Source organism: Stegostoma tigrinum, chromosome 2 (assembly GCF_030684315.1).
Source record: "Stegostoma tigrinum isolate sSteTig4 chromosome 2, sSteTig4.hap1, whole genome shotgun sequence".
In the NCBI taxonomy this organism is placed as follows: Eukaryota; Metazoa; Chordata; class Chondrichthyes; order Orectolobiformes; family Stegostomatidae; genus Stegostoma; species Stegostoma tigrinum.
In genome coordinates, this window is record NC_081355.1 from 128,776,089 (window position 1) to 128,920,267 (window position 144,179).

Below are 144,179 nucleotides of genomic sequence, written 5' to 3' on the forward strand. Positions count from 1 at the left end.
TTTTCTACTGGTGCTGCCACCTTCAGTGATCTGAAGTGGGTGGCACGGTGGCACGGTGGTTAGCACTGCAGCCTCACAGCACCAGGACCCAGGTTCGATTCCAGCCTCGGGCAACTGTCTGCGCAGAGTTTGCATGTTCTCCCCGTGTCTGCGTGGGTTTCCTCCAGGCGCTCCGGTTTCCTCCCACAGTCCAAAGATGTGCAGAGTAGGTGGATTGGCCGTGCTAAATTGCCTGTAGTGTTCAGGGTGTGTGGGTTATAGGGGGATGGGGTCTGGGTGGGATGATCCAAAGGGCAGTGTGGACTTGTTGGGCCGAAGGGCCTGTTTCCATACTGTAGGGAATCTAATCTGTGGACCTGTACTCCCAGATCCCTCTGCATATCAATACCCCTAAGGGTTCTGCCATTCACTGTATAATTTCCACCTGTACTCGACCTTCCAAAGTGCATTTGTCCAGATTAAACACCATCTGCTATTTTCCTGCGCATGCCTCCAACTGATCTATATCCTGCTCTATCCTCTGACAATCCTCCTCATTATCTGCAACTCCACCAATCTTTGTATTGTCTGCAAACACACAAATTACACCACCTACATTTTCCTCCAAATCATTTATGTAGACCATGAACAGCAGTGGTCTCAGCACTGTTCCCTGTGGAACACCACAAGTCACAACCCTCGTTTCCGAAAAGCATCCTTCTACCTCTACCCGCGGTTTCCTATGACTAAGTCAGTTCTATATCCATTCTAAATAAAAACCGAAAGAACAGCGGATGCTGTAAATCAGGTGCAAAAACAAAGTTGCTGGATAAGTTCAGCAGGTCTGGCAGCATCTGTGAAGGAGAAAATGGAGTTAATGTTTCGGGTCTGGTGACACTTCCTCAGAATTGTGTCCTACATCTTCTGTCTCCACACATACATTCTCTCCTTTGTCCTTGAGTGGGCTAACCCTTTCCCTGCTGAATCTCTTATTTATCACAGAAGTGTAAAAAGCCTTGGGATTATCCTCAATCCCATTTGCTACCAACATTTCATGACCCCTTTTAGCCCATCTAATTTATTGCTGAAGTTCTTTCCTCCTTTCCTTATATACTTGAAGGGCTTTGTCAGTTCTTGCAGGAACATGCCAGTCCTGAACTCTTATCAACTGCTGTTTGAAATACTCCCACATGTCCAATCTCAAACAGGGTACCCTCCAATGAACACTCTGCAGTTCCTGCCAAATGTTGTTGTAATTTGCCTTCCCCCAGTTGAACACCTTCAACCGAGGACTGTTGTTATCCATGTCCATGAGTAACTTAAAACTCATGGTATTATGGTCACCATTACCGAAGTGCTCCCCCACTGAAACTTTACTCAACTAGCCAGGCTCATTTCCCAAAACTAGGTCCAACATAACACCTTCCCTGAGTAGATTGATTACATACTGTATCAAGAAACCTCCTGAATGGTCCTTACAATTTCTACTCTATCCAAGCCCTTAGCACAAACTGAGCCCCTGTCAATACGAGGGAAGTTAAAATCACCCACCACAACAACCCTGCTGTTTTTACATCTTTCTCAAATCTGTCTACATACTCTCTTCCTCTATCTCCTGCTAGCTGTTGGGAAGCCTATAGTATACCCCCAACATTGTGATTTCACTTTTCCTATGCCTGAGTTCTGCCTCGCTGCACAAGTCCTCTGATGTATCTCCCCTCAGTATAGTTGTGAGATACTCCCTTACCAGTAATGCGACTCCCCCACCCCCTTTAAATCCCTTTCCATCACACCAGAAACATATAAATCCTGGGACATTCGGTTGCCAGTCCTGTCTCTCTTGTAGCCAAGCCTCCGTAATTGCAATAATGTCATAGTTCCAATCACTTATTAATGCGCCGAGTTCATCTACATTGCTAATTATACAATTATAATTCTTGCATTGAAACACATTCATTTCAGACCACCTCCCCTGCTCTTTTCAACAACATTCCCCTGCTGTTCTTAATAATGTTTGCCTTGGTTTCTACATCTCCCTCAATTTCTGCATCTACTGTCTTACTCGTCTGGTTCTCATCCCCCGTCACACTAGTTTAAACCCTCCTCAACCACTCTATCAAGTACCCTCAAAGGACATCAGTCCTGGTCCTACCCAGATTTAACTCATCTAGTTTGCACCAGTCTCATCTCCCCCAGACCCAGCCCCAATGCCTCCCAAACCTGAAGCCCTCCTGTCTTGGATTACGGGGTGTATCTAAATGGTTCTTTTGCATTCTGTTAAATATAACCTAGAGAAGACTCAACCACAGCAATCTGCTTAAATGTGGGTGATTATTAAATAATAATAATGATAATAATGAGTGAAAAAAAGAAATTAAAGAAAAAAAAATAAGTCTCATACCCTTCTGCCCATCAGGAACCCCTCAACTGACAGCTGGTCTAGAAGCTTCAGTTCATTCACTGCACTGTTTATGATCCTGATCCGAGGCTAAGCCCAACTCTCAGAACGAAACTCTCTCTCTCAAACACAGTGTAGCAATACAGCCAGTACAGAAAACAGCTACAGAAAACAAACTGTTCAACTGTACAGAAAACACATTTTGATTGCAGCACGTATGAGAATGTTCGCAGGACACATTCAAGGTCATGCAGCTGTTGAATATCGTCAACAAATTTAGCCCTTCAGCTCATCTATCCATTTCCCCTTACACCATCTTTTCAGCCATGTTCATCCTATATATCCTGCTGTTTCTACTCTGACTAGCTCATGGCACTGGGCGTAATCCTGAAATAATTACCTCTGAGGTTCTATATATCAACTTTCTTCCTAGTTCTCTGTATTTTGCTTTTAGGGCCTCACCCCTTTTATTACCCTATGTCATTAGCACCAATATGTACCACCACCACCAGCTGTTTTCCTTCCCCCTCCACAAAGCCTTGCAACCGCTCCGAGACATGCAGGACCCTAGCACCAGGGAGGCAACACACCATCCTGGACTCTCATTTACAGCCACAGAAATACCTACCTATTCCCCTCATGATTGAATCCCTATAACTATAGCACTCCGATGCCTATTTTTCCCTTCCTTGGTGTCAGAGCCAACTGTGGTGCCATGAATTTGGCTGTTGTTGTTATCTGCTGAGAGGCCATGCCCCTCAACTGTATCCAAAACAGTATGTCTGTTATATAGGGGAACAGTCACAGGAGATTCCTGCACTTGCTTGCTTAGCCGTGCTGCTCTGCCTGGGGATCACCTGTTGCATTCCTGCCTGTGGAATCTGAAAGTGCGGTGTGATCACCTCTCTACATGTGCTATCCATAACACCTTCTACCTTGTGAATGCTCCACAGTGTCCCCAGGTACAGCTGCAATTCAGAAACAGCTGGAGAAACCTCTTGCAGACATGCAGGTCCCGGGCACTGCAAATATGCCCAGATTCCCACATCGAGCAAGAGGAGCTGACTATGATTTGGAACCTGCCTGCCATCTCTGACCCCTTTAACTTAATTAATCCTTACAATGTCAAATACTTTCTTTTTGCTACCTGTACTCTCTGGTCCCATAACAATTTCTCAAGACTTACCTGTCACTCACCAACAAAAGTTTCCTGCAGCTGTTAGGGCTTGTGTTCCTTTACCCTCTGGAACTCTCACTGGCAACCTTCCTCTCATGATGTTCTGTCTCTTCTCCTCTGAACCTTGCCTCTCCCATTTTTTTCAGGAGGGATGGAAACATTACGGTAATATAATGTTTGGTGCTAACTGTTCTCATCAGCACGTTCCTCCATGATAACCTTCACACCTGCACTGACTGCAAAGTCAACTCCCAGAATAGAAATGAGTGATGTCTCAGCATTGACTGGTTGGAGATGTCACATGCCTTCAAAGAAATTATGTGTTTTAGTCAATGTCTGCATGACTTTCTGACCTATTTAAGAAAATACCTTCACAGAACTGACCCACGTCCATCTGCCTCAATTTTGAAGCCAAAGACCTGAGTATTATAGTTATTATGAACCATTATCACAAAGTGAAGCATTAATAATTAAGGCTGTGATATCACAATGCACAAACATATATAGAATAACACAGAAGTTACAATATGGAATCAGTCTATTCATTCCAACAAATCAACAGCAGTGTTTATCACCTATGCAAGCAAATTGTTTGAATCATACTTATACATCCTGTATCAATAGTCCTTCATCCCATTTTCTTTGTTGACAAATACAGTTGAATCTTGGGATGCTATCACTCATCCTCAGAATCAGTTTCACAACTCACAAGTCTCTGCATTAGGAAGTTTATTTTGGCCTCAGTATATTTGACCTTATAACTAGTGCCGTGGCCATATTTGATATTATACAGAAGTTGCTGGAAAAGATCAGCAGGTCTGGCAGCATCTGAGAATAAAAATCAGAGTTAACATTTCCTTAACCCTTCCTTAAAACTGGACCGCCAGACGCGAAGCATTAACTCTGATTTTTATTCACAGATGCTGCCAGACCTGCTGAGCTTCTCTTGCAACTTCTGTTTTTGTCCCTGATTTACAGCATCTGCAGTTCTTTCAGTTTTTATTTGTCATTATAACTGTTTTGAACCATCAACCCCATCCCAACCTCCCGTAATTTCAAATGATTGTAAGCTCCATAATCTATACTCTAAGGTGCAAAAATTTCAATTTTTCAAGACTTGCTTCAGCACTGTGTTTAATTACTGTCTTCTTTGGTGGTTATTCACAAGTTTTAAAAGCAACGTCTGAGCAATACACTGCAAGTAGAAAGGCTTTGACTAAAAGTCCTGATGAAGGGGCTAGGCCCGAATCACTGATTTTCCTGCTCCTCTGATGCTGCTGTGTTCCTCCAGCTCCCCACTGTATCGACTCTGACTCTAGCATTTGCAGTTCTTGCTACCTCTTTGATTAAAATGGACTGGTTGTTTTATAGAAAATAAAATAAACTGAAGCCTATTGTGTCAATTTGTGATTCCAAACATTGGAATCAGCAATAAAAAGAGAATACTTTTTAACTACTAACCAAAAATTCTTATGAAATGGGATGATGAAAACTGTGTGGATAAACTTGTGGATTCTGCCATGAAGTCACAAACCACAGACTATGACTTGCTGTGGATGTTAATGGAAAGGACAGCCGAAATGATTCAACTATCAAAAATGCTTTAACAAGCCAATGCTTCATTCAATTATCTACAGCTTTGAACATGTCATTGTTTGCTTCCTTAGAGTGCAACTCATTGGATAGACTTTGGAGGAATTTTCAAAAATTGGAAGGACAAAGGTTTTTCATATGAAGAATTCTGTTGCATCTAAGTTCCCTTCTAATTCTTACGTATATATTAGGATTCCTTCATTGTCACTGGCTCGCAGTTCTGCAACTGCCCATTGAGCAATATTGTGGGAATATCTTCACTAAATTGGCTACAGATGCTCAAGAGGACTCAATACTTCACAACTATTAATAAATAATAAACCGTGGTCATGCCAACAATGCCCAAGGCCATTTTTTCCATCAATCAAACTTATATCCTATCATCCCTGTGAAGCAATTTCAGAAACTTGATTTTCTCAATATTTTTGTTAACTTAGCACTTCCTGGAAAATCAACATTATGTGTACTATAGTTCAACCAGTGTTCATTTGTCTTTGTTAGAGGAGTATCAATATTGTCGGTACGAAGGGCGACTGCTCAGACAAAATTATATTGAACAATCTTAACAAAGCATTGTGAGTAAGCTAAAGATTACAGAGAATGCAGCCCTGATATTAGTTCTTATGAGGAAAACAATCTCAACGTTTCCATCTGTTGTTCAACTCTGGATCTGCAGTGCTTAGTACTGTGGCAATGGATAACCACACAAGATATTCTTTCTTCTATTTAAACAATTAAAGGCCAAACGAGTGGTCCAGGTTAGAGAAACTGAGATCTCAGATAGAGTCATAGAGCCATACAGCCCGGAAACAGACCCTTCCTATTCGCAAAACCATGCAGATGTCTTTTAAATGTGTCAATGTACCAGCCTCCACTACTTCCTCTAGCAGCTCAGTCCATACGTGCACCACCCTCTGTGTGAAACCTTTAGCCTTCAGGTCCTTTTTAAATCTTTTCCCTCTCACTTTAGCCTATGCCGTCTAGTTTTGCACTCCCCCACCCTAGGAACAAGACCTTGGTTATTCACCATATCCATGCCCCTGATGATTTTATAAACCTCTACATAAACCTCTTTATAAACCACTTAGCCTCTGACGCTCCAGGGAAAAAATAGCCCCAGCCTATTTACCCTCTCCCTATAGCTTAAACTATCCAGTCCCGGCAACATCCTTGTAAAGCTTTTCTGCAAACTCTCAAGTTTCACAACATCCGAGAATGGACAGTTTGTACATGTGGAGGGGGTTACAGCGTGTAGGGAGGGTAAAACCATGGAGAGGTTTAAACATGGGGATCTTAAATTGTTTAAATTAAGGTCCTGTATCTCCTAAAATGGTAGTCTGATCCTGGTAGCATTATTCTTTTTACCAACAATGCTACATTGCATTCATAAATGCATTCATAAACAATTCACTAATTAATTCATGCATTTTCTTCAAAAATATAAATCAAACATTCATGATACCTGAGAGTCAGTTACAGAAACAGGGGTAGGGCTTATCCAATTAATGCAAGGGCCTTGGGTACTTTTGTAGCACATTGGAACCTAGGGGGTGCAGGTACATATTGTTTTGTAAGTTTGCATCACATATAGACAGGATGGTTAAAAAGGCATTTAGCATGCTTGCCTTCATTGTTCAGTCCTTTGACTATCGGAGTTGGGAAGTCACGTTGAGGTTGTACAGGACATTGGTGAGGCCTCATCTGGAATATTATGTCCAGTTCTGGTTGCCCAGTTACAGAATGGATATTATCAAGCTGGAGAGGGTCCAGAAGAGATTTACCAGTTACAAAGAAAGACTAGATAGGCTGGGACATTTTCACTGGAGCATAGGAAGTTGAGCAGCAACCTGATAGAAGATTGTGACATAATGAAAGGTATAGATAGAGTTAGTGGTAGTTTTCTTCTCCCTAGGTTGAGAGATTTTAAGGCTAGGCGCCACACCTTTAAGGTGAGAGGAGAGAGTTTTAGAAAAGATGTAAGAGGCAAATTTCTAATGCAGACGGTGGTTCAAGTGTGGATTGAACTTCCTGAGGAAGTGGTGGACGTGGGTACAATTATAACATTTAAGAGACATTTGGTTAAGAGCACAAATAGGAAAGGTTTGGAGGGACATGGGCCAGGAGCAAGTGGGAAATATTTAGATTGTAATTATGTTCAGCATGGGCTGGTTAGACCGAAGGGTCTGTTTCCATGCTGTATGACTCTATGACTCTATGAAGGGTTCGGGTAGTTTATAAATAAAGTAACAGATATCTGGAATGAGTTACAATAATTAATGCCATTCGGGTTTCAGTAAAATAGGATATGAGAATAGATTTTCCAATGATTGTGCAAAACACTGGAAGAGAAAATAACGTAGATGGGAGTTTTCCTTTATATTTCATCCAATGACTCAAGCAAATATGTAAAGGAAACACACTCATGAACTATATTATTAGAAGCAAATATTGTCAAAAATATGAAAAATTCCAGTTCTAGTCCCAATAAGGAAGGAATAGGATCTATATGAAATTAAATAACAAAAGAGATTTGAGAGTGTTTGTGCTTTGGAAGGACATTGAAGTCTCATTTCCCTCTAACATCTGAAAGCTCATGACTAACAATATATTTACTATCGATCAGTGAACTGAAGGAGGCAGTAATGTCCAATTAAGCAGTTCGGTCTTCTACTGGGAATATTGTGAATGGTTGGAGGAAGCAAATTAAATTGTTTATGAATAGCTTTAATTAGGTTGAGTCAAATTTGAGTAGGTATAGAACTCTTTTAAAAGGAGAACATAGCACTAAAAGTGCTTCTTAATATGATACTTTGAACAGGAAATGAATTGCTTAAGCACCGAGAGAATAAGAAAATGGAATCCACCTACTGGATTAAAAGTTTTACATCTGATACATTTCCAACAGATCAACAAGATGTGAAATATATTGATTGACTGAGATTTCACTGAAGGAATGTTAATTTGCCCAAATTTTACATTAACCAATAAAAAAATCAACATAGCATTAAGAACAAGAACAGGCTGTTCAGTGCCTCAAAACTGTTCTATTATTAGATCAAGGCTGTTCTGCACTTCAACTTTGCTCCTTTACCTTTCCTTCACATTTACTGAACAAAAATCCACTGATTTCACTCTCAAAGGTTCTATTTGTCTCAGTGTCCATAGCATTTCCATGGGAACCATTCTATTTTTAATATCTTCTTGCGTGAAAAAAATGCTCCCGAATGGCTGAAATGTAATTTTAAGACCATGGTAAAGCCTCCACGACTCAATGTGACATGTCATTTTATCGGGACTGATGAGGGACAAAAAGTTCTGTTGCTGGTACGCTGTTCTATTCCTGACATGCCCCACAAGTTACCTTATCACTCATATGAGTAGGGGCCAGCATGTGGAGGAACCTTGTGATGTTGTTCCCCATGAGACATTAGCAATTGAAGAAGACACAATTGGAATACTGGCACCATGCTCAGCAAGAACAGAAACCTCCAGCCTCCAGAGGGAGGACCAGCAGCTTACGATTCCCCCAAGGAGGGGCAGGAGGAGAATGATCAGACTCCAGATGTTGCAATCTCACTGCCATTATCTTTGCACTGCGGGTGTAGACTGAGGAGGTCCCAGTCCATTATCATCAAATGGTGTTATTCATCGCAGCAGGACTGGTGCTAGGAAGGAATGAATGTCCATCAAGGTCACAACTACCCTGGATTTTTGTGTCAGAGGACCGTTCCTAGGAGCTACTGGGGCCCTATTCTATCGCCCATTCCCTGGCTCACAAACGCATTTGCAAAGTAACAATGCCATTTTCTCCAGACTCCAATAGTTTATATCCTTCCTTCATGAAGAAGAGAGTTAAATAGCTCAGGCAGTGGGATTGCCCACCATAACTGGCTCCCCTAGTCTAGGGTGCTATGGACTGCATGTGTATAACTTTGAGAGCATCTGTTCATCAACGCACCAAGTTTATCAATGTAAAAGTCTCCCATTCCACCAATGTTCTTTTTTTAAATTCATTCAGAGGATGAGGGTGTCACTGATTAGGCCAGGATTTATTGCCCATCTCTAATTGCCCAGAGGGCAGTTAAGTGCCAGCCACATTGCTGTGGCTTTGGAGTCACAAGTAGGCTGGACCAGGTAAGAATGGCAGTTTTCTTCCCTAAAGGGCATTAGTGAACCAGATGGGTTTTCACCCTGACAACCGACAATGGATTCATGATCATCAACAGACTCCTAATTGCAGACATTTACTGAATTCAAATCCCACCATCTGCCATGGCAGGATTCAAACCCAGGACCCCAGAACATTACTTGGGTCTCTGGATTAACAGTCCAGCAATAATACGACTGAGCCATTGCCTCCCTGTTGAGCTCATCTGTGACCATAAGTGTCCCATTATAGCAGTGGGAGCCAGGTATCCTGATGTTTACACACTGGAGAGCATACAGCTTGTGTCTTGCCCAGATTTTCAGGTTATACAGGGATGGCTGCTGGGAGACAAAGGTTACCTTCTCCAAGGAAGGCTGAGAGCTCCTTCCTGAAAAACAAACTGAAGGCAAATGATAATACAATGCTGCCCATGGTCCCACCAGGACCATAGTGGAACAGACCCTATTCCTTTTCAAGATGGGGTTACAATACCTGCACCATTGCAGAGGAGCCTTGCCCTGGGGTCCAGAAAGGATGTGCCACACCAACATGGCATGCTGTACCCTTCTCAACAGGAGCTGACACCAGGCTTTTGGATTGCAGACCAAATGGGGGACTGAGAACAATCATCTACAGAGAAGGAGCAGCACTCTGACCTGGAGGGACATGTGAGAGACCATGATCAAAATACACACCATCAAGCTCGAAGGGCCGGACAGAACCTTACTGAAACCTGCTTGTAAGAGGAATGTGCTGGGTTTAGACTTTCTTCTCTGGCATAACTTCATGCTGGTTACACGCCAATTAGCCAATTGTCCAGTTCATGTGGATGTATTTATTTCCGCATTCATTGAAACTTTTCAGTTGATGAATAAAATGTCAGTTATGTACACGATTGCATGTATGGTGCCTTTAGCTAGTATGATGGAAAGTATCTGCAGTTAATGGTAGTGCTTCCTGTTTGGGAGACAGCAGCAGTAAGTGAGGCAGGGCAGGAACATTGCATTGGTGCTGAAAGTTGAGGGACTGGACACCTTTGGGGTGACCTGAGGGGAAGCAACTATGTTTCCAATGCATGGCTACTCCTCTCTCTGGCACCACCCTGTCTCTATGAGAGAGTCATTGAATCCCTACAGTGCAGATGGAGGCCATTTGGTTCATCAAGTCCCGTACTGACCCTCCAAAAATCATCCCTTCCAGACCCCCACCCTATCCCTAATCTACCTAGCCTGCACACCTTTGTCTGTGTGAGGAAACCAGAGCACCCAGAGAAAACCCACACAGGCATGGGGAGAATGTACAAACTCCATAAAGTCAGTCGCCTGAGGGTGGAATTGACCCCAGCACTGTGGCACTATGGGACAGTAGTGTTAACCACTAAGCCACCATGCCAACGTATTTGAAGTGAGAGCAAGGACCGTCATTCCCCCTCTGGCCTAGTCACTGCTGCTGGGCACTGACAAAAACAGCAATGATGTTGAGGTCTGTGCATCTATTCAGCAGATACTGAGTGTGCTGCACTGGTTCCACATGACAGGCACCATGCCGTCCATTCAGAATGCCAGGCATACATGCACTGGAATTGGCACCCATTACTGACGTCATTACTGGAGTCCTCCATTCATCAAATGCGGCTGGCAGTGAGAGTGGGAGCTGGCAGCAAAGCAGAAAGAGTGGGAGAAGGCTACCTGAGTGGTTAGTGGTGAGAGTGGGAGCGGGGAGCCTGGGTGGTTAGCAGTGAGAGTGGGAGCAGGCTACCTGAGTGGTTAGCGGTAAAAGTGGGGCAGGGAGCCTGGGTGGTTAGCGGTGAGAGTGGGAGCAGGCTGCCTGAGTGGTTAGCGGTGAGAGTGGGAGCAGGGAGCCTGGGTGGTTAGCGGTGAAAGTGGGAGCAGGGAGCCTGGGTGGTTAGCGGTGAGAGTGGGAGAAGGCTGCCTGAGTGGTTAGCGGTGAGAGTGGGAGCGGGGAGCCTGGGTGGTGAGCGGTGAGAGTGGGAGCGGGGAGCCTGAGTGGTGAGCGGTGAGAGTGGGAGCGGGGAGCCTGGGTGGTGAGCGGTGAGAGTGGGAGCGGGGAGCCTGGGTGGTGAGCGGTGAGAGTGGGAGCGGGGAGCCTGGGTGGTGAGCGGTGAGAGTGGGAGCGGGGAGCCTGGGTGGTGAGCGGTGAGAGTGGGAGCAGGCTGCCTTTGTTTTTCTATATGTTAGGAAGAAGGACTGTAATGTTTAATTCTTTATTTTTGTTGGTGACACTCAGTCATGATTGAATGGTGGAACAAATTTGTTGGGCCAACTGACCTAATTCTACACTTATGCCTTATTGTCTTATGTTATAGTCACTCTGACCTCTAAATCGTCAAGTTAAGGGGTTTAGTATGAAGATCAAGACTGAGTGTGGTACTGAAGGAGTGCACACAAGGACATGCTGTTTTTCAGATAACTTTCTAAATTGGGGCTCCAAATACCTGCTTGAGTATCATATGAGAAGTGCATCCGCAAAAGATCCCATGGGGTCATTTTGAAGGAGAGCGAGGCATTACCCCTGCTCTCTTAATCAACATTGATCCCACATCAGCATCACAAAGACAGAATATCAAGTTATTTTTACATTGAGGTTCAAAGATGTTGATTGGTTGTTATGTTTCCTGCATTCCAACAGTGGCCAAATTTTATCGAAACGTATATTTAATTGCAACACAATTCCACACACTAAAGACAATACAACAAGGAAAATTAGAGCAGTCATTTCCTAAGAGGCCATGCATCCTTTTATCTTTTTCTGCTAAGATTCGTCTGGGTGGATTTAGATCTGCCTAACTGGTGACAGCCAACTGGAAAAATCCTCTGAACGTCTGCGTTTTTTTGATTGAAGCAAGGAAACCTAAGGATACAAACCATCCAGTGGCTAAATATAGCAACTGCAGGGAAAATTATCATCAATAGATGCCAAATTTGTCTTTGTGTTTTTCAAGTTATTTTACGTTTACTTTTCTCTGCCACAGCCATTCTATTGAGATGTTGAAATGTTGCAATGAAGAAAGTCATTGAGGGTATATTAGGATAGAATTCAGTATACAATTGCTGTAAGTTTTATTCTGTCCTGCCAGCAACCTCCAGGATTGAAGTTGTGAGGTATTTGTTTTTCTTGAGGTGTCACACACAAATACCCCGAAGCTATACAAGTGACTTGATGAAATACTGTCACTATTTTCCAATCTAGAAACTGCAGTTGTGAGGAATGCATTCGCGATCATGCAGCAAAATGCAGCAATCGATCAAATGGGGATTTCAAATCTAAATGCCACTCTACACATTTGTGAGGTATGTGCAATAGATGGAATGCATCCAAGTTTATAAATGAAGTGGAGACAGATGTCAGAATACTGGATAAATTTTAGAGTTCATTGGCCACAGGGGAGGCTGGAAATGCTTTTATATATAATGCCTCAATTGCTTATGGCCTTGGAACGGTTCTCCAGGTCTAAGAAAAATGCAGTTCCTTCAACACGAGCCACTTGCTAACAGATCCAGCGCAATGTTGGGTGAGCCAACTCTGTGAGGCAATCCATCTAATCTAGAGATGAAAATAGAAGTTGAAGAGAAAGCAAAAAGGGAACCACTACAGTCCATTTGTTGGATGCTGACCCACAATGTCTTTAGGAAGGGAGTTTAGGATTTTGGCTGAGCAACCGTGAAAGAATGGTGATATATTTCCAAGTCAAGATGGTGAGACACTTGAAGGAGAACTTGTTATTATCATGTATCTGCTGCCCCTGTCCTTCTAAATGGAAGTGGATGTGGGTTTAGAAGGTGTTGTATAAGAATCTTTGGTGAATTGCAGTGCATCTTGTAGATAGTATAAACTGCAGTTACTGAGCATCGGTGGTGGAGGGGCTGGATGTGGTGCCAATCAAGCGGGCTGCTTTGCCCTGAAAGGTGTCAAGCTTCTTGAGTGTTATTGGAGCTGCAGCAATCCAGACGAATGGGGAGCATTCCATCGCACTCCTGACTTGTACCTTGTAGGTGGTGGACAGCTTTGGGGAATCAGGAGGTGAGTTACTCACTGCAGTATTCTTAAGTTTGGACCTGCTTTTGTTGCCATTGTGCTTATACAGTGTGTATAGTTGAGTTCTGGTCAATCATAACTCCCAGGTTGTTGATAGTGGGTGATTCAGTGATGGTAACTCAATTGAATGTCAAGGGGTAGTGGTTAGACTGTCTCTTATTAAAGATAGACATTGTTCAGCATTTGTGTGGCACGAATGTTACTTGCCATTTGTCTGTCCAAGCCTGGATATTGCTCAGATCTTGTTGCATTTGAACATGGGCTGCTTCAGTATCTGAGGAGTTGCGAACAGTGCTGAACATTGTGTAATCATTGGCGAACATCTCCAATTCTGACCTTATGATGGAGGGAAGGTCATTGATGAAGCAGCTGAAGATGATTGGGCCTAGGATACTACCCCAAGGAACTCCTGCAGAGATGTCCTGGAGTTGAGATGCTGACTTCCAACAATCATGACCATCTTCCTATGTGCAAGGTATGACTCAAACTACTTGGCAGGAGATTTCACACTAAAAATCAATAACAGCATCCCAAAATTACTCAACATTCAAGATGCAAAAGGAGGAGAGGAAACAAATAGAATAACAATCACTCTCAAAAAAGTGTTTGGGAATGTAACGGGGCTAAAAATTGATAAATCTCCTGAACCTGATGGGATGCATCCTGGAATATTAAAAGAAGCAGCTACAGAGATAGTGAATGCACCGTTTGAAGAATCCTTAGATTCTAGAAAAGCCCTAGAGGATTGGAAGACTGCCAATGTAACATCTTTATTTATGAAGGGAAGGAAGCAAAAAAATAGACAATTATAGGCAAGTAAGCTTAACATTGGCTTTTGAGAAAATGTTAGAGTCTATTATAAAGGTTGTAATAGCAGTGCTTTTAGAAATGCTTAATATGATCAAGCAGAGTCAGCATGGTTTCATGAAGGGGAAATGATGCCTGACAGATTTACTGGAATTCTTTGATGAGGTAACATCGAACGTAGATAAATGGGAAGCAGTAAATGTAATATACTTGGATTTTCAGATAAGGTACCACACATTAAGCTCCTTAATAAGAGCTCATCATGTTGAAGGTAGTAAATTAGCATGGGCAGAGGATTGGTTAACTAAAAGAAGGCAGAGAATCAAGTTTGCAGATGACATAAAAATAAGTGGAAAGGTAATTGGTGATGATGACACACCGAAACTGCAGAAGGATATAGACAGTTTAAATGAGTAAAGTATAATGTGGGGAAGTGTGAGCTTATGCACTATGGCAGGAAGAACAGAAGGACTGAATACTATTTACCTGGAGAAAGACTGCAGAGGGATTTCAATCTCCTGGTGCATGAATCTCAAAAAGCTAGCATCCAAATTCATTGGGTAACAGGGAAGCCAAATGGACATTGGGCCTTTGTTTCTAAGGGAATGAAGTATAAAAGGAGGGAGGCTTTGCTGAAACTATACAGTGCACTGGTCAGATCACAGTTGGAATTCTGTGAATGGCTTTGGTCCCCTTGTCTAAGGAAGGATATATTGGCATTAGAGGCATTCACTAGGCTGATACCAGGTATAGAGGAATAATCATACAAAGAGAGGTTCAATAGATTGGGCCTGTACTTAGTGGAATGAGAATGAGAGGTGACCTTATTGAAACTTACAAGATTCTTAGGTGACTCAACAGGGTAGCTGTGGGAAAAGTTGTTTCCACTTGCGGGAGAGTCTAGGGCAAAAGTGCATGCTCGGAATATGGGGGTCGTAAAGTTAAGACAGAGATGAGGAGGAATTGCTTCTCTCAGAGGGAAATGAATCTGTGGAATTTATTACCAGAGAGGGCTGTCAGGGGTTGGTCAGTACGTATATTCAAGCACTGAGATAGACAGAATTTGAACAATAACGGAATTAAGGGCATGAGGAAAAGGCAGGAAATTGGATCATCCATGATCTCATTGAATGGTGGGGCAGCTTTGATGGGCTGAATGGCCTACATCTGCTCCTGTTTCTTATGGTTTACAGTCTAATTCTATGTGGCTACTTTGATGTAGTCCTATTCTGTCTGTTGTTTACCTCTTCTAAATTCAACAATGTCAACATCCCAGCTGTCACTCAAATTGCCATATCCCCACTATCACCCCCAACCCTAATGCTGTTGCCAATACTGACCCTTTTAGTAATTGACATAGTTCTTAAGCCAGATCAGCCTGCTTGTTTTCTTAGCAAACTCCTATTTTGCCATTATGGTCCCAATATGTCTGCCGTTGTACTTAAAAGGCCAGACAATGATGTAGGATACCAAACACTAAAAAAAAGTAGCTAATTTTATGGATCATTCAGTTTGCTAGTTGGATGGCCATAGACTTGTCTGTCAGTCTATTGGACCCATATATTAGCAGATGAGGAAGTTGAAATCCTCTAGAATTCTCCACAGATTTACTGTTTAAAGTACTTGCAAAGGCCAGTTCATATTTTTGAGTGACATTTGGATGTCTATGCTGAGCTAACTCTGGCCTCATGCACAGCTCTGATTTTCATTAGTGAAATATTGTTGCCTGTGCCTAGCTCGTAGCTCAAAATGTGCTTCTCAAGACTCATGTTTCTCCCATAATACACATCTTAAAACTTTTCAAACTACCTGAATTTCTCCTTCTGTGATCCAGTGTCATATTTTGATTTATAATCTTTATTTTTTTCATGTGGTGTGGGCAGGGAAGGTAGGGCCAACTTTTGTTGCCCGTCTCTAACTGCCCTTGATCTGAATAACTTGGTAGACTATTTTAGCTGCCAATTAAGAGTTACTGTGGATCTGGTATCACCTGTAGGCCAAACTAGGTTCAGATCACAATTCCTCAGACCTGTGGAATTTCCCTCTTCCACCAGTATGGATTCCTGGTTAGGGTCTGTTTGAGTTAGTTTGCTGCTATCGATCCTTCTTCATCTTTCTTTTTGTAGATATGAGCAACAACAAGAATAGATGACTTGGCCCTTCGAGCCTGATCCATTATTGAATAAGATCAAAGCTGAGATGACAAAGTGTGGAGCTGGATGAACACAGCAGGCCAAGCAGCATCTCAGGAGCACAAAAGCTGACGTTTCGGGCCTAGACCCTTCATCAGAGAGGGGGATGGGGAGAGGGTTCTGGAATAAATAGGGAGAGAGGGGGAGGCAGACCGAAGATGGATAGAGGAGAAGATAGGTGGAGAGGAGAGTATAGGTGGGGAGGTGGGGAGGGGATAGGTCAGTCCGGGGAGGACAGATGAGGTTAGTAGGTGGGAAATGGAGGTGTGGCTTGAGGTGGGATGAGGGGATAGTTGAGAGGAAGAACAGGTTAGGGAGGCAGGGACGAGCTGGGCTAGTTTTGGGATGCAGTGGGGGATGGGGAGATTTTGAAGCTTGTGAAGTCCACATTGATACCATTGGGCTGCAGGGTTCCTAAGCAAAATATGAGTTGATGTTCCTGCAACCTTTGGGTGGCATCATTGTGGCACTGCAGGAGGCCCATGATGGACATGTCGTCTAAGGAATGGGAGCGGGAGTTAAAATGGTTTGCGACTGGGAGGTGCAGTTGTTTATTGCGAACTGAGCGGAGGTGTTCTGCAAAGCGGGCCCCAAGCCTCCGCTTGGTTTCTAGCTGATCTGCTTTTGACGTCAACACTATATTCCTGCATTTCCCTAAAATTAGGGACATGAACACCCCAAGATCCCAATGTTCCCCTGAGCTTCCCAGTGTCCTGCCATTCATTGAGTAATCCCTTGTCTTGTTACTTCCTTCCAAACATTTATCAAGATGAAATTTCATCTGCTACTGATCTGCCCATCTGACCAATTCGTCTATATTTTCCCGTAACCTAAGACCTTCTTCATTATTAACCACATGGCCAGTCTTCATGTCATTCGCAAACTTACTTATCGCCTCTTCTCCACATTCTCATCTGTACAGTTTATGTGTATCATGAACAATATGGGATCCAGCACTAATCTTTCATCCCTATGGTAACCAAGAATCTGTCTAGCTCTGTCTAAAAGTATTTCAAGGTTCTGCATCCACTGCCTTTTGAGGAAGCAAATTCCAATCCTCTGAGAGAAGAAAATGTTTCCTCATCTCTGTTTTGAATGGGTGCCGCTGTTTTTCAAACTATGATCCTAGATCTAGATCAGCCAAAAGAGGAAATATTTTTCAACATCTACATAATCAAGTCCCCTCAGGATCTTATATGTTGCAATTAAGTCATCCCTGACTCATCTAAACTCCAGAGGATGCAGGCCTAGCCTGTCTAGTGTTGCCTCATAAAGCAAACTGTTTATTCCAGGCTTTGTCTTGGGCCCATCCAGTGATTAGTGATAGAGATTTCATTTTTTGAGAGCATCTACAGAAGAGGCACTGTTCTTTGTTGACAAGTAAGTTTATTATAGGGCAGCAATAGTACTGCTACATTTGGTCAGGCATAAATACAAAAAGACCTTACTAAACTGGGACAGATACATCTGCTCCCTACAATGCCACAACAGACACTTTGTTTCCCAACAACAGACTGCATGTGACATCAATAGGAACTGAATTAAATGAGCATTAACCCCTTCAGTGCCACTACAATAGAGCAGTAAGGAGGGGTCTGCTTGTAGCAGACATGTCCTTAACACTGGCTAGCAGGCATGAGTTCACGTCCCACCTGCTCCAAATATGTGTCATTCATGCCTGAACAGATTGGTTAGAAATATCTATAATGGTAAGGGTGGCAGATCTCCTTCCCTTAAGTTCATTGGTGGACCAGATGGGCATTTCCTGCAATCAAAGTTAATTTCCAGGCCTCGTTACTGAAATTAGCTTCATATTCTGGGTTCAGTAACTTTATCTAATTGAATTTGATAATTGAATTTAAATTCTGCTGACTGTGGTAGTGGGATTTGAACCTTTGTTCCCAGATCATTACTCATTCAGTTACATTAACACCAATTCCAAAAAGGAGGCATGAAATATGAAGTCTGCTGCTGTTGGGAGCCTGGAGCTAAGGGAAAGGTAGGGGTGAGGAAAATGTTTAGTGTAGGCTGATGAGATGGGAGTGTCTGATTCATGGTCTCGCTTTGGGGCACTTGTTTGGGTGGGAACATGGCAGTAAATGTCAGCATTCATGCTTCTGAAAAGTAGATAGCCAGTTGTGATGTTGTTGATTCAAAACTAAGACAAAACAAAATAGTTTGCTTTCTGGACTTGCTGCTCTTGGATTTCTGCTGGGATTTTCTCTTAAGTATCACACATCCACATGTGCATGCGCCACACATGTTACTGATTTACAAAGGAAAATAAAACACTTGGAGTGTCTGAAAGTCATTGCTGAGGATTGTGGCTTTCAATGAAATGTATTGCTTGTGTGAGCTCATAGCACCCATATGCAAGTGCAGTGCTTGCATGCTAATGCCCTTGCTTGACAAATGATATCTTTCTGTACTGTGGTTGTAAATTTAAACAACAGTTGAGACTGCAATTTGAATTGAGTGTTTAGGGTACGCAGTCTGATAGTGAGATAAAGGAAATCATTCATCATAGATTCATACAATACAGATGAAACCCTCTGGCCCATCGTGTCTGTCCCAGCATAAAACTATTCTAAAATCTGCACTAGTCCCACTTCCCCACACTGGCCCCATAGTCTTTAATGTTATGACACTTCAATAGCTCATCCAAGTACTTTTTAAAGGGTGTGAAGTTTCCTGCCTCAATTACCCTCCCAGGCAGTGCATTCCAAACATGCACCACCCTCTGGGTCCAAAAGATATTTTTGAAATCCCCTCTAAACTTTCTGTCCTTTACCTTAAAATCATATCCTCTTGTTATTGACCCTCTACCTTGGGAATAACTGCTTTCTATCCACCCTACCCATGTCCCTCATAACCTTAAACACCTACATCAGGTCCACATCTTAGCCTTCTTCGCTCTAAAGAAAACTACCCGTGCTTATATAGCCTCTCTACAAAGATAATGTGCTTTATCCCAGTCAACATCCTGGCTTTTTGCCTCTGCACCCTATTCAGCACAATCACGTTTGTTGCATAGTGTTATGACCAGAACTGCACACAGTACCCCAGCTACAACCTAACCAAACATCTGTATAGCTCCGACATAACTTTCCTGCTCTTATAATCTATGCCACGACTGATAAATGCAAATCCCATATGCTTTCTTAATTACTCTATTAATCTGCTGCCTTCAGTGATTTGAGGAGAGCTACCTCAAATTTCCTTTGTTCCTCAAGCTTCCTAGTGCCTTGCCATTCATTGAGAACTCCAATGTCTTGTTACTTCTTCCAAATTCCATGACCTCACACTTATCAGGGTTAAATTAAATTTGCCACTGTTCTGACCAATCTGATCAATCCATCTATATCTTATTGTAACCTAAAACTTTCTTCCTCACTATCAACAACATGGTCAACCTTTGTGATCGTAAGAACTGTAGATGTTGGAGTTAGAGATAACACAGTGTGGAGCTGGAGGAACACAGCAGGCCAGGCAGCTACAGAGGAGCAGGAAAACTGACGCTTCAGGTCGGGAACCTTCTTCAGAAAATCCTTGTGTCATCCACATACTGGCTTCTGACCACCCCCTCGTATTTTCTTGTTTGTCATTTTATATACAATACACAACACTGATCCCTGTGGCATGTAACTGAACACTAGCCTGCAGTCACACAAGCAACTACCTGCCCTCACCATCTGTCTTCTGTCACTCAGCCAATATTAAATAAAACTTTCCAGGTTGCCCAGAATTCCATGTGCTTTTATCGTCTTTATCTATCTTCCATATAAGGACTTGCCAAATGCTTTGCTGAAGTCCATATAAACTACATCAACTGCACTATACTCATATACACAGCTGGTCACGTCCTTAAAAAATTCAGACATTTGATCAGGGTCAGTCACCATGGCTTTGTCAGACGGAGGTCATGTTTGTTAGATATGACGTCCCTCTGACAAAGCCATGGTGACTGACCCTGATCAAATCTTTACTCTCCAAGGGAAGAGTAATTCTCTCCTTCAGAATTTTCTCCAGTTGTTTCCCCTACCAGACTCACTGGTCTGTAATTCTCTGCTTTAGCCCTATCACTCTTGTTGAGAAACTGTCCTCTGGTCCTGTTGCACCTCACCTGTGGCCAGAGAGGAATTCAAAATTTAGGCCAGGGTCCCTGCAATTTCCTCCCCGCTCTCCCTCAGTTGCCTGGGGTACAACTTATCCAGACCTGGGGATCTGTTCACTTTTGAACCCATTGAATCTTCACTACCTCCTTATTCCCCATGTCAATCTACTCATAAACTTCACAGTCCATCTTCTCCAATTCTGTACTAATGTGCTTTTTCTCCAAGGTGAAGGCAAATGTGAAGCACTCGCTCAATGCCCTACCAAAGTCCTCCTACCCTTGCTCCCTAATCCCTTTTTCCCAGGTTATCCTCTCCCTCTTGATATAATTCTGCAATATCTTTGGATTCTGTGTAAACTTACTGTCGGTGTTTTTACATATCTCCTCTTTGCTGTCCTAATTGCTTCCCTAAGTTTATCCTTACACTTTTTCCACTCTGTTAGGGCTGGCATTGATTTTCTTCCTTTGATAAAAGTTTCTCTATTCCTCCTTATCCTGTCCTGAATATTCCTGGCCGTTCGGGGTTCTCTGGACTTTTTGCTACTACATTTCACCTAAAGGGGAACATGTTTGGCTTGACTCTTTCCAATTCCATGCTGAATGTCGTCCCCCACTACTATTCTGCTTAAAACAAAAGGTATTGTATTGCTAAAATACTCTGTCTGTCACCTTGTTTTTCTCCCCAGAATTAGGTCCGACGCTGCACCATTCCTCATTCAACTCTATGAACTGACACAAAGAACTCTCTTCAATAAATTCAAGAACTCTCTCCTCTCTAAACCCTTTACACTATGACCATCACAATTAATGTTGGGGAATTTGATATCCCCTATATAATTGCCCCCTCATTATTTTTACAAATCTCAATGAATTGTCCACATTTCTGCTCTTCTATTGCCTGCTGTTTAGGGTTCTATAGTACACTCTCAACAGTGCGACTGCCCCCCTTTTTTATTCCTAAACTCTCCTCAAAAAGCCTCACTTGAAGGCCCTTCCAAGGTTTTGTCCCTCCTTATTGCAGTAACCGACACCTTAATTAAAAATGCAACACCACCTTCTCTGTTACACCTCCTCTCTCCCACTCGAAGTTCCTAAACCCCAGAAGATTGAGTTCCCAGTACTGTTCCTCCCTTAACCATATCTCTGTGATGGCCACATCACAAATCAACATGTCAATCTATACCCTGAACTTATCTGTTTTACCTATAATACTCCTAGAATTAGAGGCCTCCCTTGAAACTCAATATAACTGAGCTCCCTCTGCCTTGGTTCCTTTCCTAAGGTATGGAGTGTCACTATTGAACAAATGCACTGAGTCCCCTGTCCCCTAAAAACTAGATTAAATTCCTCACAGCAGCACTAGAACCCCCACCCCCACCCCCACCCCCCCCACCAAGGATATCTGACCTATTCTGGTTCAGTTGCAGACTGTTCCCCTGTAGAACACCCACTTTCCCAGAAAAAGTCCCAGTGACCAGGAATCTAAAACCCTCTCTCCTGTACCTACTCCTGATCCACGCTTTCATCTGCGCTATACCCCTATTTTTACACTCACTGGTACTGGACATAATCGGAAGATTACCACCTGCTCTTCAATTCACTGCCTAACTCCCTAAATTCCTGATGCAAAACCTCATCCTTCATTCTATCTGTATTGTTGGCATCAATGTGTGCTATGGCTTCTGCCTTGTCACCATCTCCCTTCAGGGTTCCCTGCAGCTGATCAGAGACTTCCCTGAGCCTGGTGCAAAGGGGACATATACCATCCTTAAGTTATGTCTGTGGAACCTGTCTGATCCCCAAACTAATGAATCCTCTATCACTACCACTCCTACTTTTGTCTTCCTCTTCTGTACAGCCAGGCTGCTCAATGCAGCGACCTGTTTGATTTTACTAATTGACTGTTTAGGAAGTGAATGGTGAGTGGGATGTTGTGACAAAGATGTGAGCACCAAAAAATCTGGTTTAAATAGTTGACAAAATGAATAGCAAGTGTATGATACCTGTTATTGGGACATGTACTGAAGAAATACTGACTGAAGAAAGCTGTTTTGATAACATTACATGGTAAATGATTGCCAATGTATTTGGTCACAACAAACAGTGGGCCAGAAGCAGTGGGCAAGAATTAATTTCAAGTTCAGACAAGCTGCAATGATGAGTGCCATTGGGTGGCAACTCCCACATCCGGCATGTCACCATCTTCTAGAGAAGAGGATGTAATTTTGCTATTTACTGGGGCAGAAAGAGAGGATATATTTCCAGATGTCGATCAATTTGGTCTTCTGGGCAAGGAATCGCAGATCAATGAGCAGCTCCAAGGGCAATAAATATTATTTCTCAGGAAGTGTCTTTTTTCATAGCTTTGCTGGGACAAGTGTCTGTCTTCCAAATGGGACGAGCTTCTCATGCTATACATGAGGTGGGAGAGGGTCAGGAACACTTAGCGAGAAAGTAAACAGGAAGACGGAAGCGTCCCTGGCTCTGTGTGTGTTTCGATGCCACAGCGTACAGTCCAGATTCAGATCTGTTGTAACATTCAGTCGATATTCGCTCTCTGGTCAAAGACTGACATCGGCTGCTCTGTCCAAGGTACAGTGATCAGATGTGCCCTGTTCCTCTCTCTGTCCCTTTGATGGTTGTACTGTCTTTCCTGTTGGTTTCAGTGAATGAACACTAAAACTGTTGTCATTGTTCGGAATCGGGTTTGATCTGATGGTTCCGAATTGGTTTTCGCAAATGTAATTGCTAGCCAGAAAAACAGTCAAAAACTTCTCCCGGGCCGATAACGGTTCTGTTTAGGATTTGCACCCAGCTGGCTGTGATACCGATTTTGAGTCCCGATCAGACTAATAGTTTGTGTTTAATTTGCACCATGGCTGCCCTGGACACTGTTATCTTCAATGCCGTGCCCTATCACTCATCTATCTCCTCTCGTTCATTTATCTACTTCTCCTCCGCTTTGATCAATTTACTTTCAGGCACATCTCTTTCTTCCTTTAAGGTTCTCGTCAAAACCTAACCCGTCACCGCACCTGAAGTCTCCCCCTTTGTCTCCGTGTCCACATTTCCCTGTGATTCTGTGCAGTGCTTTGGGTTAACTTTGTACAGTAATGCAACAGTGTGAATGCAGACTGTGGATATGAGAATTTACATGCTTTATATCAATTCTTTTGGAACTGGTTTGTGTGAGGAGCGTTCTAAATGCATGATAACAATATCCAACACTACTCTTCACTGCATGTCTCAGAGATGTTAAATATTGAAACTAGACACTGCAACTTTTGAATCTAAGAAATGGACTGTACAAATCAGATATACAGTAAAGCAGAGATAACAAAGTGTGGAGCTGGATGAATACAGCAGGCCAAGCAGCATCCAGCATCTGCAGTCCCCATTATCCTATACCGTCAAGCATCCTTTTTCCTTTATTCATTCACAGGATGAGGGCATCGCTGGTTAAGCGATTTATTGCCCACCCCTAATTGCCCAGAGGGCAGTTCAGAGTGAACCACATTGCTGTGGGTCTGGAGTCACATGTAGGCCAGACTGGGTAAGGATGGCAGTTTCCTTTCCTAAAGGACATTAGTGAACCAGATGGGTTTTTCCCAACAATTGACAATGGATTCACAGTCATCATTAGACTCTTAATTCCAGATATTGAGGGGTGAAAGATATAGGACAGATGTCAGAGGTAGTTTCTTTACTCAGAGAGTAGTAAGGGAATGGAACGCTTTGCCTGCAACGGTAGTAGATTCGCCAACTTTAAGTACATTTAAGTCATCATTGGACAAGCATATGGACGTACACGGAATAGTGTAGGTTAGATGGGCTTGAGATCGGTATGACAGGGCGGCACAACATCGAGGGCCGAAGGGCCTGTACTGTGCTGTAATGTTCTTTGTTCTTTGTTCTATGTTCTATATTTATTGAATTCAAATTCCACCATCTGCTGTGGCAGGATTCGAACCCAGGACCCCAGGACATTATCTGGGCCTCTGGATTAATAGTCCATCAATACTACCACTAGGCCATTGCCACCCCTTAGCTTGGCCCACCTTCACTTAGCCCAACGCCAGGCATTATCTATCTCTTAGATACTACCTTGCGCTAATGCAAATCTACCCAATATTACGCATCATCTGCCTTTCCAGCGCTTTCAGATGAATTAACATTACCACTGAATTTTCTGACTTTTATGTGGTGTGCAATCGTATCTAGTCTTTGTTGTGTGAGACCAAGTGAGAAACCACAACATACTAGATCGGGAAGTGAGCCTGCACAAGTTTCCTTTCACACTTTGTAATGTCTTTTGCAGAAGTGGATTGGAAAGTACTGAAACCAATGCAGCTCAGCTGTTCAATAAAACAAACTTCAGGGAGAAGACACTGCTGCCTTGCTATTAGGGAGGTGATGGCCTAGTGGCATTATTGCTGGGCTACTAATCCAGAGACTGAGGTAATGTTCTGGGAAGATAGTAGGAACTGCAGATGCTGGAGAATCTAAGATAACAGGGTGTAGAGCTGGATGTACACAGCAGGCCAAGCAGCATCAGAGGAGCGGGAAGGCTGACGTTTCGGGCCTAGACCCTTCTTCAGAAATCTGAAGAATCATTTCCGAAGAAGGGTCTAGGCCCAAAACATCAGCCTTCCTGCTCCTCTGATGCTGCTTGGCCTGCTGTGTTCATCCAGCTCCACACCTTGTTATCTCTAATGTTCTGGGAACCCGGGTTAAAATTCGGCGATGATAGATGGAATTTGAACTAAAAAAAAATCTGGAAGTAAGAATCTAATGAGACGAGGAATCCATTTTCAATTGGTTGGAAAAACCCATCTGGTTCAATGATTTCCTTTAGGGAAGGAAACTACTATCCTTACCTGGTCTTACCTACATCTGACTCCAGACCCACAACAATGTGGTTGACTCTATCAATTAGGGATGGGCAATAAATGCTGGTCCAGTTGGTACAGTCCTCATTCTGTGAATGAATTTAAAGAAAGCTGTAGGACTTTTATTTTCTGTTATGGAATGCTTCTTATGGAGCAATGTGAAAGGATGGCACAGGAGGTAGAGAACATACAGGTGGAATCTTTTTTGAGGTGTTAAGGGTCTCAGCTGCAGCCTAGAGAACTGTCAAGAGACTTGCAATGCGTGTTTTATTTTTGAGGTTCACCCAAGCCAGCCAGTCAGGCTCCTGATAGAAGTCAAGGACCCAGTGGGAGAAGTCTCACTGACTAAGAGCTAGCAGGCAGGAGGAAGAGACCAGCAGCTCTTCTGAGGCAGAAACTCTCTCGGAGTGCCATGAAGCTGCACAATTCTTTACCACAGAGGCCTGTGGAGGGCTGGGTTGTTCAGTAAATTCAAGGCTGAGATAGACAGGCTTTTGTTCAGGGAGGGAATCAGTGGTTATAGAGATAAGGCAAGAAAATGAAATTGAGAATGAGCAGATTGCTGTCGCCACTCCCTCATGATGTCTAGCCCCTCACCCGTTCCTTTGATTATAGGACCTTCCCCCAGCCCTGGAGGTGGCATGCTTGTTGTGAGGATTCAGCTGCTGTGCTTGCCCCATAGCGACATCCCTTGCCCTGGCTGAAGTAGGGTAAATACCAGCAGTGGTGGCAAGAGGCCATTAATTGGTAATTAATTCCACCTCCAAACTTGGCACTAACTAGCACAGAGGATTGTGATTTGATTTGATGTGATTTGATTTGGTTTTTTTTTCACATGTAACTAAATACAGTGAAAAGTTTTGTTTTGCAGTACAGCTAGATCATAACATACAAAGACATGTAGATCATAGGGTGTAGAGACAGAGTGGGCATACAAGGTTATGGCTGCACAGAAGGTGCACAAACTGAGATCAGTATTAGATTTGAAATTACAGAGGTCCATTCAGCGGACTAATAACAGCTGGGAAGAGCCTGACAGAAGAGGTTGAAAGAGAGTATCATGGGGGTGGGAAAGGCTTTGATATTGGCTGCCTCTCTATGACAATGAGAAGTATAGTGAAGACCATGAGTGAGAGGTTGGCTTGTGTATTGGTCTTGGGACTGTGTTCACACTTTCTGTAGTTTCTAATGGCCCTGGGCTGAGCAGTTGCCACCAAGCCATGATACACACAGATAGCATGTTTTCTGTGATGCGTCTCTAAAGGTTGGTGAGGGTCCCATGGACATGCCAAATTTCCTAACCCTTCTGAGGAAGAAGAGGCAGTGTTGTGCCTTCTTAACCTTCACATCTATGTGGGAGGTCCATGACAAATTGTTGGTCATCGTCACTCCTTGGAGCTTGATGTTCTTGACCCTCTCCATATCAGCTCTGTTGATGTAGATTGTGCCCACTGTTTCCAATAGTCATGGGATTTCGAACATGGTTATTGTGACAAGGGTAAGTGGAGAGTTTTATGACAAAAAAGCAAAAGTAACATCTTTGCTAATGGAGTTTTTAGGTTCCTTTAACAATAATAAACGAGGCATAAACATTTTTCCTTTATTTATTCGTTAAATGGATGTGTGCATCTATTGCCCATCTCCAATTGCCCTGGTGAAGGTGGTGATGAGCTGCCTTCATAAATGCTGTAGTCTTTGGAATCAGGAACATCCACAATGCCACCAGGCAGAGAGATCCAGGATTTTTATCCAGCGACACTGAAGGAACAACAACATATTTCCAAGTCAGGTGGTATGTGGCTTGGAAGGAAACATTTAGATGTTGGCATTTGTATGTAGTTGTTGCCCTTGTCTCTATTAGATGGTAGAGATCATGTCTTTGGAGGATGCTATTGAAGGTGTCTTGGTGAATTACTGCAGTGCAGCTTGTAGTCAAGGCTTGTAAAACCTTATTGCATGGGGCAGTCACGTTTCAGATACATCTGTCATCCAGAGGGTTGGTGAGCAAATTTCAAAAAGACAAGTTATCGCTCAAGGCTTGAATTACAGCAGCTAATCATTCCTCTAAGCTGCAAAATCGCAAAAAAAATCAGTGAATTGTGATTAACGAAGTTAATGCTTGTACATTAAAAGAAAAGGCACACAAAGTTGCCAGAATTAGCAATAAATGCTGTGCCACGTCTCCCCTGACCCCATTAACTGAGGAGCTGTATTAGTACCTACATTGTTTTTGTGTTGGTTGGCAACTAACAAGTCTGTGGACCTGTGGCTTATTCCTTCTCTTGTTTTCTGTGTTGTTATTTTTCGTGGTTCCTGACAACATTGTGACTGGAGTGCAGTAGATCAGTGCACCAGAGTTATTTACCCCTTGAAACCTCAATGTTCTCATGGCTTTGCTGTCAACCTGACTACAAGGGTGCTTGCTCGGTTATACTTTATCTGTGAAAACCGAAAAGGACATTGACACTCAGTTTACCTTCTGCTACAGTTGATTCAAGAGCTGAATGCTGGAAAATAGATGGGGGAAGCTGATGTTGACAGTAGAGCAATGTTTAGCTGAGTATGGCAGCAGAGAGCCCTGGCAAAGCTTAGTTCACTGCGGGTTAAAGATAAAAACAATCTTCCAGAAATGGTGTAATATGAGATGATCCAGAGGGAAATGATCATGGATTTTGGTTGTTACTATACACAGCCATCAGATATTATTGGACAGCCTTGAAACCACTGCCAACTGCTGCTAACTACCGTAAGGTCAAGGACTGGGATGTTTGCAGATTATTTCACAAAGTTCAGTCTTTGTTACCTCGCTGATAAATAAACTGTACCAACAATAGGAGGATTTCAAGGATGTCCAAACAACCAAAAAAGGTCTCATCAGCTTTTCCTGGCCATGAACGGGACCACAAGTTGTGAGCCATACACCAACAGAGTAGGGTCAGTATTGATCAAAACTTTAACTGGGCAAGTTGCACTGACGGTAGTGACAAGAGCAAGCTAGCAGCATGTCATATGCAGTGGTTGTCTTTTCTGTCCCCTCAGGACAATTTTCAGAGCTCAAATCAAGGGTCCACATGGCAGTTCACAGCGCTGGGGATACGGGTTCGATTCCAGTCTCGGGCGACTGTGTAAAGTTCACACATTCTCCCCTTGTCTGTGTCAGTTTCCTCCCACAGTCCAAAGATATGTAGGTTAGGTAAATTTGTGTGCTAAACTGCCCATAATGTCCAGCCATGTGCATATTAGGTGGGTTAGCCATGGGAAATGTGAGGTTACAGGGATTGGGCTTTTGCGGGATGCTCTTTGGTGGGTCAGTGCAGACTTAAATAAAAAACCAAAAGAACTGCAGATGCTGTAAATCAGGAATAAAAAACAAAGTTGCTTGTAAAGCTCAACAGGTCTGGTAGCATCTGTGGAGGAGAAAACATAGTTAACGTTTCAGGTCCGGTGACCCTTCCTCAGAACTGATGGTGGCTGGGAAAACGTCAGTTTATATGGAGAAAAGAGGGAGGTGGGTGGGGTAGGGAGTAAACGATACATATTCCCCTCTCCTCCCTTGCCTGCCTTCCGCAGGGACCATTCCCTCTGGGACACCCTGGTCCACACTTCCTTCAGCCCCAACACCTCCCCACAGCCCTATGGCACCTTCCTCTGTAACTGGTGAAGGTGCAACACCTGCCCATTTTCCTCATCTCTCCCCAGAATCCAAGGGCCCAAACACACCTTCTAGGTGAGGCAACGCTTCACCTGCACTTCCCAGAATCTAGTCTACTGCATTCGTTGCTCACAATGTGGTCTCCTCTACGTTGGGGAAACGAAGTGTAGACTTGGGACCGCTTCGCAGAGCATCTACGTTCTGCTCACAAAAAAGACCTTGAACTACTGTTGCCTGCCACTTCAATGCACCATCCTGCTCCCTGGCCAATATCTCTGTCTCTGGCTTGCTGCAGTGTTCCAGCAAAGCCCAGCGCAAGCTGGAGACACAACACCTCATTTTTCACTTGGGTGTTTTCTCTTTCACAGATGCTGCCAGACCAGCTGAGCTTTTCCACCAACTTTGTTTTTGTTGTCAGTGCAGACTTGATGGGCTGAATGGCCTCTTTCAGCACTGTAGTAATTCTATGTAATAGAATATCCATGGCTCAGTTGGATCGGATCACAGTTAAGAAGCTCAATGCTATCCAGAGGAATATTGTTTATTTTTAGGCTGCATTTGCAGTCCCAACGGCTCCAGGGGCTGAGCTCACTGTCTACACTGTTGCATGCCTGTAAAATCACTGCCAGCAATGCCACAAATATCTGCCTGTATAAAAGAACAATGTTTTAGGTGCTTGTCAATTGCAGCCCCTTGCTGCCTCACTTGGCCCCAGCTCATCACCCTGTTCACCCTCTGCAGGCTGCCCTTCTTGTGGATCGACTTGCTACCTCCTCCCAACTGATGCTCTCTGGCTGTCCCACCTGTCCAATCCGTCGGCAGTCTGATCGAAACAGTAAGCTGGACAGGGAATGAGCGAGTGGAGAAGGGGATAGGGAATGGAGCAGCAAGGATGGGGACATGTTGTGGGCAGCAAACGAAGGGGAGAATGGGGCAGTGAGCAGGCAGAGGCTGGGGTACAATAACGTAGGTGGCATTAACTTCCTGTTCCAGTGCATCGACAGGATGAAGTTTTTATTCTAATTGCTTTACCACTGAACTCATTATCAAACCTTCCATTGTGGTGCACCTTGGGTTCAAGATCCAATATATAGATGTATTAGAGCAGTAACATCTGTCCACCTTACAGAGAAATACAAGAACAGGTGCAGCGTTGCATCATGAAGAATAACAATCCATATTCATATACCTTAAAAAAACACAATTCGCTTCAGAGAAGGGTGATCAGACATGAACTAATGCAGAAGTAAAGAAGAAGTACAAGGATGGATGACGACACGTTTGTTCACAGAACTGGGCTTTAAGGCTGATCTTAAAGGTGGAGACAGGGATTCGAGGTTTACCAAGCAGTTCTAGAGCTTAAGGTCTGTTTCTATATTTCTTTTCAATCCAATTGTGAAACTCTCACATGCAAACAATTTCCCATTAACACTCCAAAGATTTTCTCTCACATACTGGTTTTTAAAAATCATGGCTCCAGAAATACTGACATAGCCAATCCACCTAGCCTGCATATCTTTTGTACTGTGGGAGGAAACTGGAGCACCCGGAGGAAACCCACGCAGACACAGGGAGAATGTGCAAACTCCATGCAGACAGTAGCCCAAAGCTGGAATCAAACTTGGGCCCCTGGTGCAGTGAGGCGGCAGTGCTATCCAATGAGCCACCGTGCCACCATAATTATTAAAACTTAACATATAAATAGGCCAAAACTCACATGCCATTAGTTCAAAATCCAAATCCAAAACACATAATATTAAAAGATACGTAAATTAACACCTTCCATCATTGTGGTATTAATAATGTCATCTATAACTGAAGCTTTACATCCTTAATTTTATGTTCAATTCCACTTGCAATAACATCTGTGGGAACGAGAGAAACTCACAGTTGGTGTGTTGCCTCCCAGGTGCCAGGGTCCGTGCTGTCTCGGATCATGTTTTCGGGATCCTTAAGTGGGACAGGGAGCAGCCCCAAGTTGTGGCCCACATAGGCATCAATGACATAAGTAGGAAAAGGGATGGGGATGTGAGGCAGAAATTCAAGGACCTCGGGTGGAAGCTTAGAGCTAGAACAAAAGGAGTTGTTACCTCTGGTTTGATACCCGTGCCACGTGCTAGCGAGGTGAGGAATAGGGAGAGAGAGCAGTAGAACACGTGACTACAGAGATGGGGCAGGAGGGAGGGATTCAGATACCTGGATAAATGGGGCTCATTCTGGGGTAGGTGGGACCTCTACAAAAGGGATGGTCTACACCTGAACCAGAGGGGTACCAATATCCTGGGGGGGGATATTTGCTAATGCTTTTCAGGAGAGTTTAAACTAATTCAGCAGGGGGATGGGAACCTGAATTGTAGCTCCAGTATCCACGAGGTTGAGAGTAGTGAGGTCATAAATAAGATTTCAAGGTTGCAGGAGTGTACCGGCAGGCAGGAAGGTGGTTTGAAGTGTGTCTACTTCAATGCCAGGAGCATCCGGAATGAGGTGGGTGAGCTGGCAACATGGATTGGTACCTGAGACTTTGATGTTGTGGCCATTTCGCAGACATGTATAGAGCAGGGACAGGAATGGTTGTTGCAGGTTCCAGGGCTTAGATGTTTCAGTAAGAGCAGGGAAGGTGTTAAAAGAGAGGGAGGTGTGGCACTTTTAGTCAAGGACAGTATTACGGTGGCAGAAAGGACGTATGATGAGGACTCGTCTACTGAGGTAGTATCGGCTGAGGTTAGAAGCAGGAAAGGAGAGGTCACCTGTTGGGAGTTTTTGATAGGCCTCTGAGAAGTTCCAGAGATGTAGAGGAAAGGATTGCCAAGATGATTCTGGATAGGAGTGAAGGTAACAGGGTAGTTGTTATGGGAGACTTTAACTTTCCAAATATTGACTGGAAATGCTATAGTTCGAGTACTTTAGATGGGTCAGTTTTTGCCCAGTGTGTGCAGGAGGGTTTCCTGACAGTATGTAGATAGGCCAGGAAGAGGGGAGGCCACATTGGATTTGGTACTGGGTAATGAACCAGGCCAGGTGTTAGATTTGGAGGTAGGTGTGCACTTTGGCGATAGTGACCGCAATTCGGTTACGTTTATTTTAGCAATGGAAAGGGATAGGTGAAGACCGCAGGGCAAGAGTTATAGCTGGGGGAAAGGCAAATATGAGGCAATTAGGGAAGATTTAGGATGCATTGGATGGGGTAGGAAACTGCAGGGGTTGGGCACAATTGAAATGTGGAGCTTGTTCAAGGAACAGCTGCTGCGTGCCCTTGATAAGTATGTACCTTTCAGGCAGGGAGGAAGTGGTCAAGTGAGGGAACTGTGGTTTGCTAAAGAAGTTGAGTCTCTTGTCAAGAGGAAGAAGGAGGCTTATGTAAAGATGAGGCATGAAGGATCATTTAGGGCGCTTGAGAACTACAAATTAGCCAGGAAGGACCTAAAGAGAGAGCTAAGAAGGGACAGGAGGGGGCATGAGAAGTCTTTGGCAGGTGGGATCAAGGAAAACCCTGAAGTTTTCTATAGGTACATCAGGAACAAAAGAATGACTAGAATAAGATTAAGGCCAGTTAAGGACAGTGGGAAGTTGTGCCTGGAGACCTAAGAGAAAGGAGAGGCGCTAAATGAATATTTTTTGTCAGTATTCACACAGGAAAATGACAATGTTGTCGAGGAGAATACTGAGATACAGGCTCTTAGACTAGATGGGATTGAGGTTCATAAGGAGGAGGTGTTAGCGATTCTGGAAAGTGTGAAAATAGGTAAGTCCCCTGGATGAGATTTATCCTAGGATTCTCTGGGAAGCAAGGGAGGACATTGTAGAGTCTTTGGCTTTGATATTTATGTCGTCATTGTCTACAGGACTAGCGCCAGAAGACTGGAGGATAGCAAATGTTGTCTCCTTGTTCAAGAAGGGGAGTAGCAACAATCCTGGTAATTGTAGACCAGTGAGCCTTACTTTGGTTGTGGGTAAAGTATTGGAGAGGATTATAAGAGATACAACATAGAACATAGAACATTGAGCAATACAGCGCAGAACAGGCCCTTCGGCCCTCGATGTTGTGCCGACCTGTAAACTAATCTAAGCCCATCCCCCTACACTATCCCATCATCATCCATATGCTTATCCAAGGACTGTTTAAATGCCCCTAATGTGGCTGAGTTAACTACATTGGCAGGCAGGGCGTTTCACAATAGGATTTATAATCATCTAGAAAGGAATAATTTGATTAGGGATAGTCAACACGGTTTTGTGAAGGGTAGGTCGTGCCTCACAAACCTTATTGAGTTCTTTTGAGAAGGTGACCAAACAGGTGGATGAGGGTAAAGCGGTTGATGTGGTGTGTATGGATTTCAGTAAAGTGTTTGATAAGGTTCCCCATGGTAGGCTATTGCAGAAAATACGGAGTCATGGGATTGAGGGTGATTTAGTGTTTTGGATCAGAAATTGGCTAGCTGTAAGAAGGCAGAGGGTGCTAGTTGATGGGAAATCTTCATCCTGGAGTTCAGTTACTAGTGATGTACCGCAAGGATCTGTTTTGGGGCCACTGCTGTTTGCCATTTTTATAAATAACCTGGATGAGTGTGTAGAAGGATGGGTTAGTAAATTTGCAGATGACACTAAAGTCGGTGGAGGTGTGGATTGTGCGGAAGGATGTTACAGGTAACTGAGGGACATTGACAAGCTGCAGAGATGGGCTGAGAGGTGGCAAATGGAGTTCAGTGCGGACAAGTGTGAGGTGATTCACTTTGGAAGGAGTAACAGGAATACAGAGTACAGGGCTAATGGTAAGATTCTTGTTAGTGTGGATGAGCAGAGAGATCTCGGTGACCATGTGCATAGATGCCTGAAAGTTGCTACCCAGGTTGATAGGGTTGTTAAGAAGGTGTACGATGTGTTCGATTTTATTGATAGAGGGATTGAGTTTGGGAACCATGAGGTCATTTTGCAGCTGTACAAAACTCGCGTGTGGTCGCACTTGGAGTATTGCGTACAGTTCTGGTCGCCGCATTATAGGAAGGATGTGGAAGCATTGGAAAGGGTGCAGAGGGGATTTACCAGGATGTTGCCTGGTATGGAGGGAAGGTCTTATGAGGAAAGGCTGAGGGACTTGAGGCTGTTTTCATTAGAGAGAAGAAGGTTAAGAGGAGACTTAATAGAGACATCCAAGATGATCAGAGGATTAGATAGGATGGACAGTGAGAGCCTTTTTCCTCAGATGGTGATGGCTAGCACAAGGGGACATAGCCTTAAATTGAGGGGTAATAGATATAGGACAGATATCAGAGATAGGTTCTTTACTCAGAGAGTAGTATGGGTGTGGAATGCCCTGCCTGCAACAGTAGTAGACTCACCAAGTTTAAGGGCATTTGAATGGTCATTGGATAAACATGTGGATGATAATGGAATAATGTAGGTTATATGTGCTTCAGATTGGTTTCACAGGTCGGTGCCACATCGAGGGCTGAGGGGTCTGCACTGCGCTGCAATGTTTTATGTTCTATGTTCTAATCAAGGCTAGCTTTCCAGTCACCTTCTTGGTTTGATGATCAACCTGCATACTGACCTTTGTGACTTATGCACCAGAACACCTAAATCCTTCTGCACCTCAAAACTAATGGTGGAAGCAACTGTGCAGATCATGGATAGACAGGATATCTTTGTTATAGGGAGTGTTATTAATGTCAGATTTTGTAAAGGGCCATAGTTCAAATTGTTGAATTAATTCCATGATAGAATGAAGTTTGAGTCTATCGAATGGCTAATTAGCATTTCTACCTGGATGTAACATCCGTATGATTCATGCTGCAAAAAAGATAGATTTTCAGAGGGGAGGAGTCCATGGGAAAACATAGTGGAATTAGTTTGCAAGTTTTCCTAAAATACCTTTGAACCGTAGGATACATTATTTTAGAAAATCTCGAATGGTGGTCTTTCGACTTAACTATGGGTGTGATTTTTAGCTGTGGAGGTGAGTCGTAGTTAGCCCCTTAATACGTACAAGGGAAATGATCAAAATATGCATGTCTTGAGGTCAATTAAAGGCTAATTGCACAGAGATGTTTCTGGAGATCACTAGCTGCATCCAAGAGCCCTGCATTCGGTTTCAGAGAGAAGCCAGCTGAGTAAGGTGGGAGAAACAGGGATAGCAAACAGGAGGTGACTGATGTTCTTTTGCTTTTTCAAAGTCATTTTTTGGGTTAAGAATTATTTCATCTGTAATAACTTGTGACATTTTAACGAACACTACCTGTTCAATCACGGTCACATTACAAGATACAGTAAATATACATATAATGTTAATATACACTGCCCTCCAGCGAGATTGCTTGTAACATCGATGTTTTTAAATTCTGAAGGAAGCTGAGTAGCTCAAGGGGGTTGGAGAGATTGGCCTCTGAACTGGCAGTAAAACTCTGACCATATATGGAAACAATTTCACTGTTAGTTGATGCAGTGTAATTCATAATCTGTGCCAGGTTTTTTTTTGTTGCTTGTCATACACTGTACTCCCAGGGCACATACTGTTACCATATAGAGAAATATTTTGTTCATTTGCTTTGTTCTATTTCAGACTCAGTTTTCGAGAGAGAAAGAAATCAGTCATGAGGAACATCAGCTATTAGTCATTTGCTAACTCTAAAATGATTTTTATCACGTAAAAGAAACACATATCATTTCTTTCTCAGTAAATCACTAAGGAATTCTTCTATAAGTTGCATAACCGCTTTGTGCCACTTTGTCTTGTTCACATACTCGCAAGAAATGACAGCAACTACCACAAGAAAACTTAACATCTGTCACATGACCAGTTTTTTTTAATCCATGTTGCTACATTTTGTGTTATCCCATGAGCTGCAACTTTGCTCACATTTCTGTTGTGTGGCACTTTGAAGTCCATGCACCATGTCACAAGCATTGTACTCATCGGCCTTGTGTGTTACCTCATTAAAAAATGCAAGCAAGTTCGTTAAACATGATTTGTCTTTAACAAATGTGCGTTCCTTTCCCTTAATGAACCTGCATTTACCCAAGAGGCTATTAAAGCATTTTGATTTAGTGCGTTTTGATGAGTGAGATTGATGGTGCCCAGTCCTCTATGGATAACAGCAGCTTTTTGCACCCCATCTTCCACAATTCGCCTCATTAAGTGTGCATCTGGGCTGTACAGTGCCCGCCTAATGGAATTGTACAGCTGGAAAGGTAGCACAGTGGCTGCTGCTGGGACATCCTGGCATTCACGCCACTGGCACCGTATTAAAAGTGCAGCAGCGCATGACTTCAAGCTGTCTCCCACAACAGAGCTGTGTACCGTTAACACTGTGACACAGATATTAGCTTCTTGCTTCCCTACCAGGGAACTGGAGGTGCTCCTGGATGGGTAGTGCAGAGGAGGGCACTGCTTTATCCTGTAGACTGATGAAGGAAGCCACATGACCTGACCCAGCCAGCCAGGACCGCAATAGGTGCCAAAGTCACTGCTGTGTCCACTGTCAGACTGAACACTGAGCAGAGCAGGAAAAGGGTTGTTGATACTCCGAGTTTCCCAAGTGTGGCACAATGTCTGCAGCTCAGATTCCAGTTCCACAACTTGGATGCAGAGTTCCTTGAGCTGCAAACTGCAGATGTGTTCTACATCTATCCTAAGTTGCAATTATGTGAGATCTGAAAGCATCTGCAACCGTTGCAGCTCGGTAAATTGCCAAACGATCAGAAATCTTACCATCAAATCTGCTGTTTGTTTAACCTGAGACATGAGATTTATAAGTACTCAATTCAACACGTTCAAATACAAAGTGTGCATCTGCAGTGAAGTCATTCTCTGAAGCTATGATAGGTTTTTTGCATTGTTTAACTTGCTTTGGCAGGAGGTATATAGTGAGTAGAGCCACACTCTGAGGCTCTGTACATGAGTTGATATCTACTTCTAGTGAGATGTTTCCTTTGTTACACAAAGCCTTGATAAGATAAAGTGTTTTAAATTGTAAAATACAAGAAAGTCATGCTTTGTCTCAATGGTGAAAATTTTCACGCCATCAAAATAGTCTTTAATGCTCCCGCAGGCAAACATGAGCCTCTGAAAGCAGATAATAAAGGTTTAAAGTTAATGTTTTAAGAAGGTAAGAAGTCACATGATATTATGTTATAGTCCAGCTGGTTTATTTGAAACCTCAAGCTTTCAAAGGTGAGGTGACCTTCACCTGACAAAGGAGCAGTGCTCTGAAAGCTTGTGATTTCAAATAAACCTGTTGGACTGTATCTTGGTGTCGTGTGACTTCTGACCTCGTTCATCCCAGTCCAACGCCAGCACCTCCGCACAATGTTTTAGCAGGTGCATGTTGCACAGATGCCTTTGTAACTTTGCGCTCTTGAGAAAACGTGGGAGGCTGTGGCGGGGAGATGGGCGTTGTGAGACCAAGGAGAAGGGTAAAGCTAGAAACACCACTGCAAATTATGTATGATGTGTTTTGGTTACGACTGAATTTATAAAAATAGTTGACATTTTTATTCATATCATGCTGTAGAACTAATACAATCAACCATTGTTTCGAATATTCCAGTAAATTACTTATTTGTGAAAACTAAAGTCTTCTGTGCTTTAATGATACAAGGATAATATTGCACCAAACTGTCAGAACCCGTCATTAGTGTTTCTTTCTTTACAGATGGATTTGAAAACTATCGTCTGCACAATGATGATTTGTTGCTGTGTGTATCTGGGTCTAGTTCACTCAGGTAACACCTTCTAAACACATAAGGATTTATTCCTGGCACGTTTAACACACACATGGCTGCTTGAATCAGTGTTAAAATCTTGCCTCCAGATCGGCTTAATAAAAACACCAAAGCCAAAGCCAAGCCCATGTTTAAGATTGGTAGCTTCAACATTGCAGTGTTGGACGTGTCATTTTTCAGATGTGATGTAGGTTAAATTGCAGTAAGGATGCTATTTGAACTGAGAGTAGAGGGGGCTTTTTGGTGTCCTTACCAGCAATATCCTTCCTACAACAAAATCAAAAAGATTTACTGTTGCGTTGTAGTCACAGGGACTTCGCAGAATCATAGAACAGAAGGAGGCCTTTCAGCCACATATGGGACAACTCTCTGTAGGAATAACTTATGTAGTACGATTCCCCTGCCTTCTCCTAGCAAACCCTGTATACTCATTCTTTTCAGATCACAATCCATTTCCATTCTGGGTGTCTTAATTGAACCTGTCTCCACCGTCATCTCAGTATATTCCAGGTCCTAATCTCTGACTGTAAAAAATGTTGTTCTTTTCCTTCATGTCACCAACATTTCTTATGTCATTACCTTAAATCAGTGCACTTATGTTCTCAATCTATCCACCAATCTGAAGAATATTTTCCTTATCCAGTCCAAATCCTTCAGGATTTTTATTAGGTCCCCTCAACCTGCTGTTCTCCAAGGACAATATCCTGACCTCTCAGATCTATCTACTTAACTGAAGCAGACTTACTTTGAATTAGTTTTAATAATAAGGTGGCTGTGAAGTGTTTTGCGTGATTTGATAAGGTAGTATATCAATGCTGTTTCACTTTTGAGGTGTTCAAACACACATCAAAAAATTGTTCTATACTTCCCAAAAATCTGACTATTAAGGTTTTGGAGTAGATCTGTAGCTCGGCTTGAGGTTAGTTGGCTCGCCGAGCTGGTTTGTTGTTTTGCTGACGTTTCATTACCGTGCTTGGTAACATTCTCAGTGCAGCCTCGATGAAGCGTCGGTGTGTTTTCCCGCCTGGTTTTCTATGCAAAGAGGAGTAAGAATACCTCTTCCAAGTGTTCACGGATAATGGATGTCCAAAGAACTGAGTCAGAAGACGCCTACAAGAACAGCATCAGGAAGATTCTACACGCCCCTACACACTCATCACACTACCCTACATCAGGAACATGTCGAAACTCACCACAAGATTCCTACAACCGCTGGGCATCAGAGTGGCACAGAAGCCCACGTCAACCCTATGACAACTGCTCACCCGAACTAAAGACCCACTCCCTGCCATGGACAGGACCAATGTCATCTACAAGATCCCCTGCAGTGACAGCAAGAAACATGACATGGGACAAACAGGAAGGAAACTAACAACAAGAGTGCATGAACACCGACTGGCTACAAAAAGACATAACCAATACTTACTCACCTCAGTCCACGTAGACAAGGAGAACCATGATTTCGACTGGAACAACACCAAGTTCCTGGGACAGGCTAGGTAGAGACAAGCATGAGAATTCCTGGAAGCATGGCACTCCACGAAGCATGCTGTTAATAAACACATTGAACTCGACCCCATATACATTCCACAATGAAGGAAAACCAGAAGTGAGGCAATCCATCTCAACAGACCCCAGAGTTTAAAAACTAGGCTGGAAAACACACTGATGCTTCATTGGAGGCTGCACTGAGGATGTTACCCAGCACGGTAACGAAACTTCTGCGAAACAACAAATCAGCTTGGCGAGCTGACCAACCTCAATCTGACTATATGACAATAGTTCGGGTGGGTAGAAATTTGATCCAAAGATGTGATGAGCTTGGGTTTCAGTAGCACAAGCTCTTTGCATTTATTTGATTTAGTAGAATTAGAATTACAATTAAATTAGGTTTTATTGTCATTTGTACTCAAGAACGGGATTACAGGAGTACAGTGAAAAGTTTACAATGTTGCCACTCCTCGCGTCTCCTTAGGTACTAAGGTACATAGGTACAAAATCTGAGGTACAATAGTGAGAAAAAAAATGATACACGGGCTCAATGTCACGGCAGCTCATTGGTTAGCACTGTTGCCCCACAGCACTAGGGACCTGGGTTCGATTCCACACTCTGGGCAACTGTCTGTGTGGAGTTTGCACATTCTCCCCGTGTCTGCATGGGTTTCCTCCAGGTGCTCCGGTTTTCTCCCACAGTCCAAAGATATGCAGGCTAGGTGGATTGGCCTTGCTAAATTGCCCATAGTATTCAGGGATGTATAGATTAGGGGGATAGGTCTGGGAGGGAGGCTCTGAGGGTTGGTTTGGATTTGTGGGGCCAAAGGGCCTGTTTCCACACTGTAGGGATTCTGTGATCTTAAGTGCTTAGCCATGCTGGTCTCTCACTCTCCACAAGGGCTTTGCTCCTCTGCTGCAAAGGGTTCCCCTTCCCCATTCTTGATGTCACCACAGATGCTGGGAGACCTTGGGCCTGCAATGGCTGCAGTATCAATTACTATTGGTCTACTTTATAAAGAGCAGCTTTATCAATGCTGACCGATACAGGCCGGGTGAGATCTTTCAAAAGCTGCACAAAATTATATTTTCACACTATTTTCCTGAACATGTAACCACTTTAAGACCGAAATTGAATTGTTTACTTATCAGAAAACAAGCTTGTTTTTATTCCTCAATATTTCCCTTTGAGTTTCACTCCTTATTTCCCATCTCCTAAATTGAGTCATGTGATGAGATTCCAAAATGCTATGGGCTCCACCAGAGGGGGCCATGTCTAAGCCTAAGGGGAAGACTTTACAAATTAAAATAAAATCATAAGGGGCTGCTGAAGGCACAGGAAGGCACTTTCCAAAGGTCAATCTTGATACCTTACTTATCCAGGCAACGACGCCACTGTTTTCAATGCTTGGCAGATTAGATTACAGTTCGTTGCTCTGCTCGCGTCGCTGGGAGCGATCAGAGATGCAACTGAGTGTTTTTTTTGAAGCCAGTACATTTACTGGGTCACTGACATGGATCACATTAGTATAAGTAGTGGGATCATTGATCTCTGGTGTTTTAGTCCCAAGATAGTTAATGTATACAATTTACCTAGCCGTATACAATTCACAGGAATTTAATTGATCTACTCTGGTTTAAGTTGCTAATGTTGAAGATATTTTCTTGCAAAGTTAAATATTTGCTTTGCAGCTTTAATTACTGCAGACATATTACAGTCAACTTCCCTTTCCTATTACAGATCCCAGGGTGTGTTTAGAAGCCAATGCAGAATCATGTAAGGAATGTATAAAAGTTGGTCAAAATTGCGGATGGTGTTCACAAGTTGTAAGTCAGCAATGATTTGCTTGATTGAAATAGAAGACAGTTCCACTTACTGCTACTGTCTGGATTTTCTCAAATCAACCTTTTCAATTTATACAGCACACTAAAGCCATGAATGATAATGTTGCTTTCAGGAGTATAAATATTCCATGTCATAAATTCCACTGCTACAAATGGTTGCCATCCTACACCAGACTGAATATATTTTATTACCATCTGGCTGTTATAAGTATGAAATCCGAGTAACTTACCATTAGAGTAGGGAGCTGTTAGAGTAACTGTGATTGAACACTTCATAGAGTGTGTTAAATAGCAAAGATGGTCAAGAGAGACTCCACAGATATCTTTTAGCAACCCCTCAGCCATGAGTGAAGCTGTGAGTCATCAAACCCTCAAAATTCCTCGATGAGGAATTCCAGTTCTTCACTTCTGAAGGCCTTATTTTGGGCCATCCTTCCAAGCCACTCTATCACAGACTACCTTGATGACTGTTCACAGCCTCATAGTTTACTGTCCCTTCCTGGGACTACGCTTCCCCATTTTCTAGAAACTGCTGTCCAGACCCTATTCATTGGCACAATTCCACACACACAGCTAGCTTCACCAAACTGGCACTGCCCCGGCTATGGAGCACAGTTAACATTGAGACTTCAATATTGTTAAACCATAGCTGAGTGAGATAAGGTGAATTATTGACTGATTACAATTGGAAATTTGAGTTAAGTAGAAAATCAGTGTGAAGTGGGAGTATAGGTGCTTTAGCTGGGGTTTATGGCAAGAACTAAACATTCCAGAGCAAGAGGTGAGTGGGAGTGATAAAAGGTGAGGATTAAGTGGTTGTCCTGCAGTGAGCCCAGCAGTGGAGTGACATATGAAACCATAGCTTGAAACAAGTGCAAGGAAGGAAGTGAATAGGATTAGCGAAGATTTCTAATCACTAAAGCAAAAATCAGGTCTTCCATTTGCTTTGGACTTCAGTGTTTTCTTCCCTTCTTCAGCAAATGACTTGAGTATTGGATTGCTAGTGATAAATTTCTCTCTTTCTCTTTAGTTTACAAAAACAATATATCAGGACAATGAAATGCAAAGGCCAAGGAATCTCAAGTAATTAATATATAAGCTGAATCAAGTGTGATAGTGATGGCAGGATGGGTGATGCGTCATTGCTAAAACATGTGGAGGCTGCTGGACCCCCGTGTATTTCAGAATGAACACATCTGAACACATCTGCAGTAAGTGGTTGCAGCTCAAGGAACTTTGCATCTGAGTTGTGGAGCTGGAATCTGAGCTGCAGACATATGCCATATCTATGGCCTAACAATATTGAAGTCCCAATGCTAACTGTGCTCCTCACCCAGGGCAGTGCCAGTTTGGTGAAGCTAGCTGTTTGTGGCAACCTGGAATTGTGCCAGTGAATAGGGGCTGGAGGGCAGTTTCTAAAATCTAGGCGAGTGTAGTTCCAGGAAAGGACAGTAAACTATGAGGTTGTGAGCAGCCATGGAGTCTGTGATAGAGAAGGAGAGAGATACTTGGACATATTGCTCCGGAGGGCAGTCACTCCTCTCAGACTAAATCATTCAAACTTAGTCCATGATAAGGCACAGGAGGGTGTAGTGAGGCAGATATGAGGACCCGGGGGTTTAAATTGAGGACTCTTGGCCCCTGCAATTGTCCAACAGTTACAAGCTTCATGCAAGCTATGTGGGTGTGAATGGGGACTGTAGGGAAAGTGACTATGGCATCTTAGTACAGGGAGCCATTCAACTGGGGGAAGGCATAGGAATTAAGTTGTGGTAGGGAACAGTGTGATAAAGGGGATAGATACTATTCTCTGCAGGCATGAGTAGGAGTCCCAAAGGCAGTGGTACCTTCCTGGCACCAGGGGTTTAAGGATATCTTCTCAGAGCTGAAGAAGAGCTTGGAGAAAGAGAGGAGGGAACCACAAGCAGTTGTCCATGTTGGTACCAACAGCTCTGGAAGGACAGGAAAGGAGGTTTAGCTGAAAGAGTTTGAATAGTTAGGAGCTAAATTGAAAAGCAGAACCTCCAAGGTAATAAATTCTGGATTACTACCTGAGCCACAAACAAACAGACAGTAAATAAAGTCAGGGAGTTAAATGTGTAGCTCACAGTTTGGTGTGGGTGGAATGGGTTTCAGTTTATAGGGCTCTAGCACCAGTACTGGATTGAAAGTGGGCACTTCTAGTGAGATGGGCTTCACTTGAACCATAATGGGTTCAGGGTCCTGGCAAATTGAATGGCTAGGGCTGTAAAGACTTTAAACTAGTTAGAGGTTGAGGAGAGCTTGGGAAAGGGGAAATGTAGGCTTACAATGCAAGTGGATATGACAGACTTACAGGGAAACAATTTGGATAACGATGCCCAGAGTGGGGAACATGAAGGGGCAGAAGATATAAATATAGAAAAATAGCAGTAAATAGGCTCACAGGACAAATATTTGAAAAAAGCAAAATTAGTGGCTGTTTACTTGAGTGTGTTTAGAATGCAGAACAAAATAAATGAATTAACCACATAGATACAGGCTAAAGGGTATGCTTTTATAGCCATTACAGAGACTTGGTTACAAAGAGATCAAAGCTGTGAACTAAATAGTCAGGGTTATGTGATTTTTCTGAAAAGGTAGGCAGGAAGGAAAGGGTGGTGGAACAGTGATGTTATTATGAGATGGATTAAGTATGTTAGCAAGACGTGATCTTAGATTGCATGACACAGAATCACTATGGACAGAGGTAAGAAATGAAAAGGGCAAGAAGACATTCACAGGAGTAGTCTATAGATTCCTAACAGGAGCTTTAGAACATAGAACATAGAACATAGAACAGTACAGCACAGAACAGGCCCTTCAGCCCACAATGTTGTGCCGACCATTGATCCTCATGTATGCACCCTCAAATTTCTGTGACCATATGCATGTCCAGCAGTCTCTTAAATGACCCCAATGACCTTGCTTCCACAACTGCTGCTGGCAACGCATTCCATGCTCTCACAACTCTCTGCGTAAAGAACCTGCCTCTGACATCCCCTCTATACTTTCCACCAACCAGCTTAAAACTATGACCCCTCGTGCTAGCCATTTCTGCCCTGGGAAATAGTCTCTGGCTATCAACTCTATCCATGCCTCTCATTATCTTGTATACCTCAATTAGGTCACCTCTCCTCCTCCTTTTCTCCAATGAAAAGAGACCGAGCTCAGTCAACCTCTCTTCATAAGATAAGCCCTCCAGTCCAGGCAGCATCCTGGTAAACCTCCTCTGAACCCTCTCCAAAGCATCCACATCTTTCCTATAATAGGGCGCCCAGAACTGGACGCAGTATTCCAAGTGCGGTCTAACCAAAGTTTTATAGAGCTGCAACAAGATCTCACGACTCTTAAACTCAATCCCCCTGTTAATGAAAGCCAAAACACCATATGCTTTCTTAACAACCCTGTCCACTTGGGTGGCCATTTTAAGGGATCTATGTATCTGCACACCAAGATCCCTCTGTTCCTCCACGCTGCCAAGAATCCTATCCTTAATCCTGTACTCAGCTTTCAAATTCGACCTTCCAAAATGCATCACCTCGCATTTATCCAGGTTGAACTCCATCTGCCACCTCTCAGCCCATCTCTGCATCCTGTCAATGTCCCGCTGCAGCCTACAACAGCCCTCTACACTGTCAACGACACCTCCGACCTTTGTGTCGTCTGCAAACTTGCTGACCCATCCTTCAATTCCCTCGTCCAAGTCATTAATAAAAATTACAAACAGTAGAGGCCCAAGGACAGAGCCCTGTGGAACCCCACTCACCACTGACTTCCAGGCAGAATATTTTCCTTCTACTACCACTCGCTGTCTTCTGTTGGCCAGCCAATTCTGTATCCAAGCAGCTAAGTTCCCCTGTATCCCATTCCTCCTGACCTTCTGAATGAGCCTTCCATGGGGAACCTTATCAAATGCCTTACAGAAGTCCATATACACCACATCCACAGCTCGACCCTCATCAACCTTTCTAGTCACATCCTCAAAAAACTCGATAAGGTTTGTAAGGCATGACCTACCCCTCACAAAGCCGTGTTGACTGTATTTGATCAAGCCATGCTCTTCCAGATGGTCATAAATCTTATCCCTCAGAATCCTTTCTAACACCTTGCAGACGACAGACGTGAGACTTACCGGTCTATAATTGCCGGGGATTTCCCTATTTCCTTTCTTGAAGAGAGGAATTACATTTGCCTCTCTCCAGTCCTCAGGTACGACTCCAGTGGAGAGCGAGGATGCAAAGATCTTCGCAAGTGGCAAAGCAATTGCATTTCTCGCTTCCCAAAGCAGCCGAGGACAAATCTGATCCGGGCCTGGCGACTTGTCAATCTTAATGTTTGACAAAATTTTCAGCACATCAGCTTCGTCTATCTCTATCCATTCCAGCATGCACACCTGCTCTTCAAAGGTTTCATTCACTACAAAGTTCGTTTCTTTCGTAAAGACAGAAGCAAAAAACTCATTTAGGGCTTCCCCTACCTCCTCAGGCTCCACACACAAGTTCCCTATGCTATCCCTGATCGGCCCTACTCTTTCTTTGACCATTCTCTTATTCCTCACGTAAGTGTAAAATGCCTTTGTGTTTTCCCGGATTCCTTCTGCCAAGCCTTTCTCGTGCCCCCTCCTGGCTCTCCTCAGACCATTTTTGAGCTCCTTCCTTGCCTGCATGTAATCCTCTCTAGCTGAACTTGACCCTAGCTTCCTCCACCTTATGTAAGCTACCTTCTTCCTTTTCACTAGAAGCTCCACCGCTCTCGTCATCCAAGGTTCCTTAATCTTACCCCTTCTTGCCTGTCTCAGAGGGACATATTTACTCATCACTCCCAACAACTGTTCCTTAAACCATCTCCACATGTCTATAGTTCCCTTACCATGGAACAACTGCTCCCAGTCCATGCTTCCTAACTCATGTCTAATCGCATCATAGTTTCCTCTTCCCCAATTAAATATCCTCCCATTCTGCCTAATCCTCTCCTTCTCCATAGCTATGTAGAATGTGAGGCAGTTATGGTCACTATCACCAAAATGCTCCCCCACCACAAGATCTGTAACCTGCCCCGGCTCGTTTCCGAGCACCAAGTCTAGAATGGCCTCTCCCCTCGTCGGCCTGTCAACGTACTGCGTTAGGAAACCCTCCTGAACACACCTTACAAAAACAGCTCCATTCAAATCTTCTGCTCGAAGGAGGTTCCAATCAATATTAGGAAAGTTAAAGTCACCCATTACAACAACCCTACTGCGTCCACACTTTTCCAAAATCTGCCGACCTATGCTTTCTTCAATCTCCCTGCTGCTACTGGGGGGCCTGTAGTAAACCCCTAACGAGGTGACTACTCCCTTGCTGTTCCTAATTTCCACCCATACTGACTCAGTAGGCAGATCTTCCTCGACAATGGAAGCTTCTGTAGCTGTGATACCATCTCTGATTAGTAGTGCTACACCCCCTCCTCTTTTTCCCCCCTCCCTATTCTTTTTAAATGTTCTAAACCCTGGAACATCCAGCAACCATTCCTGCCCATGAGAAACCCATGTCTTTACGTAGGGACAGAGAATAAAATCAAGTGTTACATAGGGCATGTTAAAAAGGCAGCACATTCATAGGTGGCTTTAGACTTAATGTAGATTGCAAAAGTCAGATTGACAGAGGAAACTATAAGGAAGAATTCAGAGAGTATATTCCAAACAGTTCCCTAGAACCAATGCTGCAGATCCAACTAGGTGTCAAGCTTTTCTGGATCTGGTGATTTTTAATGAAGCAGGCTTAATAAATGATGTCAGAATACAAGATCCCCTTGGAAGCAGTGACCATAACAAGGTAGAGTTTAGCATTTAGTTTGAGAGGGAAGAACTTGGATTGGAAACAACTGTGCTAAGCTAAAAGAGGGACAATTACAAAGGCATGAGGGCAGAGCTGGTTGGCATAGAATGACAAAGGAGTTTAGTGGCAAAAAGCAGTTGAGGATCAATGACAGATATTTAAGATAATAGTTCATAACTTGGTGCAAAGTGATTAAAAAGGTCTCCAGGAAGGGGATAAGCCAACTACTATTAACCAGGGAAGTTAAGAATAGCATCAGAATGTTAAGTAAAAAAAATGCAATGTAGCAAAGATGAGTGGTAAGCCAGAAGATTGGGAAAGGTTTAAATATTAACAATGATGTCCAAAAAAAATGCACGAGAAAATAGACTTTGAGGGAAACTTCCAAGTAACAGCAAGACAGAAAGCAAGAAATTCTTTAAATATTTAAAAAGTAAGAGAGAAGCCAAAATGAATATAGGTCTCTTCGAGAATGAGGCTGGGGTAATAATAATGTGGATCCAGGAAATGGCAGAAGAGGTGAATAAATACTTTGTATTGCTGTTCACAATAGAAGACACCAAGTGCATCCCAAAATTACTAAATAATCAAAATACAAATAGACGGTGTCAACCGGCTCTCCTTTGTTTAACTTGCTCAATACCTCCACAAAGAATTCTGACAGATTCATCAAGCATTACCTCCCTGTGATGAAGCCATGCTGACTCAGCCGTATTTTACTACACACTTCCAAGTACACATCACTAATAATGCACGCTATAATCTTGCCGACGACCGAGGTCATGCTAACCAGCCTATATTTTCCGGTCTTCTGCGTCCTTCCCATCTTAAACAGCGGTGTTACATTAGCCATTTTCCAGTCCTCTGGGACCCTCCCTGACTGCAGTGATCCCTGAAGCATTGCCACTAAGGCCTCCATAATCTCCTCAGCTGTCTCCTTCAGAACTCTGGGTTGTTGTCCATTTGGTCTGGGTGATTCATCCACCTTTAGATCTTCAGCTCCCCAGCAACTTCTCTTTAGAAACATAGAAAGTAGGTACAGGAGAAGGCCATTCAGCCCTTTGAGCCTGTATCAACATTCAATATGATCATGGCTGATTGTACAATCTCAGTATCCCATTCCTGCCGTCTGTCCGTATCCCTTGTTGCCTTTAGCCGCAAGGGCCACTTCTAGCTCCCTCTAGATTATATCCAATGAACTGGTCCCAATAGCTTCCTGCAGGAGACAATTCGACAGGTAACAACTCTCTGAGTGAAGAAATCCCTCCTCATCTCAGTCCTGAATGGCTTACCCCTTATTCTTAGACTGTGACCCCTAGTTCTCGACTTCTCCAACATTGGGAACATTCTTCCCACGTGTAGCTTATCCAGTCCCATCAGGACTTTATATGTTTTTATGAGATACCACACCTCACCCCCATTCTGCTAAATTCCAGTGAGTATAAGCCCAGCCTTTCCTCATATGTCAGCTCTGCCATCCCTGGAATCAGTCTGGTGAGCCTTTGCTGGACTCTGTCAATAGCAAGGATATCTACCTCAGGCTATAAGACCAAAACAGCACATAATGCTCAAGGTGCGCCCTCACTAAGGCCCTGTATAACTGCAGCAAGACATCCTGACTCTGATACTCAAGTACTCTTACTAGGAAGGCCAGCATGCCATTAGCTTTCCTCACCACCTGCATGTGGGCCTTCTGTGATTGTTCCACCATGACACCTAGGTCTCACAGCCCTTCACCTTTTCCTAAATTGCTACCATTCAGATAATAATCTGCCTTCCTGTTTTTGCACCCAAAGTGAATAACCTCACATTTATCCATATTTTATGACCATTACCAAGTATACGCCCACTCAGCCAGTCAGCCCAAGTCACCCTGCAGCCTCTTAGCATTCTCCTCACAGCATACACAGTCACCTGGCTTAGTGCCATTTGCAAATTTGGAGATATTGCATTCAATTCCTTCATCCAAATCATTGATGTGTATTGTGAACAGCCAAAGCCCCAGCACTGAACCATGCGGCACTTCATTCATCTCTGCCTGCCACCCTGAAAAGAACACATTTATTCCAACTCTGCTTCCTTTCTGACAATCAGTTCTATATTCATGTCAATACATTACCTCCGATACCATGAACTTTAATTTTCTTTACTAATCCCTTGTGTGGAACCTTTTCAAAAGTCTTTTGTAAGTCTTGTCCATTCTACTGGTCACATTCTCAAAAAATTCCAGAAGATTTGTCAAGCATGATTTCCCTTTACTGAATCCATGCTGACTAGAACCGATTCTGTCACTGCTTTCCAAATGCTCCGTTATTACATCCTTAATGATTGATTTCAGCATTTTCCCCAATACTGATGTCAGGCTAACTGGCTTATAATTCTCCATTTTCTCTCTCCTTCCTTTTTCAAAGTTACATTAGTTACCCTCCAGTCTATTGGAACTCCTCCAGAGTGTACAGATTGCTGGAAAATTGTCACCAGTGCACCTGTTGCTTCTGAGGCCACTTCCTTAAGTGTTCTGGGATGCAGAGTCCCCTGGGGACTCATTGAGTTTTAATCCCATGAATTTCCTCAATATCATTTCCTGACTAGTAAAGATTTCCTTCAGTTCCCCTAGCATTTCCTGAAGATTATTTGTGTCCTTAGTGAACACAGATCCAAAGTATTTGTTCAATTGATCTGCCATCTCTTTGTTGTCCGTAATAAATTCACTTGATTATAATTGCAAGGGACCTACATTTGTCTCCAAGAGTTTTAGTGAGGGGTATTATACTCACCTTTGCTCCCTGAATCTCTTGAAGTTAATAAAGCTGCAACATGACATCCTGACTGTTGTACTAAATTCCCCAACCAATAAAGGCAAGCATGCCATACGCTTTCTTTACCACCCTATCTAATTGCGTGGCCACTTTCAGGGAGCTTTGAATGAACTCCAACATCCCTCTGTACACCATTGCTGTTCAGGTCCTGCCATTAACTGAACACTTTTCCATAACATTTGATTTCCCGAAGTGCAGCTCCTCACACTTACCCAGATTAAATTCCATCTGCCATTTCTCTGCTGGTACCTGCAACTGATCTATATCCCACTATATCCTTTGACAACCTTCTACACTATCCACAACTTCACCTTTGTACCTTGTCTACAATGGTACTAACCCAGGAACACCATTAGTCACAGATCTCCAACCTTCCCCCACTACCCTCTGTCTTCTATTGGCAAGCCAATTCTGAATCCACACAGCCGAGTCACCGTGGAGCTCGTGCATCGTAATCTTCTGGATGATCCTACTATGAGGAGCCGTGTTGAAAGCCTTACTAAAGCCTTGTAGACAACATTCATTGCTCTACCATCATTAAATGCCTTTGACACGTCCTCAAAAAATTCACTGAAGTTAGTAAGCCACAACTTGCCCTGCACAAAGCCATGCTGACTGTCCCTAATTAGTCCATGATTCTCCAAGTAAATTCTTTCCCCAGCATAGAGTATTCCATTCAATCGTGGTCGCCCCACGACAGAAAGGATGTGGAGGCTTTGGAGAGAATGCAGAAGAGGTTTACCGAGATGCTGCTTGGATTAGAGGGTATGATCTATGATGAGAGGCTAGAAAAACTCAAGTTGTTTTCTCTGGAGCGGCAGAGGCTGAGGGGAGTCTTGAAAGAAGTCTATAAAATTGAGATGTACAGATAAGGTTGATGGTCAAAATCTTTTTCCCAGTGTTGAAGCTAAGGGGCATGTATTTAAGGTGAGGGGGGAAAGTTCATAGGGGATGTGAGCAGCAAGTTTATTACGTAGAGAATGGTAGGAGTCTGGAATGCGCTGCCAGGGAATGTGGTGGAGGCGGATAAAATAGGGGTATTTCAAAGACTTTTAGATACGCATATGAATGTGCAAGGAATGGAGGGATATGGACCAATGGCAGACAGAAGGGATTAGTTTCATTTGGTGTTTGGCACAACATAGTGGGCCAAAAGGCCTGTTCCTGTGCTGTACAGTTCTATGTTCTATGAAGTTCTGTATCTTACTGGTGTATTCTCCCATAAAGAAAGATGCAAAGAACCTATTCAGTTCCTCAATCATTTCTTTGCTCCCCATTAGTACTTCTCCAAGCTTACTTTCCAGCGGCCAATGTCCATTCTTTCCTCGCCCTTCCATTTTATATAACAAAGAAAATGCTCTTGCAATATTATATTACTATATAAGCAGCTGGCTTACCTTCATATTTCATCTTCTTCCCCTTATTGCTTTTTTATTGTTTACTGTTTTTAAAGGCTTCCGATTTATCTGGCTTTCCACTGATCTTCACCATATTGTATGCTTTTTCTTTTGCTTTTATGCAATTCCTTACTTTGCTTGTTGGCCCTGGTTGCGTTGTCTTCCTCTTAATATGCTTCTTCTTCTGGGATGAATTTCTGCTGTGCCTCTAAACTACCAGCCGTTGCTACTCCATCCCTTCTGACCAACACTAGCCAGCTTCTCCCTTATGTCTTTGCCGTTATCTTTACTCAACCGTAGTACCATTAGATCTGATTCCAGCCTGTGAGAAGCTTGAAGTAGTGCTAAGTGTGTGAGGATGAGGTGAAGCGTATTAATGAGGTCTAGTTCATAGGTAGGGGTCTGGCGGTTTGAACAGTGCTGACTCTAGTAGTGCAATTGATAGAATATGGCATTTGAGGATTTATTAACTGTTGGTGACTGCTCTGGGGAGGACATAAAACGTCTTGCAGCAATACATCCAGGTGACATTCCGAATTAATAGTTCTAATTGCCTATTGATGATCCTTCTGGAGGCCTCTTGCTGTCCTGTGGATTCAGGTTATTTCTGCCTTTACGTCCTCTGACAAGGCCACAAAAGCAGATTAAAAAAACCTTGCAATTTACTTTTTCCAGTCGTTTGCTTGCCCAAATTAGATTCTGTCGTATTACAACTCCTGGACCCTGCTGTAACCATAACGCACGTCCATTGGAAGATGCACAGACCAGCTTTAAGTGGAGATAGTCACTCACAATATTCACCCAGAGCTGATATATCCAACCAATAAACCAATAGTACAAGCTGTCAGGATGCAGAGATCATTCAAGTATCTAAGCAACACGCAGTTACAATCGTATGTTGTGTTCCCTGTGGTTAAGATATATATAGAGCAAAGCATAGACTCATGACAACAATACCAGAAAGACAGAGACATTGTTCAAAGCAAAATGCCTCAATGTTTCAATTAGAGGAAGATGCATGACTATAGGGAGAGAGCAAGATCATGTGATTAACTTTGGACTTCCCTCAAACAAAACCTGCCCAGACGATTGTTGGGTAGAATGGTTGCCTTCTGTGCAAAAAAATTCTATGTGCCTCATAGAAAACTCTAAGTAACTTTACTCCTAAAGGAACTTACTCAGTCTGACCTGTTTTACAGGAATTCTTGTGGAGTGGGGAATTAGCAATGGCACGTTGTGATGATATTGAATCACTAAAAAGAAGAGGATGTCCAATGGAACATATTGAAAATCCAAAAGGTTCTGTGAGAATTATTCGTGATAGAAATCTGACAAGTGGGAGGAAGATGAATTCCAAAGATGCCACACAGATTCGACCACAGAAGCTTACTCTGAAACTACGACCAGGTACGTCAAATTACAGGAAAGCCCAGAGAAAGTTTCCGATCAAATACAATTATCCACAAATTACTGTGCAAAATGCAGTACTCATAATTGTCTATTCAGCATCAACATTTCCGAATCTTTAATATATGTGCAAAATTATTTTTATCATCATGCTGTTAAGTGTATTCTTGTGGTAAGTTCTACTCAAAATGTTGATCCCTCTTTCTCATTATAACTGCCAATTTCTAACATTTTCTTTTCTGATTCTGGATTTCCAATATTTCTTTTAAGTCAACTGCTAGATGATCTGTCCTGAAATTTGTAATGCTTTCTACCAACCTCCTGCTGTTACTCTTAACAGGGTCATCTGGTCTCCCCATGGTAAAGGCATGGACTTGGTAATTTCTGGGTGTTTCGGAAGTGTCTTGTAAAAGGTGGGAATTTCTGTAGCAGATGTTGTGCCCATAGATGGCTGCAAAAAAAAACCTGGGAATTATAAGCTTAACATCTGTGGTGGGTCAGTTACTCAGGAAGATTCTGAGGGATAGGATATACATGCATTTAGAAAGACAAGGTTTGATTAGGAGTAGTTAGCATGGCTTTGTACGTGGGAGATCATGCATCACAAGTTTGTTAGAGTTCTTTGATGAAGTGACCAGGAAGGTTGATGAGGGCAGGGCAGTAGATGTAGTCTATATGGATTTCAGTAAGACCTTTGATAAGGTTCCACATAAGAACATAGGAAATAGGAGCAGGAGTACGCTATTAGGTCCCTCGAGCCTGCCCCACCATTTAATAAGATCATGGCTGATCCTTTTGAGACTCAGATCCACTTACCTGCCCACTCACCATAACCCTTAATTCCTTTACTGTTCAAAGATGTATCTGGCCTTGCCTTAAAAAACATTCAGTGAGGTAGCTTCAACTGCTTCACTGGGCAGGGAATTCCACAGATTCACAACCCTTGGTTAAAGAAGTTCCTCCTGACTTCAGTCCTACATCTGCTTCCCTTTATTTTGAGGCAATGCCCTCTAGTCCCTAGTTTCGCCTGTTAGCGGAAACAACCACTTTATCTATTCCCATCATAATCTTAAATGTTTCTATAAGATCTCCCCTCATTCTTCTGAATTCCAATGAGTATAATCCCAGTCTACTCAGTCTCTCCTCATAATCCAAACCTCTCAACTCTGGAATCAACTGAGTGAATCTCCTCTGTACCCCTTCCAGTGCTAGTATATCTCTTCTCAAGTAAGGAGGCCAAAACTGCACACAGTACTCTAGGTGGGGCCTCACCAGGGCCCTATACAGCTGCAGCATAACCTCCCTGTTTTTAAACTCCAGCTCTGTAGCAATGGCAGACAAAATTCCATTTGTCTTTTTAATTACCTGCTGCATCTGCAACCCTACTTTTAGCAATTCATGCACAAGGACACCCAAGTCCCTCTGCACAGCAGCATGCTGCAATTTTTAACCATTTAAAACATAATCCATTTTGCTGTTATTCCTGACAAAATGGATGACCTCACACCTACCAACATTGTACTCCATCTGCCAGACCTTTGCCCATTCACTTAAACTATCTATATCCCTCTGCAGACTTTCAGTGTCTTCTACACACGATAGGCTGCTCTGGAAGGTTAGATCGCATGGAATCAAGGGAGAGCTGGCAAGTTGAATACACAGTTGGCTTGATGGTAGGAAGCAGAGAGTAACAGTGGAAGGATGCTTGTCTGACTAAAGGTCTGTGACTAGTGGTGTGCCTCAGGAGTTGGTGCTTGGCCCATTGCTGTTTGTTATCTATATCGATGATCTGGGTGAGAATGTACAAGGCATGATTCATAAGTTTGCGGATGACATTAATTTAGGCAGTATCGTGGACAGTGAGGAAGTGTATCAGAAATTGCATCAGGATCTTGATCAGCTGGGGAAGTGAGCTGAGAAATGGCAAATGGAGTTTAATATAGATAAGTGTGAGGTGTTGCATTTTAGAAAGTCAAATCCAGGCTGGAGTTGCATGGTGAATGGTAAGGCCTTAAGGAGTGCATTGGAAGAGAGGGAACTTGGTTCTCCGAAAGTGGAGTCATAGGTAGACAGGGCAGTGAGAAAGCTTTTGGCACACAGCCTTGATTAGTTAGGATACTGAGAGTAGAAGTAGGGAAGTTATGATACTGGTGAAGCTGCACTTGGAGTAGTATGTTCAGTTTTGATACAGAAAGGATGTTATTGAGCTAGAAAGAGTGCAGAAGAAACTTACAAGAATGTTGCTAGGACTTAAGCGGCTGAGCTATAGCGAGAGGTTGGGCAAGCTAGGACTTTTTGCTTTAGAGCATAGGATACTGGGGTGGGGGGCAATCTATTAGAAGTGTATAAGATCATGAGAGGCATGGATAGAGTGAATGCACTCAGTCTTCTTCCCAGGGTTGGGGAATCCAGGACTAGAGGACATCACTTTCGGGTAAGAGGGGATAGAATACATGGGAACCTGTGGGGCAGCTTTTTACACAGGGGGTGGTATGTATTTGGAATGAGCTGCCAGTGGAAGTGGTTGGGGTAGGTACATTAACAACATTTAAAAGGCATCTAGATGAATACATGGATAGGAAATGTTTAGAATGATATGAGCCAAGTGCAGGGAAACGGGGTTAATGTGGATGGACGTTTTGGTTTTCATAGACCCGTTTAGGCTGAAGGGCTTATCTCCATGCCGTAGGACTCTATGACTCTACGATCAGAAGGATGAGGTGTGCTCTGCAAGGACTCAGATGATCTATCCCTAGACTGCCAGGAATAGAGTAGTGACAGTTATGAGGGAATGGGCCAATGGGGTACCTGGGTCAGGTAGATGCTAATAAAATCTAGTGGATTCAATACCTAAGTGCAAGATTGGCAGTGATTTTGTGGCAACCTCTGTCATTCTAAGCAGGATAATTTCAGCATTGTTTACCATTTGTTTTAATGTCATCATTCTGACAATTATAAAGCTGCTGGCATGCTCACTGTATTTTTTTAAAAATCTTTAAACTCTCCTATCTTTTTATAAGTTCAGATCTGCCTGAAGATCAAATAGTACATTGCTGTCACTCTTTCACAACCATGATGAAAAGCTTCAACCTGAAAGATGATCTTTCACTTTACCTCTACCCTTCAATGTGCCCTTCCTCGGGCAGGAAGGGAGGGACTGACTTTCTTGACTCTCTCTTTCACCAGTACTCAAGGCGAGCTAATGCTTTACCCAAAGCTTCGTTGCAGCTCATTACCATTATCAGTTATCAATTTGATATCTTGCTGTTTTTCTGAACCTGCATCCCTCATGCGTTGAAGCCAAAGTTCAGTGTAGCTTCTTCTACTCAAGAAGTGTGAGGGAAGCCTTCATAGAATTGGGTCGTAGGTTTTCTTAAGTAATCTCTGACAGACAGGTCAGTCTGCAAGAATCAAATAGAGATACAGTCACCCAGCCACTACTGTTCACTACAAAGATCATTGTTGAGATCTTGCATTTTGATCAAACAGACAAAAACATAGGGACAAAAACAAGCTGATGTTTGGCCCACCTTTGGCTGGAGGAATCTCCAGGCTAACTTTCAAAGCTTGGTTTTCTACTTTGTACTAAAATATTCTGATGATACAATAAAGTCTATCCCTTCATCCAAGTCATGAATATACATCATAGTTAGTTAATTAAAACCCAGCAACTATCCCTAAACACTCCACTAGTCACAGTTGGATCATTTGAAAATAATCCATTTTTCCAACTCATTGTTTTCTAGCAATTAGCTAATGCTCATTCCATGCTACTGTATCAGCCTCAAACCATGAGCTCTTACCTTGTGCAGTAACCAGTTTTGTGGCACCTTACTAAAATTCTTAAAGAAATCAAAATGAATTTGCACTACAGGATTTCCCTTTCTCAAAGCTGTGTTGAATCTGTCTGGTTAAGTTATGATTTGCTAAATATCCTGCTACTAAAAATATAATTGGATTCTTTCATTTTCCCAAAGATAGATGTTAGACTAACTGGCCCATAATGTCCTGCTTCTATCTCCTTGCTTTCTTAAAGATTTGTATTACATTTGTAATTTACAGATCAGTAGGGACCCTTCCATAAACTAGGAAATTTGGACAGTTATTAGCAATATATCCATTATCTTTGCAGCCACATTCTTTAAATAATTTAAATTGCAGATGTGTTAGCCTTGCAATCCAAATAGACTCGTACAGTTATAATTAATTATAATTTTCACATTATGTTCTCTCAATTGGTCATGATTATTTTAAGTTCCGCCTTTCCCTTACCCCCTGATTTTCTACTGTTTGGGGGATGCTGTTTATGTCTTGCAGCGTGAGAACAGACTCAAAGTACTTGTTCAAAGTCTCTGCCTCTTTCTTGTTCCCTACTGTTAATTCCCCCTCTCCCTTTCTGAGGACGTCATGCTCACACTTGAACTACTTTCTTCCTTTTTATATATCTGTCAAAAATTTTACTTTGCTTCTATATTTCTTGCTAGTTTTCTCTCCTATTACAGTTTCTGCCTTTTGTTGATTTCTGACATTTACCCTGTGTTATTGCCGAACACTAATTGTTGTAGTATTGTACAATTGATGCCTTCCGTAACTTCTTTTAGTTAATCAAAGATGGCTGTCCCTTATCATAAAATATTTTTCTCCATATGTTTGTTAAGCATTTTAAAATATCTCCTTAAATATTTTCCCCACCTTTCTACCGCCTTCCCTTCTAATCAATTTTCTCCTACTACTTTCTGTAATTCTGTAATCTGGACTGGGCTATTAATTACTCTGGAAATCAATTAAGATATAGGCAAATGCACAGGACACTTTTTATATAATCAAAAGGAATTTGTACATACATTGTCCCTTTTACAAAAAGGAGGATCATGGAGACAGCCAGTCTCTGCTGCATCTCTATCTTAACACTGAGGTCAATCAGAATCTACATACCAGGCTGAGAATTAAACTTGACAGGAAACTGTTCTTGCTGAATCTCTATGCCAATGAGGGTCAAACCAATCTCTGAAGAAGGGTCAAGGCCCGAATCGTCAGCCTTCCTGTTCCTCTGATGCTGCATGGCCTGCTGTGTTCATCCAGCTCCACACCGCATTATCCCAGCATCCTATTGTCATGCTGTATAAAATCATCTGCCTTTGTTCAGACATTTCTTGCACTGTAGCTCTGCTTAGAGTAAGTTGAAAAGCTTCACCTTGTTATCTTCTTTTAGAATGTTTAAGTTCTATTCCGTTAGAGTTAATTGTAACTTCAAACCCATGTCTTTGCCTTCATTTATGTTTGAGACACTAGTTTCAGATTCATGTTTCTTACCATCTAACTGAAATTCAAATTCTATAATAAGATAATAAAGTGTGAAGCTGGATGAACACAACAGGCCAAGCAGCATCTCAGGAGCACAAAAGCTGACGTTCCGGGCCTAGACCCTTCATCAGAGAGGGGGATGGGGTGAGGGTTCTGCAATAAATAGGGAGAGAGGGGGAGGCGGACCGAAGATGGAGAGAGGAGAAGATAGGTGGAGAGGAGAGTATAGGTGGGGAGGTAGGGAGGGGATAGGTCAGTCCAGGGAAGACGGACAGGTCAAGGAGGTGGGATGAGGTTAGTAGGTAGGAAATGGAGGTGCGGCTTGAGGTGGGTGGAAGGGATGGGCGAGAGGAAGAACAGGCTAGGGAGGCAGAGACAGGCTGTGCTGGTTTTGGGATGCAGTGGGTCGAAGGGAAGAGCTGGGCTGGTTGTGTGGTACAGTGGGGGGAGGGGACGAACTGGTCTGGTTTTGGGATGCGGTGGGGGAAGGGGAGATTTTGAAGCTGGTGTAGTCCACACCAGCTTCAAAATCTCCCCTTCCCCCACCGCATCCCAAAACCAGCCCAGTTCGTCCCCTCCCCCCACTGCACCACACAACCAGCCCAGCTCTTCCCCTCCCCCCACTGCATCCCAAAACCAGCACAGCCTGTCTCTATCTCCCTAACCTGTTCTTCCTCGCGCCCATCCCTTCCTCCCACCCCATGCCGCACCTCCATTTCCTACCTACTAACCTCATCCCACCTCCTTGACCTGTCCGTCTTCCCTGGACTGACCTATCCCCTCCCTACCTCCCCACCTATACTCTCCTTTCCACCTATCTTCTCTTCTCTCCATCTTCGGTCCGCCTCCCCCTCTCTCCCTATTTATTCCAGAACCCTCACCCCATCCCCCTCTCTGATGAAGGGTCTAGGCCCGAAACGTCAGCTTTTGTGCTCCTGAGATGCTGCTGGGCCTGTTGTGTTCATCCAGCTTCACACTTTATTATCTTGGATTCTCCAGCATCTGCAGTTCCCATTATCACTGATTCAAACTCTATAATGTTGTGATCATTTTCACTCAGATGATCCTTTATTCTGAGGCCATTAATCAGTCCTGGCTTGTTAAACATTACCAGATCTAAAGTAATCTGTCCCCTTTGTGGTTTCAGAATGGATCGACCTATGACACAGTCTGTGAATTCATCTCGCAGGCTATTTTTTGCTAACTTGATTCACCAATTTACGAATATTAAAATCTTGCATAATTATTACTCTTACCATTGTGTAAATGTTTTGTACCTTGTTTCCACTAAAATAATCTCTTATTCCCATTTCAATCTTTAAAAACCAACCCTGTTGGGCAGGTATCAGAACAGGGTACATGACCCTTTCATTGCTCCATTTCACTCTGAGTTAAAGAGACGGTATGAATGAATAGCAGTACATGTTAAATTTGGAACACCAGCCCCATTTTTCCCTGTTCCAAAGTTGTTGAAGACCAGAAGTGGATTGGAGTCCCTAATATATAGACTGACTTGCATTTACCTTACCAGTTATTAAAGCATAACGATGATGACTTCAGCATTGTCAGTTTTTTGCATTCCCCAATTACTAGGGAACGCAGGCTCAAGGTGCGAGGGGAGAAGTTTAAAAGATATGTGCAAGGCACATTTTCACACAAAGGGTGATGAGTGCCTGGAACATGCTGCCGGAGGAGGTGGTGGAAGCAGATACAACAGCAGCATTCAAGAAGCCCCTGGGCGAATACATGAATAGGAAGGGAACAGAGGGATATGGATACTGTAAACGAAGACAGTTTTAGTACGGAAGGGGAAAGTGTGTCAGCACAGGCTTGGAGGGCTGAAGGGCCTGTTCCTGCGCTGTATTGTTCTTTGTTCTTTGAAACCTCAACACCACACAGTGGGTTTTCAGCAGTTTCCTTCTACCGAGACGAGGCTGCTCTCACCAATCTGAAGATACCAAGGGAAGACAACCAGACAGTGCAACAAGTCCACACCACCCCTCAGAAGAGCATCCCACCCAGATTCTACCCCTGATTTCCCATATCTAATCCACCTAACCTAAATATCCCTGAATACTACGGGCAATTTAGCAAGGCCAATCCACCTAGCCTGCACATCTTTGGACTGTGGGAGGAAACTGGAGCACCTGGAGGAAACCCACGCAGACACAGGGAGAATGTGCAAACTCCACGCAGACAGTCGCCCATCCCTGGCACTATGAGGCAGCAGTGCTAGCCACTGGGCCACTGTCCCACCCAGAGGAGTTGTACTGAAGATGGTAACTGGTGATAGCCACCTACTTGCATTGTCCATTGTCCTGAACTGCAATCCAGGAGGTTTTGGATGGTATTGTAGAGAACAATCCTACCCACAGCCCCACTGTTATTCAAATACAACTTTAATCTCTTTTACAGACTCAGTGTTAGCACATCCAAAAATACAGCATTCCTGCTGTATTTCACTTCAGAGTTAGCATAAATTATTGGTTCAATTCTAGACTGGAGCTTGAATTCATAATTATTTGATTAAGAAACTAGAGTGTAACTAATAAAGGATACTTGCTGATTTCTGCTTGATTGCTTTCTCATTAAGGAATCTCTCAACACGAAAATAGTTGTAAATGTCTTCTTTTCCGTAAAGGGTATGTACATGGCCAGTATCTATTACCCATTCCTAATTGCCTTCAGGTAGGTATTGGTCTTGTTGAACTTCAGAAGTGTTTGCAATGAACACATTCCTACAGTGCTGTTAGATAGGGTCTTTCAGGATTTTAACTGAGCAACATCAAAGGAACAGTGCTATAGTTAAAATTAGAATGGTGTGTAGCTTAGAGGAAACTTGCAGTGTGAGGTGTTCCTGTGCATCTACTCCTCTTGTCTTTCGAGGTGATAGAGGTAATGGGCTTGGAAGGCGCAATCAAAGAAATCTTGGTGAATTGCTACAGTGCATCTTGTAGATAGCTCTTGTGTATTTCATACCTATGATTTCCTGAAAATCATTTTTGTGATTTTCCAGGTGAGCCTCAGACCTTCTCACTGCAGTTTCAGAGAGCTGAAGACTATCCCATTGACCTTTACTATCTGGTGGACCTCTCCCTTTCTCAGCAGGATGACTTGGAAAACATGAAGAGGTTGGGAATCGAGTTGAAGAGAAAATTGCAGGAGATAACTTCTGCTTTCAGGATTGGTAATGAAACTTTAAACTTTTCTTTTATGATCCAGAACCTTGAAGTTGTAAAAAACGCAATAATAAACAACATACAAATCATAAGATGAAACTAGACTACAGAGCTTGTGAATAGTTGACTTTGAATAATCAATTTCATGCCATAGCCCTCAATTTATTGTAAATCTGTTCAAGCTTAATACATAGAACATTACAGCACAGTACAGGCCCTTCGGCCCTCGATGTTGTGCCGACCTGTCGTACCGATCTCAAGCCCATCTAACCTACACTATTCCATGTATGTCCATATGCTTATCCAAAATGATCTGAACAGCATTTTTCATTACACCCAATTTCAAATTAGTCTTCTCTACTTTGCTAATCTTAGCTCAAGTAATATTTTCTGACCAATAAATGTGTTTTCTTTTAGGGCTTGGTATCTTGCAGAAAACTTCTTGTACAGCTGGAGAAACTTGTAGAAGTCAATTCAGCTTCAAGAATATTCTACCACTGACCTCAGATGGAGCTATGTTCAACACACTGATAAACAGCCAGACTATCATTGCAAGTCAGAATTCTTCAGAAGATGCTGCTGACGCAATAATGCAGGCTGCTGTCTGTGGGGTGAATACAAACACTATTTGAATATTAGAATTAGAATTTATTGTCTTGTGCACTTGGATGAGAGCAGTGAAGAGTTTGTAATGTCGCTGCTTATGGTGCCTTCTTTAGCTGCAGAATACCTGGGCACAGATACTCAAACATCTGTTACAGAATTGAAAGAATAATAAATCGTCTAACATGGGAATACAAAGTTTATAAAAAGTACTTGAATTACTCAAAGTCCAGCATAAGATTAAAATAATTTTTTAATGTACTCAAACTACATTCCTTTTCACCAATTCCATGCCAGCACCTTGCCTCCAGACCATGTTTGGCTTTAAAACTCGAGGCATCGCTTCCAGACTGCAAGGGTCTCGCCTTCCCCTTGGCAGCCTCTAACCTGGGGCTTGCTCCAGGACTCACCTCCCACACCAGCCTCCAGTGCAGGACTTGGCCCAGGGACTCACCTCCCACACCAGCCTCCGGTGCAGGACTCGGCCCAGGACTCACCTCCCACACCAGCCTCCGGTACAGGACTCGCCCCAGGACTCACCTCCCACAACAGCCTCCGGTGCAGGACTCACCTGCCACACCAGCCTCCGGTGCAGGACTCACCTCCCACACCAGCCTCCGGTGTATTATTCACCCTAGGACACCCTCCCACACCAGCCTCCGGTGCATTATTCACCCCAGGACTCACGTCCCACACCAGCCTCTGCTGCAGGACTCACCTCCCACACCAGCCTCCGGTGCAGGACACGCTCCAGGACTCACTTCCCACACCAGTCTCCAGTGCAGGGCTCACCTCCCACACTGGCCTCGACTGAGACTCACTCCCACATCGGCCCTGTCTCGGACTTAACCCCCAACACCGGCCCGGTCTCGGACTTACACCCCCACACCGGCCTGGTCTCAGACTCAGCCCCCACACTGGCCCGGTCTCGAACTCACCCTCAACACCGGCCCGGTCTTGGACTCACACCCCAACACTGGCCCTGTCTCGGACTCACCCCCCGACAGCAGCCCGGTCTCGGACTCTGCCCCCACACCGGCCCGGTCTCGGACTCAGCCCCCACATTGGCCCGGTCTTGGACTCAGCCCCCACACCGGTCCGTACTGAGACTCACCCCCCCACACGGCCCGGTCTCGGACTCACCCCCCACACCGGCCCGGTCTCAGACTCACCTCCCCACACCGGCCCGGTCTCGGACTCAGCCCCCACACTGGCCCGGTCTCGGACTCACCCCCCCACATCGGCCCGGTCTCGGACTCAGCCCCCACAGTGGCCCGGTCTCGGACTCAGCCCCCACAGTGGCCCAGTGTCGGACTCAGCCCCCACACCGGCCCGTACTGAGACTCACACCCCACACCGGCCCGGTCTCGGGCTCAGCCCCCACACCGGCCCGTACTGAGACTCACCGCCCACACCGGCCCATACTGAGACTCACCTCCCACACCAGTCTGGTCTGAGACTCACACCCCACACCGATCTGGTCTCAGACTAAATGTTGGCATTTCTGTGATCTGTGTTTCAGCCAGAAGCTGAAATTTCGATTTGAAAATCATGAGAACACAGTCTATGACCTTTGTCACAGACTGAAATCAGTGTTGTGCCTTAAAGTACAACTTATCAGTCAAGTCACTCATTATGGAGAATGCCACAGGACTAAAGAGTTTGAGACTGAAGCAATTTGAAAGCTGCACTTAGCAACAGTGACCCTGGAACTGCCAATGGTTGTACTTTATTCTTGGGATGTGGACATTGCTGTCTAGGCCTGCAGTAATTGCACACAGGGCAGTTCACAGTCAACCACATTGCTGTGGGCCTAGAGTCACATGTGGGCCGGACCAGGTAAGGATGACAGTTTCCTGGATCAGATGAATTTTCCGTCGCAATTGGCAATAGTTTACAGTCATCATTAGACTCTTGACTCCAGATTTTTATTAGATAAGAACTTCACCATCTATCATGGTTGGATTTGAAACCAGAATCCCGGAACATTACCTGGGTCTCTGACTATTAAATGACTGATGACTATTTAATGACAATGAGACCAATTTGACCCCCTTGTCATTAAAATCCATTTGGCTCACAAAGACCTTTAGAGAAGGACATCTGTTGTCTTTCCCCTGTCTGCCCGACATGTGACTCCAAACCCACAGCACTATAACTGCACACTGACCTAGCCTAGCAAAACACTGAACTGAAGGACAACTGGGGATGGGCAAAAATACTGGCCTTAAGACAAACTGTGCAAACTCCCTTATTGTCATAAATAAGCAGAAGAGAAATAACTGCAATAACACAGTGATAGTAACATCAGAAATATACCAAACAGTTGGATCTGTAATATCATTAACTATGCAGCTGAAAAAGGCAAATTAGCAAGGCTAATTAACTGAACATGCTGATAGGAGTCAATAAGCCTGGCTCACTGAGAGATGCCCAACATTCAATTGCAAATTTGTTGACAATGTAACTGAGCCTGAGCTTAGATGTGGAAGAGCTTTATGTACAATTCAGGTTTTTACTGCACAAAGGGGTTGGATTTCACTTGTGGGCTACACAAAGCACACCGTTTGATATCCTATGCACACATCGTACACCCACTGACATCTCATAACCTGTGGGTTTGTTGCTGACTACCTGTGCCTAGAGGGTGTGCCATCTGATCTCCTGTCACTGTGCAATGTGCCCACTAACTGTGTGTATGGTAGGTGGGGGTGGGTGTGTTTTAGCTGTCTGCCTGCACCAGGGGACCATGCTGGCTTCCTTGGTAAAGATGCCAGCCTATATCTGTGATTTTCGCTGGCTGACCATTTCTTGCCCATGGCAATGCGTGTCCATGAATTTAAGGGGATGTCATTACTAACATCATGTATACAAACTGCAGAGTCCCAGTGCAGCCCCTATGGCCCAAGGCCTGCCAAAATAAGACATCCTTGCAAGACAGCAAAGTTACAGGGACAGGAACAGAATTTGCTGGAGAAACTCAGCAGGTCTAGCAGCATCTGTGGAGAGAAAGCAGAGTTGACATTTCAGAAGTCTGATGAAGGGTCACTGAACCTGGGTTGACTCTGCTTTCTCTCCACAGATGCTGCCAGACCTGCTGAGTTTCTCCAGCAATTTCTGTTCTTGTTTCAGATTTTCAACATCTGCAGTTCTTTGCTTTTAGCAGGGTTACAATTCCTTAAGGGGGGATTCTTGGAATGGCAGAATTAAAATTATCTAAGTGTCTGCCCATGAAAAGATCTTAAGCTGATCTTGATAGGACTCCTTTTGTTCCATTGCCTGTGGAATTGGTCCCACCGGCTCCCATCTAAGATGGCGATCAGTGTTGCAGAAGCAAATTATTAGAAATGCTGGCTATCTTGCATCAAATGTCATTCTTTCAGAGACTTCTGATGCAAGAGCAGCTAGGTCAGTGAGTTAAGTACCATGGAGCCATAAGGGATGTTTTCCAGAAACAGGAGAGCTCAATTAGGTAGCAGGCTGGTCATCAACTAGTCCAAACAATATCCAAAGTCGACCCTGCAACCTAACAGATGAGGGATCTCCAATAAATAAGCGATTATCACAAGGCTTGTGATTATCAAGAAACATCTTAATAAATTATTATCCTCCAAGAATAATATATTAAGAATCATCTTAATAAATTACTATTCTCCAACAATAATATATCAAGAAACATCTTAATAAATTATTATTCTCCAACATATTTTCAATGATTTCTTTCAAAAGCATAAACCAGGCATCCACAATTCTTTAAATTCAAGTCCATAAAATTATGAGATATGATGCCTTTGTAACAATGACAGTTGGAGCTGCTTGAAGCTTGCACTAGACAGGGCTTCAACCAATTTATAGCTGAAAGATGTTCCTGACATGCCTCAGTCCCTGATTTTCTACAGGAGAGATCAGCACATGTTGCCAGATAACTGATGAGCATTTGCTAGAAAAGCACCCCTATGGTGAGCTCGGTGAAGGCAAAGAACTCAAAAAAACACTTCAGGGGCATCTTGTAGGTTTCACTGAAGTGTTTGAACATCTCCCCTGTTACATTTGCAAAATTTTGCATAAGATTCTTCTGTATGTTGCAGTCTCATCAGCAAAGGTGCTACCTCTTAGGATCAGAACAGATTCCCACTGGCCAGCAGGAAACATTAGCTTCACAATTCCAGAGCTGCCAGAAACTCTTCTGCACAAAGAATGTGCGTCCAAAGTACAACATATCATTCTGTTGTCAAATTGGACTGGTTAGCTATTTTTGAACATGTCACATCTGAAACTGAACTTGGTGAATTCTGTATGACGTTGTGGTCATCCTCGACTATGAATGACAAAACAAATGAAAAAAATAGCCTCAGAGATAATGGGAACTGCAGATGCTGGAGATTGAAAAAAATAGCCACTGGGCTTCAATGTAGATCATAGATCAAATGATAAAATGAGTCTATTGTCTGAATCAGGTTGGACTACTAAGTGTAGTATCCATTTAAAATATTGCTGGTCACTTCTGTGGACTCCATTTTGATGTTGTCAACACCATATGAAATGAGTCAAAAATAAGCATTCAAATTTTCTATATTGTTTCAAAAGCTTTTGCACTAATAACACTGCATCAGATTATTGGGGATATCATTCTGGGAAATGATATTTTATAAGCTATTGTCTCATTCATTTTGATCTTCAAGAGGAAAGTAAGTTGGCAATCATTTTATTGAAGCTGCATTAGGATTTGTTCTGACATTTGAAACAAGCTGTCACTTGATGTATGTTGATTTGAAAGAGCTAATGTGCTTGAGGCTGTGTTGCAGGTGTTGGCTGACTGCTGCCTTTAGGAATGTTCCCAAGAAGCTGAGGAAAGTGATGAGTGTGTGTTTTCTCACACTCCTTATCTTCAACAGGAGTTTTGAAACAGTGATGGTTGAATCCAGATCTTTATGTGGCCTCCTGATCTAACATCTGTAGTGTACATCAGCTGTGCCTCGTGTGGGAATTATTCTTGTTGGATTTTGACCTTACTTGGCCTCAATTCTGAGGCTGTCAAGTCTTTGGCAGTTTACTTGAGCAGGAATGTTACAGGAAATATGCTTAGATATAAACAACAGTAAAACTGATAAAGGTTAGCTGCACAACTATTGCTGAAAGTTACTTAGCAAAAAATGTAAACAGTGTAGTGCTTAGGCTTTCAGACTGAAGGTTTTAGAATTTAGGGGTACTCAGGGGAAACATTCATAGGTTGAGAAAAAAACTTCTTGGGCTTCAGTTTGGTAGCTTTGTAGAAGTCTTAAGGTGAAGCTGGATGCATAAAAAAATTACCCCTGGGGAAGTGAGGTTGTTTCGGACTATTAAGAAAGAGTCACCTCAAAGGAATCTAGTTTAAAAGTTCCAGACAGAAAGTATTTGATCAAGACACTGAAGGAGTTCTTTGAAGCTGAAAAAGTCTAAGCTCATCTGTATGAAGACAAGTATTTGTAAGAGTCCATCCATTTCTTAAGACAAGATAATGAAGCCACAGTTAAAGATATGAGATGGTAAAGAATTCTCACTGGTCTGACAACTGTAAAGGAGAGTTTTTTGGGGTTAATGGGATTGTGTTTTACTGGGTGTTTATAAAGTTTTAGAATTGTTTTATGTGTAGAGTTTGGTTTATAGAACTAAATCTGCGGCATGTCATGGTTGTAGAAGACCACCTCGTTAAAATAAAAAAAATTCTCAAACCAGATTTCAATCTGGGATAATGGGAACTGCAGATGCTGGAGAATTCCAAGATAATAAAATGTGAGGCTGGATGAACACAGCAGGCCAAGCAGCATCTCAGGAGCACAAAAGCTGATGTTTCGGGCCTAGACCCTTCATCAGAGAGGGGGATGGGGAGAGGGAACTGGAATAAATAGGGAGAGAGGGGGAGGCGGACCGAAGATGGAGAGTCTTCAGGACATGGTCGAGCAGTTTCAAGGCCGAAGAGATTACAAGAGAGTTGCAATGGGAGAGAGGAATTCTCCAGCATCTGCAGTTCCCATTATCTCTGATACTATTTTAACCTCACTGCGAAGCCTCTTCCAGGGATGCCTAACCTGAAGAAGTTACCCTCCTCCCTCCGGACCAACCTCAGGGAATCTCTCTCCCATTGCAACTCTCTTGTAATCTCTTCGGCCTTGAAACTGCTCGACCATGTCCTGAAGACTCTCCATCTTCGGTCCGCCTCCCCCTCTCTCCCTATTTATTCCAGTTCCCTCTCCCCATCCCCCTCTCTGATGAAGGGTCTAGGCCCGAAACGTCAGCTTTTGTGCTCCTGAGATGCTGCTTGGCCTGCTGTGTTCATCCAGCCTCACATTTTATTATCTTGGAATTCTCCAGCATCTGCAGTTCCTATTATCTCTGATACTATTTTAACCTCACTGCGAAGCCTCTTCCAGGGATGCCTAACCTGAAGAAGTTACCCTCCTCCCTCCGGACCAACCTCAGGGAATCTCTCTCCCATTGCAACTCTCTTGTAATCTCTTCGGCCTTGAAACTGCTCGACCATGTCCTGAAGACTCTCCATCTTCGGTCCGCCTCCCCCCTCTCCCTATATATTCCAGTTCCCTCTCCCCATCCCCCTCTCTGATGAAGGGTCTAGGCCCGAAATGTCAGCTTTCAATCTGGGATCTGACTTGTCCAGTAATAGTATTAATTGGGATCATAACAATGTTATTTTAATTATATCGGATCTCAGTTTAGTGCACTAAACCACTTTAGACAGATATTTGTGATACATTGCCATCTTTCTGTCACATCATAAGGCAAATAGTATGCAGAAGGCTTTTCCCTAAAATCTTTATCTCTAAAATCAACTGTTCAAGTTTATTTCCATCTCCTTTCTCTTTTCCTTATTTTGTCAAGTAAAACTACTCTTTGAAATGAGTCTAGATTTATCTTTAATTTATTTAAATGTGCTTTCCCTTACAGGATATAATTGGTTGGAGATCTGTCACAAAAATGCTTGTCTACTACAGTAATACAGGACTTCACTTTGCTGGAGATGGTGAAGTCAGCAGTTTGTTGCCCAATGATGGTAAATGCCATATTGACAGTCAAGGTGTATATACATTGAATCATCAACAAGTAAGCTTGTTTTTGAACTTATAAAATCAACATAAGAAATATTGGATAGATGTTACATCTATTTAAAGAGGAAAAGTATTTCTAAGTGCTTCTTGAGAATCTATATATACCGATTTCTTTTGGGGTTTACACTATTCAAAATATTTTCCATTGTCTTCTAAAAGCTTGGTTTGAAAATAGTTGGGATTGATATAATTCAAGTCCTGCGAGTTGTATTGGACTCCAGCACAGCAAATGAATTGATCAGTGATTTAGTAACTTGTGCTATTGTTAGTGTTTTAGACGTGGTAATGTTGGTAACCTCACGTGCGTTTGTACCAGTTAATGTCCTGAGAAAGGAAATCTGGTACATTTTTGTGAACCACTGCAAATCCTTGTGGTGCTTCCATAATATTGTTAGGAAAAGATTTGTGGCTATTGGCCCTGCAACAATGAATGAAAAAGTGATATATATGAGGATTCTAACTAACTTGGGTGTAATCTCCAATACATTTCTAGTATTGTAGTTTTTACTTCAGGCCATCTCTGTATATTCAAGACCTTCTTTAATTTGTTCATGGGATGTGTGGACATTGCTGGCTGACCAGCATTTCTTACCCATCCCTAGTTGACCTTGAGAAGGTGGTGGTAGACAATAGACAATAGACAATAGGTGCTGGAGTAGGCCATTCGGCCCTTCGAGCCAGCACCACCATTCATTATGATCATGGCTGATCATCCACAATCAGTATCCTGTTCCCGCCTTATCCCCATAACCCTTGATTCCTCTATCTTTAAGAGCTCTATCCATCTCTTTCTTGAAAGTATCCAGAGAGTTGGCCTCTACTGCCTTCTGGGGCAGAGCGTTCCATATATTCACCACTCTCTGGGTGAAGAAGTTTTTCCTCAACTCTGTTCTAAGAGTTCTAAGTGGTGAGCTACCATCTTGAATTACTACAGTCTATATGCTATAGGTAAACCCACAATGCCTTTACAGGGTGGATTCCAGTATTTTAGCACAGTAAGAATGCAAGAATGATGATATATTTCCAAGTCAGGATGGTGAGAGGCTTGGAGGGGAAATTGCAGTTAGTCGTGTTCCCATGTATCCACTGCCCTAGCCCTTCTAGATGGAAGTGGTCATGGGTTTGGAAGGTGCTGAATAGGGATCTTTGGTGAATTTCTGCAGTGCATCTTGTAGACACTGCTGCTTCCAATAGTGGAGGGATTGGCTGCACGTGAATGTGGTGCCAATCAAGTGGACTGCTTTGTGCTGGATAGTGTCAAGCTCCTAGAGAGTTGTTAGAGCTGCACACATCCAGGTAAGTGAGGAACATTCCATCGCACTCCTGACTTGTGCCTTGACTGATAGGCTTTGGGGAGTCAGGAGGTGAGTTACTTGTTGCAGTATCCCTAGCTTCTGACCAGCTCTTGTAGCCACTGTGTTTATGTGGCGAATTCAGTTAAGTTAATTAAATTACTGGGTATAGAAAATCATTAATGTCTCTTCTTTGATTCAAAAGTGATTTTTTCTCATTGTCCTGAGTTTTTGCCTTGGGTTTTCACATATTAAAAGGGCCGATCCTCCACCTGTAGATCTTTGAGTACATGGGTGTCCCAAAAGGCAGGACAATGCATACTGCAGGACTCGCTTCCATTCTTTTTTCCCCCTTCAGAGTCATTCATAAGATGCTGTGACTAAAGCATAACCTTTCCTAATGGCCAAGTTATTGCCATTCTGATTGAATGTAGCTTGCTTCTCCTGGTTATTAAGGGCAATGGTTCCATGCCTGTATGAGAGCTTCCAAGTATATTTTAAGTGATTTCTTTGACCTCATCTTAACCGTTGTACATCTGAAAGGTTTCAGAAGAACCAATACTTGATTGAATGCAATGAGCACCTCTCACTGTGAGGATGTAATGAGGACTTCAGGAAAAAATGTAGGATTGCAGTGGAGTCAGACCTACATCTTCCTAACAGTCTTTGCATAATGTAGAGCCTATTGTTGTAATGTGTGAATAGTTGCAGACCTGTCATAAACATCGCTCTGTTTACGCTTCAAGACCCTTCTTGTTCTGCTGGAAGGTGACTATCCTGGCAGACCCTAGACTATGTAAGCTCCTAAAGAACCCATGCGCTTAGAAGATGCAGATGGCTGCGCACGCACCATAGACCATTCACCATTTGAGAGTTGACTGAGTACGACAGAAGAACTTTTGCCATTTGGAAACATTGTCTGGTCCATCACAGTTAATTTAACAGTAGGATTGCCTGAATGCTTGGGGAACTGGTTTGAAAACTGAAACTAACATTTGTTCAACAATCCGTCCTCTTGGTCAGGAGGATAAAAGCATAACTGAAGAAATTGTTCTTGCACATAATACATAATCAGGTCTCACTGCAGTACAGGAATGTGGCGATCATAATTCCTTTACCCAATAGACAACTGTTCTGTAATAAACCTCACAAGATCAAATATCACATGTTTAAGTGCCACATATCACATCCCCAGAATACACTTAAATAAAAACGCCATCTTTCCAGTGATGTATTAGAGGTATGTCTGCCCTATTTTGTTGGATTGAAATCAAAAATCAGGTGCTATTGTCAAAAGTTAATTGTAGAAATAAAAATGTTGTGCAGGTTGGGAAATGACCTGTAATGACGATGTTGCAACACTTCAAAGATATAAATGTTGTTGTACATTTTGCATTTCTTTTTCCTTTGTTATTATGCAAATTCCAAAATGATTTTTATTTATAGGATCATCCATCCATTTCTCAGTTGGCCCAAAAGCTTGCAGACAATGACATTCGGCTTTTTTTTGCTGTTAAAGAGGAGTTCAAAGACGTTTACAAGGTAAGACAGCTGTCCGGAGGGCCAGATATTGATGGATCTGGAAAATTCAATGACAGTGCGTCTGCGCTATCCTTGCCTTTCTGCACACATTTTTTTTCATGTTTTTTTATTAAAGGCCGGATGAATCTGCATAGATGAAGTTGATTTAGAATGCAGATTGTACCCAAGACAGGGAAGCACATCCTAAATGTGTTAGGGTTACTAGAGGCTGGGATGCAGGACATACTGACGAAGCCTAGCTATCTAGAATCAGAGTTTGGCAGAAGGGATCAAAATAACAGCCTATATTGGTCAGATCTGGTGCAATAATTTCCATACATTTGTTGAAACAATTATTAAATAAAAACCAAAAGAACTGCAGATGCTGTAAATCAGGAACAGAAACAAAGTTGCTGGAAAAGCTCAGCAGGCCTGGCAGCATGTGTGGAGGAATAAACAGAGTTAATGTCTCAGGTCCGGTGACCCTTCCTCAGAACTCTGAGGTTCTGAGGAAGGATCACCGGACCCGAAACGTTAATTCTGTTTTCTCCTCCACAGATGCTGCCAGACCTGCTGAGCTTTTCCAGCAACTTTGTTTTTGAAACACTTATCGATATTTTGAAAAGAATTTGACTTTTTTGACTGACAGGCCCTTTTTAAGAAAACTCTGCCCTGGTTTGGTGGTGCTCCATGATAGAAGCTGGTGACCCTGCTCCACTATGTAAACAATGACAGAGCTGCGTGTTAAATTGAATGAGTGGATAGTGATGAGGGTGTGAGGAGGAACTTGTTATGAGTAGAGAGCCGATCCTGCTTCGCAATGAGAGAATCTGAGCTTGTAGATTTTCCAGAAATAAATGATACATAAAGACAGAAACCATCTCTAATCCAATACAGGTTGTACGTTGGGTCCAGCTTAATGTGTTTGTTGATGGAGTTCTGGTTAGAATGCCAGGCACCCAGGAATTCCCTGGCATGTCTCTGTTTGGTTTGTGCTATTGTGAGTGTGTTGTCCCTGTTGAATTTGAGATGTGCCAGGGAATTCCTGGAGGCCTGGCACTCGAACCAGAACTCCATCAACAAACACATTGAACTGGGCCCAATATCAAACCAGTGAAAAACAGACCTGGAAATAATACCAACCACCCTAGCAAACCAAGACTTATAAATAACTAACAGGACAGAACATCAACGCTTCACCGGAGGCACACTGATGATGTTAGCTAGCAGGGTGTCTAAACTTCTGCATTTAAACACACAGGCTTGGCGAGCAAGTCTACAACCTCATCCGCAACCCAAGCTACAAATCTTCTCAAAAACTTTAACCAGTTTATTCCCTTTTATTTCTTTATGGAAATGTAGAAAGGAACCACAAGTTGATTGTTTCTGTTTATTTTGAAATGTATTTAAATGAAGAGATCCCTTGGCATGGAAAAAAGTGCTGACACAAATGAGCAAAAACACAGCCTCAAGTTTCTGTAATAAAATGTGTAATTTATTGTGTATAAGGCAGACATAACATAAAGTGTATTAGAATGTTTTTGGTGCAGAACTGGGATTATGTTGAAGTCTTGTAGACACTAACAAGTTGCATATTCCTTTTCTTTGGTTTTGAGGAAGAACTACATCAGACTTGAAATATTAACTGTTTCTCTCTTCACAGTTACTCCAGCACTTTCTGTTTTATATTTTATTGTACAGTACTGTTCTTAAACTGGCAGTGGATCAGCAAATCCTTTGTATTGTAATGTCATTTCATGAATTGTAGCTTCTGTTACAACGAATGAACGCATCCACTTTGAACAAAGCCTCCCTGCGGTGTTTAAGTGCCAACGAACAAGACAATATATACATTAGCAATGTGTGTCATTTAAAAGTAATTTTAGAAAGTGGGTGGGACAGTGCATTAAACCACTATTCAATATTTTTAGATAAGAGTGGACGGGCTGTGCAATTTTCATGCCCAATTTCATTGGAGAATAAGCTCAAACTGTATGTGATACACAGTTTTAAAATGATTCATAATCTACACAAGACAAATGATATAAGCTTTGATTAATTTTTGTCAGTGCTTCAATTGATTGAGACTATTGTCACTACAGACTAAACATGGCCTACTGAAAATTCCTTGATGAATTGCTACCCAGTTGTGTGGTACTTTTTATCTATTAACAGTGAAATAATTAAAAATTCCCGTTGCTGCAGTGTGAGTCATTGATATTGTGGATTTTGCTGTCAAAGATAATTGTTCAGTTTTGTTAACATATATGAAATTTCAGATGCATCTATATTTTAAACATTAGCAATATAGACTTCAACAGGGAAGTACTTTAGAAGTCAAGTATTTGTAAACAGTACTGTTCAACATCTGAATTCTCTGCCATACAATTATACAGCTGAAGTAATTTAGCTTGTCATCATTTGAACAGGAAGAAATGACAAATGACTTTTATTACTAAATAAATCACATCATAAATAAATGCTCTCTCTGCGTGAAATAATTCAGCAAATTGTTACATCGGAAAGTGTTTTCACCACATTCTCTGTGAAAGAGATTAATTGGTGCTGCCTTCTTTAGACTGAAATTGCTTACATTTTTAAAGCCAAAAACTGTAGCTATAGCATGTAGAGTGCAGGATAAAGGATAAATCTACAAAATAATGACTTTGTTTTAACAGACAGGCGGAACAACTTTGATGATAAAATAAGGAAGCAGCGTTAATAAACAACTTAAATGTAGCAATAAATGGTTAAATGCTAATCTTGTTGCTAATGACAGAAAATTAGAATCAAATTACTGCAATTTGCAAAGGTAATGAAAATTTCAGCATCCTAGCAAAGCATCTACGAGCAGGAAATGATGCCAAAAATGAATTGACTGTTTTATGGAATTGATACCTTAGCTTGACAAAGGACTGACATCCTTGTACAGGTTGGTATATGCTGTAAGGTAGTCAGGGTGAAGTTAGTGTGTTGTTCTCATGTGTGTTTTCACACATTCCTGATTTTCTCCTAGCCCTGAGAAAGGTTGAATTTATAACAGATCTCTGAAACATACATTTTTGTCTGTAGTCTTCCAGGCCAGGGTAGGGAATAATTTCCGTGGCTTTACACTTTTAGTCACCTTGGTTCAGTTGCGTTTTTTTTGTGTCACTGGTTAAAATAGCTTTTGGAAAACAGTGAACATTGTTGCTATTTCCTCTCAGTAGCAACTGTTAGCTGTATACAGCTTGAGTCATAGAGTCATAGAGATGTCATAGCATGGAAACCTACCTTTTGGTCCAACTTGTTCATGCTGGCCAGATATCCTAAATAAATCTGGTCCTATTTACCAGCATTTGGCCCATATCCCTCTAAACCCTTCCTATTCATGTACCTATCCAGATGCTTTTTAAATGTTGAAATTGTATAAGCCTCCACCTCTTCCTCTGGCAGCTCATTCTATACACGCACCACCCTCTGGTGGGACAAGTTGCTCCTTAGGTCACTTTTGCATCTTTCCCCTCTCACCTTAAAATTATGCCCTCTAGTTTTGGACAGTCCCATCCCAGGGAAAAAACCTTGTCTATTAGCCCTATCCATGCTCCTCATGATTTATGAACATCTATAAGGTCACAACTGAGAGATAAAGGGTGTTTAGAATATTTTAGGTCATTTAGATTTAAAGGTTGAAATGATCCCAGTAAGATTATAGAATAACTTAAATAGCCACTAGTCAAGACTGTGTTGTTAATTTCCTAAATTTTTAATTATAGATTGAAATGTTTTAGAAACTAAGGATGGCTAGAGGATTGCTGCACATTCAAAAGCAAGTAACCTGACATTCTTTGCATACATTACCCATACAGCTGCTTATCATCCAATAATTACAATGTAGTTTATGGATGAACTGGAGCCAAAGGGCTCTGTACCAGTGGAGATTTTGTTGGCAACAAGAAACTGATGGTCTTTGGAATATTGACCAATTATCAATAACGAAGACTTCTGCCTACAAACAGTCACAAAATTAGTTCGCAAGTAACTAAACTGCTTTGGGTTGTGAAGAACGTAGAGAAGCCCTTGGATCATGACCATGTTAGGAGTGCGCTTTCTCTGTTCTCTGTAGTAAACCACATTAACCCTGAAGGCAATCAACAGTTCAAGAAGCTGTGACATTTTAGTTGATAAACCAGAGACCTTTTAGAAGTGAATCAGCCACCCTGTGCCTCTTGCAAACCAGTAGCAGCATGTAGAGAAGGATGACTGAGAAGCAATATTCTGACGAGTGCAAGAAATATAAGAAACAGGTTCCTTGTGAGCAGGAACCACTGAACTGCTTTCTTAGTTTTTCCATTTATCCATAAACTCTCTATCTTTCTTTGTCTGTGTGCTTACGATTATGTGTGTGTGAGAGGGGTGTTTATACATAGAACATAGAACATTACAGCACAGTACAGGCCCTTCGGCCCTCAATGTTGTGCCGACCTGTCATACCGATCTCAAGCCCATCTAACCTACACTATTCCATGTACGTCCATATGCTTGTCCAATGATGACTTAAATATACCTAAAGTTGGCGAATCTAGTACCATTGCAGGCAAAACGTTCCATTCCCTTACTACTCTCTGAGTAAAGAAACTACCTCTGACATCTGTCCTATATTTTTCACCCCTCAATTTAAAGCTATGCCCCCTCGTGCTCGCCGTCACCATCCTAGGAAAAAAGGCTCTCCCTATCCACCCTATCTAACCCTCTGATTATTCTATATGTTTCAATTAAGTCACCTCTCAACCTTCTTCTCTCTAATGAAAACAGCCTCAAGTCCCTCAGCCTTTCCTTGTAAGACCTTCCCTCCATACCAGGTGACATCCTAGTAAATCTCCTCTGCACCCTTTCCAAAGCTTCCACATCCTTCTTATAATGCGGTGACCAGAACTGTACGCAATACTCCAAGTGCGGCCGCACCAGAGTTTTGTACAGCCTCACCATAACCTCTTGGTTCTTGAACTCGATCCCTCTATTAATAAAAGCTAAAACACTGTATGCCTTCGTAACAGCCCTTATGCATGGATTAAAGTTTTAATTAGCAGAGTTATGTGCTGATGGTTCAATACCATTTAATTATGCTTAGAGATTAATTATTTGTAATAAATAGTAATAAATTTTTGTGACATACAGAAACTGCTCCATGCTTCCAGTCAACTCAGTCTAAAAGAAAGTGGGGAATTTTGTGTAGTTTAAATTGTGTTACCAGGAATCGCATGTTTTGATTCCCGATGTGCTGCTTCATTAAGTTGTGAGATACCAGTAATCCACTAGATAAGTACAATAGTTCTGTTAATGCTCTAATAATGATTTGAGAACATGATCAAGTTATTTAGCTGACTTTGTTCATCCATGTTTCAAATTAGCATAGACTGTTTTCACCATCTTCTTAATGGTAAACTCTGGTTTGTGTTGTATGATGGACCCTCACCTGAGTCACCTTTTTGAAAGCCACATCAGGTAGATTTATGACTAGCATCCTCCTTTTATTTTGGGATCTATATGACCTGAATTGTCTTGATCAGTAGACGAAGTCCACTTGCCAGTCTAATGAGAAGAGTTTTTTTGTCATAAACAAGATGCAGGATGAGATCATCCCAATCCCTCAATGGTATGGCCTTGGTGAGAAATTTGAGAGAATCAGATGAGATGTCCAGTGTGGCCCTTCTTGATGTGGACAGCCCCTTTTATCCAAACAACTACTGGACGTTGAAATAAGACTCTATTTAGAGAGTGTTGAAAGGCCCACTTGTGTGGATTATCACTCATTATCGTCCTCCTTATTACTTAATTTTACCTTATTAATATTGCAGCTTCCCATTCTATCAATCTCTTGATGGAAACTGGATACAGAGAATTCTGCACATAAAAGTCAGAGTGCATGGAGCTGATTAATCCGACTTAATCTGAATGTATATTGTAAAATGCAAGACATAGGGCTAGGAAGAGAAGGGTTCAGTACCTATGAAGCACTTTCAATCTCCTCCTATCTCTTTGCAACTTGCCTTCATCAGAATAAGGTCTAATGTCCAAGTACCATGCCTTCATTTCATGCTATTATTCTGCAGCCCTCCTTGTCAGAGTGCTCCATGTCCAACTGGTTATTCCCTACTCATGTTCACTGAAGAGAAATGAAAGTGGCCCAGATGCAGCAGCAAGCCTAGGACCAGCAGCAACCACCAGCAGATGCTGAACAGCCTCCACATGTAAAGGTCACAGCTGACACTCCCCTCATGACATGTAAGCGATACAGGAGGGCCAGAGAGTTTTATCCTCAATGCAATTTCCTCCAGATGAGCAAGGGACAATGTCAGCTCAGCCTGGCGGCTGGCATGGTGCCACTGTACTGAACATTGATGCAATTCGCTCCTTCCATGAATCCACTGGGGACCTGTGAGAGATCTCTCAATTAGCCATATACAATGTATCAAGGCTGTAAGCGTAGACTGATTTGTTCCAGATCACAAAGCTTCATCTTGTTTCCCCATGATAAGGGCCAGTAGGATTCAATAAAATAGTTGGCAGGGTTCGATAGACTGTACACAAATCACATTGAATGGGCCTCATCGTAAAGCAGTTTAGATCATAATAGAAAAGTGTTCTATTTCATCAAAGTATGATTGATCTATGATCATTAAAATCCACATGCAAGTGGATTTTTTTACTAGTTTAATGAAGAAAGGCAAGAAATTTGAATTGGCAATAAATTGGCTGTGTGTTTGACAGTTTAAAAGTGATACTGACTACCACACCAGTTTTAGTAGCACCTGATTATGAAAAGTTATTTACTCTGGCTGCGGATGCCAGCGCTATATTGGTGCAGTGTTGTTTCAGGAGGATGAATGTGTGTCAACTTGCCCATCATTTACTTTTTCAAGAAATTAAATATACATCAAAAGAAATTTTCAACAATGGAGAACAAGACACTGAGCACGATCCAAGATCTACAAAATTTTGAGAGCTCCATAGCAGATAATTCTGCACATGTTGTTAATATAGACCATAAGAGTTTGTTTCGGAGAGATTCAATGACAAGAATTTATGACTGTGCTTCATTGGAGTTTTATGCAGCAACCATATAAGTCTACAGGCTGTGCATATGAGAAGATAATATTATAATAGATGTTCTATCTAAAGGAAATTTGAAAGAGAATGAATACCATGAGAAAAATTGACTTGTGTAGAATATGATTCTGAAAGTCCTTTGTTTAATTTAAATACGTTATTATTGTTAAAGTAATATAGAAGTAGGGATAAAAGGAAATGATAGAGAAAGAAAATGCCTCTTAAGAATTTCTGGGCTTTTTGTTCTGAGGTGGAGAAATAAAGGTTGAGAATTTGGATTTTAAAGTTGGGGTAAATGCATTTTAGTTTTGCTTCTGTGAACATGACTCACATTCTTAACAGTGGTCAGAAAGTTATTTTGTAACGGTGAGTACAAATAGGATTCTAGAATGAAGCACAATTTAAATGTCTTGATTAGTTATTGCAAATGGTTACAAAGTTGATTTTTTAATTACTTACTCTGGGTGCTACAGAGTAAGTTAGGAGGCTTAGTCTAATGGTGCAAAATTGTGAAAGATTTAAATAATGACAGACTGATCTCACTAATTGTTAGGTCATTAATAAGTGACTTTAGAGTCAGGATTATCACTGCAAGAATGTAGACCTGGAAGGAATATTTTCTCAAAGTGGGATGTTAAATAGGGAATGTGTAGTGCCAATAACAATTGAAAAACAAGTAAAGATACTATTTAAGAAGGAGTTGGATAAGTATTTAAAAATCCAACATTTGAAAGGATTTGAAGGTATGGTTGACTGTAATTCTGTTTTGTGTCCCTATCAGCTAAAATTAGCAGATGTCAAATATACTGAACTGTCAGTTTTTCTGGTGCAGTTTCTGTGATGAATTTTCCGATGCTGAGCGCTCCCTCTTCCCCAGTGCACTGATTGCACAGCAGGGGAAAACTGGGTAACAAAGCTTGCCAACATTTTTACTTCTCAAGTGGCCTTCTTCCTCTTCTGGCATAGCACAAGCGATCTTTTGCTGCAACAGCACCTGCATTTTCATTATGGCCAGTCCTCATCTCTCACTTGTTGGCCACTTTGAGCTTGCTGTGAACACATAATAACATCAACCTGAGAAACTAGGCCAAAGTTATACAGCTTTGCAATTGGTAAATGTGCTGCCCCAATTGTGCAGGGGTGGATTAGGGTAGGTATTTGTTCAAAATCTTATATAGGAATGATTTTTATATTTAACATTGGAAAGAGAATTAGCACCCTTAAGCTCTGATTGTTCATTCTTCAACATTTTGTGCCTATTTCTGTTACTATCTTTTTATTCACAAAGAGAGAATTCAAGGAACTTAGAATGATTTTTTAAGCTGCAGTCCGTAACAATATGACAAGATAAATACCTCCTTCTCTATTTTAACAGATGTTTCATGATTCAATTCCAAAATCTGAAGTGGGCATTCTGACACTGAATTCTAGTAACATAATCAGTTTAATCCTTGATGCTTATCATGTAAGTACTGACCACTATAGTGCATCAAAATCTGCTCAACGTTTTGTACTGATTCAGTACCTAAAAATATAATGATGGCTATGTTTTCACCTTTTTTTAACAGGATTTGACCTTTGATGTGATCTTGGAGAACAGCTTGTTGCCAGAAGGAGTGACAATACATTATACAGCCTACTGTAACAACAATACTGTACACACAGGGGGACATGGCAACAACTGTTTAGGGATTCACATTGGTGATAAGGTAGTATGGAGGTTGCAGTGAATGTAATGTATGTTTGCACATCAGTTGTGATCAGTCATACTTGATTGGTAAACCATCTGAAGAATTACTTTGTGTGCACTGTTTGGGAAGTGAAGAAATATCTTAGTATCAATCTGATCGGAAAATGATGGACCACATTGGGAGCAAGCTGGCTGATAGGCAGAGGGAGTGTATGATTGGGTGCGATATGGGGATTACCATCCCCATTGCTTATCTACTTGTACCTGATCTTAGCAGAGGCAGCTTAGATTCTGCAGAACCCACTGCCCATCTTGAGCCAAGTGTGTAAATGGCCAGTCAATGGCCTTCTAATGCTTTCTCCTGTGTCTCTGGTAGTGTGTCACAAGGTAGAGTGTGGCCCCCTGCTGCATGCTCTGGGAAGGAGTAACCTTCAGTGCACGCAGCCTCTGCCTCTGTTTCAAGCGCACACCATCTTTTTTAAGGTAAGGGGCAGGAGGTTTAAGGGGGATGTAGGGAAACATTTTTTTCACCCAGAGGACGGTGGGAATCTGGAAGTCACTGCTTGTAAGGATGGCCTAGGTAGAAACCCTCATAACATTTAAGAAGTATTTAAATGTGCCCTTGTGATATGAAGGCATTCAAGGCTATTCTTCATTGTAGCTCAATACCATTGTGTAAGGCTTCTTTCTCTTATAATCCAGTCTCTTTGCAATAAAGGCAAACAGTTCATTTTCCTGAATTGCTTGCTGTATCTATGGATCAACTTTCTGTGAGGTGTGTGAAAGGGATCATTTAAATACCATCATTTCCCAGTCTGTCATCATTTTTAAAAAAGGTTCAACGTTTTATACCAAAGCGGATACTTTCTCAATTCACACATTTTATTCCATCTGCCTGAGCCATGCCCACTTACTAAGCCTATGAATATTCATCTGCAGAGTCACTGAGTCCTTCTCACAGCTCATTTTCCCTAGGTAACTCATAATGCTGGAATGGGCACCTCCCCAAATTGCATGGCATCTTATCAAAGTTGAGTGGTTTAAATCACAGCCATTTGCCAAGAATTGGTGAAATTTGCATCTCATCAAACATTGCACAACAATACTTTGGAGTTCTTGCATGGGTACTGCCATCAAGATTTGTGTATTTAAATATTTAAACATTAATGTTAGAACATTATTTTCCTCCTTATGGATTAATACAGTATGATAAAGCTACTTCACTGATGGATTCTATGAATAGATTGTCATGTGTGTTCTTTTGATGTTATTACTGCATTGTACAATGAATTTGTGATTTCAGTTTTAAATTCTAATTTATTCTTTTTCATGACTTGAAACCCATAGATGTTCTTAATTTCCTCAGTCTTTCCTTCTTCCAGTGGGTTTAAGGCTTCTAAATCGCTGGCTTATTGCAATTTAATTATTATTTCTTAATTCACTACTTCATTTTCCTTTTTGCAACCTTGAAGATTTCTGTACTGTGGGTTTTGATTTCTCAGTAGTAAAATATTGGCTGTGTTGATCTGTCTGCAGCAGCACCTCACTTGTAACTTTGCAAGATGTCATTTTAAAATGCCATTCCGGTCTTTCCAGGTGAACTTTGACATACGTATCACAGCAAAGAAATGCCCAAATAATGGGCACAAATCAACAATTCAGCTCAAGCCATTGGGTTTTAATGAGAAAGTGGAAGTCACTCTGAAGTTTTTATGTGAATGTAAGTGCCAAAGACAGAAAATCACAAAACGTCCAGATTGTAACGAGGGGAATGGAAAAATAGAGTGTGGAGCCTGTAAGTAAGTTATCAAGTTATTCAGCACAATATTGAGTACAGGGAAAATTACATAAAAGCACATAGAGAGGTGATGACATGATGGCATTATCTGCTGGACTAGTAATTCATAGATAATGTTCTGGGGACGTGGGTTTGAATCCCACTGTAGTAGGTGGTGAAATTTGAATTTGATAAAGTCTGGGCTAAAATATTTAATGATGACAGTGAAAGTATTGTTGATTGCTGTAAAAAAAAATTTGGTTCGCTATGTCTTTTAGGGAATGCAAACTGCTGGTCTGCCCGACATGTGACTTCAGACCCACAGCAATGTGGTTGACTATTAACTGCGCTCTGATATCTCTAACAAGTCACTTAGTTGTATCAAACCACTGAAAAATCTCCAAAATGGAATGAAACCAGATGGATGACCTGGTTTTGAACTCGTCAATGGAAATGACAAGGGGCAAAGTTAGTCCTGTCAACTCTGGAAAGTCCTTTTTCACAACATCTTTTGCTAGTGCCAAAATTGCGAGTACCTATAGCTTCAGAGATAATGGGAACTGCAGATGCTGGAGAATTCCAAGATAATAAAATGTGAGGCTGGATGAACACAGCAGGCCAAGCAGCATCTCAGGAGCACAAAAGCAGACGTTTCGGGCCTGGACCCTTCATCAGAGAGGGGGATGGGGAGAGGGAACTGGAATAAATAGGGAGAGAGGGGGAGGCGGACTGAAGATGGAGAGTAAAGAAGATAGGTGGAGGCAGGTGCTGAGGCAGGTGATGTGGTTGTGGTACCTGGTTTGCTTCAGGACATGGTCGAGCAGTTCCTGTCCCCCAGGCCCGACCAGTCGCCCTCCACCGACACTCTCATCCGCCTAGCTGAACTCGTGCTCACCCTCAACAACTTCTCTTTTGATTTCTCCCACTTCCTACAGACTAAGGGGGTGGCCATGGGCACCCGCATGGGCCCCAGCTATGCCTGCCTCTTTGTAGGTTACGTGGAACAGTCCCTCTTCCGCACCTACACAGGCCCCAAACCCCACCTCTTCCTCCGGTACATTGATGACTGTATCGGCGCCGCCTCTTGCTCCCCAGAGGAGCTCGATACACCTGCATTCCGCATGCAGACGGCCTCAAGGCCCTCCGCTTCTTCCTGTCCCGCAGGCCCGACCAGTCGCCCTCCACCGACACTCTCATCCGCCTAGCTGAACTCGTCCTCACCCTCAACAACTTCTCTTTTGACTCCTCCCACTTCCTACAGACTAAGGGGGTGGCCATGGGCACCCGCATGGGCCCCAGCTATGCCTGCCTCTTTGTAGGTTACGTGGAACAGTCCCTCTTCCGCACCTACACAGGCCCCAAACCCCACCTCTTCCTCCGGTACATTGATGACTGTATCGGCGCCGCCTCTTGCTCCCCAGAGGAGCTCGAACAGTTCATCCACTTCACCAACGCCTTCCACCCCAACCTTCAGTTCACCTGGGCCATCTCCAGCACATCCCTCACCTTCCTGGACCTCTCAGTCTCCATCTCAGGCAACCAGCTTGTAACTGATGTCCATTTCAAGCCCACCGACTCCCACAGCTACCTAGAATACACGTCCTCCCACCCACCCTCCTGCGAAAATTCCATTCCCTCTTCCCAATTCCTCCGCCTCCGCCGCATCTGCTCCCACGATAAGACATTCCACTCCCGCACATCCCAGATGTCCAAGTTCTTCAAGGACCGCAACTTTCCCCCCACAGTGATCGAGAACGCCCTTGACCGCGGCTCCCGTATTCCCCGCAACACATCCCTCACACCCCGCCCCCGCCACAACCGCCATAAGAGGATCCCCCTCGTTCTCACACACCACCCTACCAACCTCCGGATACAACGCATCATCCTCCGACACTTCCGCCATTTACAATCCGACCCCACCACCCAAGACATTTTTCCATCCCCACCCCTGTCTGCCTTCCGGAGAGACCACTCTCTCCGTGACTCCCTTGTTCGCTCCACACTGCCCTCCAACCCCACCACACCCAGCACCTTCCCCTGCAACCGCAGGAAATGCTACACTTGACCCCACACCTCCTCCGTCACCCCTATCCCAGGCCCCAAGATGACATTCCACATTAAGCAGAGGTTCACCTGCACATCTGCCAATGTGGTATACTGCATCCACTGTACCCGGTGTGGCTTCCTCTACATTGGCGAAACCAAGCGGAGGCTTGGAGACCGCTTTGCAGAACACCTCCGCTCAGTTCGCAACAAACAGCTACACCTCCCAGTCGCAAACCATTTCCACTCCCCCTCCCATTCTTTAGATGACATGTCCATCATGGGCCTCCTGCACTGCCACAATGATGCCACCCGAAGGTTGCAGGAACAGCAACTCATATTCCGCCTGGGAACCCTGCAGCCTAATGGTATCAATGTGGACTTCACCAGTTTCAAAATCTCCCCTTCCCCTACTGCATCCCTAAACCAGCCCAGTTCATCCCCTCCCCCCACTGCACCACACAACCAGCCCAGCTGTTCCCCCCCACCCACTGCATCCCAAAACCAGTCCAACCTGTCTCTGCCTCCCTAACCGGTTCTTCCTCTCACCCATCCCTTCCTCCCACCCCAAGCCGCACCCCCATCTACCTAGTAACCTCATCCCACCTCCTTGACCTGTCCGTCTTCCCTGGACTGACCTATCCCCTCCCTACCTCCCCACCTATACTCTCTCCACCTATCTTCTTTACTCTCCATCTTCGGTCCACCTCCCCCTCTCTCCCTATTTATTCCAGTTCCCTCTTCCCATCCCCCTCTCTGATGTAGGGTCCAGGCCCGAAACGTCAGCTTTTGTGCTCCTGAGATGCTGCTTGGCCTGCTGTGTTCATCCAGCCTCACATTTTAGTACCTATAGCTGTCTGGAGTAGAGAATTCTTCTCATCCTAGCCCCAAATTCCTGACCCTTTTATTGTCACTACAAGTGGAAATATTCTAACAGTAGGCTAACCAGAGGCTAAAGTAGGCTAAAGTTTCAACATAGCGTCTCTGGCTTTGTAGTCAATGCATCTACTCATGAAGCCAAGGACCCAAATTATAATTTCTCGAGAAAATGTACTAGGAACACTAATGCAACTGGAGGCTAACAGCCCCTCGAAATTGATGGCCTACAACCAAGGGTTTTAGAACCTATAACATAGAACAATACAGCGCAGAACATGTCCTTTGGCCCTTGATGTTGCGCTGACCAGTGAACTAATCTAAGCCCCCCCCCTCCCCCCCCACACTATCCCATCATTATCCATATGCTTATCCAAGGACTGTTTAAATGCCACTATTGTGGCTGAGTTAACTATATTGGCAGGCAGGGTGTTCCACGCCCTTACCATTCTCTGAGTAAAGAACCTGCCTCTGACATCTGTCTTAAATCTATCACCCCTCAATTTGTAGCTATGCCCCCTTGTACAAGCTGAAGTCGTCATCCTTGGAAAAAGACTCTCACTGTCCACCCTTTTTAATAAAGTGGCTGCAGAGATTGAAATTTTTCAGAATTCCCTCAATTCTGAAAGGATCCCATTGGTTACAAATGCTCCATGACTTCCAGAACCAACCACTGACAGCTAATTATTGGGCTGGGGTGTTGCCACCAAATCCCCTTTATACATTGAGTGGAGGAGCCTTTATGAAGAAAAGTGCTAAGGGATGCACCATTAATGAGTCTTAACCAGAAGAGGCATCAAGCATAACAATTGTATTGTTGACATTGCATGATGGAGAAAGTTGCAAGTTATATTGGCTTGTTAGACCATTAGGACCTAAAAATGCCGGACTCTTTGATTCTCCATGATGAGATCATCAGATTGGGTGGAGCCTAATTAATTTCCAACATTAAGAGATCACCAAAATGACCTTAAATGACAGAAAAGTAAAAATGTACACCATGATTCAAGATAGGAAACAGAACACCTTCGGCCAGTTAATGTAACATCTGTCTTTAAGACAGGTGTGCTCCTGAGATGCTGCTTGGCCTGCTATGTTCATCTAGCTCCACACTTTGTTGTCTTTAGGACAATGCTGTAACCCATTCTTGAGGGAGTAGTAGCAGGACATTTTAAGACTTATTACACAATCAGTCAGAGGCAACATGGTTTCATGCAAAGGAAATCATGTTTGGGAAATTTATTGGAGTACTTTGACAAGAAGTGTGGATAACATAGAATTGGTAGGCGTAGTGTATACAGATTTCCAAAAGACATTTGAAAAAGTGCTGTAAAAAAAACAAGATGAGAGCTCATAGTGTTGGAATAATATATTAAAGTAAGTAAAGGATTGGATAACAAATAGGAAACAGTGTGTTGGGATTTTCAACTTATCGAGCTGTAACTAATGGAGTTCCACAGAAATCAGTTCATGACTTGGACGAGGAGATGACTGCACTGTAGACAAATTTAGCAAGTTAAGTGGATGATACATGCACCTGCAAAAAAACATAGATTAGTTGAGTGAGCAGGTAAAAAGTTAACAGATGGAATATACTATTTATCAGTCGTGTTACAGCCAATTTGCATTAGCGAAATACCCGTTACAGTAGAAATACTGTACAATGTGAAAAGATGTGAAATTGTCCCTTTGTTATGAAAAATAACAAACTAAAATATGATTTAAACAGAAAGAGACTGCAGAATATTAGACTATGTTAGAAAGATGGTTATGAAATTTGCTCACAAAGGCCATCTTTGAGTTGAGATAAGCATTTCTGGCATCATGCCATTATTTGTAAAGCTTGACTTGTTCAACCCAGCTGTGGAAGACTAGGCTCAGCATGAGGGAAAACTGCATTAGTTTTTTTTTCCTGGGCCAGCAACACTGGGGCAAATGAAAGGCATTGAGTAATTCTCCTGGCATCATGTGGACCTGCAGCTTTTTCAGTTATTAGGAGCCTAAATTTTCCAGAAGCACCAGATACTAAAACCTTGTAAGAGTTGACAGATTTAGTTAAGGAATATTAAGACTCCAAGCCTCCCACATGTATTTCTGAGATGCTGTTGGTTTTACTTGGCAATTCGAGAACCAGAGGAATCTGTTTCAGGATTTTTAACTAGGTTAAGACAATTACTATCCCTTTTAGCTGAAGCCCAACTGGACTTCAAACTTCAAACACTATAACTGGGTATATAAGAGGTGGGTACTGAGATAATGGCATTAATATCATTTAAATGAACGGCATCGTCTCAAATAAAAAGAACCAGTATGTCCTCGGAGTGAGAGGGGTACAAACTAACTATATAGTAGTTATAATGAGGTCACCCAGGTAGGCCTCATAGCATATGAGTTCCTTGAATGTTATTCTGATCCAATCAGCGAACCCTGGCTGACAGATGTAAACAGGAGCATCAGACACCCAATTCTCTCTGAGAGCTTGTTCTGAGTGAGCTGGATCAGTTTCAAGGACACTCCACATGTAAACAAAGGATGACTTAGTGATGGAATACTGGTCTCAGGGGAGTTATTTCAGGGAGGCAGAGTATAAAGGTGGTGATGGCTTGCTACAATGAGGAAAGTCTTTGTGAGTACAGCGTACAGGTGGTCTCCTTCCTTAAGTTTGAATATGCCTGCAGTAGAAACTGTTCAGAGAGGATTCATTGAGCTAGTAACAGGAATGAAGAGTGGTTAAAGGTCTAGGCCCGAAACGTCAGCTTTTGTGCTCCTGAGATGCTGCTGGGCCCTCTGTGTTCATCCAGCTTCACATTTTATTAACAGGAATGAAGAGGCTGGTGTACGAGGAAAGGCTGATTGGGACCAATCCAAACTCATTCAGAGTTTCAAGGGATAAGAGACAATCTTTTTGAAATTTAAGATCCTGAGGGGATTTAACAGAGAGAATGTTTCCTCTCATGGACGAACTTAGAATAAAGGGCCACAGTTAAAAGTAGGGGATTTCCCATTAAAGACTTAAATGAGGAAAAATTTCTTCTCCCATAGGGTTGGTAATCTTTGGAATTTTCTTAGCCGAAAGTAGTTGCAGCTGGGCCTTTGATTGTACACAAGGCTGAAATGGACAGATTTTTGAAGGGCAGGAGAAAGCAGCTAAAGGGCACAGTCAGATCAGCTACAATCTTATTGAATGAGGGGCAGGCTCAAGGAGCTGAAACACTGACTGCTGTTCCTACTTTCCAGTGAGATTCTTTACTAACTGCTCTCTTCTGCCACTTGTAAAGACCTGTTCACGTGAACTAACAGGTTTCTCTGTCCCTGCATATCCTTCAGAGTTTTACCTGAAATTCTGACAATACTGAGGGACTGAAATTCAAGGCTGAATTGCCTTTTTTGGAGCAAGTCTCTGCCTAATTACACGGCCCTGCACGACTCATTGTTGGGTTCAGCCACTATGGACAGGATTGAATTCATCCTGGTCTATGAAGAGAAATCAGAGTTAATGTTTTGGATCCGGTGACCCTTCCACAGAGCAGTTCTGAGGAAGGGTCACTGGAACGGAAATGTTAACTCTGATTTCTCTTCACAGATGCTGCCAGACCTGCTGAACTTTTCCAGCAACTTCTGTTTTTGTTCCTGACTTATAGCATCTGCAGTTCTTTTGGTTTTTATTGAATTCGTCCTGATGTTTTTTATTTGTGGACAGGACATATTTGCCACATTGTCAATTAGATGCCAGTGTTATAGCTGTACACAGCAGGATTAGTTAGGAATGTGCTATATTTCTGGAGCACAGGGTTAACATGCCCAATGCCTTCTCTCTCCAGGATTATTTTTAAATATTTGACTCCTGCCACATTGCTTTGAACATAATATTTCTATTTATCCACAGATGTTCTCTGGTTGAGAATTTGCTTCCTCTTTTTCCTGATCATCTCGTATTTGAATGTTCTGAGAGTTGGTGTGGACTTGTTGAGCCGAAGGGCCTCTTTCCACACTGTAGGGATTCTATAAAAAAAATTAAGTATTTCCTACTGAGTGGTTCAACACAACTGAGAACAGCAAAAGCAAAATACTGCAGATGTGTGAAATCCAAGAACTGAAAATGCTGGAAGCTCACAGCAGATCTGATAGTGTTTCAGATCATGAGAACTGACAAAAGCCTGGAAATGTAATTCTTTTGAGCCAATGAAAAGCTGAAGAGTGAGGAAGAATAAAAGGAATAGTCTTGATAGAGTGCAAGGCAGGACAGGTTAAATAGGACCCATTTCCGAAAAAGGGTCCTGACCCGAAATGTCAACTTACCTGTTCGTCTGATACTGCCTGCCTTGCTGTGTTCATCCAGCTCCACACTGTGTTATTTCTGACTCCAGTATTGGCAGTTCTTATTATCCCTCAATGCAAAGAGTCCATTTAAGACAGAGATAGGACAGAAGCTCTAGTGAAGAGTCACCAGAGTCAAATCACTAATTAAAATTCTCCCCACAGGTGCTGCCAGGCCTGCTGAGCTTTTTCAACAATTCTTGTTTCTCTTTAACACTGAGATAGATAAGTTCTTGATTAGTAAAGGGATCAAAGGTTACAGAGAAAGGCAGGACAAATAGCAGAGCAGACTTGATAGGCCAAACGACCTAATTCTGTTCTGCAATCTTATGGTTTCATGAACTAAATATTAGGAAAGAAACAAGAGCAAAAAGAAAGCACAAAACAAAAGGGGACATTATTCAGCCCGATATTGCATCCAGAAAACTGTTAAGTTCCCAGTATAAAGCTTGAGGTGATGTTCTTTGAAATTAAAAGTGGACCTAACTGTTTCATTTCAGATGCAAAACAGGATGGATTGGTCAATTTTGTGAATGCAACGTTGATGAAATACACCTTGAGGATATGTATACCTCATGTCGAAGAGATAATGCATCTCTCATTTGCAGTGGTAATGGAGATTGTATCTGTGGGCAATGTGTCTGCAAAAGGAGAGAAAATCCCAATGAGATCATCTCAGGCAGATATTGCGAATGTGATAACTTCAGTTGTGACCGATCCAATGGACTGATCTGTGGTGGTAAGTGTACAGCAGAATGAATAACCTACCAGTTTTTACCTTTCTATAATATGAGCAAAGTACTGTGGATGCTGAAATAAAAGCAGAAAATACTGGACAAGCTGAACAACATTTGCAGTATCTTGTGAAGAGAGATATAGAATTGACATTTTGAGTCCAATATGACTCTTCCAATGACTTTCTGGTTATTTGCTATATAAATGCACCATCTTGCTCTCATGCTAACATTTCCACCCTGGGCCTGTTGTAGTCTTCCGGTGAAGCCCCACACAAGCTGGATACACGGTGCCTCATTTTCTCCTTAGGGACATTACAGTCTTCAGGATTCAATATTGAGCTTATCAACTGCAGACCATAAATACTTTCTTCCATTTAGATTACATCTACCTTACCCACTCCAAACCTTGTTTGCATTGGCTTAATCTATGCAGAGCAGATCAATTTTCTATTATTCAAACCTACTATCAACACGTTATCTGCATTGATATTCCATCCTCCCCTACCATCCCTTTGTCATTTACTCCAACACCTTCTCCATCTCTTTCACTTGATTGTCCACCCATTCTCTCAACAGTATAAAAACAAGCTCCCTTCAGTTCCAAAGATGTAATTTTGTACATCTTGCCATTTTGAAACATTAACTCTGTTTCTCTCTCCACAGATGCTGCCTCATCTGCTGAGTCTCTCTTGCACTTCCTGTTTTGTTTGCTTTTCCATATACTGATTCTTGGTCTTCATAATCTGAACTTGTTTGTAATTTATCACAGATGTTTGTTGTGAAAGTCAATAAACATCGCTGGGAGTTGTTACGATCCTGGATCCAACTGCCACATTTATGTTATGATCTGGCTGGAGCCCAATAACTTCCATTTTTAAAGTTTAAAAGAAAGTTGGAGATGCAAAAAACTTAGTAAGAACACAAAATCAAGTAGTTGTTCCAAAGTATATTCTAATCTTCAGAGTTAACGTTGGTAAATATGGGTAACAGACATTCCACACTCACATCAAATGGATTTCACAGTAATTCCCCTATATTATGTGGGGGTGGCTAATTCAAAACCTTCACTGACAGATGGTGTCTATGAGCCAGTCTTTCCTTCAATTATTCTCTCAAGCTCCGACCATGTTCAATTGCATCAAGCGAATGCTCACGTGAGCTTTTCATCTCCTAATCATTCAGCTGCACCAAATTATTAATGCTTGCTGGCTTCTTCCGAGATCCTTGTGACTTCCCTTCAACACGGAAGGCCAGGGACCTCCATTTTCTTGTCTCCCCAGGACTTTTTCTAAGTATTGATTCCACCACTTAGCTGCTTAGTGACTCCTAGAACTTTCTGTGGAGTTCTATTAGCATAGCGCAATCAAACTGATCCTCATTATGTCCCTTACACAGAATCCGTTAATTCAGCTGGACAGCTGCATCACTCTTGACATGAGGGCTGCTTCTGTCACTCTCTCGCATCCTTGCTCTTTGTAACCTTTAAACTCCTTTTAGTGAATGAGTGATTCCTGAACTTTCCTGAGGGACTTCTTTCGAGATTCTTGTGATAAGTTCCTCTGGACTATAGCTGGGCAGAATTGAATTCAGCACCTAGCAACTCCTGGAACTGAGGTAATGGGAACTGCAGATGCTGGAGAATCCGAGATAACAAAGTGTGGAGCTGGATGAGCACAGCAGGCCAAGTAGCATCTTAGGAGCACAAAAGCTGACGTTTCGGGCCTAGACCCTTCATCAGAAAAGGGGGATGAGGAGAGGATTCTGAGCAACCTGGTAAGAGGCTGAGATGCTGCCAAGACCTCAAGGTGGGCTGGGTGGACGCCTTGCCTTGGGATTCTGGCACTATGTTCAAAGTTTAAATATAGAGATCAAAACATAAACCAACCATCTGCTCTCACCACTTTCAGTCACTTCCCTCACTCTCCATGCCCCATTCATACCTACAAATTTCAATGTACTCATCTCCATTGTCCATCAAATCCTCGGTGCCAACCTATGCCCATCTACTCACCCTCTAAGGCCATTCATGTCTCAACACCAATGTACCCAATCCCTTAACCTCAAATTCTTCCAATGCACTCCATGCCAATCTGTCCATTCTCCATAGCCATTCATACCCCGTGCATCCAATGCTAATCTTCCAATCTTCATGGCCACCCATGACAATCTACCCATCTACCATGGTTTCTCATACTCAAACATCTCCAGTAACCCTATAGCCCTATATAATCAATCAAGTGCCAATTCATAAAATGCTTTGCCCAGCCCTCAGCTGTTATTTAGCATGGAATACCTCAAGAGTCATGCTGACGGAAAATTGAAGTTACCAGTCTTTTAGGATATCACTATTAGAAGAATGATAATGCAAAATACAAAATTTGTTACATTCAAAAAAGCATTTGTGTTAAAATTCTTCAATTTATCTTTACGTAAATAATAATTTGATTCACGTTCTCAATGTCTTTTGTGTACAAGCATTTCCATTCAATAACCAGCTAGACCTTCCGTCAATAGGTATTCCATTGCAAAATTGATAGTTTGGGAAATCAGTCATGCAGCATAAATGCTTTAATGTCTGTACAGGCACTCTGAAATAGTAAGCATTATCTCCATTGTTTGCATAGTTTCTTGTCAATGTTGCCAAACCCAATTAGTATATGCAATTTTTATACACAAGCAGAGATAATGGGAACTGCAGATGCTGGAGAATCCGAAATAACAAAGTGTGGAGCTGGATGAACACAGCAGGCCAAGCAGCATCTTAGGAGCACAAAAGCTGACGTTTCAGGCCTAGATCCTTCATTCGAAGGTGTAGGTTGGGTGGATTACTCATGGGAAATACAGGGTTACTTGGATAGGGTTAGGGTAGGTGTGGGTGGGATGCTGTTTGGAGGGTTGGTGTGGACCCAATGGGCCGGATGGCCTGCTTTCACACTGTAGGAATTCTATGATTTTAATCCAATTTGAAGGAGAATGAGGGGCTTCGGATGAATTTTGTTACAATGTTTCCAATATATTTTTAGAATTTTGATGCCAGTTTTATGAATTCTGGAACGAAATCCTGTATTTTTCCTCATATCGTCTATATTTTGGGGATAATCTTTTGCAATTGGCTCAGTAAAGAACATTTATTTTGCTATCTATTCAAAGTTCCAAGAGTAGCCCTTTATTTTAGCTGCATCTGTGGAAGCATAACTAGAAAGGAACGGGCAGGAAAATGGGCATGAGAAGATATTTTCCCAACCAAAAATTCCCATGTTCTCAGGAGTCTTGGAGTGCAGCAAATTATGATAACATTAATGGTGTTCCAATTGGTACAAACTGAAGTAATTGATATTGGCTGGTTAGAAATCACCAGGAAAAAAATGCTGGGATCCACTATTTTTCCACCAATCATTTCTATATACCACAAAACTAACTCTGAGGAACTGGCCCCACAGTCTGTGTCAGTATCAAGTTAGTAACAGAACTGTGTTATCGGCATCAAGATCGGTTCAAGTACCACACTGAATTACTGGTTTCTGAGAAGGGTCTCCTGGAGTACTAAACACTCACGCCCTACTTTTAGTCGTGGCAATCTGCTTTATCGGCCATGAGTTTAGGAATTACAACATTCTCACAATCTTGCTTCACACGAACTGTATTTTTTGTTAAATGCTTATTTTGTCAGCTTTTTAAATACCAAAACAACCTTTACAAAGTTTGAAGTATGAAGAGGAAGCACTGACAGGCTTTTCGATTGGTGAAATCTACTTCAAAAGCAACTTTTACATGACAGCCCATTTGGTGCATTTGGTACCCTTCGGTCATTTCACACTCTATGGTGTTATTGTGCTTGCATTGCAAGGCCAGTATGAATCAATCTTACCGCCCAAAACTGCAATTACTGCAGGAGGTATTTCAAAACATTGCAGCTAGGTATAAAGTTTGGAGTGTATCATAATGAAGCAGTGCTGATGAATGGGCTCATAGGAGGCACAGTGGCACAGTGGACTGGGGAGGTAATGGCCTAGTGGTAATATCACTGGACTGTTAATCCAGAGACCCAGATAATGTTTGGGGACCCGGGTTTGAATCTCGCCACGGCAGATGGTGGAATTTGAATTCAATAAATATCTGGAATTATTTGACTAATGATGACTTTGAGTCCATTGTCAATTGTTGGAAAAACCCATCTGGTTCATGAACATCCTTTAGGGAAGGAAATTGCCATCCTCACCCAGTCTGGCCTATATGTGACTCCAGACCACAGCAATGCGTTTGACTTTTAACTGCCTTCTGGGAAACTAGGGATGGGCAATAAATGCTTCCTACCTAGTGACACCCTCATCTAGTGAATGAATAAAGCAACTGCTGCCTCATAGTGACACGGACCTGGGTTTGATTACAACCTTGGGTGACTATCTGTGTGGAGTTTGCACATTATCCCCATTTCTGAATGGGCTTCCATTGAGAGCTCCAGTTTCCTCCTTCAGTCCAAAGGTTAGGTGGATTAGCCATGGTAAATATGGGTTATGGGAATTGGGGTGGGGGTGCAGTAAGTCTCGGTGGAGAGTTGGGGCAGTCTCGATGGGCTGAATGGCCTGGATCTGCAGTGTATGATTCTAATCTTTTTGATTTCTTGTTGCAGGAAATGGCATTTGTCATTGTGGAAAATGTGAGTGCTTACCCACATTTACAGGCAGTGCCTGTGATTGTCCATTAGATGTGCACTCATGTAAATCAACGAACGGACAGATATGTAATAACAGAGGAATATGTGAATGTGGTCAGTGCAGATGCACAGGCACGTTCATGGGCCCAAAGTGTGAGCACTGTCCAACTTGTTCTGGTGTCTGTATGGCCCTTAAGTGAGTATTCTGTCAATCATAAAGTGTGTGATGTCATAGTTATTTCTCTGACAAATATAGTTGTTTGAGTCCCTCAAAAGTGAACTAGTTAACTGTGTTGGATAATGCTTTGGAATTATAGTCCATGTTTCATTAGGTCCATGTCTGTGATAAATATTAATAACCTGTGCCTGAAAACTCACCTGAAAAAGTCTATGTGATTGATTTAGCATCAAATTCAGACGTGCCATTTTAACATGCTGAAGTATACCTGAATCATATGCTCCTGCCAACTCTAAAGACTGTGCTTTGATAGTGAAGAGATCATGCATGATTTCATGGTCCTAGAAAGCGACTTCCTCAGCAGGAGTGCAAAGTTTGAAAGTTGCCCTTTATATGTTTGTGCTGATTTTAATCCAAACTGCATCCTCACACTTTTACAGGGATTGCGTCCTTTGTAAAGCCTTCAACAAAGGACCTAAGAAAGAAACCTGCGATGAGTGTGGGTTTGAAGTAACTCTGCTGGATCAACCAGATGAGTTGCTGCATTCACATTGCATGTTCATGGACCCAGACATCGGCTACTTCTGCATTTCATATCTTATTAATGACCAGAATGTCCCAGAAGTTCATGTTGCCAAAACCCAAGGTGAGTCTTTTATTGTGAACTAAGGGGAAGCCTTTATTCTGAATCTACAAAATTCAAAGATTTGGTTTGGATGAATCATATTGTTTTTAATTTGATTTTTTGATTTATTGTCATGTGTACCTAAGAACAGTGAAAAGTTTTGTTTATGAGCAGTAGAAGCAGATCATAGTAAGCAAGGGCATATAGATCATAGGGTGAAAATAAAAATAGACAGAGGCGTACAAGGAACAAAAGAAAGTTCCCAGAACTAAGTTCACTTTTATGCTCTTTAATAAATGTTCTTTTTCAAGATTTGTCATGGGTAAAGTGATGCACTCTTGAGGTGATTGTATGGCAGAAGACACATAATGGAGACATTCAGAGGGCACATACAAAGTTGAAATGAGTGGTTCCAACAATATTCATGTATCTCTTCAAAAATACAAACAGTTTCTGGTGTTCTGACTTGCAATTCATCCATGAGTGAGAATTCCAAGCTTCGCTGCTCCTCCATCCTCTCAAAATTCAAAGAGAACTATGACTTAGAAATATAAAAATAGAGGCTAACAGACTGGACTTGGTGTACCAGATTGTCAAGAGTTTACACATGTCACTCTGATTATAGGTTTGACTTAACTGATGGCATTATTGGAAAATTTTGCTGATAACAAAGGGAGCTAAAGCACAATAGCTTGCCTAGAAAGTGCCAATGATTTTGATATTCACTTCTGGTAGGCACAGGCTCACAGGAAACACACACCAAAGCACTGAACAAGTGTGATTAGTTGACTTTTCTATATAACGTGGCATGGCTTCAATTTGAACCCATGCCACAATACTTTCTTTCCTCTCTGTGGCCATTATTTCTGGCGTAGCTAATTTTCTGATGGTAAGTGACAGAGCAAAGGTAAAATGCGGGGCTGTTGGTGACTGGGCAATTGGGGTTCCGCTTAGTGATGTGAAATGCCTAAGTTCTTCACAAACAATCCAACTGCTGGTGTCCTCCTCTCTTCCTTTTATCCCTTTTCGCTTCCTGATCTCCCTTTCCCTCCTATTTCTCAAACACCTCTTGAACCTAGACACTCACTTTGCTGGATGCAAGGGGCAACCTAACTGGACCCAGAAACGAATGTGTTGTGTCAGTACATCAGTGTTCTGTTCATGCAGCAGCATGGCTTTCGTATAATCATATAATCCCTACAGTGTGGAAGCAGGCCATTTGGTCCATTAATACCACACCGCCCCTCTACCCTATCCTTATAACCCTGCATTTCCCATGGCTAATCCAACTACACAAGCCCAGGAACACTAATTTTCTGAAGAAGGGTCTAGGCCCGAAACATCAGCCTTGCTGCTCCTCTGGTGCTGCTTGGCCTGCTGTGTTCATCCAGCTCCACACCTTGTTATCCCAGGAACACTATGGGCAATTTAACATGGCCACTCTATCTAAACTGCATATCTTTAAACTGGGAGGAAACCAGAACAACCAAAGGAAACCCACACAGGCACAGGGAGGATGTGCAAACTCCACATGGACAGCCATCTGAGGGTGCAATCGAACCCAGGCTCCTGGCACTGTGAGACTAACCACTGTGCCTCACGATTGCTTTCAGTGCATGTGGGCGTGGGTTGTGCACCAGAGCAGTCGGCCATAGGTTCAGTGGAAAGCCGGTGTTACCCAGAGACCAGCCTTCGGTTTGCCATTGTGTCTTAAAGGGAGCTGGTGTGGTGGAGTGGTGGAGGATGTGTCACATGTACTGCCAGGACACTGGGCATTGATGTTCATGATTCATTACCTCTAATCACACACCAACTAGACAATGATGAAGTGGAATCTCTTTATTGGTTTTTGCCTGAGGTTCAATAGATAGATTCCGGTGACGATAGTCTTACCCAATGTGGAAAGATTGAAAACAGTGAGCCTATATTTAATCTCTCCTTCCTGCAATTTGAAGTCCCTATCTGCTTCAAGAAGATCACGATGATGCCAGTGCCAAAGAAAAATCCTGCAGTGTGCCTCAGTGACTGATGGCTCTGACCTCCATAATTATCAGGAAGTTATTCATGGCTCACATCAACTCCAAGCTATCAAATTGCCTTGATCCTTGACAATTCGGCTACTCAGCACCACAGGTCCACAGCAGATACCATCTCCCTGGCCATGTGCTTATCCCTGGACTATCTGGATAACGATACCGAAGTCAGGTTCCTACTTATTGACAACAAAAACAGAATTTTCTGGAAAAGCTCGGCAGGTCTGGCAGCAGCTGTGAAGGGAAATCAGAGTTAGCGTTTCAGCTCTGGTGACACTACCTCAGGATTGATGGAAGCTAGGGAAATATTAGTTTTTATTCAGAAGATAAGATGGGGGGAGGCGGAAGGAATAAACGATAGGTGGGACAGAGCCCAAGGAGACAGAAGAACAGTCGGATTGACAAATGAGTGGATAACAATCCAGCTAGGAGAGTGAATAGCTGTTAATGAAGACTGTTAGTCACTAACAACAGGTTGTGTGTAATTGCGGGCTGTGTGATAACAAAGCCTGGTGTGTGGGGGAGGGCACTGGGACATGGGGGAGTTTAGGCCCTAAAATGATGGAACTAGACATTGAGTCTGGACGGCTGCAGGGTCCCCAAGTGGAAAATGAGTTTTTTTTTAATAGAATGCCTACAGTGTGGAAACAGGCCCTTCAACCCAACAAGTCCACACCGAACCTCACACATCCTCCTGTAACCCACCTAAGCTACACATCCTGAACACTACGGGCAATTTAGCACAGCCAGTTTACCTAACCTGCACATCTTTGGACTGTGGGAGGAAACCGGAGCACTTGACGGAAACCCATGCAGACACGGGGAGAATGTGCAAACTTCACACAGACAGTTGACTGAGGGGGAATTGAATCCAGGTCCCTGGGGCTGTGAGGCCGCAGTGCTAACCACTGAGCCACCATGCCTTGAACTTCCAGCTTGTGTTGAGCTTTGCTGAAACTCTGCAGCAAGCCAGAGACAGAGATGTTGGCCAGGGAACTGGGTGGTGCATTAAAGTGACAGGCAACAGGTAGCTCAGGGTCTTTTTTGTGAGCAGAATGTAGATGTTCTGTGAAGCAGTCACCCAGTGTTCTCTTTGTTTCTCCATTGTAGAGACCACATTGTGAGCAGTGAATGTAACAGACTAGATTGTGGGAAGTGCAGGTAATGTGCTGCTTCACCTTGAAGGTATATTTGGGCCCTTGGGTACGGGGGAGGGAGGACGTAAAGGGACAGGTGTTACACCTTTGCCAGATACAGGGGAAGGTGCTGTGGGGCTGTGGGAGGGGTGTTGGGAGTGAAGAAAGTGTGAATCAGTGTGTCCAGGCAGGAACGGTCCCTGCATACGGTGGACAAGTGAGGGGAGGAGAATATGTGTCTAGTGATGGCATCTTGCTGGAGGTGGCAGAAATGGTGTCTGATGATCTGCATGTGGATGCTGGTGGGATGGTAGGTGAGGAGAAGGGAACCCTATCGCTGTTGTGGGAGGGAAGAGAGGGAGTGAGAGTGGAAGCTTGGGAGATGGATGGGATGTGGTTGAGGGCCCTCTTGACAACGATGCTAGGAAATCTTCAATTGAGGAAGAAGGTGGATGTTTTGGATGCTCCCTTGTCAAAGTTGGCCTCATCAGAATATATGTGATGGAAACAGAGGAACTGGGAGAATGGAATGGAGTCTTTGTTTCTTTTACCCAGAGGGTGGTGGGCGCCTGGAACACGTTGCCAGTGGAGGTGGTAGACGCAGACACGTTAGCATCTTTTAAGATGTATTTGGACAGGCACGTGGATGGGCAGGGAGCAAATGGACACAGACCGTTAGAAAATAGATGACAGGTTAGACAGAGGATCTTCACTGGCGCAGGCTTGGTGGGCCAAAGGGCCTGTTCCTGTGCTGTAGGTTTCTTTGTTTCTTTGTTTCTTTCGCAGGAAGCAGGATGCATAGTCCAGGTAGCTGTGGGAGTTGGTGTTATAGTAGATATTAGTGGCCAGTCTACCCCCAGAAATTTACAGAGATGGTGAGGAAGGGAAAGAAGGAGTCAGTGATTGATCAGGTAGAAGTGAGGGCAGGGCGGAAATTGAAAGCAAAGTCAATGAACTTTTCCCAATCCAGATGAGAGAGGGAAGCAGTACCAATGATATCATCGATGTATAGGAGAAAGAGTTGTGGGTGGGGGCTGGAATAGGATTGGAACAAGGAATGCTCCACGTACCCCATGAAGAGACAAGCATAATTAGGGCTCAGGCAGGTACCCATGGCCACCTCTCTGACCTGAAGAAAATGAGAGGAGTTGAAAGAGAAGCTGTTGAGGATGAAGACGAGCTCAGCCAAGTGGAGGAGGGTGGTGCTGGGTGGGGATGGTTGGGGCCTTTGCTCCAGGAAGAAGCAGAGAGCCCTAAGACCATCCTGGCAGGGGATGGATGTGTAAAGGGATTGCACGTCCATGGTAAAGAGGAGGCAGCTGGAGACAACAAACTGAAAATTCCAAAACTGGTGTAAATTATCAGAGGAATCACAGAAGTAAATGGGCGGGGACTGGACCAGGAGGAAAAAGACTGAATCATAGTCGGAAGAGCTGAATTCTGTGGGGCAGGAACAGGCTGAAACAATGGTGTGGCTGGGCAGTCCTATTTGTGGATTTTTGGAAGGAGGTAGAAGGGAGCTATGCGGGAATGGGGGACTATTACCTTAGAGGCAGTGGCAGGGAGATTATCAGATGAAATGAGGTCAGTCACTGTAGTTGATACAATGGCCTGCTATGCCATGGTGGGGTCATGGTCTGGGGGGTGATAGAAGGAGGTATCTCTACATTGCTCAGCCCCTGCAATGTAGAGGTCGGTACGCCAGCCTACGACAGCACCACTCTTATCGGCAGGCTTAGTGACAAAGTCAGGGTTAGATCTGAGTGCACGGAGAAGACTCTTGTCCAAAGAAATGGGCACGGAGGCAAAGATCACAGAAGAGTTTGGCATCATGTCACGCCTGAAATTCATCAATGTGGGGAAGCAAAGGGATAAAGCTGAGACCTTTGCTGAGTACGGAACATTCAGCATTGGAAAGCGGAAGGTTAGGAGGGCTGGTGAATACTTGACAGGGGATAGGGTTGGGTGAGGGGATGGAGTCAGAGTGGAGGGGCAGGGTGGAAGGTTCAAGAGAGCCATGGGTATCTCTGAGTTGTTACACCTTGTTGGCCTTGATGCCTGAAAGAGCTCTGGACTCAATATCACGTTCAAAACTTTTAGGGCTTGAACCTCCCTCGTCCGAGACCTCCTCCCCCACACCTCAGGCCTTGTTATCACATAGCCTGCCGTTACACACCATCTATTGTTAGCCACTGACAGTCTCCATTAACAGCTATTCTCTCTCCTAGCCTGATCATTATCCACTCCTTTGTCTGCCCAATTACTCTTCCCTCTCGTTGGGATCCACCCCCAACTATCATTTACTCCTGTTCCTCTCCCCCCCCAACCCCCACTCTGTCTTGTGTATATAAACTGACATTTCCCTCACTGCCATTTAACTCTGATTTCTCTTCACAAATGCTACCAGACCTGCTGAGCTTTTCCAGAAATTTCTGTTTTGGGTTCTGATTTACAACATCCACATTTCTTTTAGTTTTCCTACTTATTGACTACAGTTCTGCCTTAAAGCAACAAAATCTAAAGAAACTCATCTTTAAACTCTGAGACCTAGGTCTGAGCTACCCACTCTGTAACTGGATCCTTAACTTCCTGACCCACAGACCTGCAATCAGTAAGACTAATACCTCGTCCACCGCAATCCTCAACACAGGTGCCCCACTAGGCTGCATGCTTAGCCCCCTACTGTACTTGTTATACAGCTTTGATCGTGTGACCAAATTCTGCCCTAACTCCATTGACACGTTTGCAGCGGTCACCACTGTTATAGGACTGATTTCAAACAATGAGGAGACAGAATACAGGAAAGCGATTGAGTGCTTAGTGTAAAAACAACAATCTCTCCGTGAACATCAACAAAATGAAAGGAGCTGGTCGTTGACTTCAGGAAGCAGACTGGAGGTCACGCCCCTGTCTGTATCAATGGTGCTGATGTGGAGATGGTCGAGAGCATCAAGTTCCTGGGAAACAATGTCTGTCCTGGTCTACCCACGTCGACATCTCCACTCCCTCGGGAGGCTGAGGTAATTTGGCAAGTCCGCATGGACTCGTACCAATTTTAACGGATGCACTATGGAAAGCATTCTATTTGGATGCATCACAGTGAAGAATGGCAACTGCTGTTCCCAAGACTGTGAGAAACTACAGAGTATTGTAGACACAGCCCAGTCCGTCACACAAACCAGCCTTCCATCCACTGATTCCATCAATACTTCCCGCTGCCTCAGGAAAGCAACCAACATAATCAAAGACCCCTCCCACCCTGGTTATTCTCTCTTCCAAACTCTTCTGTCGGGTGGAAGAAACAAAAGTTTGAATAAAGGTACGAACGGATTCAAGAACAGCTACTGAGCTACTGTTATTAAACTTCTGATCGGACCGCTCCAGTTTTCAATTTAATGCTGATCTTGTTCTATGTGCACCTTCTCTGCAGCCATAACATTGTATTTTTGGCTGTGTTGTATTAGCCCTGTGCACTTTGTATAGTACGATCTGCCCTTACCCCATGCAAAGCAAAACATTTCACTGTATCTGGGTACACATGACAATAATAAATCAAACCAAGTCAAATGTATTCTCTACACCTTAAAACGATGAGAGGTGATCTCAGTGAGCATGTAAAATCCTTAAACGATTTGACAAGGTCAATGTTGAGAGGTCGTTTCTGCTGACTGGAGAGCCAGGAATGAGGGGTCGTTCTGCACAAGAGGTTGAGCATTTAGAAGTGAGATGAAGGGAAAAGTCTTCATCAGAGGCTGTGAATCTTTGGAATTCTCTAAATATGAATGGTGAGTCATTAGTTATATTCAAGACTGAGATTGGTGGATTTCTGGATTCTATTGGAATCTAAGGTTATGGAATCAGCCAGGAAAATAAATTTAGAAATTTAATCATGACCTTATTGATTGTGGAGCAGAAAAGAGGTGTCAAATGGCTGCTTTCATGTCTTAGGCACCTTTATATGGTCCATTGATATAGGTAGCCAGAAAATTCTACTAATCTTAGAAGTGGAGGGAGGGGGTGTGGATTCATACCTTTGATTTGCTGCACTGCTCTCCGTGCAGGAACCTGATTGTTGTAAAAACACAAGAAATGAGAACAGAGTTGAAAGGTCAGTAACAAGGGTGAAAGGCAGGCAGTTAACTCGGAATTTGAGGATAACCTATTTCACCCAGAGGGTGTTTGAGTGGGTGGGGGGAGGTGGGGGCAGTGGTTGGGAGGGTCTGGAATGGACTGCCTGGGAGGGTAGCAGAGACAGGAAACGTCATAGCCTTTAACAAGTATTTGGATGAGCACTTGAAGTGTCATAACATTCAAGGCTATGGACCAAGTGCATGAAAATAGGACTAACGTATATTGAGAGCAGTTTGTCGTCTTCTAAGTTGTATGAACCTACAAGGCCTTGGCTGATTTGTCCCAGGCCTCAATTTTTTTCACATGTCAGCTCCTCATAGACCTCAATTTATCATTATTCCAAAACTTTATCCATCTCTTCTTTAAATGCTTTCAGTGACCCAACTTCCAAAACTTCGGGGTGGAGAACTCCTCCCACTTGCTACACTCTGGGAGAAGAAATTCCCTCACATTTCAGTTTTAAATGAATCTTCCCCTTTTTCCATTAATCTGTAACTATTCTCCACTCGTCCCCCATTCAAGATTCTCCTATTCGCGAGACATTTCAATATCTGCTGTGTCAAGCATCGTCAGAATCTTCCTTGAATAATCTTCTTTCCAGGTGAAATCGAGTTTAAAGTTGCAGGACTATTCGTGATGAGTGCTTGGCTGTGGGCATCTGGAACAGTAGCCTGTAACAAGGGTCATCAGTTCAAGCTAAGTGGCAGAAGGATTAGAGGAGACAAGAGGAAAAACTTTTTTGTGTGAAGGGTAGTGGGTATGTGGAATTCGCTGCCTGATTTGGTGGTGGATGCAAAGAATCTAAACTTCTTAAAGTACCTGAATCTGCACCTTACATGCTACAGGCTACAGGGCTGTTGGCTGTGTGCAGGAAGATGGGTTTAGAAGGGGCTTTTGGGTATCTTTGGATCGGCATGGACAAGATGGGCTCCCTCTGTGCTGTATCATTTCTCTGTGGTTATCTACCTCCACTGAGGATTGAATTGCACCTTTCCGCATAGCTAGACCTGACCACCTCCGCAACCGTTCAAAGGCCTGCTCTTTATTGATGCTTCATGTCTCTAAGGGAGACTGGTAATCCCAGAAACAAAAGAGAATGATAGAGATTCGTCCTAGAGTTGCTCAAGAGAGAAAAAGAACTCTAACTGATCTCTTACTTGGGCTGCCCTCATCAGATCATGAACTCAGTGCCCTGACCGCCTCCTTCAATATCACGGCTGTCCCGATGAGGTTCTTTCCACTCATGATTACCCCTCAGCATTTCTACCTTAGTCGCGCAAAGTGTGAAGATTAGACTCAGTAAAGTTTTAATGTTCCCTCACACTGTCTCTTTTTATCGGTTCCCTCTGCTGCTCCTGCCTTTGGAAACCTTTCTCCTACAGTCTCTGAGGCTGGCTACTGAGATCTCAGTGTGCACAATCTGGCGTTCTGTTTCATCCATAATGAGCTGTCCGTTCTCATCTCCCTTCATGTGCTGTGCTATTCTTAATTCCAGCACACTTCTCATTATATCCTAACCCCCCACCAGCTGAGGACTCCCATTCTACACAGGATCTTAATGAGGTTTTAAATGAATTACAGCAAGGTCAGCAGTATGACACATCAGTGGAAGGACATGCCAATTCTGAAATGCCACATTGTAAAGGCCCCATGTATTTAAAGGACCAATATTATCCTTCTGTAATGGATCTGTTCACCATATTCATTCTGCTTATTTTTAATCAGTATATTTGGGCATGTCATGGCACACCTCCAGGACGCATGGGATTTGAACCCAGACATTCTGGCCCAAATGTTGGAACATAGCAATGCGCTACAAGATTGTTACATAGTCAACATGATCAGTCATAGAAGCGGAAATAGGCCATTCAGCCCCTTGAGCATGTTCTGCCCTTTAATGAAATCATGCCTGATCCGTTGCCTTACTCCCTACACCTGTCCTTCACTCAGATTCCTTAATATGTTTTCCTCACAAACATCTATCTATCTCAGACTTAAAGTGAACAACTGATCAAGCAGGATCCCTCAAGATGAGGATGATGTATGTCAGGTATGGTTTGGGTCCACCCAGGTGACTCAACAAGCCATCTCTCCTTGGGCAGTAATTACACTAGTTACCGTGAGGAAGTTGGTGGAATTTGGGTGTGTTTCTCATGGGAGAGTTCTACGCTCTTCTTCCACTTTTACTACTTCACTGAGTTTATACAGACGGTTTTTGACAGTTTTGTGACTTGTTGGATGAGGAGCTGCCACAGTGACCAGAACATCCCTTTCATGCACAAACATCAGTTTATCCCTTTTCGATGAGGCCTTCAGAATGTTCTTCAAACATTTCCTATGTCCTCCTTGAGATCGGGTGTCACCTTTAAATGGTGATCTACTTCAGAAGCCAGATATTTGGCATGTGCTAGCAGTGGCCAGTGCAGGGGGAGCTGAGTTCACATGATCAGCAGTGCTGGAGGGAATTGGTTACTGTCAGAATGTTAGAGTTTGTTCACCTGTTCTGCCATTTGACATTGAAGTTCCTGAAGAGATGCCTCCAGTGGAGGTGTTCCAGCAACTGGAGAGGGGTAACGCCAGTGTACAAATTTGGTGACAACAAAAGCAATGTAGACCAGACCATATGCCCCCTTACAGAGGTCTCTGCTGTCAGAGACCCACGGGCAATTTTTGGGAGTCTGTGCTGGCACAATGGATTCTGTGCTGGTCTTCCGTGCCAATAGTGATCTCTTGAGGAAGATAATGAAGAAGATATTTGGAAAGTGTGCAATGAATTCTAAACTGGCCCTATGTATAAAGGTCTGACAGATTGCGCAAAGGTTCATGACCATAAGCTTTACAGATCTTTGCGGGAATGTTGGGGTAACCAATTCTTCAACAGTTTGCTTCATGCCCAAATTTGATCTCTCAAACTACTGAGGGCTTGTCTTAATTTTGACTGATGTTATTTTTATGACATCAGATGAGACCCTCTCCCAAATTTGTTACAGCCCCTGGATGAGACCTGTCAAATTCTGTTACATTCCAGTAAAGGAGAACCAACTTTGTTGTTCAATGCACAAAATCTGAGGTAGTTACTGAGAGAATGATACCACAAGATTCAATTACTTTAAATGACCAGAGAAATGTTACTATTCATGAGTCAACAAGGCAAAAAGTCAATACTATCTTTCCTACTTTAAAATCAGAATTAACATGAGGCATATCCTGAGGTGTTAACCAGGTGAAGCTACAGCACATAACTATTGACTTTGGAAACACTGGAAACAGTATGCGATCTCAGCTCTGCAGTCCTACCACATCCAGTGACGAATGGGGTGGTTAATTAAATAACTAACGGAAGTGGAGTCTCTACAAATATCCTCATATTTAAAGATGAGGTCTCCAGCACTTAACACTATAGGTAAGACTGATGTGTATAGCCAAGTGGTATGATCACTTGGTAATGTTCTTGGGATTCGGGTTCAGCAGCATTTAGTGGCAGGTGATGGAATTTGAATTCAACAATTACCTAGAGTTAAGAGTCAAATGATGATCATGAAACCATTGCCGATTGTCAGAAAAACCTATCTCGTTCACTAATATCCTTCAGGGAAGGTGTCTACCATCCTGACCCAATCTGACCTACATGAGAGTCCAGACCCAGAGCCAGGTGGTTGACCCTCTGGGCAGTTAGGGATGGGCAATAAATACTGAACTGGCCAGTGATGCCCAGATCCCATGGATGATAAATATCTATCTACAGCCAGAGTCAGTGTTCCATCTTGACGTCCTTCTGAGGACCCCAAGATCACAGATATAAGCCTCTAACTAGATCCATAGATATCAAGGAGCATCTGTCCTACAAAAGCTATTTGCCTTTGAGATTTGACAATAGAGCTTAGGACTTCTGAAGGACTGTTTAACACTTTTATTGTGTGGAGACTTGAAACGAGCATTTACCCAGCCTGCCTCTGCATTTGTTCCCAGTTTTCCCAACACAAATTCCCAGGGAACCTGGCCAGCTTGCAGTTTCTCCCAAGTCAGATTTGCAGAGCTAGGAAATGTCCCGATTCTGCACTCCGGACCCAGGAATGCAAGTCAGGTCTGTTGAACGCTCTAAACCTGTTAAGTAAGATCCAAAACTAAAGGCATACTACACCAGTATTTAAGAAGACATAAAATTGGCTTTCTCGTAAGTTTCTGTCAAAGGAAAGGATAATTATTTACTTTCACAATAGCCAGAATGTAAATGCAGTAAACGCCCAGTCCTTGTTCACGCAGGAAAGGATGATTCCAACAGAAAAGCTTGTACCTTTAGAAGGGACTGAGAGATGATGTTTCTACTTTAGTGCTTCGAGATGCAGGTCTAAGAATTCTCATTTTGATTCCCTGAAGAAAAATGAAGATTGGCATTTGTAGTGATGCATTTCTAATGTTTCCCACCAAACAGCAAGTTTCAGGCATTTCCAGTTGAAGTTGGTTGAGCATTGGTGGTGAAAGCTATAGTCTTTTGGATAAAATAGTTCAGCCCCCACTTCTTTGTGTATGGTGGAGTTTTTAGGCAGGGTCCTTCTATTTTCTGGGAGGGAGAACTTCTCTCTGGTCTCCACATCCCACACTGAGCCACGGGCCTGTCCTTTATGATGAAGATATTTTTGATCAGGCCAGTTTCTGTCATGTGACAATGTTGACAATTTTGTGGTTTACACAATAGGATAATAGCTAATCAATTTATCACACAGTGGAGAATGATTGATATCTGATCACCATTCCAGCTGGTACAGCCTCAAAAATGCTTTTAGTTTTGGATCTTATTTAACAGGTTCAGTGTGTTTATCAGGCCTAACTTGCATTCTTGGGTCAGATTGCAGAATTGGGACATTTCCCAGCTCTGCAAATCTGACTTGGGAGAAACTGCGAGCTGGCCAGGTTCTTTAGGAATTTGTGTTGGGAAAGCTGGGAACAAATGCAGAGGCAGGCTGGGTAAATGCTCGTTTCAAGTCTCCAACATTGTGTCGCAATAAAGCATAGAACAGCGTTCCATGTTCACATTCCTAACATCCCCTCAACACCATCCCTCTCGTACTCCCATGCCACCAGACACACCATTATATTATCAAATCCTCCACCCTATTCTATGGCTGTCTGTCCCTATACTGTCCATCTCAACTCAGCCTTTTACATGTAAATGACAATAGGTGGTTTGGTCAAGGACATGTTAGTGCACTTGGTTAGAGACAAAGACAAACTACAGATGCTAGAATCCAAGGTAGACAAACAGAAGGCTAAAAGAGCACAGCAAGCCAGGCAGCATCAGGAGGAAAGGAGAAGTCAGCGTTTTGGATATTACCCTTCCTCAGGGCTGCTTTGCAGAGGCTGGAGGGGTGGAAAGTGAGGACAAGGGGGAACCCTATCTTTATTATGTTTGGAGGAGGATGTGGTTAAGAGCTGTGGAATGGGGAGTGGAGGAGGCATGCTGAAGGGCTGTCTGGAAAGGCAGGGGGGGAAAAGAGAGTTGTTTGAAAAAGGTAAACATCCAGGATGCTTGAAAGTGGAATGTATTCTCGTCAGAGCAGATCTGATGGAGACGCAGGAATTGGGAAAATGGGATGGTGTTTTTGCAGGATACAGGATGGGAGGAGGTGTACTCTAGGTAGCAATGGGAATCTGTGGGTTGATAGTAAATGTCTGTCCGCAACTGTCACCAGGAATGGAAACGGAGCGGTCACGACAGGGGAGGGAAGTGTCTGAGATAGACCCCCCACCACCCAAGTGGATGTTGGGGCAGGGTGGAAGTTGTTAGCCAAGTCGATGCACTGCTCCAGTTCAGCCTGGGTGAAGGATGCAGTACCGATGCAGCCATCGATGTAATGGCGGAAGAGTTGGGGAAAAGTACCAGTGTACGTACTCAAGAGGGACTGCTCAACATAACCAACAACAGGCAGGTATAGCTGGGGCCCATGCAAGTGCCCATGACAACCCCCTGGATTTGGAGAAAGTGGGAAGAATTGAAGGGAAAGGTATTGAAGGTGGGGACTAGTTCGGGGAGGCGGAGGAGGGTGTTGATGGGACAGTGTGGGTTGCGACTGATGGGTCTGTTGGAGAGTTAATAACTGAGGGCCTGTAGGCCATCCTTTTCAGGTAGGGAAGTGTAGAGAGATTGCATGTCTATAGTAAAGATGACGCACTGGGTGACAGAAAACTGGGAGTTTCCAAAGAGGTGGAGGGTGTGGTTTGTGTCCCAGATGTATGTGGGAAGTGCCTGGACCAAGGGGGAGAGAATGGAGTCCAGGTAGGAAGAGATGAGCTTGGTGGGGCAGGACCATGTGGAGTTAATGGGTCGGCTGGGGTAATTTGGCCTGTGGATCTTGGGGAGCAGGTAGAATTGGACAGTGTAGGCTTGGGGGCCTATAAGGCTGGAGATGGTGGAGGGGATGTCCACAGAAATGATGAGATCATGGATGGTGTGGGAGACAGTGGCTTGATGGACCATGGTGGGGTTGTAGTCAAGGGAGAGGTAGGACGTGGTGCTGGAGAGTTGACGTTAGGCCTGTGCAACATGGAGGTCTATCCTCCAGACTACCAACGCCCCACCTTTGTCAGCAGGTTTGATAGTGAAACGGAGATTGGTGTAGAGAGAGTGGAGCGCTGCATGTTCAGATGGGGAGAGGTTGGAGTGGGTTAGGGGCTGGGGAAATCGAAACGGTTGACATTGTGTTGGCAGTGAGCAGTGAAGTGGTCCGGGGCAGATAAGAGGCTGGCAGGAGGAGGATGTTTGGAGGTGGGAAAAGGAGTCCCCAAAAGGTGGTTGGGAATCGTTATTGAAGAAGAAGGGATGGAGGCAAAGGCAGCAGAAGAAGAGTTCCACGTCGTGTGAGGTGTGGAGCTCGTTGAGGTGGGGGCAGAGGGGCACGAACATGAGCCCTTTACTGAGGACAGGCCGTCTGACCTCAGAGAGTTCAAGGTCAGGGGTTATGGTGAATATTTGGCAAGGTTCGGGCTGGGGATTTGGGGTGTCTCATGGAAGCTGAAGAAAGTGGGGGGGGTAAAGGCAATAGAATGTGAAAGATGAGGGTTGGATGCGTTGTGGTGAGGTGGGTGTAGTTGCGGGAGGGTTGTGCGCTGGGGGCAGGGTTGTGGGAGAGATGAGGTAGACAGGAAGAAGGAGAGTTGTGTGCTGGCTAGTTGTAGGTGGGCAGTAGGACCCAGGAGTGACCTGGGGATAGGAGTCCATGTGTTGATTGGAAAGTGGGCGGAGTTCGGAATGGAGGTGGAAGTTACAGGCAAGTTGAAGCAGACCCTTCATGGGCAGAATCCCGGTCAGAGTTTGTGGAATTGCCCAGAGCAGCCCTGAAGAAGGGTAATACCTAAAACATTGACTGCCTCTTTCCTCCAGATGCTGCCGGGCCTGCTGTGTTCTTCCAGCCTCCTGTTTGCCTATCTATGTTAGCACACTGTTCAGTTTCCAACTTTCCATTTCTCCGCAGGAACAAAGTAATTGCACAAGCAGCATGGAGACCTAAATAATAGAATCTCTATAGTTTGGAAGCAGGCTATTCAGCCCATCAAGTCCACACCAACTGTCTAAAGAGCATCCCACCCAGACCCACCCTATCCCTGTAACCTTTCATTTACCATGGCTAATCTACTTAGCCTTCACATCTCTGAACATTATGGGCAATTTAGCATGGCCAACCCATCTAACCTGCACATCTTTGGACTGTGAGAGGAAACTAGAGTACCCAGAGGATAGACACCGATACAGAGAGAACGTGCAAACTCCACACAGACAATCAGCTGAGGACAGAATCGAATCTGCACCTGCGGCACTGTGAGGCAACAGTGCTAACCACTGAGCCACTGTGCCACCCTTAAGGTGACAAGCAATTGATAGTAAATATCTCTTTGTTTTGAAGTGTAAGAGAGGAGTTTGATAGTGTTACTGAAGAGAACCCTATTGATGTATTAAAGACGTTGACCCCCACCCCGACCAATCCTAACTCACTGGTTTGTTACTGAGGAATTAAAGCAGGCTGCTAGGAAAAGCAGCCATGGATTTTAATTTGTTCGAAGACTTGAGAAAAGAAAGGGAGGTTGGTAATGGAAAGGTCATTCACATGGATCAAAAGAAGGGTGGATTTCTGAGCACCAGTGTGATGACAGGAGATTTGACGTATCCTGAGGAAAGGAAACACTATTGAGGTCAGCTGACACAACAGTGAGGAAGGGAAGTCAGGTGACTAGAGGTTTGGTGGGAACATGGTTGAGGGGAGCAGAAGGTGCACCGTGTGAATCTTCAGGCAAAGTGAAGGGTTCTGTCTTTGCGATTTATTCTCTCTGTATTTTATATTCAGCAGTATTGCTGCAGGGCATCTTTTCAAGTGGATAGGAGGAGTTCAGTCCCAAGGCAGTTTCCATATGAGAGAAATGAAGGCTTCAAAGAAATAGGCTTTTGAGATTGAAAAAACATACAGCCTCAGGGAGTACATTAGAAATAGGGTGATTTAGAAGCTGGACAGTTGCCAAACAGACATCTGTAATTATGGTTGCATTTTTGAAAGAAAAATGTGCAACATTGAAAGGGGGCGCAATTTACCAATTTGTTCTTCAGGGTTGATTTTAAGCCTGCGTCTAATTTATTGCTGATGCCTTTAATGGACAAATCTTATGAGCGGATATTGAAACATTTATGTCTGAGATTTATACTGGTAGCATTTATGACCATATTAGCAAATGCATGAACTTTTAACGTAAAGAATAACTGTGTGGTACATTTACAAAAGAAGACTGTCACATACTAAAGATGTCATGCTTTTCCTGTAAATCTCATTTTGGCTTAAAGTTTTACTGAGGTGCAAGACTAACTGAAGATCTGGATTATAGGTTATCCAGTGTGCTCGCCACACTAATTCCAAAGCCTGACTTAATATCTTTGCCTTTCTCTGAATTATTCATTTAATTAACTGGAAGCTGATTGTATAAGTATGAAGTGAATACTCTGTTGATTTGGTGTCTGAGCCTCCTATGAGCAGTTCTTTGTTCTCTGCACAAATGATAAATGAGTGGAAGGGACCTTTTCTTTAATCAAATGATGGACACATGGAGAAATGACTGTGCTACTTCATGTAGCAAAAAGACCTGAGGCGTTTTGGTCATTATCCATTGTTAAGAGTGAGTGATGATGTGATATTTACGGGCAGAGACTCGTGCCTTCAGAGTTTTCAATCATTTTGCTGTCTAGACTTTAGGTAAAGTCAAAACTGATTTGTACTAATTAATGGCAACTTTAATTATGTAATGCTTGCAGACAACACTGCACAAGAAAATAAGTCTTGCTGTCTCAAAACAGAGCCTCCAAAGTATCAATTAAAATTTCCAAAATTCCTCATGCATTTTTGATGACATTTTATTTGCCCTTGTTAAACTGAGGTGCTGCAGCATGAAACAGTAATGTACTTTATGCTACTCTCAGTGTAGGTAGTATAGGAAAATATGAATCAGATCAGAATGTTCCTCTACTCTCCTCCCATAACTGGAATGATTTCTTCTGCATTTATAAAGGAAATAGATTCCATCATTTATCACATGTTGAGGCCTTAGTACCGGCAGCAGAGAAATTGTGAGTTTAAATGGCCATCAGCTTTGAGGCAATTTGAAAGTCTCCCCGAGATCCAGAGATCCAGAGGATTTTACCTTTAAGCATCTTCTTTGTACCCGGTAGCTGCCATGTTTGGCTGTATTGTCCAGTGCTTCATTCTTCTTCCAATAATGCCAACCCAAAAATGAGATATAAATTACAATGAAAGACCTGAGTAATGCAAAAGGGTAGACATTTGACTAAATAGATCTCTATGCTATTTTCCTTCTGTGTTCATTCCAAAAATTTCATGTTCCCTGAATGCAGATAAGTAAAATTGGCCATTAAGGCATTTCTGTAAAGTTAATGGATAATTTCATATAAGTTCTAACTTAGAGTTATGTAGCATGCAAAACAATACTTTTCACTGCATCTTGCTACATGTGACAATAATAAGTCAAATCAAATTGATAGTGCCACTTCTCAGGGTCTGCATAAAGATATAGTTTAGCAGCTGAGATCAAGTGTTGGAATCATGTGCATAAGGCCCATAACAAAGTGTACAAAGTGTAATATTTGTTACTTCAAAGATAACTTGATATGAAAGCACCATATTAGAATAATAGTAATCACTGCATGGGAAGAGGCCTTTCAACCCATTAGGTCTGTTCCAGCACTTAATCTTCAAAAGGAAGCCACTTGTGCCTTTTCTGTTTACTTTTTCAGGATTGTTGAAATTGCAACATTTGTACAAGAGGGCCTACAGGTGAATTAGGCACTGCAGATGTAGACTTTAAGAATTAATTTGATAGCATCTATAACAAGAGGGGCTTTTTACAAAAAATTGGCTTGTAGTAAAGTGGAACTAATGTTGCATGTGTAAAAAAAAATTATTGTTGAGCAAGAGATAAAGCATTAGGGTTAATCTGTATTGCCTGGATTGGAAAATGGCTAAGAAATAGTGCAATTTGTGGGTCAGTGTTGGATGGATTTTCATGTACATGCATGATTTGAACTTGGACCAGAACGCAACATTGCTCCATGTACTGATCAGAACAAAAAAGTAGATTTTCAAATAATCAAGAAAGCCATAAAAGATTTCAGAAGGACATGGACTGGTTAATGGAATGGGAAGGTAGGCAGTTGATGCAATTTGATGCATTCAAATTTAAGGTATTACATTTTGGAAGGAAGAACAAATAATGGGAATATATTCCGGACAGAAAAATGCTGAAGAATGTGAAGTCCAAGTACATAATTCCTTAATTGTTCATATAAACATAGTTAAAGACATAAAGGAGGTCAGTAACATTTTAGGTATGGAGTGTGTAATACTTTACTAAAGGATACAGTTAAGATAGAAACTGTTGCGTATTTTAAGGAAGGCCAGAATAACATTTGAACAGAGGAACATATAAGCCATAGCTTCAGTACTTTTTTAAAAATGAAATGTCACTAACCTAAAATTTGAGTTTTGATTGATTTATTATTGTCACATTTACCGAGATACAGTGAAAAGTTTTGTTTTGTGTGCTAATCAGACAAGTCATACCTAAGTACATCAGAGGAATAGAACAGAATGCAGAATATAGTGTCACAGCTACTGAGAAGGTGCAGATTAAGATCGACTTGAACATGTGAGAGGTCCATTCATAATTCCTTTCCAGTTTCTGTAGATGCTTCCAGACCTGTTGAGTGTATGAGCATTTTTGGTTTGATAATATTGGAAGTGAGATTAGTGGGTTCAACTCTTACTGTAGCAGCTGCTGGAATCCAAGTTTAATTGATAAGTCTGGAGTTGAAAAATAGTGCTGGTAATGGTGACACTGAAAGCATTGTGAACTGTTGTAAGAACTCATCTGGTTCAGAAATCTGAACAAAATCTGTTGTCCTTAAATGACTGGGCCTATATGTGACTCCAGAGCCACAGCAATATGCTTGATTTTTAACTGACCTCTCAAATTACCTCGCAAGCCACTCAGTTCAAGGGTAGTCAGGACTGGGCAATAAGTACAAATACATGAATTAGAAATGTGGGCCATTTATTAAGATACTGACAGATCTTCATGTGTTTCCAATTCCACATTCCAATCAATCCTTGATTACCTTTGCTTGACATGCCTAACAAGTATCTAACTAATTCTACCTTAAAATTATCCAAGAACCCTTTCTCCAGTATCTACTGTGGCAGAGTTCCAACATTGCACAATCCTCTGAGAGAAAGCAGTTTCCTCATTTTTTTAAAAAAGGATGACTGCTAATTTTAAAAAAGTGTCCCCTAGTTCCGGACACACCCAGGACAGGAAACATTATTTCCATATCTGTCTTTAAGGATCTTACATACTTCAATCAAATCAAGCCAACATCACCCTTTGAAATAATAAGTTCCTAAAGGGTCTTAACAGTGAATCTTTTGGGAGAATCTAGAGCTAGAGGTCATTGTTTAAAAATCAGGGGTTGCCAATTTAAAGCAGAAAATAGGTAATTTCTTTTTGCTCCCAGAGAGTTGTGTGTCTTTGTCCCTTTCTGAAAAGGTGGTGGAATCAGATTCCTTGAAAAATTTTAAGGCAGAGGTAGTTAAGTTCTTTGAAAGTGAGGGTTGTGTGAAAGGTTATAAGGGCATACAGGAACATGGATTTAAGTTTATAATCAGAATGAAAGAACAAATGAAGGATCAAGCTGAAGGTGTTTGAATAGCTACTTCTTCTCCCAGTTGGTATGAGCATATGACCTCCAATAACCACAAGCCATTTTCTTTGTGTCAGATATGACTGACAAGCAGAGAGTTTGCTCCCTGATTCCCACTAACTTCAATGTTGGAAGGACTCCTTGATACCACACTTTATCAAGAACAGTCACTCTCACCTCATCTCCAGAATTCAGCTTTTTTTTACATCCTTGCATCCAGGGAGCCTGGAGAAACCTAAAACTGATCATGGGTGAACAAGTTATTGTTCAGCAAGTCTCCTTGATAGCCCTGTCAATGACCCCTTCCACCACTGTATAATAAGCATATTTTACAATTCAGTAACAAAAGCTGTCAATTATTTTGTTGCAGGCTGGTGTTAAGTCTGGCGTACATGGACAATGAGATGAGCTGAGATGAGCCTGCTTTAAAATTGGGAATCCTGAATCATTCCTCAACCAGTCTAAGACTTCATGAAAAGAATATTCGTTGTACAAAGACCTACAATGAAATCACTCATTTTTATTAGTGTGTCCTGTGTCTGCAACTACCATTGTAATGCAGTTTTCTTAAGATTTGGACTTAAATTGTAGACATGAATTTCACATGACTTTAAACTATTTCTAAAGGGTATTGCATGATAGAAATTCTGCATGAAAGAAATTCATCATGAAATACAGATGATCCTTACAAATTAAAATTTTATATTAAAATTAAAATTAAATAATATTATGTTGAATGATTATAGCTACACTCATGAACAATAAAATAATTTATTCTGACCTTGTCTTTGTTTTCTATTTCCAGAACAAATTGTGGTGTTGTTATTCTATACTTGACAGTGTAACAAAGACTTCACCTCAGAGCTTTCATTTTGCAAGGCTGATGTATCTTGATACATAAATCCCTGTTCTTTGCAAAAAGCCAGAATAGATTCTGGCTCAAGAAATATCAAGATAATGCAAGGTGTTTGCAGTAATTTTGATTCCTTGTTTGCTCATTGGGTACCATTGTTGTAATGATGATTAGAGGAAGTGGGATCCTTATACAGCACCTTCCAAGCCCATGACTACCATCTAAAGTAGGAACTGAATATACAACCTGACACCACCACCTCCAAGTTCCCCTCCAAACTGCTCATCATCCTGACTTGGACTCATAACACCCCATTCCGTATATACATGTTTTGTATTGCTGGGGTGGTTGGTATTATTTCCAGTTCTGTTTTTCAGTGGTTTGTATATTAGGTCTAGTTCGATGTGTTGGTTGATGGAGTTCTGGATGGAATGCCAGCCTCCAGGAATTTCCTGGCATGTCTCTGTTTGGTTGTGCTATAATGGATGTGTTGTCCCAGTCAAATTTGTGTCCTTCTTTATCCGTGTGTATTGAGATCGGTGAGAATTGGTCGTGTCTCTTGGTGGCTATTTGATGTTTGTGTATCCTTATTGTCAGTTTTCCACAAGTTTGGCCTGTGTAATGTTTCTCACAGTCCTCTGCTGGATGAATCAGGAAGGCAGGCACCCCATGACACTAACAGCATCAACAAGGACAGCACCCTGAAACTGCTGGATCTGTGCCTCACAACCCACTTCGCCTTCAGTGGCCATATATTTAAGCAAATCAACGCAACACCAATGGGATCCCCAATATCAGGACTGATTGCAGAAGTGGCATTGCAAAAGTTAGAACAGACAGCGCTCCCCACTATCAACCCAAACTCTGGGTCTGCTGTGTAGATGACACCTTTATGAGTATCAAATGCACAAGACTAGAAGAAACCCATCGACACATAAACAACGCCGTCAATGGAATAAAGTTCATAAAAGAGGAAGGAAACAATAATTGACTGCTCTTCCTGGACATAATGGTGGTATGTAAGAACAAGGGGGATTCCAGACTAGGATATATAGAAAGACCATACATATGGACAAAATACTTAATTACTCCAGCAACCACCCCAATACCTATAAATGGAGCACACTGCAGCAACTCGGAATTGTGCGAAGCCGAACAGGATCACTTCTACAGAGTTTTCAAAAGGAATTGATACCCAAAAAGCACAATCCGCTGTTACCTCTGTGACAGACCACAACAAGAAGGCCAGACACACTATCATCCCAACATATATCAGGGACATATTAGAGATGACCACAAGACTACTCAGACCTCGAAGTATTGGGCAGCCCACAAACCAATAAACATCCTACGACAGCTACTGATGAACGTACAAGACCCCATGACCACAACCAATAAAACTAATGTTATTTACAAAATACCATGCAAGGACTGTGCGAAACGTTACATAGGCCAAACTGGAAGAAAATTGACAATATGATACACAAACACCAACTCGCCGCCAAGAGACGCGACCAATTCTCACTGGTCTCAATACACACGGATAAAGAAGGACATGAATTCGACTGGGACAACACATCTTTAATAGTACAACAGACATGACAGGGAGTTCCTGGAAGCCTGGCATTCCACCTGGAACAAACACTTTGAACTGGACCTGATATACAAGCCGTTGAACAACAGACCCAGAAATAATAACAACTACCCCAGCAAACCGAGGCATATAAATAACAAACAAAACAAAACACCAACACTTCACCAGAAGTGCACTGATGATGTTACCCAGCAGGGTGATGAAACATCTGCACTCAAATACACTGGCTCAGCGAGCAAGACTACAACCGCGGTAAGACTGTGCACCATGACCAAGTCTATCAGCTGCTGTTTGTTTGCGAGGAATTTGGACTGACAATTTGCCTTGGGAAGACAAAAACCATGGGCCCAGACATAGCCACTCTGTCTTCTATCAACATTGAGGTCTCTGGAATTCAGCTCTTTTGTCCATGTTTGAAACATGGCTGTAATGAGGTCAGGAGCTGAGTGGCTCTTTTTGTTTGTTCATTAACAGGATGAAGGTGTTGCTGACCAGGCAGCGTTTATTGCTCAGAGCGCAGTTCAGAGTCAACCACATTGCAATGGGTCTGGAGTCACATGTAGGCCAGACCAGGTGAGGACGGCAGTTTCCTTCCCTAAAGAACATTAGTGAAGCAGTACTGCTTGATAGCACTGTTAATTACATCTTTTGTCACTTTGTTAATTGTTTAGAGTTGACTGATGGAATGGTAGGTGGTCATGTTGTATTCTTTGGCTTTGCACTGTGAATACCTGGGCAAAGTTCCATATTGCTGGATAGCTGCTTGTGTTGTAGCTATATGAGGATAGTATGGCTAACTGGATAACTGTTGGGGCTCACAGGCTTTGCAATAGCTAGAGCCTTCAAACATCTCTTGATGTCACATGGAGTAAGTCAAATTGGTTGAAGTGAGTCTTGGTATCTGACACTGGGGACTTCTGGAAGAGGATGAGATAGACTATTCACTCAGCATCTCTGCTTGGGTTGATTCAAATGCTTAAGCATTACCTTTTGCACTGATATGCTGGACTCTCCGATCATTGAGGATGGGGATAAATGTGTTGCCTTCTCCTCTTGTGAGTTGATTGATTTCTTATGACTGGATGTAGCAGGGCTGCAGAGCTTAGATCTGATCTGTTGGCATGCAGTAGCCTACCCCTGTCTGTTTCTTGGTGCTTATGTTGTTTTTCATACAATTAGTCATGTGTGGTAGCTTCAACCAGGTTAAGACCTCATTCCCGAGTATGCCTGGTATTTCCTGGCATGCCCTCCTGCACTCTCCATTGAGCCATGGATAATCTCCTGGCTTGATAGTAATAGTAGAATAGGGAAACTGCCGGGCCTTGAGCTTACAGATTGTGTTCGACTAAGTTCTGTTGCTGCTGATGGCCCACAGTGCCTTGTGGATGTCCAATGTTCAGTTGCTAAACTGTACAAAATCTATCCCAAGTGGCACAATAGCAGTGCTGCACAGTACGATGTGAAGGTAGGACCTCGTCTCCACAAGGACTGTATGGCAATCTCTCTTACTGATGGTGCTGCAGACAGATACATCTGTCAGACAGGCAGATTGGTGAGCAATTGCTTTCCCTCAGCACCTGTCAAAGGCCCAGTCTAACAGCAATGTCTTATAGGACTCGACCAGCCTGAGCAGTAATGGGGACGCCAAGTGACTCTTGGAGATTGGCATTGAAGTCTCCCTACACAAAGTACATCCCGCACCCTCACTGCTCTCGTTGCTCCCTCCAAGCGGTGTTCAATATGAAGGGAATACTGATTCACACGGTAATCAGCAGGAGGCTTCTGTGCCCATGCTTGATCTGATGCCATGACAATTCTTGGGGTCCAGAGTCACAGTTGAGAATACTCAGGGTAAATATACCCTACTCCAAACCACTGTGTCCCCACCTCTGTTAGAGGTGGAACAGGATGTGCCCAGGTCTGATGATGGTGGTGTCTGTGACATTTTCTGTAAGGTATGACAATGTCAGGCTGTTGTTGGCTTGTCTGTGAGATAGTTCTCCCAATTTTGTTACTAGGCCACTGATGTTAGTAAGAAGGGCATTAAAATTTGGCAGGACTGTTGTTGATTCCAATGCCAGGTGCTCCATGCAATTTTTTTGAGACTTTCTAGTGGCTAATACAACCGAAACATAGAAAATAGGAGCCAGGGTAGGCCATTCAGTCCTTTGAACCTCGACCCTTCGTCAGAGAGGGGGATGGGGTGAGGGTTCTGCAATAAATAGGGAGAGAGGGGGAGGCAGACCGAAGATGGAGAGAAAAGAAGATAGGTGGAGAGGAGCGTATAGGTGGGGAGGTTGGGAGGAGATAGGTCAGTCCAGGGAAGACGGACAGGTCAAGGAGGCGGGATGAGGTTAGTAGGTAAGAAATGGAGGTGCGGCTTGGGGTGGGAGGAAGGGATGGGTGAAAGGAAGAACAGGTTAGGGAGGCAGAGACAGGCTGGACTGATTTTGGGATGCAGTGGGGGGAGGGGAAGAGCTGAACTGGTTGTGTGGTGCAGTGGGGGGAGGAGACGAAATGGGCTGGTTTTGGGATGCGGTGGGGGAAGGGGAGATTTTGAAGCTTGTGAAGTCCACATTGATACCATTAGGCTGCAGGGTTCCCAAGCGGAATATGAGTTGCTGTTCCTGCAACCTTCGGGTAGCATCATTGTGGCACTGCAGGAGGCCCATGATGGACATGCCAACTAAAGAATGGGAGGGGGAGTTGAAATGGTTTGCGACTGGGAGGTGCAGTTGTTTATTGCGAACCGAGTGGAGGTGTTCTGCAAAGCGATTCCCAAGCCTCCGCTTGGTTTCCCCAATGCAGAGGAAGCCACACCGGGTACAACAGATACAGTATACTCCCTACCTCCCCACCTATACTCGCCTCTCCACCTATCTTCTTTTCTCTCCATCTTCGGTCCGCCTCCCTCTCTCTCCCTATTTATTCCAGAACCCTCACCCCATCCCCCTCTCTGATGAAGGGTCTAGGCCCGAAACGTCAGCTTTTGTGCTCCTGAGATGCTGCTGGGCCTGCTATGTTCATCCAGCTACACATTTTATTAGAGATAATGGGAACTGCAGATGCTGGAGAATTCCAAGATAATAAAATGTGAGGCTGGATGAACACAGCAGGCCAAGCAGCATCTCAGGAGCACAAAAGCACATTTTATTATCTTGGATTCTCCAGCATCTGCAGTTCCCACTATCACAGTCGTTTGAACCTGCTCCGCTATTCATTATGATTGATCATCAATAATCCATGCAATGGTGGATTGAGGATTTTGTCTGCTCCAGCCTGGAGGGAACCCACCACAAAGCAGCTTGCAGCCATCCATGAGCACCTCCTCAGTGGAATAGTTACGTCACACACTGCTTTGTGCAGACACTGCCTTGGGAGAGTTTCTGAATGAACATGACCTCCTACTGAGACCCCCTACTCTTGCCCACTCTCCTCCGCTCTTCAAAGCAGTGCATCCTCCTCTGACATCCATGCACGCTGGGAAATTTTCCAACTGTGAAATATCATTTTGAAAGCTCACTCAATCTTTTCTTCCATTGCAGGTGAGTGAGCGAACTTCAAACACACTCTTCTGCTGTCCAGCATCACATACTCCTCAAACAGCAATGAGAAAATTACGCATCTGCTGAAAATATGAAACAAAAGGAAATGCACAGGACAAAGTAAGTTACTATTTTCAGGATGGAACTTATGCTGAAGCACATAATGTCTTGGAGATACAAATATCCCAAACAGAGCTAGTCTGCACTGAGAGCGGGCTGGTGTGCTATTAACAAGGTGAGTGTTCAAAATGAATTGCAATCTAAGGCCTGATCTTTCTTTGATTTAGCAACTAACTAAAAATTACTCTTCCCCTAAAGAAAAGTTAAGTTTTATTCAAGCTTTAAAACAGAGATAGACAAACCCTCTGAGAGTCGCTCTGGGTTCTTAATGAAGTGGTTGACTCAAACTCGCCTTCAGAAGCTTGAGTACTGCTGTTTTAAAGAAAAGATAAAAAGAGGGTTCTCCCAGTGTTACTTGAGATGTGCTTTGGGTGGTACAGCGTGTAAAGTGAGACTTTGGTGGGAAAGGAGATTTGGTGAGGAGGGGGACAAGGTACTCTTTTTCCTCCATAAATTGACTCTTTAGTACACTCATAAGATATCTTCCTTATTCCAATCGTAATAAATAGATTTTAAAGTTAAGGAATGGCAGTCAGCTCAGCTGAGTGGAATATACAGACTGTAGAATGGGAAAAGTTATGAATACACCATACATCCTAGGCCCATACATCTGCAGGAAGTGCCAGTTGTTATGCAAGTTTGAGCTTGGGGTTTGGAACTGAAACATTGGCCGGACTCACTGTAGTGCATCCATGAGACAGAGAAATACATAGATATCATATTTAGGGAGGTGGGAACACTACAGGTTAGGACTGTACAGGCAGAGAGTGAATAGGTCAACACTAGGCAGCCTTAGAGAGCCAGGCAGAAGGTTTAGGTGACATTGAGTCAATCTTGCTTGTTTTTAGGTTAGCAATTGTGGAATCTTTTGAGAGCAATGGTTCCTCACGGCACTGCAACCAAAGATGAGTGTGTGGCATAATGGGCAATTCGGCAGGGCAGGAGAGGGGAGGAAAAAGAGTGGAAGAGCATCAAGATAGTGGTTTCCACAGTCAAGGGATCAGATGGATATATTTATGCAGCAGTAAATACATGAGGATGGTCTGTTGCCTCTTTAATGCCAGGGTCAAGGATGTCATGGAACAGATGTGGGCCATTCTTCTGTGGGAGCCTGCATGTGTGGTCCACATTGGAACCAACAACATGTATAGGAAGAGAAAAGAGGTCCTGAAAACAAATTATAGGGAGTTAGTGAGGAAATGAATAGGCAGGCTCTCTATAGCAGTAACCTCTGGATAATTTCTAGTACCACATGTTAGTGATCTAGGAAGAGGAGGATTGATTGATTAAACATGTGGCTGGAGAACTGGTGTAGGAGGGAGGGAAACCACAATTGGGACCAGTATGGAGCAGGTGGCACCTATACAAGCTGTAAAGATTGAGCATAGGAGGTGTGAGGCAATCTTTATAGAGGTTTAACAAAATAATGAGGCATGTAGATGAAGTTAGTAGTTGTTGTCTTCTCCCTAGGATGGCATACTTTTAGGGTGAGAGGAAAGAGATTTAAAAGACACATAAAGAGCAAATGTTTTACACAGAGGGTGGTTTGTGTGTGGAATGACCTTCCAAAGGAAGTGATGGATGTGTACAGTTACAATATTTAGAAGACATCTGGATAAGTACATGAATAGGAAAGGTTTGGAGTGATATGGGCCGGGGGCAGGAAGGTGGGACTAGTTTAGTTTGGGATTGTGTTCAGCACGGACTGAATGGGCCGAAGGATCTGATTCCGTGCTGTACGACTCTATGACCTATGATCAGATTACATATTAACAGGACCAGAACCAGCATCATCATAAGGAAATTTGATAGCATTATTGATGAAGTTTTAAACTAGTTTAAGACAACAAGATGTAGAGCTGGATGAACACAGCAGGCCAAGCAGCATCGGAGGAGAAGGAAGGCTGACGTTCCAGGTCTAGACCCTTCTTCACAAATGTTTTCCTCTGATGCTGATTGGCCTGCCGTGTTCATCCAGCTCTATACCTTGTTATCTCAGATTCTCCAGCATCTGCAATTCCTACAATCTCTTTAAACCGGTTTGTTGGGTGGTGGAAATCTGAGGGGCAATGCAAATTTGAAAACAATAAGGTTGGAAACAGGAAGTAGAAAAGCTGTGAGGGAGACAGGAGAATTAAAGCTGAGCACCAAGTATGCCTTGAGTGTGAATGATGTCAAAAAGACAAAGTTAACAGTAGTCTACCTGAATCACACAGTATTTGCAACAAGACAGCGGTAGAGGTAAATGATTAGGATATCTCTGATGAAGGGTCTAGGCCCGAAACGTCAGCTTTTGTGCTCCTGAGATGCTGCTTGGCCTGCTGTGTTCATCCAGCTCCTCACTTTATTATCTTGGATTCTCCAGCATCTGCAGTTCCCATTATCAATGATTAGGATATAGTCACTATTACAGAAACATGGTTCTGTAGTGACCAGGACAGGGAACTGAACATTCAAGGATATCCCTCATTTGGGAAGGACTGAAAAAGAGGAAAAGGAGGTGTAGTTTCACTGTCAATAAGGGATGAGATCGATGTGTTATTAAGGGAACACCTCGAATCAGAAGAAAAAAGTGTGAAGTCTGTTTGGTTGGAGCAAAGCAATAACAAGGGCAGAAGACTGATAACAAGGTGCGGAGCTGGATGAATACAGCAGGCCTAGCAGCATCAGAGGAGCAGGAAAGCTGACATTTCGGGCCTAGACCCTTTGAAGACCCTTTGGTCTGCGTTCATCCAGCTCCACATCTTGTTATCTCAGATTCTCCAGCATCTGCAGTTCCTACTGTCTCTGAAACAAGGGCAGAAGATATTGATTGGTGTTATTTCTTGACCACCAAATGGTGGTAGTAGTGTCGGTTATGGTATAAATCAGGAGCTGAGAGAAGCGTATAGCATGGGCAATGCAATTACCATTTATGACTCCTATCTTCATATCAACTAGTTAAACCAATTGAACAGTAAAGCTGTGGAAGACAAGATTCTGAAATATGGTTGGGGTAGTTTTCCAGGGCAATATGCTGAGGAGACGCAAGAGGACAGGCTAGTTTAGATCTAGTATTATGTAATGAAAATGGGCCAGTTAATAATCTTGTAAAAGTAACTTTATGGATATGTGATAACATAGAATTTTACACATTTTTTGAAAGTGATGTAGTTCAATTTGGAGCAAGGGTTTTAATTTTGAATAAGAGGAAATATGAAGGCACGGGGTACAAATTATTTGAGACGGGTTTGGAAAATCCATTAAAAGGCATGACTGTGCGTATACAATGGATAGCCTTTAAAGAATTATTACGTGACTTACACCAACTATACATCCATTCATCTTGCTAAAGCTCAAAAAAATCAGCTATTCATAGCTACCAATGAAAATTAAGAATTGTGTAAGATTGATAGAAAAAAACTGTGAAAATAATAGTAAATATAAGACGTCAAACATTTTTTTGAATACAGTAAAGGAGGACCAAGAAACTGACCTACCAAACTAAAACATAAAATTAAACTGTCAAAGCTTCTATAGATATATCAAAAGGAAACATTTGTCTCAGATCAATGTGGGCACATTAAGGGCACAGTCACGAGAATTTATAATGCACAGTAGAGGATTAGTGAAAATCTAAATGATCAGTGTTTATCTGTTTCACTGAGAATGATACAAAAAGTCTCCCACAAGTATATGTTCATGTAATTCAGGGGAATGAGGATTGGAGGAAGTGAGCATTAGTAAGAAGGCTGTATGAGAGAAAGTAATGAGTCTGAATATTGAAAAGTCCCTGGGACCAGATGTTCTGCATCCCAGAGTGTTGAAGAAGGAAGTTATCAAGATAATCAATGTATCCTTGATTATCTTCCAAATTTCTAAAGATTCTGCAATGATACTTGCAGAATGGAAATGAGCAAACGTAACCCCACGATTTGTAAAGGGAGTGAATGAGATAAAAGTGAACTACGGACTTGTTAGCCTTATAGCAGTAATGTGAAAATTGTTAGAATTTATTATAAATGGACATAATTATTTCATCAGGTACAGGTTTGTGAGTAGCAAATCATGTTTAAATTGGTTGAGATTTTTAAGGCTGTTGGAACAAAATCGATAAAGGATTGTTGGTAGATGTAGCATACTTGGATTTTCAAACGAGTTTGGATAAAGCTCCCCCACAGAATTTTGATTAGCAAAATTAAAGCATGTGGGATAAGCGGTAATACATTGGCATGGATTAGGACTTTAAACTAGTGAGTCGGGGGGAAGGGAAAGTGAAAGAGACAGGGAGTATGGAGTTAAATGGAAAGATAAGCAACAGGATAGCATGTGTACAGGTGGATTTAAGCTCGAGGCAGACTAGGAATACAGCAAAAAGGAAGGATAACTTAAGACATCTTGGGATTTCCAACCTCTGTAATAATGATAAGAAAGCAAGCATTAAGACACTTTATCTAAATGCTCATAGTATTCGCAACAAAGTAGATGAATTAACAGCACAAATCCTCTTGAATGATTATGATGTGGCAGGCATCACAGAGACATGGTTGCAGGGAGCTCAGGACTGGCAGTTAAACATCCAAGGATTCACAACATATCGAAAAGACAGGGAGGTGGGCAGAGGGGGTGGGGTTGCCTTGTTAGTTAAGAATGGAATTAAATCTACGGCACTAAATGACATAGGGTCAGAAGATGTGGAGTCTGTGTGGGTGGAATTGAGGAACCACAAAGGCAAAAAAACTATAATAGGAGTTATATACAGACCTCCTAACTGTGATCAGGACCAGGGGCGCAAGATGCACCGAGAAATAGATAGGGCATGTCAGAAAGGCAAGGTCATGGTGATCATGGGGGACTTCAATATGCAGGTGGATTGGGTGAATAATGTTGCTGGTGGATCCAAAGAAAGGGAATTCATGGAATGTTTGCAGGATGGCTTTTTGGAACAGCTTGTGATGGAGCCCACAAGGGAGCAGGCTATTCTGGACTTAGTGCTATGTAATGAGCCAGACTTTATAAAAGACCTTAAAGTAAGGGAACCCTTAGGAGGCAGCGATCATAATATGGTAGAGTTCAATCTGCAGTTTGAAAGAGAGAAGGCAAAATCGGATGTAATGGTGTTACAGTTAAATAAAGGTAATTACAGGGGCATGAGAGAGGAATTGACGAAAATCGACTGGAAACAGAGCCTAGTGGGGAAGACAGTAGACCAACAATGGCAGGAGTTTCTGGGTGTAATTGAGGACACAGGACAGAGGTTCATCCCAAAGAAAAGAAAGATTATCTGGGGTGGGATTAGACAGCCATGGCTGACAAAGGAAATCAGGAAATATATCAAAGAAAAAGAGACAGCCTATAAAGTGGCCAAGAGCACTGGGAAATCAGAAGATTGGGAAGTCTACAAAAACAAACAGAGGATAACAAAGAGAGCAATAAGGAAGGAGAGGATCAAATATGAAGGTCGGCTAGCTAGTAATGTTAGATATGATAATAAAACCTTCTTTCAATACACAAGAAACAAATGAGAGGCAAAAGTAGATATTGGGCCGCTCCAAATTGATGCTGGAAGGCTAGTGATGGGAGATAAGGAAATAGCTGAAGAACTTAATAAGTACTTTGCGTCAGTCTTCACAGTGGAAGACATGAGTAGTATGCCAACAATTAGGGAGAGCCGGGGGCAGAGTTGAGTGTGGTAGGCATTACAAAAGAGAAAGTGCTAGAAAAGCTAAAGGGTGTAAAAATTGATAAATCTCCTGGCCCCAATGGGCTACATCCTCGAGTTCTGAGGGAGGTGGCTGAGGAAATATCAGAGGCTTTGCTTGTGATCTTTCAAAAGTCACTGGAGTCAGGGAAAGTCCCAGATGATTGAAAAATTGCTGTTGTAACCCCCTTGTTTAAGAAAGGATCAAGGCAAAAGATAGAAAATTATAGGCCGATTAGCCTAACCTCGGTAGTTTGTAAAATTCTAGAATCCATTGTCAAGGATGAGATTTCTAAATTCCTGGAAGTGCAGGGTCAGATTAAAACAAGTCAGCATGGTTATAGTAAGGGGAGGTCATGCCCGACAAACCTGTTAGAATTCTTTGAAGAGGTAACAAGTATGTTAGACCAGGGAAACCCAGTAAATGTTAGCTATCTAAACTTCCAAAAGGCCTTTGATACGGTGCCTCACGGGAGGCTGCTGAGCAAGGTGAGGGCCCATGGTGTTCGAGGTGAGCTACTGGTTTGGATTGAGGATTGGCTGTCGGACAGAAGGCAGAGAGTTGGGATAAAAGGCTCTTTCTCGGAATGGCAACCGGTGACGAGTGGTGTCCCGCAGGGTTCAGTGTTGGGGTCGCAGCTGTTCACCTTATATATTAATGATCTGGATGAAGGGACCGGGGGCATTCTGGCGAAGTTTGCCGATGATACAAAGATAGTGGACAGGCAGGTGGACTGAGGAGGTGGGGAAGCTGCAGAAAGATTTAGACAGTTTAGGAGAGTGGTCCAGGAAATGGCTGATGAAATTCAATGTGAGTAAATGTGAGGTTTTGCACTTTGGGAAAAAGAATACAGGCATGGACTATTTTCTAAACGGTGAGAAAATTTGCAAATCAAAAGTGCAAAGGGATCTGAGAGTGTTGGTCCAGGATTCTCTAAAGGTTAACTTGCAGGTAGAGTCCGTAATTAAGAAAGTGAATGTAATGTTGTCGTTTATGTCAAGAGGGTTGGAATATAAAAGCAGCGATGTGCTTCTGAGGCTTTATAAGGCTCTAGTTAGGCCCCATTTAGAATATTGTGTCCAATTTTGGGCCCCACACCTCAGGAAGGACATACTAGCCCTGGAGCGTGTCCAGCGGAGATTGACACGGATGATCCCTGGAATGGTAGGTTTAGCGTATGATGAACAGCTAAGGATCCTGGGATTGTACTCATTAGAGTTTAGAAGGTTGAGGGGAGATCTAATAGAAACTTACAAGATAATGTATGGTTTAGAAGGGGTGGACACTAGGAAGTTGTTTCTGTTAGGTGGGGAGACTAGGACCCGTGGGCACAGTCTCAAAACTGGAGGGGGTAAATTTAAAACTGAAATGAGACGACATTTCTTCAGCCAGAGAGTGGTGGGCTTGTGGAATTCATTACCACAGATTGCAGTGGAGGCTGGGACGTTGGATGCCTTCAAGGCAGAGATCGACAAATTCTTGATCTCAAAAGGAATCAAGGGCTACAGGGAGATTGCAGGGAAGTGGAGTTGAAATGCCCATCAGCCATGATTTAAATGGCGGAATGGACTAGATGGGCCGAATGGCCTTACTTCCACTCCTATGTCTTATGTTCTTATGATCTCGAGGATTAATGATTGGACAGACAGAAAACAAGAATTAGAAGTAGAATTAGGATAAATGGCTTATTTTCATATTGGCAAGTTGTAACTAGTGAGGTATAGCAAGGATCAGTAGTTGAGCCCAAGCGATTCGCAACACATATCAATGATTTGGATATGGGGCTCAGATATCTATCTCCATTTTGGCAGCTGATACAAAGCTAGATGGGAATGTATGTTGTGAGGAAGGCTATGAGGAGGCGATGGCCTAGTGGTATTATTGTTGGACTGTTTATCCAGAAACCTCGATAATGTTCTGGGGACCTGGGTTCAAATCCAGCTGTGCCAGAAGGTGGAATTTGAATTCAATAAATATCTGGAATTAAGAATCTAGTGATGACTGTAAACCCAATGTCGGTTGTTGGGAAAACCCCATCTGGTTCACTAACATCCATTAGGGAAGGAAACTGCCATCCTTACCTGGTCTGGCCTGCATGTGGCTCCAGACCCTCACCAATGTGGTTGACTCTTACCTGCCTCTGGGCAATTAGGAATGGGTGATAAATGCTGCCCTAGCCAGCAATGCCCTCATCCTGTGAATGAATCGAGGAAGAAAAAAGTGTAAAGTAGCTTCAGAAAAATTTGGACAGGCTCAGGGAATGGGCAAGAACATGGCAGATACAATATAATGTGGAAAAGTCTGAGCTGATTCACTTTGGTAAGAGAAACAGATATACAGCGTAATAATAAAATGTGAGACTGGATGAACACAGCAGGCCAAGCAGCATCTCAGGAGCACAAAAGCTGACGTTTCGGGCCTAGACCCTTCATCAGAGAGAGGGATGGGGAGAGGGAGCTGGAATAAATAGGGAGAGAGGGGGAGGCGGACCGAAGATGGAGAGTAAAGAAGATAGGTGGAGAGAGTATAGGTGGGGAGGTAGGGTGGGGATAGGTCAGTCCAGGGAAGACGGACAGGTCAAGGAGGTGGGATGAGGTTAGTAGGTAGCTGGGGGTGCGGCTTGGGGTGGGAGGAAGGGATGGGTGAGAGGAAGAACCGGTTAGGGAGGCAGAGACAGGTTGGACTGGTTTTGGGATGCAGTGGGTGGGGGGGAAGAGCTGGGCTGGTTGTGTGGTGCAGTGGGGGGAGGGGACGAACTGGGCTGGTTTAGGGATGCAGTAGGGGAAGGGGAGATTTTGAAACTGGTGAAGAGTAGTGTTGTTATACGGTAATAGGTTGAAAAGTGGAGATGCACAAAGGGCCCTAGATGTTGTTGTCAACAAATTACTTAAGGCTATCAAGAAGGAGCAGCGAGTTATTCGGAAGGGTAATGGAATGTTAGTCTATATCACAAGAGGATTTCAGTACAGAAGTATTGAAGTCTTGCTTCATATTATCTCAATCAACATTCACTCCTGCAGAAACACACATTCCCTGTGGCCTTGCAGCAGGTATTGGAATCTCCTTTCCTTGAATGCTGTTCAAATTGAAATATGGACTGGCAGTATGCCAGATAGATCAGTCATATTGTGTAAGTGTTGATGTTTGAAATTTCCACCCATTTTGCTGTATTGACTGCAATCCATTGCTTAGAAAGCCATTGGGACACTCTGAGGGCATGGCAGGTTCTATATAAATGCAAACTCCTTTTTCCTTGTACTGTTACCCACCCCCTCACCAACCCCACCAGCCCCGCCACATCCACTACGATCAGATCATTTAATGCACCAGGAACAGTGCCTGAATGACTCAGTGCCACACAAGACGGTACTTTTCTCACTCAGGAAATTTATATTGACAATACTTTAAGAACATGTTGCAAGCATGTGGAAATAGTGATTGTCTTTATGCTGTGTAATCAGTCTTGCAAAGTTGTGGTACAGATTTTGCGGAGCCTGTGGCTGGATATATCGTGGGAACTGCGAGGTTATTGAGAAAGGCACAGTCTAAAATTTCCTTCTTTTCCAAACAAATCAAAACAAACTCCGGATTCCCCATGTAGCACAGCTTCCTGTTTCTGCTTTGCATTACATTGTGTCCAGATATTGTCATGCTGAATATAGGCACTTAGTTAAAAAAATATTTTTACTTCTATGTTGTGAATCTGATGTAAAGCATTTCCTTGTATATGTCTTCTGGCATACACTGAAATAATGTGTCCTTATTTACTCCCAGCAGTACCATTATGTTTCTGCAGAACGGTTGCTGCACGAAGCCTAAAAGCAAATGTTTGCAACCTAAAATGAATCCATCACAAATTACAAGAATTAATCAATAATCTGTTTCATGTTCAGGTATAATGTTGATACTTCACTGTGAAAGAATCAGCTTCTGATAGGAATCAGGTTCAAATATGTACTGTAATCTGATTCATAAATGTGGCAAATTCTCAATCATTTGCCTGACAGAGAGGGCTAATTAAGTGAAACTCCAGCTATTTTATTAGAATTATCGTAATTTAAAGTTTTCCATCATAGCAATTATAATATGAAAAGTGGTGGAGCGTTAGAAGGGAAGTAAATCAATTTGGCGCCACTTTTACATTTTGAGGGTTAAAGTGGGGAAGGGGCAATGAGAAAGAATGATTCATCATTTGTTGGATTTATTGATCTCTAAGCGAGGAATTCTTAATGCTATTGTTCGGCATTCCCATGGGTCATGTGGGTGTTGATTGTGATTTCTAGCCAAAAACAATGTTCTGTTTTCCATCTTCCAGATCTGTCCTGTTAACAGCCCTTGCCAAAATAACTGGTCAAATTGTTTACGGCTTTGAGTAAAATGTCAACTAACTCCCCCACTTGCTCAACACTTAATGTTAATGGGCTGTACGGATCTAGAGTTCCTTTGTTGGTTTGAGTTAAGTTTGCTGATCTAAGGCCAACATAGTGATAACAATCAGCTTCGGAGTCTCAGGCAAGGAAAGGGAAAATTAGCCTCTGTTCCTGCTTTTGATTGGCAAGATTGGGTTTGAATGTAGTGCTGCTGTGAGAGACCAGCTCATTGTTATTCAATCATGTCAGACACATATGACAGGTAGTAAACAAATTCTTGGGCTGGGTCTTGAACCTCATATGATCCAGCAAGGAGGCAAAATCTTCACTGAGGCCTGGGTGATATCTAAGGAAAGATAAGTTGACATTGGAGGCAGCCCAGAAAAGATTCACTAGAATAATACCATGTAAAGAGGTGTTACTTTATGAGGGCAGGGTGAGTAGGTTGAGCCTGTACTCTTTAGAATTCAGAAGAATCAGAAGTGAACTTATTGAAACATACAAGATTCTTAGTGAACTTTGCAGGCTAGATACAGAAAGGTTGTTATACCTTGTGGGAAAGTCTATGACCAGAGAACATAATCTCAGAATAAGGGGTTGCATATTTAAGACAGAGATAAGGAGGAATTTCTACTCTGAGAGGGTACCAAACATATGGAGTTGTTTACTGTACATGGTTGTCAAGATTGGGTCATTAAGTAGAATCAAGGCTGAGATGGACAGACTTTTAATGAGTAAAGGAATCAAGGTTTGTGGGGAAAAGACAGGAAAATGGAGTTGAGGATTCCCGGATCAGCCACGATCTCATTGAATGGTGGTGCAGACTTGATGTGCTGAATGGCGCTCTTCTACTCCTATGCCTCAGAGTCTTATATCCTTTTCTTTGATTAAGTAAAGAATTAAGAATTAAGTAAAACCGGAAGCCTTGGTTGGTGGAGAGGCAAGAAAGGGGATGGCAGGACTAAACTAAACTCATTCCAACTTCTGCACAACTGACCGAGCATTTGCTAACACAGGTTGTCCCACTTCCCACTCAACCACAGATGTGTCATGGCCAGAATGATCAGAACATGAGAACTTCACTATTGCTGGAAAAGGATGCATTTTATCAAAGCTTTTGGTATTACATTCATCAGAATAATTCACAAAAAACTAATTGAAAGGGCAAATGAACAGTTAGACTAAGTGAGAGGAGAGCATTGACAAGAGGACTCATATTGGTAAAAATTACCGTGGAGAATATAGCTGTGAAATGCTGATTGACAATCAATAGCCCAGCTTTGTTTAAATTTTAAACCAAGCAAGTTGACATTGATTTGTTTGGGCATTGCTCTGAGAAATGAACAAGTGAATGTCTGTTATCTGTTTTGTTGAGTTGAGACAGGCACTGTGTGTACATAGTCATTAAACCATGCAGCATGAAACAGACCCTTCAGTCCAACCAGTCCATGCTGAATATAATCCCAAAATAAACTATCCCCATTTGCCTGCTCTTGGCCCATATCCCGCCCAACCTTTCCTATTCATTTACTTATCCACATGTCTTTTAAAGGTTGTAATTTTACCCACATCCACTGCTTCCTCAGGAAATTAATTCCACAAGTGAACCATCTTTTCTGTAAAAAAATAATTTCCCCTCGTGTCTTTTCTAAATCTCTCTCCTCTCACCTTAAAAATGTGCCCCAAGTCTTGAAATCCTCCATTCTAGAGAAAAGGCAACAACCAGTATTTCTATATCTCTCATTATTTTACAAACTTCTACCAAGTTTCCTCTCAACCTCCCAGTGAAAAATGTCCCTGTTTATCTAGCCTTTCTTTATAACTCAAACCTTCCATACCATGGAACATCCTGGTAAATCGCTTCTGAACCGTCTGCAGCTTAATATCTTCCCTATAACTGGCTGACCAGAATTGGATATAGTATTCCAGAAGAAGCCTCACCAATGTCCTGTACAACCTCAACATAACGTCTCAACTCCTATGGTCAAAAGACAGAGCCAGGAAGGCAAGCGTGCCAAATGCCTTATTAACCATCCTGTCTATTTGTGATGCAGATTTTAAAGAATTAGGTACCAAACTTTAACAAATAATATACTCTTAGGTTCTTCTGTTTTACAACTTGTTCTTTCCATCTGTGAAATTCAGGGTCCTGTGTATTAATTTGTAGCTTCCAAAGCATTGCAAGTGCGCCGCACTGCACATACACTGCCATAACGTGTTATTTTTCAGCGATACTCAAGTTCTGTCAACAAATGATGATATGAGAACTTCCTTATTTCAATAATTTCCAGTTGAAAAATAAATGTGAGATTTTGCAGGGATAAAAGATAGATCTCTAGAAATTATATGACAGTTTCTTGAAATTAGTACACACTTGTTACTTTCCCTGTCTTAACATTTTACAATGAGTGGCATGGTGGGTTTCAGTTTATGCATGTTACTCATATCATCACAAAATAATTAGTGTATGGTCTTTCAGATGTTAACTTTGTGTAACTGTTATATGTCAAATTTCCTGGCATTGGTCATTATTAGAATTGACTTTGAAAGATCAATTCAGTCTCAAGATTGTTTTATTCTTGCATAGAATAAAGCATCACTGGCTGGGTCAGCATTAGCTTGTCCTTAATTGCCTTTGACAAGTTGGTGGTAAGCCACTTTCTTGAAGTAGCAGTGTCTATGATATAGACACAGTGCAGTAAGGAAGTGAGTTCCAGGAGTTTGACCCAGCAACAGTGAAGGAATGGTGTGTGACTTAGAGAGGAATTTGGAGGCATCTGCTGGCTTTAAACCCCTAGGCTTGGTTAGGAGGGAGTTAGCAAAGAGACATTATAATCATTATCATATGAAATAGTGTCCCCTATTCACTTTGTCAGAGAAATATAGTAAAATAATTAGTTTACTTCATTAATCGTTTTCTCATTTAGCAAAGAAAATGCACAATATTTTAAGATGTTTCATGAACTAGATGTTATTTGAAGCACCATGCACCAAAAGCTTATAGGACAGTCTCCTCTGCATTCTACATCTCAACTGATGTAACTCACAAGCCCAGGAGGAAATAAAGAAAATCAAGCTTCACATGTACCCGAACCTGTCACAGTTTACAGCGCATGGATAAGCAACAATATCAAAAATATTGAAGATATTGATGAAATTGAGGGCAGATTGTAAGAGCTATTGAGACACCAATAAAGAATTCAGGAGAAACCTCTTCAGCCAGAGAGTAGTTAGCATGTCGACCCTGCTAACACAAGAGCAGCTGAGGATAGTATTGATGCTTTTAAGGAGAAACAGGCAAAATACTCACTGCCCCACAGTGCAGTGGAGACAGAATCAATCAACAGATTCAAGAAAGAAATGGACATGTTTCTAATGAGAAGCAGGATAGAGGACTATAGGGAGCAGGCAGGAAAGTGGAATTGAGACCAGAATAAGATCAGCTATGACCAGGTTAAATGGTGGAGGGGGCTCAAAAGGCAAAACTTTCTACTCCCGCTCTTAATTCCTATGTTCCAATGTGTGGGGAAAAGAAATGTGATGATATACAGCTAGGATTGGATGACCAAGGGTGGGAAAAGAGCATAAATGATAGCACTAGACCTCTTGGAGTGAATGTACTGATAATACAATCACTCTTTGATTTATACTTTACAGATGTCCTCAGCACATCCCTGAGAAGGGCAAATATCTGAAATTGCTCATGGAAATCCTTGGCTTGTGACTGAGCAGAATGAAGGAAGTTCATTTGGTAAATTATCAAACATGTTGAGGCACTTCAACAGGTACACACAGAGGTGAAGCCATAGTGTCAGAGGAAGCACACCAAATTCTAAGCAGCTCACCCAAATAACCCCTCAAGCTGCACCTAACCCTCATAATGAATTGTCCTCAACTATCATGGAAGCTAAATTCCTGAAAATCACGGTATTTCAGGAAAATTCAGGGAAAATAGCTTGATCAAGTATCAAACCAGGATAGATAATAAACACAAAGTTAGTATAAAACACCAAAGTAAACATGAAAATGTGTAAAATGAATATCTTTTAAAGGGCCTTGCCTCATATGCAAGATTGCTTTTCTGAGAATAAAAGGCTGTGAATCTTCATCCTACTCCATCTGGAAGTTGAACATTGAGGATCATCAGTCTGATCTCCTGTTGATTTTGAGGTGGAGGGTGAAGTGTTGCTGGGGACAGTTTGTAATCATTTGTAATCATTGAGGCAGGCAGTAGTGAAATGAACTGAATGAACAGGAACTTGGCATGCAATTATTCCTCTGTTGTTGATAAGAACAGTGCTATCACAAATCAGGCAAGTGTTATTAAAATCATGGGTAGTGAAATAGAAACCATGTTATGGTGAAACCATGTTAATTGAAACAGTGTTAATTGAGAACAAGGTGTACTGCAAAATCTGCAGATTGTGCATTGAACTTGTCAGGCATTTCAGAATCATTCAGCCTACAGTGGAAGCAAATTGTTCCCAATACCACTTTAAGAGAAATTAAGTTCTGTGATAGAGTTTACGAAGCATGCAGAGCGGTGGGATAATAGTGCCAGAAGATAATAGTTACAAGGATGTTTCATGGAAGGTCTGCAGTTGTTTTGGGATCATGTACAGGCTAATCCTTTTATTGTCTTTGACCCAATTATTTGGTTTTGAGTTCCTGGAGGAATTGTTAGGAAGAAAATATACCATTAGGTTTACAAAAGTTGATTATGATTTCTTTTTAAAATATCAGCAACTCAGGATCAAGATCAGCTCTGCATAGGAATGCATTTAAAAACTATTTTTACCATTGAATCTTATCACCATGGAAATGGTTTTAACCACCTACATTGGTCAGATAGAGATAGCTACACCACTGCCAAAACATCGAAAACTTAAGGAACACACACTCTTTTCATTTGAACAACAGTCTCTTGATGCAAATGGTAACATAATTATATAAATGAAGATCTGTTTGAATGAAAGAGAGTTTCATTCTATTTATAACAGTCATTACACAATGTAATTAGCAGAAATATGGGGTCAGAAGACTCCAAATTAGACACAATTAGGACACAGCTAAAATATTTACCCATAAGTTCAAACAGAGCATGCCATTTAGGTTTATGACCTTGAGCCATTCATGGTTTAAGCAAGCACAATATTCACCAATCAGCATTAGTAGATTTTGTTTAAACGACATTGTTAAAAATGTTTGATGTTTCATCATTTGTATCTAGATATAAAATAACTCAGCTGCTGTGCTTTGTTGTTGGAATCCAGGCTGTGACAGTGGAATTTTATACCATTAGGGGGAGCCATTGCATATCTTTTATGCAGTGTATTCTGGGAAGGCTAACTTCATGAGAGCCAGGTTCTATTCCACTGGGTTGTTAAACTCTGCCAAGTGGTTTGGATCATATGGAAAATGGGAACATATGATTTTTCTATGACCATGAATAATAACTATAACTGTAAAGCATTATTTCCCACAAACAGGAATTTCAACTCCAAACTGCAGTGTTTGAATGACAGAAAGAGATTTGCCTATTCTGCCACTGTAATATTGACTAGAAGTGCAACAGAAGTCTTGCCTATTTGTATAAGTAGGGTTTCTGTTTCACATTTAGTGATGTTGAGGTTACAGAGTTTCAGCAGCTCCACAGAGATCTGCAGCAGATACATGGGAACACCAGTTTCTCTCCGCGCCACTCACTATCCAGACATAGAAATTGGCTTCCCTTCAGTGTCACTGGGTCAAAATCCTGGAATTCCCTCTCTAACAACACTGTGGGTCTACCTATAGTAATAGACTACAGGGGTTCAACACCACCATCTCAAGGGAGCTAGTGATGGGCATTAAATGCAGGCTTAGACAGCCATAACTGCACCCCATGAGCGTGTTTTAAAAATAGTTAGAGTCAGGAGGGAGTTTCTTTATGAATCCACAACATTGAATCTGGAGTCCATGAAGTTTCAAGGCCTCTGCTAAAACACAGGCTCGGAAATTAAAACATACGAGGTTATGGGCCAAGTGCTGGAAAGTAGGATTAGAATAGTGAGGGAATTATTTTTGGTTGGGATGGTCGAGATGGGCCAAATGCTGTAGATCTCTGAGACTGTATGACTTTAAAATGAGGTTGTCTTTACCTTGCCTGCTACCAGCCTGCCAGGTTTGAGTGAGCAGACTAGATACTTGGCATTAGCCTGACCCCATCCATTTGCTGCAACACTCCCAAACCCCAACTGTGGGCAATATTTAAGTGGCATGGGTACAGGTAGGTAGGAGCCTAGGATGGAATCATTGGTACTCTGCCCAAATCTATGGCCCGCATCCTCTGCAGGGAGCAATTGGAGCAAAGTTGGCATGTTATGCCCAGACTGCCCAGAAGAGTCATTTTAGTTCCAAGGTTTCAAAACCTTCCTGCAGGTCTATCCTCTACTCAAACAGGGTGGAAATGATCAGAAAATCCTATGGATGAGAACGGTCATTGCTGGATACCCCGTCCCTGGCAGTCTGTTTGGATGGGGAGTGTTGTGGGGAATATGGGGCAATAGCAGTTGAAGGAGGGAGGGGAGAGATGGGAGGCAGGTACCTGAACCTAGAGGAGCAAAAATGCATGTTTGATCTGAATCCTTCATGGTTCATTAGCTGGCAGATTAAAAGCTCAGCATCTGTTGTTTTGTGGTTAACCAGTAAATTGAAGCGAGGGTATTAGAAAGCAGAATCCCCGATCAGATTGGACAGGCCTTCACTATTTCTGCCTGAGATGTCACTGAAACTACTTAGTGTTTGATTTGATGCAGTCCAGTCTGAGAAATACCTCATCACCACAACTGAGGCTTCCCACAATTTCTTTGTTGAAGCAAAATCTTGATGTTATTTCCTGTTCTAAGTCTGAAATTGGTGCTGATAGATACTGGGATGCCCAGGGCAACTGTCTGTCTTCCAAGGCTGTCACACAAAGGCACTTACAGCAGAGATGGAGGCCACATGACTACAGCAAGCCATCCGGTCCATTAAGTACAATTGCATTTCTCTGAGCATTCTGCTTTATTCACTGCTGTTACCTCTCTTAAAGAGATGATAACAGTGCATAAAGTTTCCTCCTTACTGACACAGGGCACAATTTAATATGGGTAATGGAGATTTTATCAGTTGCTGCGAGCCTGTGCTGCCTCTTTTGGAGAGAATTGAGTGCTTTTAAGGCACTTAACTGGTAAGCAGCAGGTATAGCCTGGGAGGATGGATTCCCAGAGGAGAAGGGGAGTGGGATACCCCAGCACTTTGAGAGTTGCCACGAACCCGAGTTGCTAGCTCCCCATTGCTGTGTAGTGCGTTCGCAGGAACGGTGGCACATAGCAGCAACAACGCTCAGTAAGGGACCAGGCTGCAGATGAATGAGAGTAGGAAGGGATGTTGTGGGGTGGGAGTCATGGGGAAGGGGTCGTGGGGATGTGGTCATGGAGAAGGGGTCACTGAAGTGTGGGAAGGTCAGAGGTTTGGAAGAATGGGCAGATGTTCTCTCACTTGCCAGTGCTGAGTCCCTCAACAAACAGCTGATAACTTTTTGTGTTTACTTTTTAGGTCCCCCCATGGCAACTCCATCATCGGTTGGCTATCAGTGGCAGTGGGAGAAACCCTTAAGTGGTATTGATTGTCCTCTGAATGAACTCGGTCGACATTGGGCTAGGGAGGTCATCCATGCGAGCTGTACTGCATTGGACTTCCTCAGGGCAGAGGTAGGAAGGCAGTTTGGCTCCCACATGGCAGCTCAGAATAGATGCCAACAACCCCAACCCATAAGCTTGCTTCGGGGGCAGACAGCAAACTCCTTCCACTGATTTCAGCCCTCTCAAAGGGCTGGGGTATCCCACTCCCCTTCTCCTTCCCCTTCTCCTCTGGGAGTCCATCCTCCCAGGCTATACCTGCTGCTTACCAGTTAAGTGCCTTAAAAGCACTCAATACTCTCCAAAAAGCAGCTAACCCACAACATGGATCTTGTTAACCATGTCCAAAGTGTGAATGAGTTGAACCTATTCGGCCAACTTTTAGAAATTGGACTGAGGCCCCCACTTTCTGTATCAAGAGCCTGGTTCGACATTCAAATGCCGTGATGAGGTTTGAGCTCTGAATTGATTTGCTTTCTTCAAGGCCTTTGTTCTTACTCATTTATTACATTCCCACTCACTGGTTTATTAACTTGGTTCATTTTCCCAGCAGAAATAGTTGCTGCTGAGGGCCATTAACCTCTCTCTGCTATGCAATCCAACCCTTCCAATAACTGGAAGTATAGAAAACAAGCTTTCCAATTTCTGACATCCCAAGGGGCTTGCAAAACAACAAGATGACTTCCTTATGTCATCATCCTCCATTGTACCATTATTCTTTGTATATGCCACAATTAAACCCTGTATTTTCCACAGTACAATTATAGTGAGATCATAGCAGATTGCATGAAATTATATGGAATTTACAGTGCAGAAACAGGTTATTTGATTCATCTGGTCAACTGGTTTGTGTTCCCCACGAACCGCATCTCAATCTATTTTATCTCAACCTATCAATTAATCTTCTATTTCCTACTATGTCATGTTTATCTAGCCTCCCCTTAAATACACCTAAGCTGTTTGTCCCACTATGCCATATGGCAATGAATTTCATGTTCTAACGATCCTGTGAATGAGGAAGTTGTGGTCCATCCATTTCCCAATCTTGAATTATTTCCTTTCTTGAGTCACCACAAGTAATTTTCTAGTTGACTAGGAAGTCAGCAATCTGGTGAAGTGTCTGCATGGTGTAACTAGTACCCTGGAGTCCGGCGTCATTAAGTGTATCCCCCGACAACAAGCCAGTTTCTCCTTGATCCCTTTCATTGAGCTTATTTGCACTCTTCAGCATCAAGTACTGGATGACTTTCTCCAATGCTTATGGCATCACCCATTCCTTCAGGGCAGATCCACATCGCTATGACAGCAGCTGACTGAAAGGATATAATTCAGTAGCAATCTAACCAAGCCAGCAGAGTGAAATCCAGGCTTTGTGTGATTGTAGGGACAAAGTGACAGCATAGTGGTAAAGCTGAAACAAAAACAGAAATTGCTGGAAAAGCTCACCAGGTCTGGCAGCATCTGCGAAGAAAAAAAATCAGAGTCAACGTTTTGGGTCTGGTGAACCTTCCTCATATCTGCCCCAGATGCTGCCAGACCTGCGGAGGTTTTCCAGCAACTTCTGTTTTTGTTCCTGATTTACAGGGTCCACAGTTCTTTTGGTTTTTAGTGGTAAAACCTTTAGACTAGTAACCCTGAAGTCTAGACTAATTCTCTGCAGATACTGATTTAAATGTTACTATGGTGGCTGGAAGAATTTAAAGTCATTTAACAAAATCTGCAATTGAAAACTAGCCCTAATAGTGCTGATCATGAAACTATCAGCGAATCTCATAAAAACATATCTGGTTTGCTAATGTCCTTTTGACAGAGCTAAATCTGCAACCCGTGCACCTTAGGTGGCACAGTGGCTCAGTGGTTAGCAGGGCTGCCTCACAGTGCTGAGGACCCGGGTTTCATTCCAGCCTCGGACGACTGTCTGTGTGGAATTTGCACATTCTCTCTTTGCCTGTGTGAGTTTCCTCCCACAGTCCAAAGATTAGGTTAGGTGAATTGGCCATACTAAATTGCCCCATAGTATGTGTCCAGGTGCTCTGGGAAATGCAGGGTTTACAGTTAGAGGGATGGCTCTGGGTGAGATTCTCTTTGGAGGGTTGGTGTGGACTCAATGGGCTGAATGGCCTGCTTCTGGACAGTAGAGTTTCTATGGTCCTATACTTGGTCAGACCTATGTTTGACTCCAGGCCTACAGAAATGTCGTTGAATCTTATCTGTCCTTTGAAATGGTCTTGCATGCACTCAATTCAAGTGCATTTAGGGACTGGCAACACAAACTAGGCTTGATAGAGGTACTGACACCCCATGAAAGAGTGAAATAAAAGAAGTAAAAATTGCTACATTGTGCACAGGTAATAAACTGCTCAATGTACTCTGCAGCTTCCCACTATAGCACCTGTCATCATGATGTGCTGCTTAGATTGGAGACCATCAGGATTTATGTAGTTTCAGGAGATTGTAAAAACAAATTAGATGTGGATATAGTTTTCACCTTCTTCCTTAGTAAGGCTGTGGATGGAAGAGCAACTATGTGTAAAAATGCATTAGCTTTGAATGTCCTGACCAGATACAAATCTATTATTAACTGAGAATGAAGTAAGGGCCTCGTAGCCCAACATTATAGCAGACATGAAGAAAGGCACAAAAGCATGATGCTGCTACCCAAAACCCAAGCAGCCTCTGTTCATAAAGCATAGCTGTTAAATCAGACATACAACTTCTGCTCCTGGGATTGTAGATGGTGAACTATATCCAATATTGACATGAATAAAAACAAAATGCTGCAATGCTGGAAATCTGAAAGAAACACAGTCGGGACTGGAAAATCTCAACAGGTCTGGCAGTATTTATGGAGAGATAAACAGAGTTATCATTATGAGATTCTTCCCCAGAACTGAAGGAGTCATACTGGACTTGAGATGTTAATTCTGTTTCTCTCTCCACAATTGGTGTCAGACTGGTTGGGTTTCTCAAGTATTTTCTCTGTTTGTTTCAGTATAGGCTGGAGATTAAATCTGCAAACTTCCTGCTCAATAGCATATCATGTGGAGTGCCAGTGACCTAGTTAATGGGACAGTTCAGACCTGCACTCTTCAAAGAAATGCAGTGTCACTTGAATGAATCCCAGTGATCTGTGTTTCAGCATGTGAGGTGACTTAACAACAGGATTCAGAAAAATTACTGCTATAATTAGGCAGCGATTTCATGAGTTTGACTCTAATGATTAATGAAACACAGGTAGGATTTGAACCATTGTGCAAGGAACCTGAAGGATAAGTCATAGATTTCCCATGGCTTAACACATTCTCTTGTACAGAGAAACTGGTATCAAATTTTTCATTTTAACGTAAGGGACAGAATTCATGGACATGACACCATTTGAAGAGGGCTCCAGAGGGAGCAGGGATATTTGACAGGACCTTGATGTGGCACTATGTCACTTGCCTGCCAGCCAGAGAAGCAGCGAGAGACACACACTGAAGGCAGCGAATCAAATGCTAAACAGGCAGTTGTGAGGCCACCCTATCGCTGGAGTAAGGACTACTTGGGGCAGAAATGTTGCCTGACAACTGTACCTGGCAATCAGAGGCCAGGGGCACTGAGGAGGCTATGGCTGCTGATGGACAGGCAGCCAACCCTATCTACCCTAGTGTCCAAGGTGCCAGGTCAGAGGTAAGTTATGTGATGTTGGGTTGAGGGGGCATTTGCAGGATGGGGGTTCACGGGGAGGGGGGAATGGGAAGGGGTGACAGTTGGAAGCTAGCAACATGTGGTGACTATCTTCAGGCTCTCCCACTCCCCAGCTTTTTTTAAAATTCATTCATGAGTCACTGACCAGGGCAGCATTTATTACCCATCCCTAGTTGCCCAGTTAAGCATCAACTATATTGCTGTGGGCCTGGAGTCACATGTAGGCCAGATGACAGTTTCCTTCCCTAAAAGGCATTAGTGAACCCAACAGAGTTTTCCCAATAATTGATAATGGATTCATGGTCATCATTAAACTCTTCATTCCAGAGTTTTATTGAATTCAAATTCTACGACCTGTCATTGGCAGGATTTGACCCCAGGTCTGGAGAACATTACCAGGGTCTCTGAAGTAATCATCTGGCGATAATACCACTGGGCCATTACCTCCCCTGTTCCTCGCCCTTTGGTCATCCTATCCCACACTGAGCAGCAAGATATCTGCGCAGTTTGAGCTGTCACTTGCACCATATGGTGGGAGAGCCACCTGCAGCTGGAATACCTCCAGTGCTGGCAAGATGAGGCCATTATGTGTTATTTTACTGGCCATTCTATAGTCTCACTGGGTGGCAGGGTATAAAGGTCTGGCCAGGGGCAATGGAGGCATGGAAGTGAAAATGGGGGCGGGATTCAGGTTTGATGTTTTCCTGACTAATTTCTCCCCTTCCTGCCTCCAAGGTATAGGAGCAGAAGTGGGTGAGAGGAAGAACAGGTTAGGGAGGCAAAGACAGGCTGGACTGGTTTTGGGATGCAGTGGGTGGAGGGGAAGAGCTGGGCTTGTTGTGTGGTGCAGTGGGGGGAGGGGACAAACTGGGCTGGTTTTGGGATGCGATGGGGGAAGGGGAGATTTTGAAGCTGGTGAAGTCCACATTGATAGGGTTCCCAAGTGGAATATGAGTTGCTGTTCCTGCAACTTTCGGGTGGCATCATTGTGGCACTGCAGGAGGCCCAGATGGAGGTTGCAACCTCCAACACTTCCGCCATCTACAATCCGACCCCACCACCCAAGACATTTTTCCATCCCCACCCTTGTCTGCTTTCCGGAGAGACCACTCTCTCCATGACTCCCTTGTTCGCTCCACACTGCCCTCCAACCCCACCACACCCGGCACCTTCCCCTGCAACCGCAGGAAATGCTACACTTGCCCCCACACCTCCTCCCTCATCCCTATCCCAGGCCCCAAGATGACTTACCATATTAAGCAGAGGTTCACCTGCACATCTGCCAATGTGGTATACTGTATCCATTGTACCCGGTTTGGCTTCCTTTACATCGGGGAAACCAAGCGGAGGCTTGGGGACCACTTTGCAGAACACCTCCGCTGGGTTCGCTATAAATAACTGCACCTCCCAGTCGCGAACCATTTCCACGCCCCCTCCCTTTCTTTAGATGACATGTCCATCATGGGCCTCCTGCAGTGCCACAATGATGCCACCCGAAGGTTGCAGGAACAGCAACTCATATTCTGCTTGGGAACCCTATCAATGTGGACTTCACCAGCTTCAAAATCTCCCCTTCCCCCACCGCATCCCAAAACCAGCCCAGTTCGTCCCCTCC

The 144,179-nt window shown here is 42.9% G+C and overlaps 1 protein-coding gene across 2 annotated transcripts; it reads left to right on the forward strand.

The window, feature by feature from the left end:
- The first annotated feature begins 22,744 nt into the window (after positions 1-22,744).
- On the forward strand, positions 22,745-115,807 carry LOC125446984 (integrin beta-1-like). Of its 2 annotated transcripts, XM_048521055.2 has the most exons (15): positions 22,747-23,055; positions 37,653-37,722; positions 40,955-41,040; positions 52,311-52,518; positions 60,839-61,009; positions 61,419-61,612; positions 68,547-68,702; positions 71,446-71,541; positions 79,985-80,074; positions 80,178-80,318; positions 81,896-82,098; positions 89,813-90,051; positions 94,680-94,899; positions 95,322-95,527; positions 115,424-115,807. In XM_048521055.2, exons 2-15 carry the CDS (start codon positions 37,653-37,655, stop codon positions 115,432-115,434), a joined length of 2,091 nt encoding a protein of 696 aa, XP_048377012.2. In that variant the 5' UTR covers positions 22,747-23,055; the 3' UTR covers positions 115,435-115,807. The 2 variants fall into 2 exon arrangements, with proteins under 2 accessions (XP_048377020.2, XP_048377012.2); XM_048521063.2 differs by lacking the exon at positions 40,955-41,040 and having other exon boundaries at positions 22,745-23,055.
- The last annotated feature ends 28,372 nt before the right edge of the window (positions 115,808-144,179 follow it).

Coding starts and splice junctions, on each gene's coding strand:
- LOC125446984 (XM_048521055.2), top strand. CDS start 37,653: ATGGATTTGAAAACTATCGTCTGCACAATGATGATTTGTTGCTGTGTG. Junction 41,041..52,310: donor GCGGATGGTGTTCACAAGTT/GTAAGTCAGCAA, acceptor CCTGTTTTACAG/GAATTCTTGTGGAGTGGGGA. Junction 80,319..81,895: donor GGATTCACATTGGTGATAAG/GTAGTATGGAGG, acceptor CGGTCTTTCCAG/GTGAACTTTGACATACGTAT.